Source organism: Mirounga angustirostris, unplaced genomic scaffold, assembly GCF_029215605.1.
Source record: "Mirounga angustirostris isolate CCGP_5_RB_7025 unplaced genomic scaffold, mMirAng1.0.hap1 SCAF_7, whole genome shotgun sequence".
In the NCBI taxonomy this organism is placed as follows: Eukaryota; Metazoa; Chordata; class Mammalia; order Carnivora; family Phocidae; genus Mirounga; species Mirounga angustirostris.
Window position 1 is genome coordinate 5,713,645 of NW_026991715.1, and position 144,179 is coordinate 5,857,823.

Genomic DNA, 144,179 nt, shown 5'->3' on the forward strand with positions numbered 1-144,179 from the left:
TGTGTTCCATGAGCAAATGGAATTTTCCCAGGAATACAAGAGTGTTTCAGCATAAGAAAATCAACCAGTGTAATAGGCTACATTAGTGGAATAAAGGTAGAAACCTACACGATCATCTCAAATGACACAGAAAATGCAGTTTTAAAAAATCACTCTTTCACATTAAAAAACATTAATAAAATAACAATATAAGGAAATTACCTCAATGTAAAAAAAGGGAACTAATGCAAAATCCAAAGCTTACATTTGATGGGGAAAACTGAAAGCTTTGTCCCTAAAGGCAAGAACAAGACAAGGATGCCAATTTTACCACTGCTATTCAATATTGTACTGAAAGTTCTATCCAGAATGATGTGACAAGAAAAAGAAATAAAAGATATCCAAATTGGAAAAGGAAAAGTAAAACAAACTCTACTTACATATGACACGACCCCTATGTAGAAATCAAAAAATATCCATAAGAATTAATAGAAATAATGAATCAATTCATCAATTCATAGCTAGAAGATCAACACACTAAAATAGTAATATATCTGTACATCTGTAAAGAACAGTCCAAAAAATATATTAAGAAAGTAATTCTGTTTATGAGAGTATCTAGAAATTTAACCAGGGAGAAATAACTTTAACCAAAGAGGTAAAGGAATTACACACTAAAATCTACAGAGCACTTTTGAAAGAAATTAAAGACCTAAATAAATGGAAAGAAATCACACATTCTTAGATAAGAAAATTTCGTGTTATGAAGATGCCAATATTATCCAAGTGACCTGCAAACTCAATGCAATGAGTATCAAAATTCCATTTTTTAATGGGGAAGCTGGTGTTAAAATTTATATGGATCACAAGAGGCCCTGATAACAAAAAATGTCTTAAAATTGAAGAACAAATTTGGAGGAGTCATAATTCCCCATTTCAAAATGTATTGCCAAGCTACAGTAATCAAAAAGATCTGGTATTGAATAAGGATTTATTTATCTATTATCTATCTATCATCTATCTATGATGTATATCATTTATATTCTATTTAATTGATATATATATAGAGAGACAGATGCTTCACTGATATAAATATATAGATATCCATATATATTGATATGTATCTATAGTATCTGTAGATCTATGTATATATATATATCACTGTGCATAGATTACCTATCAATGTATATCTGTATCTATAGGTACAGATAGCTAAATTGATATAGAGACAGATTGAATAAGGATTTATTTATCTATCATCTATCTATCATCTATCTATGATGTATATCATTTATATTCTATTTAATTGATATATATATAGAAAGACAGATGCTTCACTGATATAAATATACAGATATCCATATATATTGATATATATCTATAGTGTCTGTAGATCTATGTATATATATATCACTGTGCATAGATTACCTATCAATGTATATCTGTGTCTATAGGTACAGATAGCTAAATTGATATACAGATATATCAATGATACAGAATGGAGAATCCAGAAGTAACCTATACCTTCATTGCAAATGGAATTTTGATGGAAGTTCTAAGTCCATTCCATGGGCAAAGAGTATTCTGTTTAACAAATGTTTCTGGAACAACTGGATTTCCAAATGCAGAAGAATGCATTTGGACCCCTGCTTTATACCATATAGAAGAATTAACTCAAAATATATCAGTGAAATAAATGTAAGTGCTAAAAAATAGAAGGAATAATATGGGCAAAATTTCATGACATTTTATTTGGCAATGAATTCCTAAATAGGACACCAAAAGCACAAAAATAAGGACAAATCTCACATAAATTGAACTACAGTGATTTTTAAAACTTCTTTGCACCAAAGGTCATTATCAAGAGAGTTAAAAGACAAACTACATAATGGGAGAAAATATTTGCAAAACGTATACCAAATAAGGGTTTTATATCAAGAACACATATAAAGCTTCAAAAAATCAACAAAACAAACAACCCAATTTGAAAATGAGTAAAATATTTCAATAGATATTTTTCTAAAGAAGATATATAAATGGGAAGTGAGTACATTAAAAGATGTTCAATACTATTAGTCATTAGGAAAATGAAACCCAAAGCCACAATGGGATACCACTTGACACCTTTTAAGAGGGCTATAATTAAAAAAAAATAATAACAGTGCTGGTGAGAATATGGAGAAATTGGAATCCTTGGACATTGCTGGTGGAAATTTTAAGTGGTGCAGCCATTGTGGAAACAGCTTGGTAGTCCTCAAAAATGATGATATAATTACCATATGATCAATCATTTCCATTCCTAGGAATATAACTCAAATAATTAAAAACAGGGACTTGAATAGTTACTTTATGCTATGTTCATTGTAGCATTATTCACAGTAGCCAAAAGGCAGAAACAACACAAATGTTCATCCTCACATGAATGAGTAAACGGACTGTGGTACAGTGGAATACTATTAATTCATAAAAGAGGAAAGATATTTTGATACATGATCCAATATGAATGAACCTGAAAACATTATGCCAAGTTAAAGAAGCTTGACACAGAAAGGGAAAATATTGTATGATTAACTGATATTAAATAGCTAGACTAATCAAATTTTATAGAAACAGAAAATAGATTAAAGATAATGGGAATTGGAGAGTGGGGGCAGTGTGAAATTTCTATTTAATAGTTACAGGTTTTCTATTATGGGTGATAAAAATGTTTTGGAAACAGTGGTGATGTTTGCACAATAGTGGAATATAAATAAAGTCATAGATGACACAATAATGATCAAAAGGATGAATTGTATGTTTATATGTTTATACATATACTATATTATATATTTTATATATTTATATATAAATATTATATAAATGGTATCTATATCTACAACAAAAAGCTATTTTTCTCTATGATGATTGTGTGAAGGCAGAAATACTTAACTCCAGGCAACTGATTTAAAGCCTTTTAAAGTTTTGCATTTTTTTCCCCTATATTCTGTTTTCTCAATATATATCATACTTGGATATATATATAAAGAGAGAGATATACACATTTGGGTATATATCTAGAGAGAGAGAGTTCAACCACACCCTAGATGACTTCTACTAATCATTTTTATCTGCTTTTTTTTTTCTTTTTTTTTTTTTTTTTTAGGTTCACTCAAGAAGAAGCATGGTGAGTTGGTTTACTTGTAACTCGGAGAAACTCACACTGCCCTTTAGAGGTTAAGGCCACAGATTCAAGTTGTGCCTGAACAAACATGGATCAAAAAGAGAAGATTGCAGAAATTGTGCATGCTTACAAAATTCCCATAGAACTAACCATATCCATGTTAAAATAGAGAGACTTGGGTGAGAACTTAAGTAAAGACGAGTGAATTTTTTTTTTTTTAATGAGCACTGTTCTAGCCACATCCTTGAGGAGTACCTGTGTCTTGTCAGTTTCAGAGATCTGGAGCAGAAACACTGTACCATTGTGTTCATTAAGTTCTTTCTAAGGACCAGGCAGAGCAAATGTCCTCAAACCCAAGCATGCATCAGAATCACTCGGAGGGCATATATTGCTGCACACACCCCAGAATTTCTGGTTCAACAGGTCTGAGTTGGGCTCAATTACTGGCATTTGTAACGAGGTCCCATGTTAGAAATGCTGATACTGCTGTAACCAGGAGCCACACCATGAAGAACGCTGCTCTATCAAAATTTACTTGATGATTTAGAAAAATATTAAGAAGCATTAAACATTAGAATTTAAATTTTATTTATAATTACTTGATGGATTAAAATAATACAAAGTATTGATGCACAAGAAACAGATCAAATCCAGGAAGAAGACATGCAGCTTCCCAGGCTGCATAGAACTTGATGTCATTTAACCTTTGTTATTACAATTTGAGAATAAGAGGTAAGATATCTGTAGTGGACCAAGACTTCTTTCTAAGGTAAGTAGCAGTCCTTCCACTTTGATTAAGAAATCACAATGTCAATGAAAAAATTTTACTGAGTCCTGAAAAATGTTAAATCATTATGAAAAACCAGGCTACTTTTAAAAACTGAAATTTCACTCCCTTGGTCACTTTGGACCAGGACAAATGCACATACTTCCTTTTAAGTACAGTCACTGTAAGATGTAGATATTGACCTTTATTCCTAGTCCTATCCCAAGGACATTGTCTAGCTGAATGAGTCTGGGCCCTTGGGGAGACAGGGCACTGGGACGAGAAAAGATAATGCAACTCTCGGGAAGTCAGAATGGAAACAAGTAGTGTCCTATTGCAGGGATTGTGCAGAGTGGATTCTGGGCTCAACCATAGACTCAGGTGTCTTGGGTTGGTAGGAGATTCTAGACACAGTAGAAGTTTAAGTGCCTTATCTGGAGACAGCTTTCCAGATAGAAAGGAAATTCTTTTTTGTTGTTGCTGTTTTTTGGTTTTTTTTTTTTTTTGTTAGATGAAGCATGGCTAATGTACGCTGTTGAATTTGTTTCAGGTATACACCATATTTATTTGAAAATTCTAATATATTACTCAATGTTCACCACAATAAGTGTGGTCACCATACATTATTAAAATATTATTATTATTATTTTTAAAAGATTTTATTTATTTATTTGACAGAGAGAGACACAGCGAGAGAGGGAACACAAGCAGGGGGAGTGGGAGAGGGAGAAGCAGGCTCCCCGCAGAGCAGGGAGCCCGATGCGGGACTCGATCCCAGGACCGTGGGATCATGACCTGAGCTGAAGGCAGTCGCTTAACCAACTGAGCCACCCAGGCGCCCTATTAAAATATTATTGACTACATTCTCTGTGCTGAACTTTTCATCTTTTTGATTAATTTATTATACAACTAGAAGTTTTACCTCTTAATCTCCTTTATTTTGCCCATCCCCCCACCCACATTTGGGCTCTTTCCATATTTTGGCTATTGTAGATAATGCTGCTATGCATCGGGTGTATGTATCCCTTCAAAATCAGTGTTTTTGTATCCTTTCAGTAAATACCTACTAGGGCAATTGCTGGCTGATAGGGTAGATCCATTTTTAAATTTTGAGGAACCTCCATACTGTTTTGCAGAGTGGCTGCACCAGTTTGCATCCCCACTAACAGTGTAAGAGGGTTCCCCTTTCTCTTCATCCTCACCAACATCTGTTGTTTCTTGTGTTGTTAATTTTAGCCATTCTGACTGCTGTGAAGTGGTATCTAATTGTGGTTTTGATTTGTATTTCCCTGATGATCAGTGACGTTGAGCATCTTTTCATGTCTCTGTTAGTCATCTGTATGTCTTCTTTAGAAAAATGACTGTTCATAGCTTCTGCCCATTTTTAAACTGGATTATTCATTTTGGGGGGTTATTTATTTGAGATTAGTTCTTGCTTCTTGAGGTAGGCCTATGTTGCTATATACTTCCATCTTATGTCCAGCTTTGCCACATCCCAAAGATTTTGGACCATCGTGTTTTCATTTTGTTTGTTTATATGTATTTTTTTTTTATTTCTGGCTGATTTCTTGGCTGATCTATTCATCTATTCATAGCGTTTTGTTGAATTCCACGTGTTTGTGGTCTTTCCAAATTTTTTCTTGAGGTTGACTTTAAGTTTCATAGCTTTGTGGTCAGAAAAGATGCGTGTTATGATCTCAGTATTTTTATACTTGTTGAGGCCTGATTTGTGACCTACTATGTGGTCTATTTTGGAGAATGTCTCATGTACACTCAAAAAGAATGTGTATTCTGCTCCTTCAGGATGAAATATTCTGAATATATCTGTTAAGTCCATCTGGGCCAATGTGTCATTCAAACCATTGTTTCCTTGTTGATTTTCTCCTCGATGATCTGTCCATTGATGTAAGTGGGGTGTTCAAGTCCCCTACTATTATTTTATTATTATCAATGAGTTCATTCAAGTTTGTTATTAATTGATTTATATATTTGGGTGCTTCCAAGTTGGTGGTATAAGTATTTGCCATTACTAGATGTTCTTGTTGGATAGTCTCCCTTAGTATGATATAGTGCCCTTCTTCATCTCTTGTTATAGTCATTGGTTTAAAATCTACTTTGTCTGTTTTAAATATGGCTACTCCAGCTTTCTTTAAATATCAGTTGCATGATAAATGTTTCTCTTTCCTCTCACTTTTAATCTGCAGATTTCTTGAGGTCTAAAATGAGTCTCTTACAGGCAGCATATAGATCGTCTTTTTTTTTAAGATTTTACTTATTTATTTGACACAGAGAGAGACAGTGAGAGAGGGAACACAAGCAGGGAACATGGGAGAGGGAGAAGCAGGCTTCCCGCCGAGCAGGGAGCCCGATGCGGGGCTCGATCCCAGAACCCTGGGATCATGACCTGATCCGAAGGCAGATGGTCTTTTTTTCTTAATCCTTTCTGATACCTTATGTCTTTTGAATGGAACCTTTAGTCCATTTACATTCATAATAATTATTGATAGATGTGTATTTAGTTTATTACTTGTTTGCATTTATTTTATTACTTGTTTTGTCAGTGTTTCTGGAGATTTTCTCTGCTCCTTTTTGTGTTTGTCACTTTGGTTCTTTCTTTCCCATTCACAGAGTCCCTTTTGATATTTCTTGTGGAGCTGGTTTAGTGGTCATGAATTCCTCTAGTTTTTAATTATCTGAAAAACTCTCTTTTGTTAATGTTTTATTTTTTTTAGATATTTTTTTATTATGTTCAGTTGGCCACCATATAATACATCATTAGTTTTTGATGTAGTGTTCAATGATTCATTAGTTGCATATAACACCCAGTGCTCGTCACAACACATGCCCTCCTTAATACCCATCACCCAGCTACCCCATTCCCCCACCCTCTCCCTTCTGAAACCCTCAGTTTGTTTCCCAGAGTCCTTAGTCTCCCATGGTTTGTCTCCCTCTCTGATCCCCCCCTTCAGTTTTCTCTCCCTTCCCCTTTTATCTTCCATGCTATTCCTTATGTGCCATATATGAGTGAAACCATATGGTAAGTGTCTTTCTCTGATTGATTTATTTGACTTAGCATAATCCCCTCAAGTTCCATTCATGTCGATGCAAATGATAGGTATTCATCCTTTCTGATGGCTGAGACATAGTCCATTGTATATATGTTCCACATCTTCTTTATCTGTTCATCTGCTGAAGGGCATCTCAGCTCTTTCCACAGTTTGGCTATTATGGACATTGTTGCTATGAACATTGAGGGTGCATGTGCCCATTCTTTTCACTACATCTGTATCTTTGGGGTAAATACCTAAGAGTGCAATTTCTGGGTCATAGGGTAGCTCTATTTTTAACTTTTTGAGTAATCTCCATACTGTTTTCCAGAGTGGTTGTATCAGATTGCATTCCCACCAACAGTGTAAGAGGGATCCCATTCAGCACACTGACTATCCCACGCCAATCCCTTCTTTCTTGCTAAATTTTTGTGAAGAGATTTGCCGTTAGCCTTATGGGTCTTTCCTTGTGAGTTAGGGAATTCTTTTTTCTTACTGCTTATTGGATTTTGTTGTTGTTGTTTATCACTATATTTTGCAAATTTAGGTATGAATTTTTTGTGTGAGCTTGCTTTTGTTGATTTTGTTTGGAGGTCTCTGTGCCTCCTGGATTTAGATGTCTGTTTCCTTCCCCAGATTAGGGAACTTTTCTGTTATTTCCTCCAGTAAACCTCCTTTCCCCTTTTTTCTCTCTTCTTCTTCTGGGACTCCTATGATCCAAATGTTATTATGTTTGATGGAGTCACTGACTTCCCTTGTCTATTCTCATGATCCGTAATTCTCCTTTCTCTTTGTTCAGCTTCATAGTTTCCCGTTATTCTATCTTCTTTATCACTTATTCATTCCTCTGCTTCTTCCATCCTTGGGTTCATTATACTCAGTGTGCTTCAAAGTCCAGTTATTTTCTTTTCTTTTCTGTTTTTTGAACTCTTCTGTCCAGGGCCTCCTCTGCTCTGCAGCACCCAGGATCCATTTCTTCACCAAACCATGTCTCTCCACTTCTACCTTCCCCATTGTGACCTCTTCTCTCCCTCTAGTTGTGAATTGCACTCTCTTCCTCGGGATGATTTCTTGAATATTCAGAATGATTTGAGAGTTATCTAGTTGTATTTGAGGAATGAGAGGAGCCACCATCTTATTTCTGAAGTAAGCAATATTGATAAGGAAGGAAAAGCTTGAGGTATCACCCTTCTGGATTTGATAGCCACTGCGTAATAATCAAGACAGTACTTTACTGGCACAAAAGCAGACATATAAATAGATCAGTACCACTGAATAGGAAGCCCAAAAACAACTCCACACTTATATTGCCAATTATTCTATGACAAAGGAGGCAAGAATACAAAATGGGAAAAGTGTCCCATCATTAAATGGTGTTGAGAAAACAAAACAAATACTTGGAAAAGAATTAAATTTGACCACTTTCACACATACACAAAAGTAAACCTGTAATGTGCGGAAGACTTAAATGTAAGATCTAAACCATAAAACTGGGGGCGCCTGGGTGGCTCAGTAGTTAAGCGTCTGCCTTCAGCTCAGGTCATGATCCCAGGGTCCTGGAATCCAGCCCAGCATCGGGCTCTGTGCTCAGCAGGGAGCCTGCTTCTCTGTCTCCCTCTGCCTGCTGCTTTGCCTGCTTGTGCTCTCTCTCAATTTCTCTGCTTCTCCCTCCTACTCCCCCTCCTTGTGTTCCCTCTCTCGCTGTGTGTCTCTCTGTCAAATAAATAAAGTCTTTAAAAAAATAAAATAAATAAAATAAGCCACAAAACTGTAAGAAGAAAACATAGTCAGTAAGATCTTTGACATAAGTTCTAGCAATAATTACTTCAATTGGTTTCCTCAGGCAAGGACAACAAAAGCAAAAATAAACTGTTAGTACTAGCTCAAACTAAAACTTTTGCATAACAAAGGAAATCATAAACAAAATGAAAATGAACCTACTGAATGGGAATAGATATTTGCAAATGATATATCTGATAGAGGATTGACATCCAAAATATATAACAAACTCATACAATTCAATATCAAAATTCAAATAACCTAATTAACAAATGGCAGAAGACCTGACTAGACTTTTCCAAAAAAAGGTTTGTGGATGGCCAACACTCACAGAAAAAGATGCTAAACATCACTAATCAGTACGGAAATATATATCAAAACAATGATATGTCATCTCATGCCCGTTACAAAGTTTACTATCAGAAAGACAAGAAATGGGGGCGCCTGGGTGGCTCAGTCATTGGGCGTCTGCCTTTGGTTCAGGTCATGATCCCAGGGTCCTGGGATCGAGCCCCACATCGGGCTCCCTGCTCAGCGGGAAGCCTGCTTCTCCCTCTCCCTCTGCCTGTTGCTTCCCCTGCTTGTACACTCTCTCTCTGTCAAAAATAAAATAAAATCTTTAAAAAAAAAAAAAGAAAGACAAGAAATGTTGGCAAAGATGTGGAAAGGGAGCACTGTGAACTCTTGGTGGGAATATAAGTTGGTGCAGCCATTACTGAAAAATGTTTGAGGTTCCTCAAAGAAATAAAAATGGAATTACCATATTATGCAGTAAGTCAAGTACTGGGTATTTATAAGAAGAAAATGAAAACACAAATTCAAAAAGGCATATGCTCTCCTATGTTTATCAGAGCATTATTTACATAGCCAAAATAGGAAAGTAACATAAATGTCCAAAGATAGATAATGGATAATGTGTGTGTATACACACACACACACACACACACACACATATGTAGTTTGTAAATACACACAAGATATATATCTATATATCTCTGGCCATTTGAGACAATGTGGGTGTAACTACTAGATGGTACCATGCTAAGTGAAATACATCAGATGAAGAAAACCAAATACCATGTGATTTCACTTACATGTGGAATCTAAAAATCCAAACAAACTAACAAACAAAACAAAACAGAAACTCTTGATAGATGTAGAGAACAAAATGATGGCTGTTATAGAGTATGTGGCTGGGGGAATAGACGAAATAGGTAAAGGGGATTAAAAAGTACAATCTTCCAGTTACAGAATAAGTAAGACATGTGTATGCAATGTAGAGCCTAGGGAATATAATCAATAGTACTCTGTCAACTTTGTATGATGATATGTAATAACTACATTCATTTTGCTGATCATTTCATAAAATATATAAGTATCGAATCACTGTGTTTTATACCTGAACCTAATAAAATATATCATGTCAATTATTCTTCAATGAAAAAAATAAAATTCTTGCTGGGTGAATGACGGTTTAAATTTTTTTTAAAAGATTTTATTTATTTATTTGAGAGAGAGAATGAGAGAGAGAGAGAGAGCATGAGAGGGGGAGGGTCAGAGGGAGAAGCAGACCCCCCGCCGAGCAGGGAGCCCGATGCGGGACTCGATCCCGGGACTCCAGGATCATGACCTGAGCCGAAGGCAGTCGCTTAACCAACTGAGCCACCCAGGCTCCCTGAATGACGGTTTAAAATATTAACAATTTGCACTCTCCTGAGCATAGATGTATGATTTTGGAGATAAATACTTCACTCTGATTTTCTTTGAATGATCTCCTCCAATTATCATACCTGTAATTAATAATGTCAGAGAGGTTGTTATTCAAGCTGTTTGAAATCATTTAATAGAATATGGCTAATACTTGTTACAGTATTGTCCTTTGGGGATACTTTAATGTAGGGCAGATCAGAACTACTGAATACTCACCCAACAAGTCACACTGTGCTACAGAGCATGAATATCTCCCTGGACAGTGTTGGAGGGTCATGGCTTGGAGGTCTACGAATCATGGTATAGATTCTCAAAAGTCTGTCAAGAACCTCCATATGGGTGAAAATTCTAATTTTTGTTATCCAGATGCACAACATTTGGCTCACAAACAAAAATATATAATTTCCAACTCATATGTATTATAAGCTCCCTTCACAGAGCAATGGACCATCAGAATTTTTAGTTTCACTCCCTAACTTACTTGTGTATTTCTTTTTAAAGGTAAACTTCATGAAGAATATGGTAAGTCATCCATTACTTCCCTGTGTTTAATGGATTGATCACAATATAAGGCATTTTTTGAAGAAAAGATTTAAGAGAAAAAAGCCTGTAAAGATATAAGGGAATAAATACCAACTTGGAATTTAGGATTGTGCATTTCCTTCCCTTTTATCTTAATTAGGTTGTTCAAGTATCCATGAGATCTGTTGGATCATTATGTCTATAATTCCTTGACGTTTGCAAATATTGCTTTGACTCTACAGAGAGGAGAAGCTGGTTAATACCTGGGCAAAGTACCAGTGAAGGTCTGCAGTAAATCCACCAGAAATCCTGAAAAGGCAGATGGTGCTACATTTCAATGCAGAGCACAGCTAACTTATGTTAGCTATTCTCACTTTTTCTTTGTTAGTTTGCATGTATGTTTTACTTGCTAACCCACGTCCTTCAGAATTGAGAAAGGGAAGCCTGTGTAAAATGTACTTGGATAACCTTTTTTTCTCTTCTGCATTTTGAAACCCTTATGCCTGGAGGATTTTTTCTCACCGACTCTGACCCCCTCAATTTTTAAAATCTTTAATCACATGCTGCATAACATTTTCCAAGGTATGAATTGACATTTGAATTATCATCAGATTATGCCCCTTAAAAAATGTCTGGAGAAAAATTATGGCCTGCAATGCCCAGAATTTCTTCTTGGGATGACCAATGAAGCCTAACTGGCTGTTTTAGGTTATTCCTGACTCTGGATATTTCCTCCTACCAAAGGCACACTGATCCTGTCCCAGTCCCCTGTATCTCAGAACCCATGTGTAATCTGGGTGAAGTTTTTTGGCGGAATATCCTAGGATGAGCTCCACACAATCACCAGATGAATCTGCATGGACTGACTTAGTTCATGAAGAAAAGAGACTGTAGAGGATGGAGTTATGGGCATTCTTCATGATAATCTGGAATCTCTTGGAAATCATCGATTTGAGTTGATGTACACAATGTCTGCTTCCTCATCTCTCTTCTCTCTTATTTTCACCTATGTGGTTAATATTTTACCAAGTCAGAGCTTGAAGTATTTGAGTGAAGTCTGTTCCTCTAGAAATTCTTCCATACATATTTTGTTGAATTCTTTATTATATCTTTTGTTTTTACACAGAACTCTTAATGACAACGAAAGGTGAGTAGTTTTGCTTATATTTTAGTGGCAAAATTATCATAGAAAATTATATTTTATCTACTAAAATTATATTAGCAATTATTTCCATTTCATACGCTATCAGTTCTTTTAAATGAACTCCCTAGGGGCACCTGGGTGGCTCAGCTGTTAAGCATCTGTCTTCAGCTCAGGTCATGATCCCAGGGTCCTGGGATCGAGCCCCACATCGGGCTCTCTGCTCAGTGGGAAACCTGCTTCTCCCTCTCCCGATCCCCCTCCTTGCGTTCCCTCTCTTGCTGTGTCTCTGTCAAATGAATAAATAAAACCTTTAAAAATAAATGAATAAATGAACTCCCTATATATGATTATCTATCAGTTGAAATGAAGTTCTACTTTTGTAACATTTTAATTATGGGATTGTATAACCAGTTTACATTTTAAAATAGTCACACCATGAAATCTTTTTTAAAATATTTCCTTTGTTTATTAGATGTTTTAATTTTTAAAGGCCAAATAAAGTAATCATATATTCCTTTATGATTTTATCTGCTATTCCTTCTCATATACAAATCAATATGTGAATTTTGATCTTCACCTAGGTTTTCTTTCTAATTCCGGAATTTTTTATTATTAAGTAATAATTAATGCGAATTTATATTTTATATGCCAACCATATATACAAACACCAATATTTGGCTTTTTTAAGCCCTTACATTTGTATATATTATATGTTAAATTGTTAAAATATAATTTGCATATGCTTGAATTATTGTATCCATATATTTTGTTTTGTTCTGAATTTGTTTTTAACTCTTGGTCTTATTATTTAGGAGAATATTTTTATAGTAATTTGATCTCTATGCATTTGCAATTGTTTTTCCCTATTCCTGAAATATTTTATTTCTGTGGTCATTTCCTGATTAATGCTGCTTTCCTTGTGGAACCTGGTGAACCCTCACTAGTTCAGAGAGGTATCTGAGTACTCTGTGGGACCCCATAGTCATGCACCCCCTCATTATTGCTTTGCATGGTGCTCTGTTCATGGGACTGGTCAGGGCTATGTGTCTTTTACTGAGATAGTCAGTAGCCCGATCAGTGCAGAGCTAAGTGTGGCCAGTTCACCAATACCTGTTGGATGGAAAAACTGAATTTATTTATGATGTTTTCTTTGTCTGTTTGTTTTGCTTCTTATTTTTCTAGATTATGTGGGAAAAGAGAACATGAGCTCTGTTTTCTTCCCTGGTCTAGCTTTTAAAGATCACATAACACTTAATTTTCACAGAAACACTTATGTCATAATTAAGCTCTTATGTTGACTATCTTATATTATTCTGAATCTCATGTCTTTGGACATATTCCTCTGAGACAAAAGTAAGGCATGGTGTAGAATCTTGGTCTGGAGCTGCCTAGAAATGGACTCACCCAAGACTTTGGGCTAGGCTCTATGAGACCTCAGGGGAATCATAGGGAGGGAGGAGTTCCTAAGTGAGTTACTAAGTACTCATACCCCATGAAAGGATAAAAATAGGTTGGGAATTAGGAGGGAGGACCTTGAGGAACATACCAAAATCCTCCCCCAAAGAAAGAGTGAGCATTATAGCATCTAAACACACAGATGACCCTCATGTGAGAAAAGTTTTTCTCCTTCCTTTCCACAAACCCACACTCTCCTCCACTTTCAGCTCTTTTCCTTTGAGGAACTGGAAGCTTCATGGGAGGTGAGAGGAGAGACAAGGGGCATCGTATGGACTGGACAACTTAATACTCCAAAGCTATATGGAAAAAAATAGTTCTGGGAAGTTTATTGGAAAGGCTAATAGTGAGATTGAATGAGGTTGCTTCTTGCATAAACTTAATGATTTCCAAGTTATTCTATAAACCATTTATGAAGGCACATACAACTGTGTGTCCTATAGTTACATTTGGTCAAGTGTTTTAATAAGTAGCCATTTTGAAAATGTAATTATTTAAATTAATTTGGTACTGTCCATGAAACATACTATATTATCTACTTCAAGTTCTCAAAAGAAAGGCCTTTGTCGACATTTGCTGACTCTTATCTAAAATACTCAACACAGTAAGTTATTATGATGTGCTTGAGGGTAGAAAACATGGAAATTCTAATTGACTCTAAGTCTGCAGCCATGTAGAATTTGCTCTGGAGGACAAATCTGCAATAGTTTCAGAGTATGTGGGAGGTTTCCAAGACTGTAGGACTAAACAACCTATGGTTTGGAGCATTTTAAACTGTAGATCAGGAAACTACTTCTCTATTTCTAAAACTCCAATAGACATGTCTTAACATGGTTAAGATTTTATGGTCGTTCAAATAAAGGACCTGTTGTTGAGGTGAATACGGTAAAGACAGCACCTCATTAACACAAGGTGAGCAAAAGCAAACCCCGCCTCTGAGGAAATCCTTAGAAATCTTTAGAAAGTATTTTTTGTTTGTTTGTTTGTTTGTTTTCAGTTTCTTTTTGTCAGCTTCCAGGTATTGTGAATGATCTTGTGATAAAATAAGGATCTGAAGACAAGTTTCAGACTACCTCCAATTCTGGGAAGAATGGGTAGAATTTGTAGGTCCTTGGCATCTATTTTCTCAACTTTCAGACCTCATCCCTTTTAAATATTCTGTTTTATTTCCATATAAACACATTTACAAGCCTAATAGTATTTTTTAGATTGAGTTATGTATTATTATTATTATTGTTGATATTATTATTATTATTATTCAGAAAATAAGTTTCTCTATCTGTGTCAGAGATATATCCTGGACCATCAAATCTATGGTCTCAGGATCTCTGTTGTCAAATGAGACCAAGTTATAGGACAGATTTGCCATGAATAGGGATAAGAGGACACATTCTAACATACTGTTGTTTTGTTTCTTTCTTTCTATAGAGACTATAGAAAAAGAGAATGGTAAGTGATATTTATTTTTGACTGAAGCATTCCACACTTGATGTTCTTTCATTGTTATAAAAATGCCCAAATACAATATCCCACTTATGACCTAAAAATGTTTAGAAACAACTAAAATATCTTTCTGCTACTTTTTAAAATGTAAATATAAATATTCCTAATACAGGGAAAGTTTTAGCTGTAAATGAACCAGAAGCATCAGCTAGTCCTGGTGAGGGCTAGAACTCAGGTCTTACATTTGCTCCATGTAGTGAGGGCAGTCATTCTTTGTGCATATGATAATTAACTGCCTATTCCATAGTCAGTGCTTAGGAAACAATGAGAAAAAAAAGAAAACTCCCTTTGGAAGTTGTATCTCAGGACAGATGCACATTCCACATTTAAATGATAAATGTAAACAAAAGTTCTCATAAGTGTTATGGAAGAGGGTTCATGATGCCATGAACACATACAATAGTGAGATTGGACTCAGTGCTGGGTTGTGGATTTGCCTAAGAAGCAGCAACAGAGATGAGACTAGTGGTATTGAAGAGAACAGGTAGATCAAAGAGAGGACTAGCATGGGGAAAGCAGGAACTAAACTCGGAAGAGGTGAGCCCATGATTCTGTTAGAGGAGACATATTAGCCAGCTGACTCTGGTTCAGAAAACCTACATTGGGTTATAGGGTAGGCAAAGGCTGGGAAATGGAGGATCTTGTTAACATTCTAAGAATTTTGAATGTAACCCAGGAAACAGAATTTTGAATATTATCCAAGGAATTCAGGGGATCACACAAATATTAAACAAAAAATGGTACAGTGATAACATTTTCATTTCAACAATGTTATTTTCTTGACGACAGAGAACAGATTATATGGTTAGTAGTAAAAAATGAAAAACCAGGGGAAATCTGCTCTGAGCTATACACTTAGTCATATAAACCCATCTAAGAAATCTATACCTGCTTCCTTATTTACTATTTCATGGTTAGTCTTAAATGCCACTGTATATTATTTAGTTACTATATAAGTCTACTGGTCTCCTTAGTGTGAAAGAAAAATCCTGTGTAAAATCAGTAGTTTAATGAAAGAGAGAAATCCTATGTAAAATCTGTGGTTTCTTTTTGACTCTGTGGTTCTTGGCCTGGAGACCTATGTGATGGTGTTTGCAGTATTGTCCCTGCTTTATCTGATTTTGGAATCATATTCGGATTTAGATTTTCTGTGTGACAAACATTCTCATTTAATGAAAACTGTTGGTCAAATGTAAAAGTACTCTGAGTGGTTCTATATAACATAAACCCATTCTGATCGAAATCAGATTAACTTCAGATTAATCCAAATCTGAAAACCATTGCACAGAAATTTATTACGTTTCCAATAATTCTTCTCATTTTCCCAGAATTGAATTAATACTCCTTTGGGGTAAAGAAATACTTGAATTCATTTGACAAAGAATGCCAACAAACAACTTCTACTAAAATTAAATAAATACATAAATACATAAATACATAAAACTAGTTATCCCTGGAGGAAGGAAAGCATTGATCTACAGTTTAAGGGAGGTAAATTAGTAATGTGGGACATATCCTGATCATCATTATCATCATCATCAATAACCTACATTATTTATCAAAGTATTTTATATCAAACAAATTGTGTTTTAAAATGACAAGGTATAAATAAATACAAAACACATATTCTTTCCCTCATGCACCTAACATTAAAACAAGAATAACAAAAATTAAAAAAAAACAAAACAAAACACGATGTGGAGAATTAGAAGAGGGGTGCTTGGGTAGCAGTCAGTTAAGCATCTGCCTTTGTTCAGGTCAGGATCCCAGAGTCCTGTGATTGAGTCCTGCATTTGGCTCCCTGCTCAGCAGGGAGTCTGCTTCTCCCTCTCTGGCTCATGTTTGCTCTCTCTCTTTCTTGCTTACTTTCTCTCTCTCTGTCAAACAAATAAAATCTTAAAAAAAAAGAACTAGGAGAAAATATGACTGGGGATGTAGACAGAAGGCAGATCATAAACAACCTGTCACTTTTAGAATTTAATCAGTCCTATGAGTGGTTCAAGGAACTGAAGAATTTTGAGTGAGGATGGATTTAACCTAATAAGATTATAAGATTAGTGTTTAAAAACGTTTTCATTAGAGAATCCAATGATATGTGCAAGAGTGGGAATTGGGAGACCAGAATAGGGACTTGCACAGTAGTTGAGAAAGACTCAGGAGGGTGAGGAGATGGTGGGAACCTATGATGGAGCGAGAATCGAGAAGTCTCAATGAAGAACTCAAGGTGGAGGATGAAGTGGGACGTAATGGAGAAGGAAGTACAAACAAAATGGCCCTCTTTCTTGTCTGTGTAACTGGATACATTGATTTTGTTCACTGAGATGGTAATAAAACTCAATACTCTAGTACTAGTAATTCCTCAACTCTTTTACCATTATTGATCTCTTCAATTGCCTAAATTTCCAGTAATTAGTACCAGACCCTCAGTGACACTTGGCAAAATAAAAATAGGTTTAAACTTTAATCTCTGTTTTAATTTATTGTTTTGTCTTTGGTCTTTAAGTAACAAACTGTATTTTTACTTTATATGTTTTTTACTCAGTTGTTTTTCTGTGTGTAATTTCTCTTTTATTCTTGTTCTCAGATACCTCAGGATCAATAGTTTTGTTTACTTTCATCAGGATAAGGGAAAATCAGTAGTTCAATGCACAAAAAAGAGCTAGTTTATTGAATGTTATTTACATAAAAGGAAACCAATCACTCGATTATGCTTTAGAAGAGTGTTTATTTTCATGGAAAATATTAAATTTAATTAATTTTGAATAGAATAGAACACATTATGAAAACTAAGTCTTGTATTATTCCTTTTGTTATTGTAGTGTAAGAATAATCTGGATATTTAGATAATGAGGATATAGCTAATTATTTTAAAGGGATTGTAGCTAGGCAATGGAAACCAGATGGGATGTTTTTTCCTCTCTTTTATTTTCCAAAATAAATTAACACATATTATTTTTGTAACAAATGATGTTTGTAATTAGACACACAAAAAAATAATCCTTGTCAAAGTCAGCAGCAATGCCTCTGGTGACCTTTCTTGTTCTCTTAAAACACCTTGATTTTAGAAGTGTGTTTTAATTGGCAGGCTGCTTGTCAATGACTGTGAGTGGACAGACTGTGTCCTACTCATTAAAATGAAAATAGATCTTGGTGTGAAGAAGACCCTCAATAAAAATGTGCTAGATAAGTAGGAAAATTTTGCAATTAAAGTAGAAATGTCATGAATAAAATGTAATAAGTGTTGCTTGTGGATGGATATATATATATATATTCTTTTGGGCATTTATATGTCTTCTATGGAAAAATGTGTACTCATTTCCTCTGCCCGATTTTTAATCAGATTGTTTGCTTTTTGCTATTGAGTTGTATATATTTTTTTTATATATTTTGGATATGAATTCTATTACCATGACTAGCAAATATTTTATATCATTTGGATATATTTTGGGTATTAATTCTTTTATCATGACTCGCAAATATTTTCTCCCATTCTGTATGTTGTCATAAAATTTTGTTAATTTTTCTCACAGTTCTGGAAACTGGGAAATCCAAGGTCAAGGCACCAGCAGATCTGGTGTCTGAGAGTCCACATCATGGTTTGCAAATGACCTGTTCTCACTGTGTTCTCAGATGGCAGAAAGCTGAGAACAAGAATCAGTGCCCATGACTCTTCTTTTAAGGGCACTAATTCTATTCATGAGGGCTCCACTGTCATGACCAAATTACTTTCCAAAGTCCCCATTTCCTAATATGATTACATTGGGGGCTAGGATTTTAAAATAAGACTTTTCTAGAAGGAAAATCAGTCCATAACATGACATTACAGGCAAGGTAGTCAAAATCTTTGTTGGTGACATGTTTTAAAAAAATAAAACCTAGGGGCACCTGGGTGGCTCAGTAGTTAAGCATCTGCTTTAGGCTCAGGTCATGATCCCGGGGTCCTGCTCAGTGGGAAGCCTGCTTCTCCCTCTCCCACTCCCCCTGTTTGTGTTTCTTCTCTTGCTGTGTCTCTCTCTGTCAAATAAATAAATAAAATCTTTTTAAAAAATCTAGCAAAATGGTTACAGAATTTTATACTTGATAAATTGTTAGGAAATATCTACACACTACAATAATATGACATTTTACCATGAAAGAGACCTGAAGTTTAATGTAGGTCCATGTACCTTACCTACCTCCACCTCCATCCCCAGCAACTTGTGCAAATGAAGAGAATAAAATAAATAAACAATAATGAGAGAAATTAGAAACAAAGAGAGAAAAAGAGCAAAAAGAAATAAGGATAAAAACCAAAGAATGGAAGGGCACGGATCTGTGCACCACTGGGGAGGGTGGCGGCTTGTAGTCCCTGTGAAGTGGCAGTGAGAAAAATTGTAATAGCAGTTGTGGATGGGTGTATGTCATGTCCTTCTGAGCTGTGTGCCGACATGTGTGTATTTGTGTGTGTGTTTATATACTGTATGTATTTCTACACCTCTAGATTCAATGGGGTACAGATTCCCATACCACAAAATCACATATAAAAAACGCAAAATTCACAATGTACTCAAATTCTTTCTTAATATGTTAATCATATTGGGACAAATTTGCATTTGTTAACAGAAATAACTGCATTTAGTTTTTAATACTTCAGGCACAGAGAAACAGAAATTATAGCCAAACCTCACTGGTGCTTTCAGTTCTGAGTTCTTAAATTTATGCCTTCGTTGTGGGCAGTCTGCAGGAATCCATGTGCTTAATGTAAACACCTGGTAGAGTCTATTTCTGGACAAAAATTTCCATTATAATCCTTTGAATTATGGTAAATCAAAGCCAACCAAAAGTCTTTAAACCATTATTTTGCAGGACACCTGAGTGGCTCAGTTAAGCATCTACCTTCAGCTCAGGTCATGATCCCAGGGTCCTGGGATTGAGTCCCACATCATGCTTCCTGCTCCAGGCGGAACCTGTTTCTCCCTTTGCCTCTGCCCCTCTCTCTCCCTTGGTCTCTCATGAATAAATAAAGAAAATCTTTAAAAAAATAAACCATTCTTTTCCAAATATGTAACTTAAATCCAACCATTGTCTTTTTTTTTTTTTTACACAAATGATTTACATGTGTAAACATTAGAAATTCTACTTAACAACTCCTAACCAACTTCTCATAAGGATTTGTCACTGTTTTGCTTTTCAGGAAAGCTTCATGAAGAACTTGGTAAGTAATATTTCTCTGTCAGAATAGAAATCTAAATATATGTCAAAGCAAACTCTCACTACATCCTATTCTTTCAGAAAGGACAAAACTCCTGGGAGAAGAAGGTGAGTAATGAAAATGGCCAACTCAAGTCCTGACTCATCCACCTGCATTTTGACCACTCATCACTTTCCTGCTTTACTCACTGCTAAATCTTGATTTTGAAACTATGATTTTCTTTTCCTTTTTTTTTTTTTTAATTTTAGGGTTGAAATTGGCTCGAAGATATGCAGGTAACTAGAGACTGAAATATTTGGATACTGATTCTTATTTTTAGCCAGCACACTGGGCCACCAGAGAAGGGAACCTGTAACACACTCACAAACTCACACAGAATACACACACAATTTTATTTTTTCTCCAAAACTTCCATTTTATCCTGCTTATTGTTGAGTAGTTTATAGCTGTAGCTCCTTATATATCACAAAGGGTGCCGCTCTCTGAGATTCATTGATGCAGGGAAGCAGAATATTATAACCCAAAAGGATACCACCAACATGCTTTTCAGAACCAGAAATGAGTTGAGGGATGGTTATAGGGGGTAGCTGACAGGGAATGGGGTAAAGGTAGGCTGCCACTTACCTGTATTAGGTTGGCGGCTAGTGACACAATGACACTAATTGCCTATGGACCACAATCAGTGGTCCTCCATTTGATTTGTCAAATTGAAAACCACTCTCTCCTTCAGGATATCCTTTGACTTCTAACAATTGTCAAATTTATGACTTCTGCTTAATATTAGGAACAATAGCAATTTGTGTTACAAGTTACAAGTTCCTGTTAATTAGTTCAAATAAAGTATCTTCATTTAATTCCCACACATGCTATGAGGAAGAAAAGTCAGATATCAATCCACTGTTTTATAAAGAAATATACAATGAGTACTGATAGGAGATTTCTCCAGTTTATATAACTAATTGACATAATATTCACACTCATTAGACAACTTTACAAGCACATTTACTAGTTGAAAAAAATACAGTCCATATATCAGATATTACTTTGAAAAAATACCCATGAGCAAGTGAGTTGAAGTGGCTTGAAGGGAACATAATCCTCTATTTACAATGTTAACCTATAGGAGTTTTTAGTTGTTTTTATATCACTTTAATGCTAGTGGAATTTTCTTTGGGGTTATACTAACACAAGTAAAATTCAGTTTTACCTACAACTATTACTTCATAAGAGAAATACTTATAGCCTATATTAACAGAATCTTGTGTAATTAGGTAGATATCCATATTATTTTTATCTCAGGCTTGTGTGTTTATATGCTTCCAACGCCTTAAAAATTATATTTTGATTCATATATCTATGAAAATTTGTACCTATATAAAGTCTTTGGGAAAAAATAATTCAGTAAATCTAGTTAAATTTCATTAGATAATGAATAGTTCATTAGAACAGAGTTTAAATTGTCAGAACATTCAGATTTAAAGTAAATATATATAAATATTTTTTCATTAATTCAAAATTGAATTAGATTGGTATGGACTTGAATTCAAATATTGATGGATATTAGTAATAATATTTGGACAAAATTCTCTAAATCTTTGTTGTCTCAGCTACAAAATAAAAATACTTCTCCATTTTCTTGCTTTGTTATGAAAATTGAATATTTATAAATTGTGCTTCAAATAGCACTAGACACATAATGAGTGTTCAATGTAATATTGGCATTTGAAAAAAATATTTTGACTAGAAAAAAATCTGTCTGTTTAAATATTCATTTTTCCCCATTCTGAACAAATGCTCATTATCAAGTTCTCAAGTGTGTGAGTTGATAAATAGAGGTGATATGAAAGAGATGACTTGAGCGAAAGGAGCAACTTCATTTGAGGAAAGCTAGAGAAAGATCCTAGACAGAAGAAGGGCACTTGTACATTGTGTTTATTATTGTGATTATTATTGCTCATAGCCAAGACTGACAGCATATTCTTCCATAGAAAATGTTATCCTGGATCCAGAGACAGCTCACCCATATCTCCAAGTTGCTGAGGACAATAAAAGTGTGAAAGGAGGTGATACCTTGCAGGAACTGCCCAAAAGTAGGCAGCGGTTTGATAACCTAGTCTGTGTATTAGGTCAGCAAATTTTTTCCAAAGGTAGACACTACTGGGAAGTAAGTGTGAAAAAGAAAATAAAATGGACTCTGGGCGTTTGTAAAGATTCTGTCTGCAGACAGGGAGAAATCATTGTGTCCCCAGAGGCTGGGTTCTGGACACTGTGTTTGAACAGAAGTAATGACTACCAAGCTCTTGCAAATCCACGGATAACACTCCACCTTGAGGAACCTCCTGAGATTATTGGAATCTTCCTGGACTATAAGGATGGGAGGGTCTCCTTTTATAATGTGACCAACCTGTCTCACATCTACACCTACAGAAAGTGCTTCACTGAGGCCTTGAGACCATACTTTTATCCTGCCCCCCCCACAATGGTCAAAATGAACACCCTCTGACCATCCTGTCATTAAGGCACATAAACAAGCCAGGAAGAAGATATTCTGTGTGACTGAGGAAGAAATGCCTTATTCTGAATCTGCTGAAACTTGGAAGAGATATAGATAGATATAGTTGATATAGATATGGATATGGATATAGATATAATATCTATCTATATAGATCTAATATATATATGTATATATATAGAACATCTATATATATTAGATGTAATCTATATATAGATTAGATTCTAGACATAGATTAGAACATCTATATATATAGAATATCTAATATCTATAAATAAACATATAATATTGATATATAAATCTATATATATTAGAAAGATTAGAATGCTGGATTTCTTCCTTCAAATAAATCTAAACATCATTTTGATGTTATAAATTATATCTTTTTATCATTTCAGTCCCAAGTATGTACTTTTGTTAATGGACAAGAATAATTTGATTTGAATTGCATGCTGTAGAATTTACTTGATGATGTTAAAACTTACAGAACATAAATAAAATATCCAAAAGATGTATCTACTTATGCAAGTGGTGAAGTAAAATTAAATCAATTCAAGATAACATGGAGTGCAGTAAGAGTGGGCCTGGGTGAGAAAGTAGAAGACACATGGGGCACAGATGAAGTTGGGACAGAATGGTTTTAAATGAGGTTGCAGAGGTAAGTAGCTGAAGCAACATGACAGGCTGAGCTGAAATGGATTTTCTTTGTGCCACTAACAGACCATTGGGCATATTATAATAAAATATTTCATATATAAGTAAAAATGGTAAAATGAAATCCTTGAACAAAATAATAATAATAAGTGAACTATTCCAAATGAATACCAAATCCATCATCATAGGCTATTTTAAAGGAGGGCCTCAATCTGGTTACAAGAATCTACCTGTTCATTGGCATGGGATATTTAATAAAGTCAAGAGAGTACATGGAGGTTTTAAGAAAGATCTGTAGGTGTGTTCTGAGTTACTGTCCCAGAAAATTGGAAGATGTTATGCTTGCCTGTCCCTCACTTAAAACATATGGGGAAAAAATTAAGAGGTTAGTTAGTCAGTCCGTTTTATGAAATCTAAAGAACACAGTGGACTTATGTTTGCCTTCTCCCTGGGATGTTGACAGTAAGAGAAGGGCCACTGGCTACTCTGTAGTGTAATGGAGGAGTGCTGTATTGCATGACCTGTGCACTGAGAGCTTTTCCGGGTGAAGATCTCATGTTTCCTGAAGGTTAGAATATGGCCCATGAGAAAGAACTCCTCTGGGATGCTGTCTGCTTTAGAGAATACATATTAGTGAAAATTAGATTATGTACCATAGGATGCCTAGTGGCTGAGAAAGGAATCTTGACAAGCCAAAATACAGACATATTTTACCCTCCTCAAGTTAACAGTAGGAAAAAGGTCCCCAGCTATTTCAGGGCCTTCGAAAAACTAATAAGGGAAAAATGAGCTTGAAATGCCTTCTAAACATAGCTCATTACAATGATCAAGTAAAAACTCTCACTCCTTTACAAAACATAATAATAAAATAAATAGTAATAATGATAAATATATGTTGCTCATTACAACAATAATTAAGTGAAAATGTTCTAATTCCTGTTACCTCTAATATCCCTTCACTCAGACACTCCACAGTTCCCAACAATGTATATTTTCCCTTACTGCAGTGAGAAATATACCCGACTCATTCAATTATGGGTGTCTTATGGGTAGCCTTTAGCTAGAGGGCATAGATAAATTCTAAAGAGAAGTGGCTTCTAACATATTGAAGTGTCTTTCCTCTAATATTAAACTGTCTTGTAGAATACAATTTAGAAAATGTGGAAAAATTAGGGCAAGGGGGAAATTCATGACAAAAATAATTTGCCAAAATTAATTATTCCAGTTACATAAGACACAACACAAGCTCATTTTGCTGAAATGCCTGAAACTCTGCTTTAATTAAAACTAAGAAAATCAAGAGGAGTTAAGATGGCAGAGGAGTAGGAGAATCCTAAGCTTGCCTCATCCCTCAAACACAGCTAGATAAATATCAAATCATTCTAAATACCCATTAAATTGATCTGAGGACTAAGAGAACAAACCACATATCTAGAGGGAGAAAAATATCCACCTCATGAAAAGTAGGAGCTGAGGAGAGTTGATTTGAGGGAGACAAGAATTGTGGGTGCCACAGAAGGGAGGAAGCCCTGATCACAGAGAGGAGTGAGAGAGGGAGAGAAAGAGTGAAAGCAGCAGGCAGGGGATTATGCAAGAAAAATTCATGTCCAAAACCATTGACTGGGAAAAGGAGAGGGGCTGACTACTGTGAGTTATTATAACAACGGAGTGCAAAGTTTGGTTTTAAAGGTCTGTGCCATCACCAGAGTCATGCTGGCAGGCTTAGCAGTGCTCCTGTGGGGAAGGAGGGTGGAGACCCAGGAGTGGGCAGCCTGGTCTGAGGATCCCCTAGGTCACACAGGGACAAACAGTTCCCCTTCTTGGAGTGCATTTGGGAGTGGTGGCGTGGCCTCTCCAGGGGCAAAATAACTGGTGGGGCATAGCTTATGCTCTAGGGGAAATAGGTTTGTTTGTTTGTTTGTTTTAATCTAGCTTCCTTTAACAAGCAGACCAAAACACAGCTAGTTAAAATTTGACACACAGTGGAAGAAGGGGTCCAAACAATTCCAACTGCAGGGAATGAGGAATTGCAGAAAACTCACCTGATGGTAGGAACAGATAAAACACAACAGCAGACTGCATAAAGGAACCCCTCCCCCACCTTTTTTTTTTATCTCTTCTTAATATAACCATTACTCTCAGGAGTGGGAATATAACTGGCTTTCATAACAATCACACACACACATACACACACACACACACACAACAGTGACCCAGACAAAATGACAAGATGGAGGAATTCACCCTCATAGAAAAAACAGGAAGAAGTAACTGTCAGGGATTTTATCAATACAGATATAAGTAAGATGTCTGAAACAGAATTTTAGACAAGAATTATAAGGATATGAGCTGGGCTTGAAAAAAGCATAGAAGACAACAGAGAATTGCTTATTACAGAGAAAAAGAATTAAAAATCTGTCAAACCAAAAATAAAAAAGCCGTAACTGAAATGCAAACCTGAATGGTTTCCATGTAAATGAGGATGGATGAAGCAGAGGAACAAATCACTGATACAACAAACTAAGGGAAATAATAAAGATTAGAGCAGAAATAAATGACACAGAAACAAAGAAAGTAGAAACAGATCAATGAAACTGAAGAGCTATTTCTTTGACAGAACTGATAAAATGTATAAGCCCGTAGCCAGACCTCTCAAAAAGTAAAGAGAAAGGACCCAAGTAAATAAAATCAGAAATGTAAGAGGAGAGATCACAACCAACACCACAAAAATACAAAAAACTATAAGAATATTATGACAATTTATATGCCAACAAACTGGGCAATCTGGAAGAAATGGACAAATTCCAAGAAAGATATAAACTACCAAAACTGAAACAAGAAGAAATACAAAATTTGAACAGACCCATAACCAGCAAAGAAATTGAGTCAGTAATCAAAAATCTCCCCAAAACAAAAGCCCAGGGCCAGATAGCTTCCTGGGGAATTCTTCCAGACATTTAAAGAGTAATTACCTCTTCTTCTCATATTAAAAAAAGAAAAAAGAAATAGAAGGAAAACATCCAAGTTCATTTTACAAGGTCAGCATTACCTTGTTTCCACAAACCAAACAAAACCCCATTAAAAAAGATAATTGTAGTCTAATATGCCTGATAAACATGAATGGAAAAATTCCTAACAACATACTAGCAAATCAAATCCAACAGCACTTTAAAAGAATTATTCACCACAATTATGTGGGATTTATTCCTGAGTTACAGGGGTGTTTCAATACTCACAAATCAATCATCATGATGCACAGCATTGATAAAAGAAAGGATAAGAACCATATGATCCTCTCAATAGATGCAGATAAAGCATTTGAAAAAATACAGTATCCATTATTAATAAAAAAAAAGTAGGTATAAATGGAACATAGTCAACACCATAAAGGCCATGTACAAAAGACCCAGAGATAATAACATCCTCAATGGGGAAAAACTGAGAGAGTCAGGAACAAGACTATTTAATATCATACTAGATGTCAGCCTCAGCAATGAGACAACAAAAAAAATAAAAGGGATCCTATGGGATGCCTGGGTGGCTCAATCAGTTAAGCAACTGCCTTTGGTTCAGGTCATGATCCCAGGGTCATGGGATCAAGTCCCACATTGGGCTCCCTGCTGAGCAGGGAGCCTGCTTCTCCCTCTGCCTGCTCTACCTGCTGCTCCCCCTGTTTATGCTCTCTCTCTCTGACAAATAAATAAATAAAACTTTAAAACGAAAGAAAAAAGAAATAAAGGGTGCTAATCGGCAAGGAAAAAGTGAAACTCACTATTTGCAGGAATGATACTTCATGTAGAAAACCTGAAAGTCTCCAAATATCACTACATCTAATACATGAATTCAGCAATGTCACAAGATATAAAATCAATAGACAGAAAACTGTTACATTTGTATACACCAAAAATGAAGCAGCAGAAAAGAAATCAGTGAATAGATACCACTTACAATTGCACCAAAAAACATAAGATACTTAGGAATAAACCTAACCAGAGAAGTAAAAGATTTGTATTCTCCAAATTATAGAATGTATAAGAAAGAAATTGAAAACGACACAAAGAAATTGAAAAACATGTCATGCTCATGGATTAGAAGAAAAATATTGGTAAAGTGTCTAAACTACCTAAAGCAATCTACACATTTAATGAAATCACTATCAAAATGCCACCAACAGTTTTCATAGAGCTAGAACAAACATTCCTAAAATTGTATGGAACCAGAAAGGTCTAAAACCCATAGCAATCTTGCAAAATAAAAGCAAATCTGGGGGTATGATTGCAGACTTTAAGCTTTATTTCAAAGCTGTAGTCATCAAGACAATATGGTCCTGGCACAAAAATAGACACATTGTTCAATGGAACAGAATGAACAACCTAGAAATGGACCCACCATTATACAGTCAACTAATCTTGGACAAAGCAGGAAGAATATCCAATGGTGGAAAAAAGACAGGTTCTTCTACAAATGGTATAGGGAATACTGACAGCTATATGCAGAAAAATGAAACTGGACCACTTTTTACACCATAGACAAAATAAACTCAAAATGCATTAAAAATCAAAAGGAGAGAGATGGAACCATCAAATCACAGAGAAGAACAGAGGCAGCAACCTATTTGACCTCAGGCATAGCATCTTCTCACTAGACACATTGCCAGAGGCAATGGAAACAAAGGTAAAGAAATGAACTATTGGGACTTCTTCAGGATAAAAACGTCTACACAGTGAAGGAAACAATAAAACTAAAGTCGTCCTTTGGAATGGGAGAAGATATATGAGAATGATATATGTGATAAAGGAATAGTACCTAAAATCTGTAAATAACTTATCAACTCAACACCCCAAAGCCAAATAATCCAGTTAAGAAATGGGCAGAAAACATGAATAGACTTTTTTTTTTTTTCCAAAAAGACACACATATATATGGTTAACAGGTATATGAAAAAATGTGCAACATCACTCATCTGCAGGGGAATACAAATCAAAATCAAGATGAAATACCAAAGTAGGGGCAAGATGGCAGAGGAGTGGGGGACCCCATTTTAACCGGTCCCCTGAAATTAGTTGGATTTTTTTTTTTTTTTGTAATACTATTCCCTCCCTTTACCTAGAACAAGGCTCTCTGAGCCTTTTCTGTCTCTGCCCCCCACCATCCCAATCTCTCTCAACACTCAGAACTCACCCAGCCTGCCCCTCTTGTGGAGTTTTTTTGGGTCCACAAACTGGATGTGACTCTGAGTCTTCATTGGACTTTTCACCACTTGCTTGGAATACGTTTTTTTTTCTTTTTCTTTTTTTTTATTATGTTAGTGGGATATCTATCAAACCATTCTGAACACCCATGAAATCAGCCTGAAATGTAAGAATATATATCTGGATCTCTACAAGCAGAAAAGCATTGCTTTTTGCAAAGGTAAGAAGTGCAAAGTAGTAAATCTGTGGGGAGATATCTGAAGATAAACATAAGGGGGAGGGAGCCTCCATAAGCAGGCTCCTGGAAAGTGATATAACACTGGAGCACAAAATCAGAACCCTTACAAATCTGCTCTAGGAAGTGACACCCCTCTCCGAAAGGGGCTCTGGAAATGAAAAGGAAGAATTCTAGGTAGAGCATTATGGTCATGGGATATGAGAGGCTTTAGAGCTAAAGGGGCTTCCTGGACCAGCAGAGTACTTGAGTAGTGGAGCCAGGAAGCAGGTTATGGTCAGTGAGCCCAGGAAGGGACTCTCAGCTTGGATCACAATAAACTGCAAGCCGGCCGGTTGAGAATCACTCTTCTCTTCGGCAGTCTGAAAAAATCAGGAGCCTCTGCCCACAACCAGGCAAAAATTTGCAGAGTGGTAGCAGCCAGGAAAGGGCTTTAGAGCAGGGCCCAGACAGGATCCAGGAACTGTGGGTGTACAGTGAGCCCATGGCAGCAGCTCCCCATTTTAGAAGCACAGAGGGCAGGGGCACACTGGGGCCCCTGGGCCAACGTCTGAGAGAATCTCTGTGGGTGCGTACTGCAGGAGGCTGCTGTTCTCAGTGGCACATACAGAAATGGAGACTGTTTTTGAGGGTTTAGTGAAGAGAGGACACTGCAATTTTTCTATTCTGGGCCAGAGGTTTCAGTGCAGCCATTTTTGCTCTGACCCTGGGAAGGCACGGAAAGCTGCCAGAGAACAAAAGGTCAATAAACCTGTTTCCACTGAGCCCAGTCCCCCCACAGGGGGCAGGACAATTCTGCCCAAGCAGCGTTACCTGAGAAACAGCACAGCAGGTCCCTCCCCCAGAAGACAGGCTGAAAAAACAGCTGGATGACAACCATATGGGCCCCACAAGACTGTAAAATCCCAATGCCAGGGATAAATAATATATTGAGCTCCATGCATTGCCTCATGGCTTGTTTATTTTTCAGATAAACGTCTCTCTTTTTTAAGTTTTATTTCTCTTATGCTTTTTATGATTTTTTTTTAACTTTTTTTACCTAGATGTTTTTATGTCAACTTATATTTCATAGTAGCTTTTTAACTTGTACTTTTTCACACCCATATTTTTTTTAAGATATATGTTTTATTGTAGTCCTTTTTTCACTATTCAATTTTACCTTTATATATATATACATTTTTACTTTACTTGTAATTTTGGAGAGTAATGTCCCTAACACAGAGACCAAAATACACCCAGGAACAAGTAATAAACCTTGCTTTGTCCACACTGAGAGATTATAGTCCCGCTTCTCCTCACCCCCCTTTAGAAATATTTTTTTTAATTTACAAATTTTATTCTTGTCTTTTATTTTCACTTTGTTTTTCGGTGGTGGCTTCTGACCACTCCGGATTTTGCTAGGGTGCATTGTGCTTGGGTCATGGTTGATATTTTGGACTCTGATCATTTGCTCAACCATTCCTCAACAGAATGTCAAGGAGGAAGAACTCTCAGCAAAGATCCAAAGACAATGTCCTCTGCCACAGAACTAATGCTATGGATATAGGCAAGATGTCAGAGATAGAATTCAGGATAGCAATCATGAAGTCAAAAACCAGGCTTGGAAACAGCATTGGTGACAATATAGAATCTCTAAGAGCAGAAATGAGATCTAATTAGGCTGAAATATAAAATGCTATAAGTCAGATGCAGTCTGGATACTCTAAGAGCCAGGGTAAATGAAGCAGAAGAGAGAATTAGTGATCTAGAAGACAAGCTGATGGAAAAGGAGAGAGTGGAGGAAAACAGAAATAGGCTGCTGGTAGCACATGAGAAAAGGAGTGCAGAGATTAATGACACCATGAAACATTTCTAATGTCAGAATTATTGGGATAATCAAGGGGGTGGAGAGAGAGAGATAGAAAATATATTTGAGCAAATCATAGCTGAGAACTTCCATAATCTGGGGAAGGAAACAAGCATTTGACTCCAAGAGGCAGAGAGAACCACTCTCAAAATAAATAAAAATAGATCAACACCCCAACATATAATAGTGAAGCTTGCAAATTACACAGCCAAGGAAACAATCCTGAGAATGGTCCGGCAGAGCAGGTTCCTTACATATGGAGGGAGGAACATCAGAATAACATCAGAACTATCCACAGAAACATGGCAAGCCAGAAAGGGCTGGCAAGACATATTCAGGGTACTAAATGAGAAGAACATGCAGCCAAGAATGTTTTATCTGGCAAGGCTGTCATTCAAAATGGACGGAGAGATAAAGAGCTTTCAGAACCAGCAGAAACTGAAAGAATATGTGACCACCAAGACAGCCCTGCAAGAAATATTAAGGGGGATTCTGTAAAAGAAAAGAGACCACATGAGTCACATAGACCAGAAAGAAACCAAAAATCTATAGAAACAGGGACTTTACAAGCAATACAATGGCACTAAATTCAAATCTTTCAGTAGTTACTATAAATGTAAATGGGCTGAATGCTCCCATCAAAAGAAACAAGGTTGTAGATTAGATAAAAAAGCAGGACCCATTCATTTGCTGTCTGCAAGAGACACATTTTGAACCTAAAGACCCCTCCAGACTAAGAGTGAGGGCATGGAGAACAATCTACCATGCTAATGGACCTCAAAAGAAAGCTGGGGTAGCAATTCTCATATCAGAAAAATTATATTTTAAACCAAAGATCATAATAAGAGACCTATATGGGCATTATATTATACTTAAATGTCTGTGCAACAAGAAGATCTAACAATTGTAAATATCTATGCCCCCAACATGGGAGCAGCCAATTATTTAAACCAATTAATAACCAAAATAAAGAATCATATTGATAACAATACATTAATAGTAGGAGACCTCAACTTTCTACTCACAGCAATGGACAGATTGTCTAAGCAGAAAATCAACAAACAATCAAGATCTTTGAATGACAGATTGGACCAGATGGATTTTGGAGATATGTACAGAACATTCCATCCTAAAACAGCAGAATACTCATTGTTTTCAAGTGCACATGGATTTTTCTCCAGAATAGACCACACACTGGGTCACAAATCAGGTCTCAGCCAATACCAAAAGATGGAGATTATTCCCTGAATATTATCAGACTGTAATGCTTTGAAACTGGAACTCAAAAACAAGAAAAATTTTGGAAGGAATTCAAACACTAGGAAGTTAAAGACCATCCTGCTAAAGAATGAATGGGTCAACCAGGAAATTAATAAAGAACATAAACAATTCATGGAAGCTAATGAGAATGAAAACACATTGGTCCAAAACCTATGGGATACTGCAAAGGCGGTCCTAAGGGGGAAATACATAGTCATCCAAGCTTCACTCAAAATATTAGAAAAATCCCAAATGCACAAGCTAACCTTAAACCTAAAGGACTTGGAGAAAGAACAGGAAAAAAAAAAAAAAAAGCCTAAACCAAGCAGGAGAAGAGAAATAATAAAGATGGGAGCAAAGATCAATGAAATAGAAACCAGAAACACAGTAGATCAGATCAATGAAACTAGAAGCTGGTTCTTTGAAAGAATTAATAAGATAGATAAATCACTGGGCAGACTTATCCAAAAGGAAAGGAAAGGACTCAAATCAATAAAATCATGTATGAAAAGAAAGAGAGAAAGGAAATAGAAACAATTATTAGAAATTATTGCCAGCAACATTATGCCAACAAATTAAGTGATCTGGAAGAAATGGATGTCTTCCTGGAAACTTACACTCTACCAAAACTGAAACAGGAAGAAATAGACAATTCGAATAGACCAATAACCAATAACAAAATGGAAGCAGTAATCAAAAACCTCCCAAAAAACAAGAGTCCAGGGCCAGATGGCTTCCCAGGGGAATTCTACCAAATATTAAAGAAGAATTCATACCTATTCTGATGAAGCTGTTTCAAAAAATCGAAATAGAATGACAACTTCCAATCTCATTCTGCTAGGCCAGAAGTACCCTAACCCCAAAACCATTCTTAAAAAAGGAAAATTACAGACATATATCCCTGATGAACATGGATGCCAAAACACTCAACAAGTTCCTAGCCAATAGGATCCAACAGTGCATTAAAGGGATTATCATTCACCACCAAGTGGGATTTATTCCTGTGATGCAAGGGTGTTTCACCATTCACAAATCAATCAATGTGAGAGAGAACATTAATAAAAGAAAGGACAAGAGCCATATGAAACTACCAATTGATGCAGAAAAAGCATTTGTCAAAATACAGCATCTTTTCTTGATTTAAACTCTTTAAAGCATACGGATAGAGGGAACATACTTTAACATCATAAAAGCCATCTATGAAAAGCCCACAGCGAATATCATTCTCAATGGGGAAGAACTGAGAGCTTTTCCCTTAAGGTCAGGAACACGACAGTGATGTCCACGATCACCATTAATGTTCAACATAGTACTAGAAGTCTTAGCCTCAGCTATCAGACAACAAAAAGAAATAAAAGGCATTCAAATTGGCAATGAAGGAGTCAAACTCTCTCTCTTCACAGATGACATGATACTTTATGTGGAAAACACAAAAGACTCTACACCAAAATTGCTAGAACTCATACACAAAGTCAGCAACATGACAGGATACAAAATCAATGCACAGAAATCAGGTGCATTTCTATATTCTAATGATATAACTGAAGAAAGAGAAATTAAGGGATTGATTCCATTTACATTAGAACCAATTATCATAAGAGACCTAGGAATAAACCTAACCAAAGAGGTAAAGTATCTCTACTCTAGAAAGTACAGAACACGTATGAAAGAAATTGAGGAAGACACAAAGAGATAAAAAAATATTCCATGCTCATGGACTGGAAGAATAAACATTGTTAAAATGTATTTGCTGCCCAGAGCAATCTGCAATTTCAATCCAATCCCTGTGAAAATACCATTAACATTTTTCACAGAGCTAGAACAAACAAACCTAAAATTTGTATGGAACCAGAAAAGACCCTGAGTCACCAGGGGAAGGTTGAGAAAGAAAATCAAGCTGGGGGCATCATGATGCCAGATTTCAAGCTATATTACAAAACTGTGATCATCAAGACAGTATAATAAGGGCACAAAAGCAGACACATAGATCAATGGACCAGAATAAAGACTCCAGAAGTGGACCCAAAATTCTATGTTCAACTAATCTTCAACAAATCAGGAAAAAAATATCCAATGGAAAAAAAGACCGTCTCTTCAGTAAATGCTGCTGGGATATTTGGACAGCCACATATAGAAGAATGGGATTGGACCATTCTCTCACACCATACACAAAGATAAACTCAAAATGGATGAAAGATCTCAATGTGAGACAAGAATCCATCAAAACCCTAGAGGAGAACATAGGCAGTAACCACTTCGACATTGGCCACAGCAACTTCCTTTCAAGACATGTCTCCAAAGGCAAGGGAAACAAAAGCAAAAAATGAACTTTGGGGCCTTCATCAAGATAAAAAGCTTTTGCACAGCAAAGGAAACAGTTAACAGAACTAAGAGTCAACCCACACAATGGGAGAAGATATTTGCAAATGACAAAACAGATAAAGGGCTGGTATCCAAGCTCTATAAAGATCTTCTCAAACTCAACAACCAAAAACCAAATAATCAATTCAAAAAATGGGCAGAAGACATAAACAGACACTTCTCCAAAGGAGACATACAAATGGCCAACAGACACATGAAAAAAGTGTTCAACATCACTAGCCATCAGGGAAATAAAAATCAAAACCACAATGAGATCCCACCTTAAACCAGTTAGAATGGCAAACATTAACAAGACAGGAAACAACAAATTTTGGCAAGGATGTGGAGAAAGGGGAATCCTCTTTCACTGTTAGTGGAAAGGCAAGCTGGTACAACCACTCTGGAAATCAGTATAGAGGTTTCTCAAGATGTTAAAAATAGAGCTACCCTATAACCCAACAATTGCACTACTAGGTATTTACCCCAAAGATACAGATGTAGTAAAAGAAGGGGCACATACACCACAGTGTTTATAGCAGCAATGTCTGCAATAGCCAAACTGTGGAAGGAGCCAGGATGACCTTCAACAGATGAATGGATAAAGAAGATGTGGTTCATATATACAAGGGAATATTATATTCATCCACCATTTACATTGACATGGATGGAACTGGAGGGGATTATGCTAAGTGAAGTAAATCAAGCAGAGAAAGACAATTATCATATGGTTTTACTCATATGTGGAACATAAGGAATAGCATGGAGGACCATAGTGGAATGGAAGGAAAACTGAAAGGGATGAAATGAGAGAGGGAGACAAACCATGAGAGACTCTGGACTCCAGGAACCAAACTGAGGGTTATGGAAGGGAGGGGGGTGGGGGATGTGGTAGCTGGGTGATGGGTGTCAAGGAGGGCATGTGTTGTGATGAGCACTGGGTGTTATATGTAAGTAATGAATCATGGAACACTACATCAAAAACTAATGATGTACTATGTGTTGGTTAACTGAACATAATAAAAAAATAAGTTACCAACTCACACTAGTCAGAATAGCTAAAATTAACAAAATGTAAGCAACAAATGTTGTTGAGGGTGTGGAAAAAGGGGAACCCTCTTACACCGTTGGGCATTCAACCTGCTGCAGCCACTCTTGAGAATAGCATGGGGCTTCTTTCAAAAGTTAAAAATAAAACTATTCTCCTATCCAGCAATTGCACTAGTAGGTATTTACCCAAAGGACAGAAAAATACACATTTGAATGGGTGCATGTACCCCAATATTTATAGCACCATTATCAACAATAGCCAAACTATAAAAGAGCCCAAATATCCATTGACTCATGAATGGATAAAGAAGATATGGCATATATATACAATGGAATATTACTCAGCTTTCGAAAAGAATGAAATTTTGCCATTTCCAAAGACATGGAAAGAGCTGGAGTGTATTACGCTAAGTGGAATAAGTCAGTCAGAGAACAACAAACACCATATGATTTCACTCATATGTGGAATTTAAGAAACAAAACAGATGAACTAATGGGAATGAAGAACACAAAGAGAGAGAGGGAAAGAAACCATAAGAGACTCTTAAATATAACAAACAAACTGAAGGTTTCTGGAGCGGAGGTGGGTATGGGAGGGGTTAATAGGTGATGTATATTAGGAGGCCACTTGTGGCCACTAACACCAGGAGCACTGGATGTTATATGTAAATGTTGAGTCACTAAATACTACTCATGAAACCAATTAATATTGGTTAATAATAATGGTTAAACAATATTTACTATCGATAACACCACATGTTAACTAACTGGAATATAAATAAAAATTTGAAAAAGAAAAACATAAGAAAGTCATAGGGACTCCTAGTTAGTCAGAAGGTGAAGCTATAGACTTTCATACTCAGGGGAAATGTGATAAAGATATTTCTAGGGAATTCTGCAGAGATTAAGAAGGCACTGAAAAGGGAAATGAATAAACATTTCAGATCTCAGATATGACTAATGTCTACATTTCTGTTGCTACAATGGTTAGAGGAAATGTGGAGTAGAGTTCTGCTTCCTGGAAGCAGTTTTAGCAGGTGCAATGCAGAAATTATTTTGACCATATCATTAATCTAGATTGTAAAAATGGCACATTAATTCCTGAAAAACAGATATTGCCCTAAAGTAAATGTGACTTGTTTTTGCCTTAGCATGGGGATAAAGTGAAAATTGGAGAAGCAAGACTAAAATAAGGGGCAAGAATAAAGATGTGGATTTTGTTGAGTAGAAGTCCTGATGTCATCAGTGTAAAGTCTTGGGCTTGGCCAATAGCTTTACTTTTATAGCACAATGAGAACTCTGGAAAGCAGCTCTGTATCCTGCAGCGGGTTCCTGAACTATGAGCCAGCTGAAGGTCCTTATCAGAGAAATATATGAGTTGTAGGCTCTGGGAAAAATTCCTTGGATTTTTTTTTTTTTTTAAGAAATATGGTAGAGGCCATTTTTCATGCTCTTGTTACAGCCAAATAGCACAGAACATTTCATTGGAGCTGAAAGCCCTAAAGAAAGTCAGTGGTTGAGCATCAGTCACTTAGGCTGACTCCTGATACTAAACTCTGAAAGGAATGTGCCAGTATCTAGTTATTTAGGAAGTAAAGGACTTTCCAGATATTGAGGGCAGCTCCATCTGCCGGGCAGATGGATGGATGAAGGAAGCTGATGGGCTGGAACATATATACATGTTGGGTGTCAGAATACAGCCTGAGAAAGATGTTACAATATGAAGAAATGGGAAAAAAAATAATGAGAGAAAAGCTATAAACAATTGTCGAGAACTGAGAGTCATCAATAGAAGAAACGAGGAGGAAAGGAAATGTCAGATGGTTGTCATGTGGAGAGACCTTGGAGAAGGGGCTGCCACCCCTTTTAAAGGTCTTGATGGCTCATCCTGTCAGTCTGCCCAACAAGTCTGCTAAAGGGCAGCAAATCTGTCACTTCCCAATGGAAAGGAGCTTTACACAGTTCTGTCAATCTCTTACTAGAGGGTCCCTCTACCCTTCTGTGGACCCATTCCCCCTCCTCTCCCATAGAAGTTACTACAATGGAAAGTTGTGGAACACAAACATTTTGAGACTTCAGTGCATTGGGACGTAGGCAGCTCTACATCTGGTTTACTTGCCTGAGCAGAAAATGCAGCTTTTTGGAGTATAGCATAAAATGCAGCCCACACTAAGAGGGCTTACTCAGTGAGACTCCTGCTAATGGCTTTCATGAGGATATATAATGTTCACTACAAGACTGATGCTGCCTGGAGCTCAATGAGAATGAAGTGCTGGCTCTCATCCCTTCTGCCATAGCAAGACCTACAGACATGCAGGGACCAAGGGAGGGGTGCAAAGCAGCAAGTGAAATAGAACATATTTAATAAATGATCAGGGAAGTAGGTATTCATATGGAACAATTATTAATGCATTCTTACTTCATATCTGAGATAAGTGTCAAATTTAAGTGGATTTCAGTTCTAAATATAAGCCAAAGAATATACAGCTTTTAGAAAATCATGTAGGTCACTGTCTTTATACTCTAAGGGAAATATTTCAAATAAGACACAAAATCTACAGACACTAAAACAAGTGGATGATACTGACTATATTAAAATAAGCAAGTTCTATTAATAAAAAGAAATCATAGGGGTGCCTGGGTGGCTCAGTTGTTAAGTGTCTGCCCTCGACTCAGGTCATTATCCCATGGTCCTGGGATTGAGCCCCGCATCGGGCTCCCTGCCCCCTCTCCCTCTGCCTGCCGCTCTGTCTACTTGTGCTCTCTATCTCTCTGTCAAATAAATAAATAACATCTTTAAAAAAAAAAAAAGAAATCATAAAGGGGATCAAAGAAGCCCCCAAATGAAAAAGAGTATTTTCAACATGTCTAATGAAGAAATATAAAAAAAATAGGCAAAGCCAAAAAACACTTCAAGAAAAAGTTAATCCAAATATCTAATAAACACATGAACAAATATTCAACCCACTGTCAATTAGGAAAATGCATATTAAAACCACAGTGAGATATCTTCCTACAACTAACATATTTCCACATATTAAATATTCATAGGATACAAAATATTGTTGAGGAAATAAAACAAATGAAAATTTCATAAAGTACTGATGTGACTATAACTTCCTATAGTAATTGTGGAAAATATTTTGTCATTATTCAAATTAGGAAGCACTCTATGGCCCAAAAATTGCAGTCTTAAATATAGAAAGTAAATTTTTTTTTTCCTAAGGCAATGAGAAACATTTATACAAATTTCCAGAAGGAAACTTTCTTAACCTCACCACTACTATCATTTGGGGTCAGTTGATTCTTTGTTGTGGGGCCTATTCTGTGGACTGTAGAACGTTTAGTCATATCCTTCTCCATTCCCCACTGAATGCCAGTAGCAACCCTAACCCTTGCCCTGTAGTGACAACTAAAACTGACTCCATATTCTGCCAAATGTCCCCTTGAGGGGGAGAGATTTTGCCCTTTTGAGAATTTCTAGTTTGAAGGAAGAGAATGTGATAAAAAAGGAGCATTAATAGATTAATGCATCCTGAAAAAGTTCTATTTTTTACCTGATTACTATTTACAGGAGTTTGTACTTTTCTCATAGATTTTACATGGTTGTTTTCAAACATATTTATCTGTTCATTGTATAATTCACGACACAAAAAAACATACACCAACTCTCATTTTTAAAATAAAATTACATATTTTGACTGATATTCTCAATCTGTCCTTTTTCCCATAGCACTGATCTTGTTCTAATCCCTGGAATAATTCCATACAACCAGGCCACGGAAAAGTTCCTCAGGATCATTGTCAGCTATTATCTCCTCCGCCTTCTTCTCCTTCTCCTTCTCCACCTGCCACTGAAGGATGGACTTTAGCTGCTTCTTGGATGCAGATATTTTAAACAAGCTGTTAATGGGGGCACCTGGGTGTCTCAGTCAGTTAAGTGTCTGCCTTCAGCTCAGGTCATGATCCCAGGGTCCTGGGATGAAGCCCTACATCAGGCTCTCTGCTCAGGGGAGAGCCTGTTTCTTCCTGTCCCTCTGCCTGCCACTCCCCCTGCTTGTTCTCTATCTATCTATCTATCATCTATCTATCTATCTATCTATCTATCTATCTATCTATCTATCATCTGTCTATAATCTATCATCATCTATCATCATCTATCATCTATCTATCTATCTATCCTCTATCACTGTCAAATAAATAAATAAAATCTTTGAAAAATAAAAATAAACAAGCTGTTAATGGTAAAATCATACTTAAAATCTACTAAAGATACTCCAATTGTAAATACCAACATTAATTGTACCCTTTCATATATAAATGTAAAATATTCCTGGGTCTAAGAGAGTGGCATTATTTTTTAAAGTAAGTGTCCATCTAGACTCCAAGGAAGGATGCATCTTGAACATTATACATGTCTAACATGTTCTGAATCCTGCTTCAAGTTGCCATCAAGTACTGTAGATCTAGGACTTCAAAAGCTTTTGAGGGGTGGACACAGTTTTGTCCATAACAGACCTTTTCTCCCCTTTGTTTATTCCCCTTCTTTATAACAATAGGATTCAATGAGAAGAATACCATATCAGGGTCTTTTCTCATGTTTTATCATGGCTGAATACATATCATCCCATGCTCAGTCCAAACATCGCCTACTACAAGATGCACGCCTAAGCAATGCCATTTAAATTAGTGATTTATCTATACCTTTTGCCTATCTGAATTTATATTATCATTGTATTACCTATGAGTTTAATATTTGTCTTCAACTAAATCTAAGTTCCTATTATGCTGCCTCTTTTCTGTATTGTTCAATGCTGCATATCCAGTGCCTCTAGCTAAACCCATAATAGAGACCCTGTCTTCTGGTTGACTGATCAACTTGTGCATTACTTATGATTGAATAAATATGTAAAAATGTATGTCATAAGTAAATAATAAATAAAAGTTTATATGATATACATTAAGTATATGATGCCAATAGCCTTTGACAAAAAAAGAAAGAAGGAAAAAATGATAACAGACCAAAACAACATGCAAAAGACATTTTAAAAATCATGTAACACAAAATTCTTGCATCTGTCAGTTCTGTGTAGTAAGCATGTAGAACCTCATAAACTTGTCTTTGTCACACTATGTACTATTGTATATGTAAATAAAATTTTAAAAGGATCAATCTCACTAACAACAAAAGAAAATGATATATAAAGGTTTAGGCTCTCCAGGTCAGGAAGTCTGGGAAGATACCAGAGTAGGAGCATCCTAAGCTCACCGCATTCCACAGACACACTGAGATAACAGACACATCACCTCAACTAACTCAGTAATGACTCAAAGACTGGCAGATCAGATATTCCACAGTTAATCATAGAGAAGCCACACTGAAAAGAATAGGAGGTGTGGAGTTACGGCTGGGAACCAAGCCCTCGGCTAGACTAACCATGAATGGGAGAGACCCCACAAGCATAGAGAATTGAGAGGATCAGACCCCACCCCAGGCACCCCAGGCATGCGGAACCCACACTGGGAAGATGAGTCATCTTCATACTTGGCTTTGAAAACCAGTGGAACTTAACTTTGTGGGTTTTTACAATCAGCAGAGCTTAACTCTGGGTACTTTAAAAATCAGTAGGTTCAGTTCTGGGTGAGCTGGAAGGCAATAGGAAACTGAGTCGCTGCCCTTAAGGAGACAGTATAACAAATAACCTCACCAAAATATAGCACAGAAGCAGTAGTTGGATAAAAGCCTGGGGTATCCATAAAGGAGATTTATTTACTAATCTCCGAATGTGTGCTAGAGGTGCAGAGATTTTTAGATTTCTCCAAGAACAAAAGACCGGACAGGCTCCTTTTCTCTCCCTCTTCCCCCAGCTTAAATAGCCAGACACTTGTGGGAACCAGCATGAACACTCTCCACGTATCTTGCTAACAACACATGCCCCACCCCCTTGATCTTCTGTGGTTGGACGCTTATCCAACCTGCCCTACTCAATAGGCCTCCCTGCAAAGCAACTCCTGCCCTGACACACCATGCAAGCAACACAGGCAGGGACTGGTGCCTCTCCAAAGTGACTCCTGCACTTGAGAGAAAGAAAATAACCTCCCACACCAGTGTGCTTGCAGGCCCAGTAGCCAAACCTTATAGGTTGCAGCGCAGAGAATGCGCAGCCAATCAGCCAGCTGGAGCCCCAGAGACAGATGAGGGGCAGGCATAGAGTCAGGCTGCTGGTTCTGCTCAACAACAAAACATCTCAGAGGGCAGCCTTGGGGGAGAGTCCTGAATTTCAGTGTGACTGGTGGTTCAACAGACAGACGAGGGTAGACATCTGTCTGCTGGCAGGCCCAGCCCAACAGTGAACATTTCCCGGGGAGGGGGAGCACAAGGAGAGAGGCCTGCAGGCCAGTGTTACTGCAGAGCTGGCAGATGGATTGAGGACATTCATCCTATCTGACTGCTGACACCACCCCACTACACGCCTGCAGCAGCCCCAGACTGTCTCTTTAAAAGAGCAGGGATCAAACCTGGCCTGGTGCACCATATGAGACAAAGTGGGCTGTTGCAGCAAATGGACTGGAAACACAGGTGGCCCAGATACAACAATAAGGTGCACAAAACACATAAGATACCCCCCTGAAACACCCGACTCTGATACTCTAAAGGGCACCAAGAGACCGCTTCATCACAAGGCCACAATTTGCAAGATCATGAGACATGCCTGACTTTCCAATACGTACAAAGAAGCACAAGGTTAGACAAAACGAGGAGACAGAGTAACAAGTCCCAGATGAAAGAACAGGACAAAAACACATCCAACGAGCTACGTAAAACAGAGATAAACAATATGCTTGATAAGGAATCAAAAGTAATAATCATAAAGATATCATTAGACTTCAGAAAAGAGTGGAGGATTTCAGTGAGACATTCAGAAAGACATCTGAATATATATATCAGATATATATATATATATATCTCCAATTATATATATATATAAGATATATAATATATATAATCTCCAATTATATATATATATATAAGATATATATATATCTCCAATTATAAATGAAACTCAAGAACTGAGTTAACAACAAAAACAACAAAAAGTATACCAGAGGGAATCGATAGCAGTTTAGAGATGTTTAGAGGAGAGAGAAAAATGGTCAACAACATGGAAGACATGGTAATGAAAAGCAACCAAGCTGAACAGCAGAAAGAATAAAAGGATAATAAAAATGAGAACAAGTTAAGGGAAGTCAGTGACATCTTCACGTGTAATAATATCCACATCATAGGGATCCCAGAGGGAGAAGAGAGAGAGAGAAGCAGAGAGAAAAATGTATTTGAAGAAATAGTAGCTGAAAATTTTCTAATCTGAAGAAGGAAGCAGACACCTGGATACAGGAGGCACAGAGATACCAAAAAAAAAAAAAAAAAAAAAAAAACCAAGGAGGTCCACACTAAAAGACATAGTAATTAAAATGGCAAAAAAGTAGTGATAAGAGAGAATTATAAAAGGAGCATGATCAAAGAAAATAGTTACATAAAAAAGAAACCCCATAAGTTTATCAGCTACTTTTTTGGCAGAAGCTTTGCAAGCCATAGGAAATGGCATGACAAGTTCAAAGTACTGAAAGGGAAAACAAACAAAAACCCTGCAACCAAGAACACTTGATCCAGCAATGTTATCATTCAGTATAGAAGGAGAGATAAAGAGTTTCCCAAACAAAAGTTAAAGGAGTTTATCACCAGTAAGCCATCCTTATAAGAAACATTACTAGGAATTCTTTGAGTGGAAGTAAAGGCTGTAATCAGGAGTAAGAAAAAAAATATGAAAGAACAAAATTTCACTGGTAAATGCAAACATAATATAAAAGCATTAAAATCAATTATATTTATAAAAATTGGTGAAAAGATGGGGCACCTGGTGGATCAATCAGCCAAGCATCTGCCTTTGGCTCAGGTCATGATCCTGGGGTCCTGGGATTGAAGCCTGCATCAGGCTCCCTGCTCTGTGGAGAGTCTCCTTCTCCCTCTCTCTCTGCCCCTCCAGGAGTAAAAAATTAGTGCTTTTAGAATAGTTTCCATTTTTAAAAAAGATTGTATTTATTTATTTGAGAGAGAGAGCATGAGTGGGAGAGGTGCAAAAGGAGAGAGGCAAAGGGAGAGGGGCAGAGGGAGAGGGAGAAGCAGACTCTCCACTGAACAGGGAGCCTGATACTGGGCCTGATCCCAAGACCCCAGGATCACAACCTGAGCCAAAAGCAGAGGCTTAACTGAATGAGCCACCCACTTGACCTTGAATAGTTTCAAAGCTAAGTGACCATCAACTTAATATAAACTTTTGTATGCATAACAATTTATATATAAGCTAAATGGTAACCACAAATCAAAATCCTGTATCAATGCACACACAAAAACAAAGGGAATCCAAGCATATTATTAGAGAAGCCATTACACCATAAGGGAATAGAACAAGAAAAGAACATAGAAGAACTACAAAAACAATCATAAAACAACTGACAAAATGGCAATAAGTACATACCTATCAATAATTAGTTTAAATGGAAACGGATTAAGTCCTGCATTTAAGAGACATAGGATAAAAAATAAGACCCATTTATGTGCTATCTAAAAAAGGCTCATTTCAGGCCTATAGACATGTGGGGATTGAACATGAAGGAATGAAAAACAGGTACCATGCAAATGGAAGCAAGCAGAAAGCTAGGTAACACTACATATATCAGACAAAATGGACCTTAAAACAAAGACTGTAACAAGAGACAAATAAGACGCTACATAACAATAAAGGGAACAATCCAACAAGGGGACACGATCATTGTAAAGATTTATGCACTCAACATTGGAGTACCTAAATACATGACAACTATTAACAGATATAAAGGGAGAAATTGACAGTAATGCAATAATAAGAAGTGACTTTAACGTCCACTTACATCAATGGATAGATTATCCAAAAGAAAAGCAGCAAGGAAACAGTGTCTTTGATGACACATCTGAACATTTAGGGTTCAGAGGGCCCTAGAAGCTGTATTCAGAACATTCCACCCAGAAGCAGAATACATATTCTGTTCAAATGCATGTGTAATATTCTTGACAACAGATCGTATTTGAGGCCACAAACAAGTCTCAACCAATTATAAAAGACTGAAATGACATCATGCATCTTTTCCAACCACAACAATATGAAACTGGAAACCAACTTAAAGAAAATCAGGAAAGAACACACACATGCAGGCTAAGTAACATGCTATCAAATAATGAATGGGTCAGCCAATAAATCAAAGAGGAAGTAAACATAAATTACAGGAGAAAAATTAAATGAAAATACAACTGTTCAAAATCTTTGAAAGCAAAAGCTGTTGTAAGAGGGAAGATAATAGCAATACAGTCGTACCTCAGGGACCAAAAAAAAACCTCAAATAAACAATAACTTTACAACTAAAGGAGCTAGAAAAGGAAGGACAAACAAATATCCAAACCAGCACAAAAAGGAAATAATGAAGATTAGAGTAGAAAAAAAATGAAATTGAGAATAAAGTAAAATTAAATTAAGCAAAACAAAACGAAACAGAATAAAATAAACAGATCAATGAAACCTGGACTGGCTATCTGAAAAGATAAACAAAATTGATACACCTGTAGTCATATTTATTGAGAGAGAAAGAGGAAAGAGACAGAAAGGACTCAAGTAAATCAAAACAGAAATAAAGGAAGAGCTATAATGACCCACAGAAATACAGAAGATTATATGAGAATACCATAAAAAAGTATATGCCAAAAAATTGGGATAACACAGAAGAAATGTAATATACCTAGAAGCATACAACCTTCCAAAACTGAATTAGAAAGAAATAGAACATTTGAATACACTGATTAGTATCAATGAATCAGTTGAATTTAATCAATTGATTATTGAATCAATAATAAAAAAATACACAATAAATGAATGTCGAGGACCAAATGGCTTTACAGGTGCATTCTACCAAAAATTTCAAGAAGAGATAGTAGTATTCTTCTCAAACTATTCAAAAAAAAAAAAAAAAAAAGACGGGGAAGAAAAGTTTCCAAACTCGTTCTACAAGGCCAGCATTATCCTGACTTCAAAACCACATAAAAAACCCTACAGAAAAAGAAAAGTATGGGCCAATATCTCTGATGAACATAGATGTAAAAATCTTCAGGTATTAGCAAAACCGAGTCTAACAATATGTTTTAAAAATTGTTCACTATGATCAACTGAGATTTATTCTGGATATGAAAGGGCCATTCAATATTTGCAAATCAATCAATATGATACACCACAGTAACAAACAAAAAAAAGAATGAAAATATAGTATTACCTCAACAGATAGAGGGAATTTTTCTTTAAAGTTGTCTCCAACCCCACATGGAGCCCAACACAGGGATCCAACTCATAACCCTGGGATCAAGACCTGAATTGAGATCAAGAGTGGGACATTTAACTGACTGAGCCGCCCAGGTGCCACTGAAAAAGCTTTTAACAATGTACAATATTGATTCATGATAAAAACTCAAAGTAGGTTTAGAAGATACATACTTCAACATAGTAAAGGATATATGTTGAAACCCAAGAGCTAACATGAACACAATGGTGAAAAATCTAGAGCTTTTACTCTAAGAAAAGCAACAAAGCAAGGATGTTCATTCTCACCACTTTTTTCAGTATAATACTAGAACTCCAGCCACAGCAGTCAGACAAGATAGAGAAATAAAAGGCATCCAAATTCAGAAGAAGGAAAGCTGTCACTATTGGCAGATAACATAATGCTACATATCGAAAGCCCTTAAGACTTCACCAAAAAAACTACTGGAACTGATAAATAAATTTAGTAAATTCCCTGGATACCAAATTAATAGACAGAAATCTGTTGCATTTCTATGCACTAATAATTAGCAGAAAGATAAATTAAGAAATTTGTATTTGCCCATGCATCAACAAGAATTTACCTAAAAATAAACTTAACCAAGGAGATGAAAGTGTACTCTGAAAACTATAAAACATTGATTACAAAAACTAAAGACATAAATGGAAAGATATTCCATGCTCATGGATTGAGAGAATCCATATTGTTAAAATGTCCATACTACGTAAAACAATCTACAGATTTATTTCAATCCCTTTAAAAATAAAAATAAAAAAAGAAGAAGAAGAAGGAGAAGAAGATGGCAGCAGGGGAAGAATGAAGGGGGGGAAATCGGAGGGGGAGATGAACCATGAGAGACTATGGATTCTGAGAAACAAACTGAGGGTTCTAGAGGGGTGGGGGTAGGGGCATGGGTTAGCCTGGTGATGGGTATTAAAGAGGGCACGTTCTGCATGGAGCACTGGGTTTTATATGCAAACAATGAATCATGGAACACTACATCAAAAACTAATGATGTAATGTATGGTGATTAACATAACATAAAAATAAAAAAATAAAAGAAATGTCAACATTCACAAGTTTAAAAAAAAAACAGGAGGGGGCGGAGCAAGATGGCGGAGGAGTAGGAGACCTGGATTTCGTCTCCTCTCAGGAATTCAGCTGGGTAGGGATCAAACCATTCTGAACACCTACAAACCCAACAGGAGATCAAAGAAAGGAATAGCAACAACTCTCTGAACAGAAAAGCGACCACTTTCTGGAAGGTAGGACGTGTGGAGAAGTGAATCCGAGGCAATATTCGGGATGATAGACGGCGGGGGAGGGGCCTCCGTCGGCCGCTTCTGGCAAGTGATAGAACCACGGAGCACAAAACCGGAACTTTTAAAAGTCTGCTCCGCTGAGGGACGTCACTCCGGTGGCTAAGTGGAGGGTGGAACCCTCCGGGACAGTGTGGTCTCAGGACCCTCGGGGTCACAGAAAGACCGGGGGTGCCTGAGTGTGGCAGAGCTCCCAGGTGACGGAGCAGGGAAGCCGGCTGCAGAGGCGGAGCTAAGGCGCGGGCTCTCAGCTCGGGGTTGCCATAGACGGTGATCCGCGGCACAGTCGGGCCCCTGCTCCTCCAGCAGGGACCCAACAAGCGGCAGATCCGGGGAGACTCACCTTCCTCCCCTGGGAGGAGCCACGTGGGAGTGCACCGCAGGGATCTGCTGGGTTTGGAGACTCCACACGGGGTCGGGTGCCAGAGATAGAGGAGCGCGGTCACAGGCCGGGCGAGCACGGAGTGCAGCCGGAGACCGGGGAGACGGGAGTGACTGATGGCTTTTCTCTGGGGGCTCACTGAGGAGTGGGGCCCCGAGTTCTCGGCTCCTCCGGGGCAGAGATTGGGAGGCCACCATTTTCACTCTCCGCCTCCAAAGCTGTACGGAAAGCTCGCAGGGAACAAAAGCCCCGGAGAGCAAACCCGAGCAGATTACTTAGCCAGGAGGGGGCAAGGGCGGGGCAATTCCGCCTCCAGCAGAGACATTTGGAAACCACGGCAACAGGCCCCTCCCCAGAAGATCAGCAAGAACAGCCAGCCAAGACCAAGTTTACCGATCAATGAGAACGGCAGAACTCCAGCACTAGGGGAATACTGCACATAGAATTCACGGCTTTTTTACCATGATACTTTAGTCTTTCAAAGTTAATTTTTTTTAACTGTCTTTTTTTCTTTTTGAATTTTTCTTTTTCCCTTTTTCAACCAACATCTTATCAATCCCTTTTTTTTAAAAAAAAATTATTTTTCATTTTTAGAGTCATATTCTATTCCTTCATAGTAGTTACCCGTATTTTTGGCTTATATATATAAGTTGTTCTCTCTTTAAAATTTTGAGATAGTTTCTTCTAACAGATTAAAATATACCCTAAATCTCTAGTATATGGTGTTTTCTATTCCCCTGCCTGATCACATCCTCTCCCTTTTTTTCTTTTTTTTTCTTTTTTTAAATCCTCTTCTTTCTTTTTTCAAACAACTTCTTATCAATTCCTTTTATAAAATTTTTTATAATTTCCATCTTTACAGTCATATTCCATTCCTTCATCATATCAACCCTTATTTTGTACATATATAAGTTTTTCTTTCTTTAAAATTTTGGGAGGCACTTTCTTCTAAAAGACCAAAATACACCCCAAATCTAGTGTGTGGCACTGATCTATATACCAGCCTGATCATATTTGATCACATTCTGGTTTTTTGTTTTTGTTGTTGTTTTGTTTTGTTTGTTTTTGTTTTTATCTTTCTCTTTTTCTCTTTTTTTTCTTTTTCTTTTTTCTCTCTTTCCCTTTCTTTTCCCACTGCTTCAGGTCTTTTCTGATTAGAGTATATTTTCTGGGGATGTTGTTACTCTGCTAGCATTTTGTTCTCTCATTAATCTATTCTCCTCTGCACAAAATGACAAGATGGAAAAAATCACCCCAACAAAAAGAACAAGAGGTAGTACTGACTGCCAGGGACCTACTCAATACGGACATTAGTACGATGTCAGATCTAGAGTTTAGAATCATCACTTTAAAGATACTAGCTGAGTTTGAGAAAAGCATGGAAGTTTTTAGAGAAACCCTTTCTTGAGAAGTAAAAGAACTAAAATCCAACCAAGTCGAAATCAAAAAGGCTATTAATGAGGTGCAATCAAAATTGGGGGCGCTAACGGCTAGGATAAATGAGGCAGAAGAGAGAATCAGTAATATAGAAGATGAAATGATGGAAAATAAAGAAGCTGAGAAAAAGAGAGATAAACAACTACTGGATCACGAGGGCAGAATTCGAGAGATAAGCGATACCATAAGACGAAACAACATTAGAATAATTGGGATCCCAGAAGAAGAAGAAAGAGAGAGAGGGGCAGAAGGTATAATGGAGCAAATTATAGCAGAGAACATCCGTAATTTGGGGAAGGAAACAGGCATGAAAATCCAGGAAGCACAGAGAACCCCTCTCAAAATCAATAAAAATAAGTCAACACCCCAATATCTAATAGTAAAACTTATGAGTCTCAGAGACAAAAAGAAAATCTTGAAAGCAGCTCAGGAAAAGAGATTTGTAACCTACAATGTTAGAAATATTAGATTGGCAGCAGACCTATCCACAGAGACCTGGCAGGCCAGAAAGGACTGGCAGGATATATTCAGAGCACTAAATGAGAAAAATATGCAGCCAAGAATACTCTATCCAGCTAGGCTGTCATTGAAAATTGAAGGAGAGATAAAAAGCTTCCAGGATAAACAAAAACTAAAGGAATTTGCAAACACAAAACCAGCCCTACAGGAAATCTTGAAAGGGGTCCTCTAAGCAAAGAGAGAGCCTAAAAGCAACATAGACGAAAAAGGAACACAGACAATATACAGTAACTGTCACCTTACAGGCAATACAATGGCACTAAATTCATAACTTTCAATAGTTACCCTGAGTGTAAATGGGCTAAATGCCCCAATCAAAAGACAAAGGGTATCAGACTGGATTAAAAAACAAGACCCATCGATATGCTGTCTGCAAGAGACTCATTTTAGAACCAAAGACACCCCCAGATTGAAAGTGAGGGGGTGGAAAACCATTTACCATGCTAATGGACACCAAAAGAAAGCTGGGGTGGCAATCCTTATATCAGACAAATTAGATTTTAAACCAAAGACTGTAATAAGAGATGAGGAAGGACATTATATCCTACTTAAAGAATCTATCCAACAAGAAGATCTAACAGTTGTAAATATCTATGCCCCTAACATGGGAGCAGCCAATTATATAAGGCAATTAATAACAAAAGCAAAGAAACACATCGACAACAATACAATAATAGTGGGGGACTTTAACATCCCCCTCACTGAAATGGACAGATCGTCTAAGCAAAAGATCAACAAGGAAATAAAGACTTTAAATGACACACTGGACCAAATGGACTTCACAGACATAATCAGAACATTCCACCCCAAAGCAACGGAATACACATTCTTCTCTAGTGCCCATGGAACATTCTCCAAAATAGATCACATCCTAGTTCATAAATCAGGTCTCAACCGGTACCAAAAGATTGGGATCATTCCCTGCCTATTTTCAGACCACAATGCTTTGAAACTAGAACTCAATCACAAGAGGAAAGTCAGAAAGAACTCAAATACATGGAGGCTAAAGAGCATCCTACTGAAGAATGAATGGGTCAACCAGGAAATTAAAGAAGAATTTAAAAAATACATGGAAACCAATGAAAATGAAAACACAACTATTCAAAATCTTTGGGATGCAGCAAAGGCAGTCCTAAGAGGGAAGTATATAGCAATACAAGCCTTTCTCAAGAAACAAGAAAGGTCTCAAGTACACAACCTAACCCTACACCTAGAGGAACTGGAGAAAGAACAGCAAAGAAAGCCTAAACCCAGCAGGAGAAGAGAAATCATAAAGATCAGAGCAGAAATCAATGAAATAGAAACTAAAAGAACAGTAGAACAGATCAATGAAACTAGGAGGTGGTTCTTTTAAAGAATTAACAAGATTGATAAACCCCTGGCCAGACTTATCAAAAAAAGAAGAGAAATGACCCAAATCAACAAAATCATGAATGAAAGAAGAGAGATCACAACCAACACCAAAGAAATACAAACAATTCTAAGAACATATTATGAGCAACTCTATGCCAGCAAATTAGATAACCTGGAAGAAATGGATGCATTCCTAGAGATGTATCAACTACCAAAACGGAACCAGGATGAAATAGAAAACCTGAACAGACCTATAACCACTAAGAAATTGAAGCAGTCATCAAAAATCTCCCAAAAAACAAAAGCCCAGGGCCAGATGGCTTCCCAGGGGAATTCTACCAAACATTTCAAGAAGAATTAATACCTATTCTTCTGAAACTGTTCCAAAAAATAGAAATGGAAGGAAAACTTCCAAACTCATTTTATGAGGCCAGCATTACCTTGATCCCAAAACCAGACAAAGACCCCATCAAAAAGGAGAATTACAGACCAATATCCTTGATGAACATGGATGCAAAAATTGTCACCAAAATACTAGCTGATAGGATCCAACAGTACATTAAAAGGATTATTCACCATGACCAAGTGGGATTTATCCCTGGGCTGCAAGGTTGGTTCAACATCCGCAAATCAATCAATGTGATACAATACATTACAAAAGAAAGAACAAGAATCATAAGATCCTCTCAATAGATGCAGAAAAAGCTTTTGACAAAGTACTGCATCCGTTCTTGATCAAAACTCTTCAGAGTATAGGGATTGAGGGTACATACCTCAATATCATAAAAGCCATCTATGAAAAACCTACAGCAAATATCATTCTCAATGGGGAAAAACTGAGAGCTTTCCCCCTGAGGTCAGGAATGCGGCAGGGATGTCCACTATCACCACTGCTATTCAACATAGTATTGGAAGTCCTAGCCACAGCAATCAGACAACAAAAAGAAATCAAAGGCATCCAAAATGGCAAAGAAGAAGTCAAACTCTCACACTTCACAGATGATATGACACTTTATGTGGAAAACCCCAAAGACTCCACCCCAAAGCTGCTAGAACTCATACAGGAATTCAGTCAAGTGGGAGGATATAAAATCAATGCACAGAAGTCAGTGGCATTCCTATACACCAACAACAAGACAGAAGAAAGAGAAATTAAGGAGTCGATCCCATTTACAATTGCACCCCAAACCATAAGATACCTAGGAAATAGTCTAACCAAAGAGACAAAGAAGCTGTACTCAGAAAACTATAAAATACTCATGAAAGAAATTGAGGAAGACACATAAAAATGGAAAAAGGTTCCATGCTCATGGATTGGAAGAATAAATATTGTGAAGATGTCAATGCTACCTAGAGCAATCTACACATTCAATGCAATCCCCATCAAAATACCATCCACTTTTTTCAAAGAAATGGAACAAATCATCCTAAAATTTGTATGGAACCAGAAAAGACCCCGCATAGCCAGAGGAATGTTGAAAAAGAAAAGCAAAGCCGGCGGCATCACAATTCCGAACTTCCAGCTCTATTACAAAGCTGTCATCATCAAGACAGCATGGTACTGGCACAAAAACTGACACATAGATCAATGGAACAGAATAGAGAGCCCAGAAATGGACCCTCAACTCTATGGTCAACTCATCTTTGACAAAGCAGGAAAGAATGTCCAATGGAACAAAGACAGTCTCTTCAACAAATGGTGTTGGGAACATTGGATAGCCACATGCAGAAAAATGAAACTGGACCATTTCCTTACACCACACACAAAAATAGACTCCAAATGGTTGAAAGACCTCTATGTGAGACAGGAGTCCATCCAAATCCTAAAGGAGAACACAGGCAGCAACCTCTTTGACCTCAGTCGCAGCAACTTCTTCCTAGAAACATCGCCAAAGGCAAGGGACACAAGGGCAAAAATGAACTATTGGGATTTCATCAAGATAAAAAGCTTTTGCAAAGCAAAGGAAACAGTCAACAAAACCAAAAGACAACTGACAGAATGGGAGAAGATATTTGCAAATGACATATCAGATAAATGGCTAGTATCCAAAATCTATAAAGAACTCATCAAACTCAACACCCAAAGAACAAAGAATCCAATCCAGAAATGGGCAGAAGACAGGAACAGACATTTTTCCAAAGAAGACATCCAAATGGCCAACAGACACATGAAAAAGTGCTCAATATTGCTCGGCATCGGGGAAATCCAAATCAAAACCTCAATGAGATACCACCTCACACCAGTCAGAATGGCTAAAATTAACAAGTCAGGAAACGACAGATGTTGGCGGGGATGTGGAGAAAGGGGAACCCTCCTACACTGTTGGTGGGAATGCAAGCTGGTGCAGCCACTCTGGAAAACTGTATGGAGGTTCCTCAAAAAGTTGAAAATAGAGCTACCCTATGATCCAGCAATTTCACTACTGGGTGTTTACCCCAAAGATACAAAAGTAGGGATCCGAGGGGGTACGTGCACCCCGATGTTTATAGCAGCAATGTCCACAATAGCCAAACTGTGTAAAGAGCCAAGATGTCCATCGACAGATGAATGGATAAAGAAGAGGTGGTATATATATACAATGGAATCTTATGCCGCCATCAAAAGGAATGTGATCTTGCGATTTGCAACGACGTGGATTGAACTGGAGGGTATTATGTTGAGTGAAATAAGTCAAACAGAGAAAGACATGTATCATATAATCTCACTGATATGAGGAATTCTTAATTGCAGGAAACAAACTGAGGGTTGCTGGAGTGGGGGTGGGGTGGGAGGGATAGGGTGACTGGGTGATAGACACTGGGGAGGGTATGTGCTCTGGTAAGCGCTGTGAATTGTGCAAGACTGTTGAATCTCAGATCTGCACCTCTGAAACAAATAATGCAATACATGTTAAGAAAAAAAAGAAGAAGAAGGTAGCGGCAGGGGAAGAATGAAGCGGGGGAAATCGGATGGGTAGACGACCCATGAGAGACGATGGACTCTGAAAAACAAAGTGAGGGTTCTAGAGGGGAGGGAGGTGGGAGGATGGGTTAGCCTGGTGGTGGGTATTGAGGAGGGCACATTCTGCATGGAGCACTGGGTGTTATGCACAAACAATGAATCATGGAACACTTCATCTAAAACTAATGTGATGTAATGTATGGGGATTAACATAAGAATAAAAAAAAAAGATATCCAGTTTCCAAAAAAATTTTTTTTTCATAAAACTATAACAAATAATACTAACATTTTTATGAAACCATAAAAAATCTTGAATAGCCAAAGCCATCTTGAGAAAGAAGAATAAAGCTGAAGGTATCACAATTAAAGATTTCAAAATATACTAAAATGCTATAATAATCAAAACAGTATGGCATTGGCACAAATATGGATGCATAGATCAACAGAACAAAATAGAGAGCCCAGAAATGAACCTGTCTTGATATGGTCAATTAATCTACGATAAAAAAGGCAATAATATACAATGGGGAACAGACACTCTCTTCAATGAATGGTGCTGGGAAAGCTTGACAGCACCACCCAAAAAAGCTGGACCACTTTCTTACACCATACAGAAAAAATAAACTCAAAATTGATTAAAGATCGGATGCCTGGGTGGCTGAGATGGTTAAGCGTCTGCCTTTGGCTCAGGGCATGATCCCAGGGTCCTGGGATCGAGTCCCGCATCAGGCTCCCTGCTAGTTGGGGAGCCTGCTTCTCCCTCTGCCTCTGCCTCTCTCTGTCTCTCTCTGACTCTCATGAATAAATAAATAAACATTAAAAAAATAGATTGAAGATCTTCATGTGATACTGGAAACCACAAAACTTGTAGAAGAAACATATGCAGTAATTTCTTTGGTATTGGGAGTAGAAACATTTTTTTCTAGATATGTGTCCTCAGGCAAGATAAACAAAAACAAAATTAAACAATTGGAACTATAGCAAAATAAAAAGCTTTTGCAAAGCAAAGAAAGCCATCAACAAAACAAAACAGCAACCTAGTAATAGAAGAAGATATTTGCAAATATATATCTGATAAGGAGTTAATATCCAAAATAAAGAACTTATACAACCCAAAAACTCCAATAAAATATGGGAAGAGGTCCTGAATAGACATATTTACAAAGAAAACATTCAGATGGCCAATAGGCACATGAAAAGATGCTCAACATACCTAATCATAAGGGAAATGCAAATTAAAATCACAATGAGATATAACATTACACCTGCTAGAATGGCTAAAAAAACAAAACAAAACAAAGCAAAACACAAAGACACACAGAAATAAGTGTGGAGAAAAGGGAACCCTTTTACTAGTAATGGGAATGCAAATGGGTATAGTCACTGACAGAAGAGTATGGAGGTTCCTCAAAAAATTAAAAATAGAATTACCATATGATCCAGTGATTCCATTACTGTGTATTTACACAGAAAATAAAAACACAAATTCAAAAAGATGTAAGCACCCCTATATTTATTACAGCATTATTACAATAGCTTAGGTCTGGAAACAACCCAAGGGTCCAGTTGATCAATAAATGTTTGGCTAAAGGAGATGTGGGATCTACAGATACAGATATATAGATTATAGATACAGATATATATAATATATATATATATATATATATATATATAGAGAGAGAGAGAGAGAGAGAGAGAGAGAGATGTGATATATATATAGTACTTAATTCTTTTCTTGTATTTGGAAAGTATGTGTATGGCTGTTCTCTGGGGTTGATTAAAGTCTCTTACCTATGACAGAATTCCTGGAGCTTGGATACCCAATCTACGTTCACTATCCAAGTATTGTAAACACTGACAGAAGGTCACTGTTATTAGCAAATTTAAAAAGTCTGCAAGCTGAAATTCCAGGAACAGGTGGGCAAGACCAGGAATTGTAGATGAAACATGCTATTTAAATGTTTCAAATATGTCACTTTTATGAGAGGAAAAATGAAGGCAACTAATGGACTGTAACCAGAGTCTCGAAGCCAAGCTACTTTTAACATCTCAAACATCCCAAGGATCAGCTAATAAGCAGAATTAAATCATCCACCCATTAAAGCTCTCTGTTCTAGAATAGAGGGCATTTGAATGAACATGGTGTTATTGATATGATTACTCATGGTGCTTCTGAAAATCTGCCAGAATATTTTCTGTCTTTTGCTCCAAATAGACACCTGATTAACACAAGGCCAGTTTCACCTCCACTAGCAATTTCAAGTCCAAGATCACTGCTAGTTTAATAAGATGATACAGATTTCCACACAGCTATGGATCAGGAAAAATGTCACCATTACCTGTACTTTCTTGTGAAAACTATTAAAGTATGTATATTTAAAATCTCCAAGTAAGCAGTTCAGGTTAGAGTATAACTGCTTTATTAAAAATATAAGACCTAGATACCCTCTTGTCAAATTTCTGTGTTGACAAAGGAGTAAAACATTAGTCAGAAAAACTATTTGGTGTTGAAAAAATAAATAACCTTCTTGACGTAGCTTAATTCCACAAAGATTGCTTTATTTTATATGACACATCCATTATGAACCATCTGAGGGTTTTGTTCCCACTGGAATTTCATCTTCATTCTGACTGAGTAGCACCTACCTGGATCTTCCTGGTTGCTGTGGCAGAAAGCAGAGAATTTGGTCAAATACACACACTGATTACTTTTGTCTCATTGACATTCACTTCCATTTGTTGACCAAAGCAAACCTCATGGACAAACCTGCCATCACAGTCTGTTAATAAGTTCTAATAATCTCCCAGGGAAGGGAATGAGTATGGTGAGCAGGCCAGCAGTCTCTCTCAAGTTCCATGGATTGATTCCTCACTATAATTTTCCAGTGTCCCACTCTGAAAACAGAAATGTTCAAATTCAACTCCTTCCAGTTCAATGAAAGATAACACTCTTTTGTGTTTTCAGTTACGAGTAGCAAGCTCTGATGGAAAACAGTAATAATATAGGCCCAAAGAGTATCAGTCTAAGGCCAATAGTTTGTTGAATAGATTGTTTTATTTCAGTGGTTTTCTAATTTTTCAATTAAAGTGCATTATTATAGCAATATTTCCCTCAAAGCATTAGTGCAAATAGTGAAAATGCCTGCCATATAATATTTAATTAACATTAAGCTAAAGACAATCAATCGTCTCCACATTTTATGCTATGGATATAAAGAATTAAAGAAAATTAATGAACATCTATTGTATATAAATTTATAGTTTTATTATTAATTTTTAATTGCAGTATAGTTAACATATAGTGTTATATTAGTTTTAGGTGTACAATATCGTAATCATTTTGTCATTTTTGAAGTTTTTATTTATTTTTGTTTTCACTGCCATGTGATTTTGAAAACTCTTCCTGTAAGTGTGGTTTCTCAGCATATGTATTGATGCCTCTCCAAGAGGGAAGCCAGCGCCTGTTTTACCCAGCTTCTCTTGCAGTTACACTGCTGGAATACTAACAATGTTTTCCAATCATATGCATTCATGTTAGAATGCACTGTCAAAGTTAGTGATAAATCTCATTTATAATTACTTTGGAACAGTCTTTCTTTTGGGGGGAGTTGGGATTTTCTGATAACCCTATGGCTTGATAATTTCATATCTACAAATATAACTAATTGACATCCCATGTATAATGTGTACATATGTACACCAAATTCATCTTTATAAAACCATTGTTTATAATAATCCTGAGCCAAAGATGATTCAAGTGTCCATCAATAACAGTATACATTTTGTCATAATCATGTAATAGGATACTACACAGAAATGAGAACCAACTACCAATAGACACATGCAATAATACAGACAAATTTCATGAGCATGATGTTCAGTGAAATAATTTAGATATAAATGAGTGATACCATCATCTAAAGTTAAAAAAAAAACAGGGAAATTTCATCTACAGTGATATTAGTAAGAATAAGTTATCTTTCTAGGGTGTTGCAACACGAGGACATGCAAAGGGAACTCTGGAAGTCTGGTGAGGTCTGTTTCTTGATATGGCTGGGGGTTATAAGACTGTTTCTCCTTTATGAAAAACTCATCGAGCTGTTATTTATGATTTATGTATTTGCAATATATCCCTCCATAGAAAACATACTTAGAACGAAAAACAAAACAAAGCAAACTGGTGATGTGGAGATGAAGTCCGGCATGGAATTCTCCCTGGAGATAGTGGTAGGAGGAAGTAACAAGCACATACCACAGTGACAGAGGGTGTAGCTCCAGGTTCTGCACCAGCAGGAGCAGTACCAGCTGCGGTGCTGCAACCGCTTGGAGGAGCCATGTCCCACCACTGTCTCAGTTGGCCTCCAAGTGTGGCACTGCCAAAGGGTCCATAATCAATTTAATGTGTCATCAACTTCCATTTCCACTTAAACTAATGCTATCTTTCTCTAACTCATATAATATTATCCTATTTATAATTTGGGAGTGAAAAAGATTATCATGTATGAGTAATATATGTATAAATAGAGAGACTGTGGAAAGTTATCAGAGGGTTGTAAAATACTTCACAAAATCTGAGATACCTCATGTTACCGTAGGATAGAATTACTTCCAAGACAGTGTAAGAACGATGATTATGCTAGGGTCCAGGAGTGGTAAAATATCCTGCCACATTTTTCTATTCTTTTCCTGTAGTTTCAACACTACACCAAAGCTGTGTAGTTCTGGATAAGTTTTTATTGTTCAGGAAAAAGACAGGGTAGAATTATGTTTTTCTATGAGGGTGATAAGGGGTTTTCTCCCTTTTATTCTGTTTCTAAAAATTTTTATTGTTATGTTAATCACCCTACATTACATCATTAGTTTTTGATGTAGTGTTCCATGATTCACTGTTGGCATATAACACCCAGTGCTTCATGCAGAACGTGCCCTATTTAATACCCATCACGGGGCTAACCCATCCTCCCACCCTCCTCCCCTCTAGAACCCTCAGTTTGTTTCTCAGAGTCCATAGTCTCTCATGGTTTGTCTCCCCCTCCGATTTCCCCCCATTCATTTTTCCCTTCCTACTATCTTCTTTTTTTTTTCTTAACATTTATTGCATTATTTGTTTCAGAGGTACAGATCAGTGATTCAACAGTCTTGCACAATTCACAGTGCTCACCATAGCACATACCCTCCCCAATGTCTATCACCCAGCCACCCCATCCCTCCCACCGCCCACCACTCCAGCAACCCTCAGTTTGTTTCCTGAGATTAATGGAATATTATGCAGCCATCAAAAGGAATGAGATCTTGCCATATGCAACGACGTGGATGGAACTGGAGGGTATTATGCTGAGCGAAATAAGTCAATCAGAGAAAGACATGTGTCATATGACCTCACTGATATGAGGCACTATCCTTTTTATTCTTAAATTGTTTCCCACTGGACATATAAATTTCATATTCCAGAACTTTCAGAAACCACAAAATGATAGTTTTATATTTCACACCCAATGGGCTGATTTATTTGTGGGGCTCATATTTATAGGAATCTTTGTTTTGGTGAGTAAATCTTCATCATGTTGGGACTTTGCTGAAATATATTGATGTTTCTAATAATTGTTCACCCATCGACTCTTGGATCATTTATTTGCCTTCATGGAAGAATTCCAGCACAGCATACAGGACCATGCATCTACTTCTCTTTCAACTGTGTTCCCAGGGATGTATCTATACAAATGTTGGCCCATATTATATACTAAATAAATGCAAAAATTAGAACCTAATAGAACAATCAAAATAGGCATCATTGAGTTTGCAGAATTACTTAAAAGAGAGAGAGAAAAAACATAGCCCATTTGAGATTGTTTGTACAATAAACCAAAATTCACAAGAAGTTTTCTTCATGAGGTCGAAGTGTGATAGCAAAATAAATCTCAAATGTCATGTCACATAGGAATTGTGTCCAGAATCAGATACTCTATCATCTTTGCTACCATAATATGTTTACTAGACATAGCTCTTGTGAATTAGACACATATCCACATATCACCTTTGTTAACACAAAGCCTGGCATATAACAAAGATGATTTTTTTAAATAAATGGGTAGTCCATTTCTTAGATGCTCCTACTTTCCTGGGTAAGAAGCATTCAATTGCCTTCTATGCTGGGATGGAATGGAATAACTTTTCAACAAGAATATTGCACACCTAAGCATGGAATGGCTTAAAGTCCCTTAGTCATTTTTTTTTTCTCTCTCTAGTCTTCAATTACACGTATGAGGAATCAGTGGTGTTGAGTGATGATTTAGAAGCAATAAATGTTGGAGGAACATTTTGGTGGTGGCGGTAACTGTGTGTATGTGTTTTTGTTGGGGGATTTCTTAGATTCTATTTTATCAATTTTGTAACTAAAACTAAGTTGAGGGACTAGAAGAAAACACTCTTACAGCACCCTAATATGGGTGTACAAACAAAACCATGCATAAACAAACAACATACAATGCACAAAAAATACTATTCTACATGACTCTGTAAGTTAATTTTTTATGCATCAATATTACATGAAAATCATTCCACAAGAGGGCCAAATAACTATCATCTTTGCTAAACAGCTGCATAAATATCTACAGACACTTTAATTTGTTTAACAATATCCTATCTAAAGATGGATGTTGTGATTGTGTAGAGTTTTTAATATTATAGTAATTACTGTGTTGCAGGTAATTTTATTTTATATTTTATTAGAACTGATCCAATATTTTGTAAATACCTTGCATCACTTTAGACAATGAGAGTGTTATTTTCCCCATTAAGTTGCCAATTTTATTCATCAAGTTTTTTTTTCCTCTGGCTAAGAATGAAAAAAAAAAAACTGACTATAGATTATTATGGTTTCTATTTGCACTTCTGTAAAATCTTGAGATATATATAATCTCATTGTTAATTATCTAGCTGTAGTTCATGTTTTCTTAATGGCTTTAAATGGCCTTTAGTGAATTTTCTGTTATGCTTTTTCTTTTCAGTTATTTCATTTTATTTTATTTTATTTTATTTTAGTCCTCTATGGGCAGTCAAATCATCAGGAACAAACCTCATACATCTTTCCCTGAAGAACTTTCAATTGTTTAAATGTCTTTGGGTACATATAGTAATTTGGAGGATAACTGTTTCTTTAAAATATATGCTTTTCATAATCATGGATTATAAATTTTCTCTCTAGTAATTCATATCATTAAAGCCATTTAGTAAAATCTAGTGATGTTATACATAGAGTTTTTCAGATAATTTCCAAATATGTTTCTTGATGTTTTATAGTGTCATAGAGAATAACACCCATAACTCTTCTACATTTTTAACAGTCTGAAATCAATATTGATGTTTGTCCATGATTTATCCAATAATACACTGAATTGTTTTATTAATTAAATGGTTATTTTTTATTTTTTAAATATTTTTCCTTTTAAAGAGAGAGAGAAAGACCATCAGCAGGAGGAAGGGGCAGTGAAAGATTGAGAAGCAGACTCCCTATTGAGCAGAAAGCCCAACATGGGGCTTGATTCCAGGATCCCAAGATCATGAACTGAGCCAAAGGCACACGCTTAACTGCCTAAGCCACCCAGGCACCCACATTTTTTTAATAAAGAATTCTATCAGCTAGAGTTATCAGACCAGGGAAGATGGCAGAGTAGGAGGACTCTAAGCTCACATTATGCCATGAGTACAACTAGTTAACAGTCAAATCAGTGTGAATAACTCAGAAAACCCCCTGAAGACAGACGGAACAAACTCCACAGCTAAATGTAGACAAGAGGACACATCAAAGAGGGTAAGTAGGGTGGAAACATGAGGATCTAAACAGAACCATGGGACTGTCCACTGGAGGGAAGGACCCACAGACATGGAAAGGACAAAGAAATTGACTATCACACTGGGGACCCTGATTAAGGAAAACAATTTAACATTTGGTTTTTAAACCAGAGGGGCCACATCTTGTAAGTTCCTTATAACCCGGGGACTTAAAACTTGGAATTTTAAAAACCACTGGGCTTAGCTCTTGGAGAGTCAGTAGGGTGAGAGGAAAATGAGTCCCTGCCCTTAGAGAGACAACACAACAAAAAACCCACAGAGGGCATAGGAAAAAAAAAAAAGTTTGAAACACCTGGGGCAAGAGGAGGGAGATTTGTTTATACTAATCTTAAAGCATGTGGTGGGGGGCCAGGGATCTTTGGAAGACTTCTCCAGGAACTAAGGACCTGGCAAGTACCATTATCCTCCCCATCACCCAGCCAAAACACAGCAACCTGTGGGAACAAGCATGGTGCTGGCACTCCCTACTTAACTTGTTAACACTGTGATCTCGCCCCCACCTCCGTGCTTCAGTGGATCTGCCTCATCCACCAGGCCTGATCAGTTCCAGCACTGCTGGTCCCCTACCCCCAAAAAACAGCACAAACCTTGCTAAAACCACTTCTCACACTCCCTGCCCCCACTTCCCCCAGTACTCTGTGAGTCCACCTTCGCCAGCCAGACTTGGATGAGTCTCAGCACTGCAGGTCCACTCTCACAGAGGACCTCAGCACAGACCTTTTTAACACTGTGTGCCCTACCCCCATGAAAGTTGTGGATATGTTCCCTCCAATAATCTCTTGGCCAGAGCCCTTCCAAATTGGAATCACAGGCCTGGCAGTGTGTATGAAACACTGACAGGGGCCACACCACTCCAAAGTGACTCTTGTCCTAGGGAAAGGGAATGGTAAGCAAACACATCACTCAGACCGCTGTCCCAGCAGTGGGCTGGGGGTAGACAGCTAGTCTGATTGCAGGTCCCACATGTCAATGAAAGTGTCTTGGGGAACAACATAAGAAAATACCATGCAGGTTGGTGCTACTAAATCTGAAAAAGGCTGTCTGACTCAACTCCACCCTAAGGCAGACACAGACTTGTTCACTAACACCACAGGACCGAACACTGCCAACAACAGGCAAAGAGAGGCACTGCAGATGACTGGACAAAAAAACAGAGTGACTTAACCAAAACAGCAGATGTGCATATCACACACAGGAGGCACATCTCAAGTGTCAGGTTCCTCTGTGCTTCCACTCTGCCATGGTGGATACTACACTGTAGGGCCTATAAGACCCCTTCTTAATAAGGCCACTACTTTCAAGAGGAGGACATAGAGCTGACTTTATTAACATAGAAGAAAACACACACACACACACACACAAATAGACAAAATGAGGAGACAGAAGAATATGTCCCATATGAAAGAACAGGACACATGACAGCAAGAGACCTTAGTGAGATGGAGATAAGTAATATATATCAGAGAGAATAAAGTAATGGTTATAAAGATACTCACTGGACATGAGAAAAGAGTGGAAGACATCAGTGCGACCCTCAACAAAGGGATAAAAAAGAACCAATTAGAAATGAACAAAACAATAAATGAAATTAAAAATACACTAAATGGAATAAATACTGCAGTACAGGAAATAGAAGAGTGAATCAGCTACCCAGAGGATAGAGTAAAGGAAGGTAATCAAGCTCAGCCGATGAGAGGGAAAAAGTATTATGTAAAATCATAGTGGACTTTGGGAACTCAGTGACACCATCAAGCATAATATTTGCATTATAGGGATCCCAGAAAGAGAAGAGAGAGGATGGGAAAATTCATTTGAAGAAGTAATAGCTGAAAACTACATGAACCTGGGAAAGGAAACAGAAATTCAGATCCAGGAGGAACAGAGAGCCCCCAACAAAATCAACCCAAGGAGGTCCATGCAAAGACACATAGTAATTAGAACAGTAAAATGTAGTAATAAAGAGAGAATTTTAAAAGCAGCAAGAGAAAAGAAAATAGTTACATACAAGGGTAACCCCATAAGGCTATTGGCAGATTTTTTAGCGGAAATTTTGCAAGACAGAAGAAAATGAAATGATATATTCAAAGGGCTGAAAGGAAAACATCTGCAGCCTAGAATACTCTATGCATCAAAGCTATATTTCAGATTAGAAGAGATAGTGTCCCAGACAAACAAAAGTTAAAGGAATTCATGACCATTAAACTAGCTGTGTAAGAATGGTTAAAGAGGACTCTCTGAGGGGAAAGGAAAGACCATAGGTAAGAGTAAGAAATGTAGGAAGCAAAAAAAGCAGTAAAAATAAGGACATCGGTAAAAATATAACACCATATACCTAAAATGTGGAGGGTGAAGAGTAGAGAATGGACTCAAATGTAAGTGACTATCAGCTTCATATGGACTGTGATATGCAGAAGATGTTATACACAAATGTAGTGGTAACCACAAATCAAAGCTGGTAATAGACAGGCAGAAGATAAAAAGAAAGGAATCCAAATATATCACTAAAGAAAACCAACCAATCAGGAGAGAAAAGAGAAAGGGAAGAAAGTAATAGAGAACTACAGAAACAACCAACATAAGTAACAAAATGGCAATAAACACATACATATATATATATTTTTTTTTTTTTTCTTTCTGGAAAACTTTTTTTTTTTTTTTTTTTTTTACCATTTCTTGCAAGAAACTCAATTTTTGTTTGTCTGAGAAAGTCTTTTGAGGACAAGCCATTTAAGAACAGGATGTTCTGGGAGTCTTTTAAAATGGCCACTTTTCTCCTCTTTCTGCTGCTTACTTGAGGAGATTTTTCTCCAACCTTCATTACGGGAATCTAGAAGAGCTCCTGGAGGTAAAGTTCAGGAAAGTGGGTGTGTCCCCCTGAGAAAGATTCCCTTTTAAGCTTTTTAAGATTTTAACTCTCAAGATCATGCCTCCCAAGCGTGCAGCACTCATCTATCACAGCTTAAGTTTCCTCCTTAGTTCTGGGGGTGGTTCCTGCTGTGGAACTACTAAACTACTAAATGAAATTAAAAATACACTAAATGGAATAAATACTGCAGTACAGGAAATAGAAGAGTGAATCAGCTACGGTGACTCTCTGTAGCTGCCTGTTGGTCGCTCTGATTTGAGGACAGCTGTTTTCCCTGTGAAATCAACTTTCTCATGGACCTAAGAAGAGTTGTTCATTTTCAGTCTCTTCATTGCTTTTTCTGTTTTCTTTCATTCTGAGAATGGGAGTGAGGACTTCCAAGCTCCTTACATGCCAGACTGGAAACCAGACTCTCTGTAGGTTTATTTATTTTAAGTATCAGTGTAGCTTAAGGATTTAGAAATGAGTGAACATCAACTAAAATGTTGAATTAATAAATCAGGTGTGTCTTCTAATTTCCAAAAAGACTTCAACAGCAAAGGGTTTCTGGAAATTAGAAAACACTTTTTTAAAAATCATGTTTATATATTTTTTTAAGATTTTATATATTTATTTGATAGGAAGAGAGAATATAAGCAGGGGGAACACCAGACAGGGGGAGAAGCAGGTTCCCCACCAAGCAGGAAGCCCAATGGAGGGCACCACCCCAGGACCCTGAGATCATGACCTGAGCTGAAGGCAGATGTTTAACCATCTGAGCCACCCAGGTGCCCTAGCATGTTTAAATTAATGCTTAGTAGATTTATAACTGCTCACATTAATGTGTGATTTTTCTTTGAAATCTAATATTATGCCTTCCAGTTCTCTATCCTAAACATTTATGTTTTATTTTCAGGGCTTTCTTTTTATTTTTTCTTTATTTAAATTCAATTAGCCAACATATAGTACATCATTAGTTTCAGATGCAGTGTTCAATGATTCATTAGTTGTGTATAACACCCAGTGCTCATCACATCACGTGCCCTCCTTAATGCCCATCACCCAGTTATCCCATCCCCCACCCACCTCCCTTTCTGCTACCCTCAGTTTGTTTCCCAGAGTCAAGAGTGTCTCATGGTTTGTCTCCCTCTCCGATTTCTTCCCATTTAGTTTTCCCTCCTTTCCTCTATGATCCTCTACACTATTCCTTATATTCCACATATGCGTGAAACCATATGATAATTGTCTTTCTCTGATTGACTTATTTCATTTAGCATATTCTCCTCCAGCCCCATCCATGTTGATGTAAAAGTTGGGTATACATCCTTTCTGATGGCTAATAATCCATTGTATGTATGGACGACATCTTCTTTATCCATTCATCTCTTGAAGGACATCTTGGCTCTTTCCACAGTTTGGCTATTGTGGACATTGCTGCTATGAACATTGGGGTGCAAGTGCCCCTCCTTTTCACTACATCTGTATCTTTGGGATAAATATCTAGTAGTGCAATTGCTGGTTCATAGGGTAGCTCTATTTTTAGTTTCTTGAGGAAACTCCATACAGTTCGCACAAACAGTGTAAGAGGATTCCCCTTTTTCCACATCCTCACCATTTGTTTTTCCCTGTCATTAATTTTAGCCATTCTGACTGGTGTGAGGTGGTATCTCATTCTGGTTTTGATTTGTATTTCTCTGATGGTAAATAATGCGGAGCATTTTTTTCTTGTATCTGTTGGCCATTTGTATGTCTTCTTATTTTATTGATAACTTCTATTTTGTTCTTATTTAAAATAATTTAAATTTTATTAAAAATTAATTTATTTCACACCATACATTACACTGTATCTAACCCTGTAACATTTCTTTTCTACATATAAAACCAATCTATTATCATTTAGTATCACTGATTTTTCTCCCACTTTGACTTTTTACACTTTACATTTTTTTAAAGATTTGATTTGTTTACTTGAGAGAGAGAGGGAGAGCTTGAGCAGGGGGAGAAAAATAGAGGGAGAGGGAGAAGCAGAATCCCCACTGAGCAGGGAGCCTGACACAGGGCTCAATCCCAGGACCCTAAGATCATGACCTGAGTTGAAGGCAGCACTTAACTGACTGAGCCACCCAGACATCCCTATTTTACATTTTTGATTTTTTTTATTTAGTATGAAATGATTATAGACATGTGAAAAGTAGCAAATTTGGTACATAGAAGTCCCTTCCCCCATATCTTTCAGTGGTAATATTTTGTATAATCCCAGCATAATGTCACAACTGAGAAATTGAATGGACTACAGTCCACAGAAACTGTTCATATGTTACTACTTTTAAATGTGCTCATTGAGTGTGTGTTTGTGTGTGGGGGGGTAGTTTATGTAATTTTAACCCATGCATAAATGTGGGTAACAACCTCAACCAAGAATTAGAAAGGTAAAATCATCACAAAGATTTCTTGTGTTAAGCCTTTTTAGTCATATCGGAATCTATCACTCACCTCGACCCAATTCCCAGTCCCTAACCCCTGCAAACCACTAATCTATTGTCCATTTATGTAAGTTTGTACTTTAATATTTTATGAATAGACTCAAGCAGTATCTAATCCTTGTCATTTCTTTTCACATTTGGATTATTTCAAAATTTCAAAATTTTGACTATTACAACTTAAGGTTTTATGAACACTTGTGTACATATGAATGAAGAAAACTCTGACCCTGTCTTCAGTTTAGTATTGAGACTGGTTCTCTGAATTAAATATATTTTATACAACAGATGTTTAGTGATATTTCATCATGTTTTATTTCATATTTTCTTTATGGCTAAGAAAGTTCTACATATTTTCATATAAGTATATACCTATTTATACTCTATGGCTAACTTAGAGTAACCATAAACCATGTTTATTTATGTTGTTTGGCCCATTTTTATAATTAGTTATTTTTTTCATTTTTTAAAGATTTGATTTGTTTACTTGAGAGAGAGAGGGAGAGCTTGAGCAGGGGGAGAAAAACAGAGGGAGAGGGAGAAGCAGAATCCCCACTGAGCAGGGAGCCTGACACAGGGCTCAATCCCAGGACCCTAAGATCATGACCTGAGCTGAAGGCAGACACTTAACTGACTGAGCCACCCAGACATCCCTATTTTACATTTTTAGTTTGATAAGTTCTTTATAGATTTTGGATACTAGCCCTTTATCTGATATGTCATTTGCGAATATCTTCTCCCATCCCATAGGTTACATTTTAGTTTTTTTACTCTTTCCTTTGCTGTGCAAAAGCTTTTTATCTTGATGAAGTCCCAACAGTTCATTTTTGCTTTTGTTTCCCTTGCCTGTGGAGACATGTCTAGCAAGAAGTTGCTGCAGCTGAAGTCAAAGAAGTTGCTGCCTCTAGGATTTTATGGATTCTTGTCTCATATTTAGGTGGTTCTTCCATTTTGAGTTTATTTGTGTGAATGTTATAAGGAAGTGTTCCAGTTTCATTTTCCTGCATGAAGCTGTTCAATTTTCCCAAAACCTTTTGTTGAAGAGACTGTATTTTTTTTTCCTTTTGACATTCTTTCTTGATTTGTCAAAGATTAGTTGACCATAGAGCTGACGGTCCATTTCTGGGTTCTTTATTCTGTTCCATTACTTTATGTGTCTGTTTTTGTGACAGTACTATACCCTTTTGATGATGACAGCTTTGTAATACAGCTTGAAGTCTGGAACTGTGATGCCTCCAGCTTTGATTTTATTATTCACATTACTTTGTCTACTTGGGGTCTTTTCTGTCCATACAAATTTTAGGATTGTTTGCTCCAGCTCTGTGAAAAAATGCTGATGGTATATTGATACAGATTGCATTGGATATTTAGATAGTTTTGGTAGCATAGACATTCATTCTTCTAATCCATGTGCATGGAATTTTTTTCTATTTTTTGTTTCTTCCTCAATTTATTTCATAAGTGTTCTATAGTTTTCAGAGTACAGATCCTTTCAGCAAGATGCTAGCAAATAAGATACAACCGTACATTAAAAGGATTATTCACTTTACTTTTATTTTTAATATGTGTGTGTGTTAAAAATATTGAAGGTGAGTTATAACCTCTTAAATTTGTTTGTAAGTGCACAAAACAATATTGTTAAGTATAGGTCCAGTGTTAGATCTCTAGAACTTATTAATCTTGCCAACTATGAAGTTCTCTTTACTTGAAAATAAAGGTGAAATGGGATGCAATTTTGGTTAATGGACTTGATAAAACACTCTTATGTTAAGAATGTTGAATGATCATTGAGCATGACAGTCAAGAAAGAATTCATTGGATGCCTGGTTGGCTCAGTTGATTGAGCTTCTGACTCTTGGCTTCAGCAAGAGTCATGGGTTGTGAGATCAAGCACTGTGTTGGGCTCTGTGTTCAGTGGGGAGTCTGCTTGAGGAGTCTCTTCCTCTGCCCCAGCCCCACATTCTCTCTCTCCTTTTATCTCTAAATTAATGAGTAAATCTTTAAAACAATAGAACTCCTGAGATGTTTAATGGTGCAACTTAGTAAGTTTATTTAAGGAGGATGAGAATAGGACCTACGGGCAGAAAGAGCTGCACTTTTGTTGTATGATTGCTATATGCTTAGTGTTCAAAGGGGGAGATGTGCAGGGTGCATTAGAGCATAAGTGTTTTCTTCAAATTTCTACTCATAAAAATGCTTTTCAAGATTTCTCTGGTGCTTACATCATTCATCTTGATATTAACTATTGTGAGATGTATGGGAAGTCTCTAGACCCTTTAAGAATGTAGTAAGTATCACATATTTGATCCTTATTGAAATTATGCAAACTTGAGGTGCCTGGGTGGCTCAGTCAGTTAAGCATCTGCCTACAGCCCACATAGTAATCCTGGAATCCCAGGATCGAGGCCCAAGTTGGGTTCCCGGATTGGTGAGGAGTCTGCTTCACCCTCTGACCCTCCACCTTTCATATTCTCTTTCTCACTCTCTCTCCCAAATAAATAATATAAAAATAAAATAAAATAAAACAAAATAATGCAAGCTATAGGAGAGAGTTCTGGGCTAAAAGCGAACATTTTTCTGCTTCTATCTGTCATCATTTCCCTCCTGAACAATTTTTGGTCCTTAAATATTTAAGGTTGCTGAAGGGCAAAGGGCTCATATTCCATGACTTGTTCAACCCAGTAGGGACTGTAGAGATGTCCCTACATATGGACTGAAATTGGTCACTATCTGTCTCTGCAAGTGACTATTACAGAAGGCCATTGCTGTAGAGTCCACAGTGGACATCAGGATGAATTTGTTTCAAGTAGTAAGGACCATCTTTCTACTGGGTGAAGAAGTTAGGAACTACTTGAATGTATCTCAACAATAGAAGAGAACAAAGTGATACAACATATTAGGATTAATATTATAACAAAAATAAGAAGTGTGATAAGCAGGGGCACCTAAGTGGCTCAGTTGATTAAGTAGTGACTCTTGATTTCGGGTCAGGTGATGATCTCAGTGTCCTGGGATCTAGCCCTGTGTCAGGCTCTCTGCTCAGTAGGGAGACTGCTTGAGGATTCACTCTCTCCCTCTCATGCTCAATATCTCTGTCTCTCTAAAATAAGTGAATGAATCTTTTTTTAAAAGTGTGATTGGGGACTTTTTAGTAGGGACCATAGTCCACCTCCCAAACAAGAACTTAACCAATTATTAAATGACAATGTAGGGTGTTTAAGAGCAGTGATTTGGTTATTTATATAAGTAAGTAATCCTGATAGAGCTTTGTTATAATCTGGAATGTAGATGCAACATTCTGCTTTAATAATGGCACATGTTCCTCCTTGTGCTGCTGTTAAGACATCTAATGCCATTCTACCTTGTAGAATTGGTTTATGCATTTGAGTTACATTAGTGTTTAATAATGTAATGCTGTTTTGAGAGTCATTTAACACTTTAAAAGTGTATTTACCAAGGGCCTCCATGAAGTATATGGCATCTTCTAAACCTACTGATGAAAAAAAAATAGGTGTCAGATGGTCATACTAATGAAACATGGATCTTGTCCCACATTGTTTAGATATGGAAATTAGCTGGACTTGTGACAGTCTTAGTGCTACAACATTGCATCCAAGCATAACCAGTAGTACATATTCCAGTCCAGCCTTATGGAAGCCAGGGACACAAATTTGCCCCACATAATCATTGTGTCCCAGTGGACGCTAGCTATCTGATGTGTGATGGGCTAGCCCAGTCATAGCAAGCCAATAAGTTTCCTGTTAATTAATTTTATGGTCACAGGTTTTTGGGGTGAGCCATCACATTTGGTGAGTAATATTGGGTCATGAATCAAGTATATGGTGTTTCTGTTTTCCACATAAAAGGACCTTTGGCTTAATTATCCTATTGTGGGAGTAAGCCACATATTTTCACTCCATATTTGATATCATCCTTCCGAGTGTATTGATAGGAAGGACTATGCAGTTGGTAAATTTGTTGACAGAGCCTGTCTATCGGTTAGCATATTCATTTAAAATTTTGATAATTTGAGGATAAGAGAAAGGCTTCTCCTATGGCCTAGAGAGTCCCATGTAACATTTAACATAGGACAACAAGAAACATTTTTACTAATAGAAATTTCCATATATGTGCTAGTATTGGGGTGACTTTGTATTGGGCTTAGTTAAAGGTGGCTACTGAGTGCTTGGCTAAAGCCTCTACTTGTAATTTATATCAATAGAGATGCCTCCCAAGACAAATATGTCTAAGAGATAAAACCATTATAAAACCTGATGTCTAGCCTTGACAATATTCTAATTATGAGGAATCACTGGAAAGTAGGAAATGACTTGTCCCAGGAGATAAGGACATCCCCAAGTGCATTCTCCAGTCCTATTATAAGGAAAGGGGTTCTATCCATTATCTCCACAAGTCTATAGTTAACCTCATGGAATGGGGTACACTCTGACTTTTAAGGAGCAATTTTGTTACCCAGCCACATAGAATTGATTAAGGTGACAGCTGAGTTACACAAATTGTTTTGGAGTCCATCCCATTGTCCAGATGTTTAAATAATCATATGCCCTAAAGGTCTCTTTTATTATCCCCACAGAGTAACAAGCAAGAAGACTGTCTATATCTGAACTGTTATGGCAATCCCTCTGAAGTTAACCTCAAGTTGTCTAGCTTAGGCAAATAACAAACATTTAAAGCCAATCTAAACTCGAATCTAACATCTAAACAGATACTTTATTGAAACACATTTTTCTCTCTAAACTTACACTCATTTCCAGAGATAGCCAAATCAGGACTCTTTGTTTGAAAAACAAGTCCATTTTTAACAAAATTAGCCGAATTGTTTACATAAGCTCAGCAAGAACACTGATTGATTATACGGATCCTTTAAAATCTGCTTTGCTGGAACTTTTGATAAGGAATCTCTAGACTGAACTTTTAATAGCCTTTTGAGGCCAGAGTCAAGCCAAACATTTGTCATCAGACTTGCCTGCAATACCTGTAGAAGCTGTATTCCTCCTCTAGAGGTCACCAATATACCCTGCACCTTCCAGGAAGTGACTTCTTTACTCACCTGGTCAGGCTGCTGGGAAATCCGTAACAAGATATCAGGCCAAATTCTCAAGGGGCTTTATTGGCTTCAAAAACTCAACCTTAATTCCTTAAAGCTGTCTAATCCTATCCAGGTCTATGCAGTTCTATTTTAAACATGACATTCCAGTCAAAGCCTTAGTAATATCACCAGTGTTTCCAATGGTGTCCTGTTGCCGGGAGAACAGATTCTCATGGAACTTACACAAATTATTATAATTGCCATGGAAGAAAGAATACTCACTGAGTTTCGAATTCTGGAGGGTTCAGGTAGGGAGAAAAGATAAATGCTTCAATTTTTTCAGAAAGGAATATTTTGTCATTTTCTTTAATTCATTCAGTCCTATGTTTTTAATATTTATTTAGTTTAAACACAGCTTTCCCATTAGTTCTGGAAATTCTTACCCAGGTCAGTTTAAGATTTTAAATATATCAAACACATGTATTTGTCAAAAATCCTGTCAGCTCAGGTCATGATCCTGGGATCCTGGGATCAAGTCCCACATCCAGCTCCTTGCTCAGTGGGAAGCCTGCTTCTCCCTCTGCCTGCCACTCCCCCTTCTTGTGTGCTCTCTCCCTGACAAATAAATAAAATCTTAAAAAATATATATTTTCTATGAATCTTCTTGAAGGCAAAATACATTTGGCAAAAGCATCAGAACAGTAACAATACATGACAAAAAAATCAGAAACGGACATGGTTAAAGATCTGTTCTCTAAATTAGCTGTAGCATTTACCCATACAATACAACCTAAGGTTTATCACTACTGTTTTGACAATGCTGTCCAAGTAATTTTACATGCCAATAAATAAGCCAAATTAGTAAAAAAGTCTTCATCTACAATGTAAATCTTGTAAATCTGTTGAAAATCTCAGAAAGTTTAAAGCACATGCCTAAAACATATTACAGAACATTATAAATCTCATATTTATATTTAACCAAAGTGACAATAAGAGATTCTAGAGGAAATCATATATTTGGTAGCAATAGATAGAGCCTTCAACATTGAGAATGTTGTTTGTTTATTTGTTTATTTGTTTGTTTATTTATTTATTTATTTATTTATTTATTTAAAAGTAGGCTCCATACCCAATGTGAGGCTTGAACTCAAAACCCTAAGATCAAGAGTTGCATGCTCTACAACTGATCCAGACTGGTGCTCTGAGAAGTTTTAACTTCCTTAAGTAATAAAAGACCTGGTAAAAACAAAACATAGATGGACTGGTTTTTTAGGTAGTTAAAGAAAAAAAAAAAAACTGGTTTTCTGGGCAGAAAAATGAGAAGAAAAAGCTTTCTGTAAATTTTATTATCAGGAGCAGACTAGCAATCCAAATAAACTTTATCTTTTTAACAAATAGAAAAGCAGATTTTCAAACTTATACCAATGTACTTTAAAATCCATTCATTTTCAACCGTACTCCTGATCCCTTATAACAAAATGTCTAAAGATTTCCCTTCACAAACCTTCTACAGCTTTCCTTTTCATTCAGAATTCATCCTAAGCCTTTTCTTAGCAAACAGTTTCATTTTAGGACAGAATAACCTCTCCCCCATCTTGATAATATGTATCCCCATTCTTTATATATTTTTATTATAAATAAACATATTTTCTTGAGTACAGAATTGGCTTCTGTTATTGCCATCAATTTTAATTACATTTAGCAGAATTTAAATTCTTAGAAACTTTAGTCTCTAGTGAAAATTAAGTAGTAACCAATTGTGAACTGTCACTTACACAAGAATTCTTTAGATCTGAAATTCATGAATATATTTTAATTCTAAAAACTTAAGATTTTCTCTAGTACTGTTTTTCAAAAAAGCATAACACATGGTTACCAGCAGATCCAAGTATCTTCAAAGTCTCTGCAATTAGCAGCCAAAAAGCACAAAACTATCTTCAGTAATCAATACTTTACTTGTTTATCTTATTTGGAAAAGACTTTATTACCCAATGAACTCAATCAAATTTATCATTTAACTTAGCAAATCTTCAAAGAGTCAGGATACCAAAGATTTTGAAAGCTATTAAAAGTCTTATATATAAATATGTTCATGTATTTAACCTACCTGTTTTTTGACTATTATCCATTAAAATATTTGAGACAGACAAAATTAACCATCATTTTAATTCATCTTCTTGATGACAAATTGCAACAGAGATCCCATGAGCTTATTTGAGTTTTAGTAAAACTTGGTAGAATAAAAGTTTTATATTTAATGCTGATAACTCCAAAGACATGTCTACCTTAATTAAACTAACAATCTTAAATCAGTTTAAATATAAATATGTTGCACCTGGTTTCACTTAAAGGTCAATCAATGTGTTCCCCACTGTCAAGGAAAAGGAAGGGGCAGTTAAAGTCTAAAGGAACCCTTGGGACCCTGAATCTTGATTAAGTATGTCCTCCAGGTTGAACCTCATAAAGAGGTGGCCCAACAGCTTGGGGTGCTCTTTGCTCCTTAATACCAAGCATAGGAAGAGCACCAGCCAATAACACTGGAGGCATGAGGATGGTAGAGCAGCCAGTTATGCAAGCTGCACCCATAGTAGGGCAGAAACAGGAGGGGGAGGTAGAGGCAAAAGAGGTGAGGTGCCATCAGCAAGACTGGAGGAAGATAACAGTCCAGAGTGCAAAGAAATTGGACTCCAAGTAGCAAAGCTGGTCAGCTCGTTCAGAGGAAGAGACACATATTTTCTATCCACCAACAAAATGTGAAAATAGGCAACACATGTTGGGCTGGAGAAGACAGGGAACCTCCCCAAAACAAAAGGAGTTTCAGGAGCTGCTTGGGAGTGTTCCTTAAAGTCCCTGTCTTGAGGTAGATAGACCAGATAATTGGCGCCAATTATCATAGCCATAAACCTAGAAGTGAATGAGGGAGGAAAGCCCATATACAATGATAGGCAATATTCATCCAGTTCTCTCAAAACATATTCCATATCTGACACACAAAAGAAGAAGCAAAGAGGAGATGAGTGATTCAGGAAAATAGAGGGAGACATGTACAGGATCTTGGCACAACCAGTTTACAAGAGAGACAAGGTGGAGGCACATAGAAAACATGACAGATCATAGGTGACTTGGTGGATTAACAGAAGTAGAAGGGTTGATGCAGCTGATCTGATGGTGGATCGAAGGGTAGAGGGTAAGGAGAGTGGTGTCCTTAGGCCACCTACAGGAGGATGGACAGATCAGCATTTTGGTACTGGACCATAAGGGTCTAACCATATGGGATTTTGGTCCATTTTTCCTGACACCCACAAAAGTGTTCTAACTTATAAACAGTATTAACATTCAAGGACCCATTTATGGCCATTTTTCATCATCCTCCAGAGAACATTGAAGCCAGGCATTATTATAGAAGAAGATGAGGTGCTTCTTTAAATCCTGTTGTCCAAATTGACTCCAATGTGTTAGCAGGCAACCCAAAAGGGAATCCTTTGGGACTGAGAAAGGTGATCCCATAGTCAATCCCTACAAAATGAGGAAAGTACACTAACAACCTAGAAGTCCATTACCAAGATCCCCCTCAGTTTCCAAATAGCATCACCTCAAGAATATTGCTGAAGTTTCCTGGGATTTAGAGAGGTGGAAGACACCTCTCTTCACCACTCTGACACCTTTTTTCTACCTGAGAAGGGTACTGACCTCCTTTCACTTCCCTATTGCATCCTAGGCTACAACAGGTGCTGGTGAATGGAATTAATACCACAAAGATTGGGACTTCTTTCCATTTTGAGGGAGTCAATATATTTGGTAACCAATAACAATACCATTTGTGAGCCTCTAGATCTAACATGAATGAATGGGGTAGAGGTCCTGGCCTTTGTGAAGAAGGGGCAGCTATTTTATATCATAGTACGAATCATATACCTAAGCTGGAAGTACTTTCAATCTGAGGGCAATCTCTGCTTGCACCACCCTCATAACATCAATATAGTCACCAACCTAGAAACTTTCTTAGCCTCCTTGTCTCAGAGTTGTTTATGGAAGTTTTAGCGGACTGGCATTATTGTTTTAGTTATTGGTCACTGATGATTGAAAATCTTCAGCCATACTCTGTCCCCAGAGACTATGGGGTGGGGGACATAGTTCTAATCCTGTAACCCTCTAAACACATGGGTCATTACTCTGCAGATTAGCCCTCATCCTGAAGTTATCTTGGGACCGCATCTTGAGTCACCTCAATAACATGAACTCAATAACATGAACTTGGGAGTGACAAAGCAGGCTCATTATAAAAAACAAACAAAAACTGCTAGTATATATAACTGAACAAATTTCAAAGGTTTTAGGAACTTTGTGTGGGAAACAGGTGATCTTATGTTTAGTACTGCAGGCATTTTTTCAAACTATTACAAAAATTAAGCATATCCTTGTCGATAAATAATGACCCAGCTAGCCATTGTTGAATATCTGTGTGGTATATTTCCAGGCTACTTTAAAAAATCATCTCCTGAGTTGGTGATAGGGAAAGAGTACCATCATGTAAGAATAGAATAAGGCAGAGACCTAATCATCAAAACTGTTACATTCAATTGATGGGATAGTTTGATTAGTTTAGGAAAATTTCCATGTCTTAATTTTCTAAATTCTTGATTTAGCAAACAATTATTTCATTGGTCTTAATATGTGGTTTTACAATTTTTGTTGAGCATATAGGCTTATTTTTAAATTGTTAAATATTTTAGGTTTAGGGAAATAATGAAGATATCCACTGAAGACTTTTAAGAACATTAAAACTTTTTTTTAAGTAGGATATAGTACTTTATTTTATTTTATTTTTATTTTTTTATTAACATATAATGTATTATTTGTTTCAGGGGTACAGGTCTGTGATTCATCAGTCTTACACAATACACAGTGCTCACCATAGTACATACCCTCCCCAGTGTCCATCACCCAGCCACTCCATCCCTCCCACCTCCCTCCTCTCCAGCAACCCTCAGTTTGTTTCCTGAGATTGAGTCTCTTATAGTTTGTCTCCTTCTCTGCTTTCATCTTGTTTCACTTTCCCTCCCTTCCCCTATGACATGAACATGAAAACTTTTGATTAAAATATGATTGTACAAGATAATATGTTTATAGATGCTTGCATTAATACAGAATATCATGCCCCCCAGTTCTTTTTCTGAACTAATCACATTGAATAATCACACTGAGTCCCAGTGAATATATCTTCTTTTGATAACTATTAATTATTTTTAGTTTTTTAAAAGTATTAAATTAACTTATTGATTAAAGTCTTAAGCTCCGTTTGAATAATTTTTTCTACCTATAAAACAGGCCCATTACATTCAAGCAATAGGATAGTTTGATTAGTTAAGGAAAATGTTTTTATTTAATATCTTAATCTTTGAATTGTGTTATTTAACAGACAATTATGTCCCGAGTTTTCTTTTTTTATTTAAATTTAATTAGCCAACATATAGTATATCATTAGTTTTTGATATGTCAGTGACTCATTAGTAGTGTATAACATCCAGTGCTCATCATAATACCTGGCCTCCTTAATGCCCATCACCCAATAAACCCATCTGCCCACCCACCTCCTTGTCTGAACCCTCAGTTTGTTTCCCAGAGTCAAGAGTCTCTCAAGGTTTGTCTCCCGCTCTGATTTCTTCCAATTCAGTTTTCCCTCCCTTCCCTATCGTCCTCTGCACTAGTCTTTATACTTCACATATGAGTGAATCCATATAATTATCTTTCTCTTATTAACTTATTTCACTTAACATAATACCCTCCAGTTCTAGTCATATTGATGTAAGTGGTAGGTATTCATTCTTTCTAATTGCTGAGTAATACTCCATTGTATATATGAACCACATTTTTTTTTATCTATTCATCTGTTGAAGGGCATCTTGGCTCCTTCCCCAGTTTGGCTTTGGGGACATTGCTGCAATGAACATTGGGGTGAATGTGCCGCTTCTTTTCACTACATCTGTATTTTGGGGGTAAATACCTAGTAGTGCAATTGCTGTGTTGGAGGGTAGCTCTATTTTTAACTTTTTGAGGAACCTCCATATTGTTGTCCAGAGTGGCTATACCAGCTTGCCTTTCCACCGGCAGTGTAAGAGGGTTTCCCTTTCTCCACATCCTCACCAACATTTTTTGCTCCCTGTATTGTTAATTTTAGCCATTCTAACTGGTGTAAGATGATATCTCATTGTGGTTTTGATTCGTATTTCCCTAAAGACAAGTGATGTGGAGCATTTTTTCAAGTGTCTGTTAGCAATTTGTATGTCTTCTTTGGAGAAGTGTCTCTTTTTGTCTTCTGCCCATTTCTTGACTGGCTTATTTGTTTTTTGAGTGTTGAATTTGATGAGTTCTTTATAGATCTTGGATACCAGCCCTTTATCTGATATGTCATTTGCAAATATCTGCTCCCATTCTGTAGGTTGCCTTTTAGTTTTGTTGACTCTATCCTTTGCCGTGCAGAAGTTTTTTTGTCTTGATGAAGTCCCAATAATTTATTTTTGCTTTTGCTTCCCTTGTCTTTAGAGACATGTCTTGCAAGAATTTGCTGTGGCCAACGTTGAAGAGTTTACTGCCTATGCTCTCCTCTAGGATTTTGATGGATTCCTGTCTCACATTATGTGTTTCATCTATTTTGAGTTTATATTTGTGTATGGTGCAAGAGAATGTTCCAGTTTCATTCTTCTGTAAGTGGCTGTCCAATTTTCCCAGCACCATTTATTGAAGATATTTTCTTTTTTCCATTGGATAGTCTTTCCTGCTTTGTAGAAGATTAGTTGACCATAGAGTTGAGGGTCCATTTCTGGGCTCTCTACTCTGTTCCATTGATCTATGTGCTTGTTTTTGTGTCAATAGCATACTGTCTCGATGAGCACAGCTTTGTAATAGAGTTTGAAGTCCCGCATTGTGATGACCAAAGTTTTGGTTTTCTTTTGCAATATTCTCCTGGTGATTTGGGGTCTTTTCTGGTTCCATATAAATTTTAGGATTGTTTGATCTAGCTCTTTGAAAAATGTCAATGTTATTTTGATAGGGATTGCATTGAATGTGTAGATGGCTCTGAGCAGCATAGATACTTTAACAATGTTTATTCTTCCAATCCTTGAGCATGGAATGTTTTTCCATCTCTTTATGTCTTCCTCAATTTCACTCATAAGTGTTCTGGAGTTTCTAGAGGAGAGATACTTTACCTCTTTGGTTAGGTTTATTCCTAGGTCTCTTATGGTTTTTGGTGCAATTGTAAATGGGATCAATTCCTTAATTTATCTTTCTTTAGTCACACTATTAGTGTATAGCAACACAACTGATTTCTCTGCATTGATTTTTTTATCCTGCCATGTTGCTGAATTGCTGTATGAGTTCTAGCAATTTGGGGGTGGAGTCTTTTATTTTTTTCACATTAAGTATCATGTCATCAGTGAAGAGAAAGAGTTTGACTTCTTTGCCAATTTGAACGCCTTTATTTTCTTTTTGTTGTCTGACTGCTGAGGCTAGAACTTCTAGTATTATGTTAAACAGCAGTGGTGAGAGTGGGCATCCCTGTCATGTCATGAGTTGTCATTCATGACTTTGCAATTAACCCTGAGCATATAGGTTTATTTTAAAAATATTAAGTGGTTTAGGGATTAGGACAGTAGCATAAACCTGTTGAAGACAATTTGGAATACAAATCCCTCTTCAATTTACATATGTTAGGAGAGCATAATATATTTGTAGCTGCTTGCTTTAACAGCTGACTATTACTTCCAGTTCTTTTCCTGACATGGACATAATATATTACCTCTCAGTGACTATTTCTTCTTTTGATACCTATTTTTACCCATTCTTGTTTATAATTTGTCAGTCATTTTAAAACTGATAAGTAAATCTGAAACTAATATAACACTGTATGTTAATTATATTTGAATTTTTTAAGCTAACTGATTAAAGTTGTAAGCCTATATTGCATTTGACTTTTATTTTCAACTACAGAACAGGCTTATTATCATGAATTATCATAAATATCCCTTTGGCTAATGCAATTGATCTGTTTGTGCCTGTCAGATTACTTAAGTACATTAAAAAATAATTCACAGTTGGTTAAACTGAGAGGTGTGTTATACTTCCTTTCCTTTCCTGTGGGCAGTTCCAAAGAGTTCCATATCTACAGCAGCTTTTAATTTTTGCAGAGCTGTGAGGACTAGATTAAAAGCAAGAGCAATGATCTCAACACTTAATTAGTTGTCATTTCATCCAGAATATTCCTGGACAGGTGCTGAATACTGCAAGAATAATGAGAAAGTCTACCCACCCAGCTCATGTGATTGTGTATTAAAGGTGTTCCCACACATTAATTTTGGGAGAATATCATACCACCAATGTCTCTCCAATACCTAAATTGTTCCTCTTTATGTATTGCTTTTAGCTGGAGTCATGGCAAAGTTTTTCACCAACAGTGATAGTTCTTTTATTTTTTTTTAACTGTATTTTTTAGTAATTTCAAAAGACTACTTGTAAACATGATTAAGATATATACAAATATCAATACAATGAATTCTCTTGTACCCCTCTTCTGTTCTAAATGATTTTCTCCTTCCTGAGAGATATCTGCCATCATGATCACTATGCTAAACTTCCCCTTAAGTATTACCACAGCAAAGTATTTTTGCCATCTGCAACCAGGGGGATTAAAACAAAAACAAATCAAAAAGTTATTGTTCAAGGGTAGGAAGCAAGATGGCAGAGGTGTAGGAGACCTGCAAATGACCCAAATCAACAAAATCATGAATAAAAGAGGAGAGATCAAAACCAACACCAAAGAAATACAAGGAATTGTAAGAACATATTATGAGCAACCCTATTCCAGCAAATTAGATAACCTGGAAGAAATGGATGCATCCCTAGAGATGTATCAACTACCAAAACTGAACCAAGAAGGAACAGAAAACACGAACAGACCTATAACCCCTAAGGAAATTAAAGCAGTCATCAAAAATCTCCCAACAAACAAAAGCCCAGGGCCAGATGGCTTCCCAGGGGAATTGTACCAAACATTTAAAGAAGAATTAAAACCTATTCTTCTGAAAGTGTTCTAAAAAATAGAAATGGAAAGAAAACTTCCAAACTCGTTTTATGAGGCCACCATTACCTTGATTCCCAAACCAGACAAAGACCCCATCAAAAAGGAGAATTACTGACCTATACCCTTGATGAACATGGACGCAAAAATTCACAGCAAAATACTAGCCAATAGGATACAACAGTACATTAAAAAGATTATTCACCGTGACCAAGTGGGATTTATCCCTGGGATGCAAGGTTGGCTCAACATCTGCAATCAATCAATGTGCTACAATACATTAATAAAAGAAAGAACAAGAACGATATGATCCTCTCAATAGTTGCAGAAACAGCATTTGATGCAGTACAGCATCCTTTCTTGATCAAAACTCTTCAGAGTATAGGGATCGAGGGTACATACCTCAATATCATAAAAGCCATCTAAGAAAAACCCACAGTGAATATCATTCTCAATGGGGAAAAAGTGAGAGCTTTCCCCCTAAGGTCAGGAACACAGCTGGGATGTCCACTCTCACCACTGCTATTCAACATAGTATTAGAAGTCCTAGCCACAGCAATCAGACAACAAAAAGAAATCAAAGGCATCCAAATCGGCAAAGAAGAAGTCAAACTCTCACTCTTTGCAGATGATATGATAGTTTATGTGGAAAATCCCAAAGACTCCACCCCAAAACTGCTAGAACTCATACAGGAATTCAGTAAAGTGGCAGGATGTAAAATCAATGCACAGAAATCAGTGGCATTCCTATACACCAACAACGAGACAGAAGAAAGAGAAATTAAGGAGTTGATCCCATTTACGACTGCACCCAAAACCATAAGATACCTAGGAATAAATCTAACCAAAGAGGCAAAGGATCTGTCCTCAGAAAACTCTAAAATACTCATGAAAGAAATTGAGGAAGACACAAAGAAATGGAAAAATGTTCCATGCTCATGGATTGGAAGAACAAATATTGTGAAGATGTCAATACTACCTAGAGCAATCTACACATTCAATGCAATCCCCATGAAAATACCATCCACTTTTTTCAAAGAAATGGAACAAATAATCCTAAAATTTGTATGGAACCAGAAAAGACCACGCATAGCCAGAGGAATGTTGAAAAAGAAAAGCAAAGCTGGCAGCATCACAATTCCGGACTTCCAGCTCTATTACAAAGCTGTCATCATCAAGACAGTATGATACTGGCAGAAAAACAGACACATAGATCAATGGAACAGAATAGAGTGCCCAGAAATGGACCCTCAACTCTATGGTCAACTAATCTTTGACAAAGCAGGAAAGAATGTCCAATGGAAAAAAGACAGTCTCTTCAACAAATGGTGTTAGCAAAATTGGATAGCCACATGCAGAAAAATGAAACTGGACCATTTTCTTACACCACACACAAAAATAGACTCCAAATGGTTGAAAGGCCTCAATGTGAGACAGGAGTCCATCAAAATCCTAAAGAAGGACATAGGCAGCAACCTCTTCGACCTCAGCCACAGCAACTTCTTCCTAGAAACATCGCTAAAGGAAGGGAAGCAAGGGTAAAAATGAACTATTGGAACTTCATCAAGATAAAAAGCTTTTGTACAGCAAAAGAAACAGTCAACAAAACCAAAAGACAACCGACAGAATGGGAGAAGATATTTGCAAATGACATATCAGATAAAGGGCTAATATCCAAAATGTATAAGGAACTTATCAAACTCAACACCCAAAGAACAAAGAATCCAATCCAGAAATGGGCAGAAGACAGGAACAGACATTTTTCCAAAGAAGACATCCAAATGGCCAACAGACAAATGGAAAAGTGCTCAATATCGCTCGGCATCAGGGAAATCCAAATCAAAACCTCAATGAGATCCCACCTCACACCACTCAGAATGGCTAAAATTAACAAGTCAGGAAAGGACAGATGTTGGCGGGGATGTGGAGAAAGGAGAACCCTCCTACACTGTTGGTGGGAATGCAAGCTGGTGCAGCCACTCTGGAAAACAGTATGGAGGTTCCTCAAAGAATTAAAAATAGAGCTGCCCATTGATTTTAAGTGGATAATAACATAGAAGTATCTCAAATACATGCAATATAAAATATAAACTTCAATTCAAAATTGATGTAACAGAAATTTTAGTATTTTATTTTTTTAAAATATTTTATTTATTTGACAGAGAGATACAGCGAGAGAGGGAACACCAGCAGTGGGAGTGGGAGAGGGAGAAGCAGGCTCCCCGCCGAGCAGGGAGCCCGATGTGGGACTCGATTCCAGGACCCCGGGATCATGACCTGAGCCTAATGACTGAGCCACCCAGGTGCCACTATATGTAGTTTTTAAAAAAGATTTTACTTATTTATTTATTTGCTCTGTGGGAAGCCTGCTTCTCCCTCTCCCACTCCCACTGCTTGTGTTCCTGCTCTCACTAACTCTCTCTCTGTCAAATAAATAAATAAAATCTTTTAAAAAATAAAAATAAATAAATAGAATAAAAAACTATATACATATGCCATATATATATTATTGAATTAAACCATGATTGTGATATGCTCATTATTGTGTCTTATTTATAGCTATTTTGATGCACAGAATATCTGTATCATTTAATGATACTCTGGGTATTGCTCATATATGCTAGATACTTAAAACAATGTAATATTTATGAAAGGTTTTGCACATTTAAAATTTTTCACTGCTTACCAATTAATTTACATAAATAGTAAATAAGGATTTGCTATCTTATAGATTATGAATAAATTCCAATCCTAAAATCTTGGTAATCATTAATCTATTTTAGTTTTTGATAGAGTGAATTTGTAAGGGAAATACAAATGTTACATAAATATAAAAAAGAAATCATTTGCATATACATCTAATTCTACTACCATAGATACTTACAGATAAGAAAAATGAAAGCCTGAGGCTTTAGGGAATATATAAATAATCTCTGAAAATAAAGGAGATTCTCCATGTTTTATTTGCAGGTAATGCTATATTTCAGAGTAAGTTGGACATAACTTGATTTAAGCAGGTCTTAATAAACCAGTTAGATAATTAGTCAAATTACCAGTTAATTAAAATGTGATTAATTTTATAATTAATAACTTAATCAGTTAATAAATTAATCTACCTCCTACCTTTGAGGATGTATGATTACTGGTAACAAAATTCAAATAAGTAAAACCATTTTTTATGTTCCTTAGTGTTATAAACATTTATGAAATTGACTTTTTGTCATGCACACGTTTAATCAAATTCAGCATTTTGCGAGTACATACTAGGTATAAAAATTAACTGTTGCAAGGTCTCTACACTGAGGTAAGTTCCCTCTAATCGTGCGTAAACACAATGATAATATGACCAATATGGTGGTAGGTGCTTTGTTGCAATATCTGTGGTAGCTGGAAGCCTGGCATATTGAAACCATGTACTAAACACACATGTAAAATAGAGAAATATAGCCATTTTGTGTCTCTCACCTGAAAACTGAGTTATAGTAGTTTTATATTTATTTTTCTGTACTTTTTAAGCTAAAACAATTTCTCACGACATCAAAGAAAATCTTGAGACATTAACTTAAACATATGAGAAACATGAAAAAGCCATAGCCATAATTAAGAGATATATCACTTTAATATTAACTAAAAGGCATGACTATGAGGCTCTTTCAACACAGAAGTACACAAATTTTAGAAAACTGGGAAGGCATAATATTTCCTAACACCGTGAGTAAATTATGTGTGGCATACTAACAAGATATACAGAAATAACAGAAGTGTGATGTGTACTACAAGATATACTTGTTATGCAATTTATTTGGATTAAAAAATATTGTATAATAATAACAGAGATGTATGATAGGATGCTAAGGCAAACATCTTGTCATGAAGTGAAAGATTAAAGACATAATTATTCCTCCAAGTCTCATTTTTTTCTGTCGTTTGACCACATCTTCTTAAATAAATGCCTAACCTTCCTTTCAAACAACTCTGACTCCTTATAATTCCTTGCCTTCCAGGCATGAACTGAGCCATGGAAGATGCAAATGACACCACACAGTATACTTCATTCTTTTAGGGGTCTTTAACTGCACTCAGACCCATCTGTTCCTCTTTTCAATGGTGCTCATGCTCTTCCTCATCTCCTGATGGGCAATGCCCTCATGATTGTGCTCAACCATGAGGACCCCAGCGGCACACACCCATGTACTTCCTGCTTAGCCAGCTCTCCCTCATGGACATGATGCTGGTTTCCACCATAGTCCCCCAAATGGCAACCAACTACCTGCTGGGCACCAGGTCCATCTCTCCTGCTGGCTGTGGAGCCCGGAGTTTACTGTTTCCCATGCTGGGAGAGGGTGAGTGCTTCCTCTTAGCGGCCATGGCCTATGACCGCTATGTGGCCATACGTCACCCCCTGCGCTACCCCATCCTCATGAATCAGAAGCTCTGCTTGCACGTGAACACAGGCTCCTGGCTTCCGGGAGGGGTGGATGGGCTGATGCAGCCTGGTGCCACTCTGAGCTTCCCTTACTGCCATTCTCGAGAAATCACCCACTTCTTTCGTGAGGCACCCACACTCACGCACCTTGCCTGTGCCCACGCTACCTTTTTTAAGTTTTTCACGTATGTGTGCTGCCTCCTGATGCTCTTGATCCCTCTGTCTCTCCTTTTGGCTTCCTACAGTCTCATCTTGGCTGCTGGGCTCCGCATGCGGTCCACTGCAGCTCAGAAGAAAGCGTTTGTCACCTGCTCCTCTCACCTGGCTGTGGTGGGGCTCTTCTGTGGCACTCTCCTACTCATCTATGTGCGGCCCAAATCCTACCGCTCAGTGGCCCATGACAAGGTGGTCTCTGCTTCTTACACCATCTTCACACCTGTGTTGAACCCCCTTATCTACAGTGTGAGGAACGAAGACGTCAAGGGGGCTTTGAGACAATGGCTAGAGAAACATTTTCTGGGACGTCTATAGTGAGAGGAATTGGATAAACTGGCAGCAGCCAAACGGGATCCATTATGAAATTTGTTATATCAATATATTTTGTTCTCACTTGGCCAGTTTTCACTATTGAAAAATATATTTACTTTATATTTAGTACATTAAAATTTACATTTGTCCTGCTTTCATACATCCTTATAGTATTTTTGTTCTGGACTTTGGACCTCAGCAATAAGAGTAAATGGCTGAGGCACTGTAAGTAAAAGATATGCTAGACATTGATAAAATAAAGATTTTCAACTTTTAATGTGCATGGGCCCTGCTCATTGGATCTCAAGGAAACCAAACTTTAACCATTACCAGAGTCAGCAAATTCAATTTCTGACCTTGGCACCAATTGTACATCTGATTCATTTATAAATAACCTAAAATGGAGCATATTCCAAGCATATGGCTAAGTGTAGAACCTCCCTGGTCCCATGAGACTGAAGTCAGACAGCCCTGCAGATAAACTAAGTCCTAAGTTTACAGTCCTAAGATAAGGTCTATAACTTTCTGAAATACCTTTCACCTAATGATGTGAACATTTCATGTTTTATGTCCTTAGTAAAGACTGTATCCCAGGCAGTTGTCCTAACCTGGACTGGAAAAACAAAACCAAAAACAGAACAAAAGCTAAAAAAAAAACCTTTCTTTTAGAGATTTTAAAAGTTTGTTCATTTTGTGTCAACAACTCCAACTCTGTGTGTGTGTGTGCAATTTTGAGGATGGATTATTTAAAGAGTGAATAATTTATTTGAAAAAAGCAATGTACATCTCAGTTTCATATAATTTTGATATAATAAATTTCAAATAAAGTTAAATGAATATGAAAAATATATAAAAATCTTGTAGGAAATATTGTCATAATTTTTGCTAGAAGAGGATTTTCTGAGGGTATATGTGAGTTAAAAATCATTATGTACAAGGTAAGTAGATTGACCTGTGTACATTTAAATATGTAGCAATCACTGGCTGGCATAATCAGTAAAATATATGACTGTTGATCTCAAGGTCATGAGTTCAAGACCCATAATGGACATACAACTTAATTAAAAAAACATACAATAATCATGAAGAGTGGAAGTGAACATCTCTCTCTGAAAATAAGTAACACTAATTAAAAAATAATTCACACATGATAGAATTAACCACATAAATCAACACAGACAATAGATTTATTCATAATAGTAATTAAGATAAAAAAGTCCCTTTTCCCACAGATTAAAATAAATATTTTCTATTGACTTATATATAAGAAATCATCTTTGTTCCCAATGAAAGCCCTAGGGTTGAAGGTTTCATCTTTGTATTTCAATAAGGGACATAAATCTAATGGCTTGGGAGAAGTCTTATAATCTTTCTGCAACTGTTGAGTTGCAAGTTTTAGGATAGTTAATTTTCCAAAAAAAAAATTTTGTCTTTTTTTTAAATTTTATTTTATTATGTTAGTCACCATACATTACATCATTAGTTTTTGTTGTGGTGATCCACAATTCACTGTTTTCGTATAACACCCAGTGCTCCATGAAGTACATGCCCTCCTTGATACCCATCACCGGGCTAACCCATCCCCCCACCCCCTTCCCCTCTAAAACCCTCGGTTTGTTTCTCAGAGTCCATAGTCTCTAATGGTTCAACTCTCCCTCTGATTTCACCCCCTTCATTTTTCCCTTCCTTCTCCTAATGTCCTCCATGCTATTCCTTATCTTCCACAAATAAGTGAAACCATATGATAATTGACTTTCTCTGCTTGACTTATTTCACTTAGCATAATCTCCTCCAGTCCCATCCATGTTGATGTAAAAGTTGGGTATTCATCCTTTCTGATGGCTGAGTAATATTCCATTGTATATATGGACCACATCTTCTTTATTCATTCATCTGTTGAAGGGCATCTCGGCTCTTTCCACAGTTTGGCTATTGCGGACATTGCTGCTATGAACATTGGGGTACATATGGCCCTTCTTTTCACTACATCTGTGTCTTTGGGGTAAATACCCACTAGTGCAATTGCTGGGTCATAGGGTAGCTCTAGTTTTAAATTTTTGAGGCACCTCCACACTGTTTTCCAAAGTGGCTGTACCAACTTGCATTCCCACCAACAGTGTGAGAGGGTTCCCCTTTCTTCAGAGTATAGGGAAAGAGGGAACATTCCTCAAGTTCATAAAATCCATCTATGAAAAACCCACAGCGAATATCATCCTCAATGGGGAAAAGCTGAGAGCCTTTCCCTTAAGATCAAGAACACATCAAGGGTGCCCACTCTCACCACTGCTGTTCAACATAGTACTAGAAGTCCTGGCAACAGCAATCAGACAACAAAAAGAAATAAAAGGTATTCAAATTGGCAAAGAAGAAGTCAAACTCTCTTTTTCCCAGATGACATGATACTTTATGTGGAAAACCCAGAAGACTCCACCCCCAAATTACTAGAACTCATCCAGCAATTCAGTAATGTGGCAGGATACAAAAAAATTTTTAAAAAGAAGGACCTATACCCTACATATTTTGATTCTAAGGAAGTGGCACATTTAAAATGAAGAATATCAAATTTAAATGGTCTCTTGCCAAAATTCTTAAAATATGAATTTTAACATCTGAATGAACTACTGAGTCTATTTCTGTAATTATCTCACATCATCTCAAACAAAAGAACATATCTATATATATTCAAGGTTTTTAAAAAAAAAATGCTGTTCCATATTGATAAGTACAAGATTTTGTCCCAAAGAGAATGCCAGGTCCTTGAAACTGAAATGTTAGAATAAAATTCTTTGTTCCATCATCATTCTCTCAATTAAAATTAACAAATTAAATTACTGGAGAATGATATGCCAACTATGAGAGCACACATCAGTCTCAAACATAATTCATTCTAAAAGAATACAATGTAAAAATAGATACCCTATTCCAGGCTATGTAAAATGATATGCTTTAGGCTGCAATCATTTGAAAATTATTTGTGGTAGTGTAGCTGAATTACTCACATATTGGGATATATGAGTCCATGAAACAGTTTATGCTGATAAGTTGTTATAGATGTATATATATGCATTTATATTTATATATAAAGTATATATAAGTTATCTTGGAGATGAATCTCCAGATCCCACTTGAGATGCCCCAACTGACACAAAAATGAGGTGTCTGTCAAATTTTGCCTAACAAGATTTATGAGGAAAATAACTTAGTATTGTTATTTTAAACCACTGCCATTTGCACTTCTTGCTATGCAACAATATTAACTACAGCATATTTTCATTCCTGGAAGAGGCATGGACCCAAAACTAATACTAAAATTCTGTCGTTTTTTTCATAGGATCAGTTTGCAGTCAGAATTCAAAAACAAACCAATAAGCCAAAAGCAAAACAAAACAAAACTCAAACTGTTAGCAGAAAATTAAGGGCCTTGAGAAAACAGTTGCTGAACCTAATATAATGCTAAATGTTCATTGAACTTGAACTAAAAAAAAATGAATAAAAACATCACTCATCATCAGGGAAATGCCAATCAACACTACAATGAGATGTTACCTCATACCTGTCAGAATGGCTAAAATCAATAACACAAGAAGTATAAATTGTTGGCGAGGCTGTGGAGGAAAAAGAATCCCTAATGTAGTATTGGTAGGAATGCAAACTGGGGTCGTCACTCTGGAAAACAATATAGAGGTTCTTCAGAAAGTGAAAAACAGAACTACTCTATGATCCAGCAATTGCACCACTAGGTATTTACTCAAAGGATACAAAAATACTAATTTAAAGGGATACATGTACCCCTTTGTTTACGACATCATTATTTATAATTGCCAAGATATGGAAGCAGCCCAAATGTCCATCGATTGATGAACGGATACAGAAGTGGTGTATAGATACAATAGAATATTATTCAGCTATAAATATGAATGTCAACAGATACAAAGTGATTGAAAGTCGCATATGCATCACAATGTTTATAGTAGCAATGTCCACAATAGCCAAAATAAGCAGAGTCCAGATGTCCATCAACACATGAATGGATAAATAAGAAATGGTATATACCATATATTGTTGTTGTTATATTGACTGTCCTTCCATGTCCTTTTTTCACATGTCACAGACTGCTGATGTTTACAGCAAGAGAAGTATCATTAGCTGCTTCTGAAGAGATGCAAGTTCAAAGATGATATGTGGCATGATCAAGAATTCCATCTTTTTAATTTTATGATGTGGGGACTTTTAAGCCATTGTTGGTTAAGCAGCATGGACTATATGTTTTCCAGTCTCTAGACACTTACACATTCATTGACTTATTCCTGGCTCAGACATTGTGTCATTTCAATGAGAAAGTGTGGGTGTATAATTATAAATATATGTATATGTAAATATATATTTTTATATATAAAGCCAATTCGCACATAGTCTCTGACATAAAATATGTGAACATACTGAAGTGAGATATAATAGAAAATTACATATATGGAAGAAAAAGTTCATACACTTTTCTCAAATTTTTTGAATTAATTAGGAGTACAAGAATAAAAAAGGAATTTGAAAAATCATATTTTTAAAAATATTTTATTTATTTGACAGAGAGAGTGCACAAGCAGGGGGAGCAGCAGAGGGAGAGTGAGAAGAAGGGATCCCAACACGGGGCTGGATCCCAGGACCCTGGGATCATGACCTGAGTCAAAGGCAGCCGCTTAACTAACTGAGCCACCCAGGTGCCCCCAAAATCATAATTTTCATTAAGGTTTCTGTCCATGTGCTGTATATTAGTTTTAACACTGTTGTTTTGAAGTGTAAACAAATTTTATCTTTTCAGCTTTTCAAAATAGACACTGAGTCTATCAAAATAAACTAGGCTTTTAACTTGTGTTGACTATGCCCCTCTTCAATAAAATCCCCATGAGAGACAGGAAGTGATCATGGAATGTAGGAAGTTTCTCAAAATTGTAGATATTCTCAGCCTTTGAGGCTCCACATAACCTCTCTCCTCTCCAAAATTATTCTCATTTATAAATTTCTTTCTTCCATGAGCAAACATTTTTTTAAAGATTTATTTATGGATTTAAAGAGGGGGAGGGCAGGCAGAGAGAATCCTCAAACAGACTCAGTGTTGAGCATGGAGCCTGATATGGGGCTCTATACCAAGACCCAGAAAAAGGAATCTAAGCATAAGTAGAACCATATATTTAACAAAATGATATAAAAATCATATGATCATCTCAATAGGTGCAGGAAAAAACATTTGATAAAATGCAACATATTGTCTTGATAAAAACTCTCCAAACATTAGTTATAGAAAAAAAAAAAAACACACATAATAAATCAATACTAAAAATGCTGAAAACTTTGTTTCTCTAAGATCAGAAACAACACAAGAATGATCATCTTAAAATTTCTATTCCATATAGTACTGAGAGTTCTAGCCAGAACAATTAAGCAAGGAAAAAATAAAAGATATTCAAAGTAGCATTATCTTTTAGTATAAATACAAGCATGTATATCAGACTTAATATTCCCAGGATTTCTACATTAAACACCTCAAGATAAATATTACTCAGGAAGTAATGATCTATTATTTTTGTCTTTCATCTTACAGTCAAAATTTTAATATAAAGATGTAATGTAGGAACATACAAATAATTGAATAGATGTGTAGTCTTACTAATTTTATTGAATAGTTTCCTTCTATTTAAATGTAATTTCCCTACTGTTTAAATTTAAGGACATATTCTGAATGTTTTATTCATGTACTGAGAGATGTGACAGAAAAATGAAAAGAATATTTTTCAAACTAGTTAAGGCATATTAGTGCTGTATAATGAATTTTCAAAATCTTGACAAATGTAAAATGGTAAAAAAATATTTGAGCATATTGCATTCACTAGGTAAAGTGCATGGAAGCCTTTCTTTTACCTGGGAGACAAGTTTGGGATATGACTGTGTTTATAGCTAAAGACTTGGTATTTAATGATGACAGCATCTTATATAATTAGTCTCCAAACTTCTAGAGGTTAGGATGGTGTAAACTGCATGTTACATCTCTTTGCTTACATTTAGTATTATTAGACAGAGAATATTTAATGTCATATAGAGAGAAAGAGACTATAACTTTATAAGGGTAGCACAGATTTGGAAGATTTTACAGGATATGTAACATTTGTCTTCCCACTTTTAAACATAGTGTTAGGAAGCTCACCATTAGAGTATACCTCTTTGGATTCAAGAACAGATTTCATTCAACATTCTGGATGGCATAGAAGGTATCATTTTATCTATCATTCTAGCATCATGGAAGGATATTCCAGATGCCTGATTGACCAGGTAGGCAAAGATTCTTAAAAGATGGTTGTACACCTGGGTGGCTTAGTTGGTTAAGCACTGGACTCGATCTCAGCTCAGCTCTTGAACTTCAGGTGCCCCATGGAAGTGGAAAGAAAGTAGCAGAACCTAGAAGATGAAGTAGTTGTTGAATTTATTATGGAGTACTTCTAATATCTGAAGACAAATGTAGACAAAATATTCTTGTAGAGGCAGCACAAACTCTTTAAAAATGTAAATATAATTGATATATTGTGGATAACTTTGGATATCAGAGTCCATAGTCAAAAATACCTTGAACAAACATTTACTGAGAACCTACAATAGGCCAGGGACTACTATGTGATGGGGTTCTGCAGAAAATAGACGTTACATATACTTTTGTTTTCTTTTTCCTTTTTTTATTTTTTTTAAGATTTATTTATTTTAGAGAAAGGGAGACAGGGAAAGGGAGGGAAAGTGTTAAGCAGACTCTGTACCTGTGTGCACAGCCTGCCCTGGGGCTTGATCTCATGACCCTGATATGACAACCTGAGGCAAAACCAAGAGCTGGGCATTTAACTGACTGTGTCTCTCAGATGCCCCCACACTTCTCAACACTAAAATCGAGTATGGATTTTTGATGAGAATGAGCATAACAATTGAAATCATTAATGGAAAATGGAAAACCAGAATGACAAAATTATTTTTGGCAGTGAGAAAAAGTCAACAACTTTGGATAATGATATATTGAATTTGAGTTGTCAATAATATTCATTGATTTTTTTATTCATAGATTTTAAAGACTAACTTATGATCCACCAGTTCATGGAAGGCATCGATGCCCTTAAATCTCAATCCATGTCCTTACCGAATTTTACTGAGCTGTTGGTCAAACCAGTCAAAACAGCAAGACCTACTTAAACATGTATATATCTGCAACGTCATTCAAAGGTTAATCTTTTCATATACCTAACGTTATAGCAAAACAGTGGTCACATTCCAGGCCATCAAAATAGAGTGTAGAGGTTTATTTCATAATGAAGTATCTCAATAATCACTAAAATAAAACAGAAAAATACACATTATTTATATTTTATCAGGGACATATTTGTAAATTTGCTTCCCAAAGGGAAAACCAAAACACATTTCATTCAAACTTAAAAGAGTGTTCTTGTTGTTGTTTTTAAGATTCATGGTGCTTGAACTTACAACCCTGAGATCAAGAGTCACATGCTCTACTGACTAAGCCAGACAGGAACCCCAAATTTATGAATAGTTCTTAAAGAAGGCAAATAACTTGTTTTATATGTTATTTATTTTTCATGATTTGCAGCAGTGTTTTCTTAAATTCTCTCTGTGTGTATAAGTATGTATGCATGTATATCTATTTATTGAGGGATAGATCATACATAGTGAATTTGTGCACATATAGTAAAGGGAACACTTAAGTCACTACCCACATCTAAACAATTTCATTATTTAGGAAACAATATGATTCTCTATATTTAGGAAACAATATGATTCTCTATATGAAATATAATTCAATTTTGAGGAGTTAATAAAACTGGCCCAATTAAAATATATTCTCATTTTAACTGAATAAAATTTTCATTTTTTACATTTAAATGCTGATATTTACAAATTAAAGATTAAATTATAAATACAGATTAAGCTAGTTTTTATAGTATATCATTACTTATTATTTTAGAAAGATGTATAAATAATACATTTCATTTTCTTTAGGGTTTATCCAAATAAAAAATGAGACAGAAAATTGAGTTCCATATGCTATTCATTTATTCAGGTATTTAAAGGATATTATTGAGGAACTACTATATACCAGGCATTGTGTAGCCATTCAGTTTATACAGAGGGCAAAACAACGATTTCACATTGGGAAGTTTAAGTTCTGATGAGTTAGAATTACCATAAAAAATAAATTTAGTTCATAAGTTTATTGAATATGTAAAAGATGAAAAGTGATTTGCAAAATGCATCAAAGGACAGCACAGTAAGGAGAAATAGGCAAGTCGGGGGTTACTGAGATTTTAAGTACACTGTTCAGGGTAGGTCTCATTTAAAAAGTGACCTTTGACAAAAGATTGAACTGCATTTAAGAATACGGAATTAAGACTACATGGAGCTGACAGCTTTCTCAATAGACCACTATCATCAGTTGATTCAAACAAATAAATGGCCATGTTGTAAACCAAGCCCACTTCCAAAGCTTGTTGAGAGTCTGTTGACTTGAACTGTAAAATATGCATCACTCTCATTTTATTATGCTTCTAAATGTAAATGAGTTTGAGATTTACGCCACTGCATTTTAGCTCTATTTTTTCTATTTTAGGAAAAGAGTGGAGTTCATGATGGGGCATGAGAATCACAGTTTCACCAGTGATTTCATTCTTTTAGGACTCTTTTCTTCTTCTCAATCAAGTCTAGTTTTCATCTCCTTTATATTCATCATTTTTATTATGACTATAACAGAAAACACAATCATGATCCTCCTTATCCTCAGGGACTCAAGACTCCATACTCCAATGTATTTCCTGCTCAGCCATCTGTCTTTCATGGACATCTTGCATATTTCCAACATTGTTCCCAAAATGGTCACTGACTTTCTGTCAGGCAGCAGAACTATTTCATTCACAGGTTGTGGCTTCCAGATATTTCTATCCCTCACCCTCCTGGGTGGTGAGTGCCTTCTCCTGGCGGCAATGTCTTATGATCACTATGTAGCCATCTGTCACCCACTGCACTATCCCATTCTTATGAATGACTATGTCCGCATTCTCATGGCTAGAGGGTCCTGGATTGTTGGGACCATCAACTTCATAGTCCACACAGCTTATGCACTCCAGTTTCCCTTCTGTGGCCCAAGAGCCATTGATCACTTTTTCTGTGAAGTCCCTGCCATGTTGAAGTTGTCCTGTGTGGACACAACACTCTCTGAACGAGGAGTTTATGTAAGTGGCTTAATTTTTCTCCTTGTCCCTTCCTCCCTAATCCTTGCTTCTTATGTCCAAATTCTCCTTACTGTTCTTCAAATGAAATCATCAGAAGTACGGAAAAAGTCATTTTCTACCTGTTCCTTCCACATGATTGTGGTCACAATGTACTATGGGCCATTTATTTTCACATACATGAGACCCAAATCATACCACACTCCGGGCCAGGACAAATATTTGGCAATATTCTATACCATCCTCACACCCACACTGAACCCTATCATCTACAGTTTTAGGAATAAAGATGTTCTGAAGGCAATGAAAAATATGCTCAAAGTAACTTTCTCCATTAAAGATAGTAATAAAAATGCTTGAAGCATGTGTTTTCTATATCAATATTCAATGCTTAGAGATTATCCATTAGTCATATCTTTAGAAAGAAAATCAAAGTTTCTATCCATCAAGAGTGGAAAGTGGATTTTTCCAAACCTCCAATGAAAATTAAAAAAAAGTTTTACAGGTATTTGTTTTATAAATACATACATCCAGAAATGTACTGTTCCCTCCCATGAAAAATTCTAAGATCTTATAAAAATTGACTTTTATAATACTATCACGTTATATGGGATCTATCCATATAACTTTTGTATTTCATGAAACAGTAAAATTATAATTCCAAGGTTACAAGCAGTTATCAAAAATTCATAAAAAATTATAGGCAAAAAGGGTGCAGGTGTTCAAGAGGTAAAAATTCTAGTTATATGATACATAAGTTAAAAATAAGTAAGTCCTGTGATGTAATGTAGAGCATGGTGACTGTAGTTAACAATGGTCTGTTGTATATAAGAAAGTGGCTGAGAGTGTAGGTTTTAGTAGTTCTCATCATAACAAAATGAATTGTAGCTCTGTGTGGTGACAGATGATAACTAAACTTATTTTGATAATTATTTTATAATATATAGATATATCAAATTTTTATGCAGTACACCTAAGAACAGTAGAATTATATCAATTATACCTCAATAAAACAGAAACATAAACCAATGTATTTTAGTATTTAATAAATCATATATTATTATGTATTTTAATATACTAATACATTATGTAACTTATTTGATATACTCAATGCATTAAATATTATTTAGTAAGAATAACATTTATTAAGAGTTATTTAAGAACTAGCATTCAATTTCTATTAATATGAGTTCTAAATCATGAAAACACTTCCATTTGAAATCCACAATTCCTGTTTTCTTGCACAATGATGTAAACAAATATTGCATGCAAGAACCTCCATACATCAATTGCATCCCTGTCCTGGTACCCCTGGATCTTTTTTGTATTGTGAATGTCTGAGTGAGAGGGCTACACCTCTGTACAGAGAAAGTGAGGTAGAGGGGCCAAAAACAATCTAGCAGGCACAAGCAATTTCTGTTTTTGCTCCCTTTCAAACTTAATTGAGAGGGAATCTGGGAAACAAAACGTCAGAACTACATTAAATCACAAACCAGCACAACAACATGCATCACTCTGCCCTCACCTGGAAGTTTCAAAAAAAACACAAAACTTTTCGGAACTCCACTTGAAATATCCATTGTTCATTGAATAGTTTGTTTTGAAACCTTTGTTACTGAAGTGAGAAATATATATACATACACTTACATATATACATTAGTTGTGGTACAATGAAAGTACTCATCCTTTCTAGAAGCAAACACAAAATATTTAATGTGTGTATTAAAATTGTGTCTTGTTTTAGGTACACATATAGGGTTACATTTTGTAACATTTTTAGCATTTTATCCTAAAAATTAGTGCAAAGAAGAAAAATATTTTTTAAGACTTTATTTTTTAAGATTTTATTTGTTATCAATTGCCTTATAGAAGTAGTTGCTCCCATGTTAGAGGCATAGATATTTACAATTGTTAGATCTTCTTGTTGGACAGACCCATTAAGTAGGATATAGTGTCCTTCCTCATCTCTTATAATCTTTGGTTTAAAATCTAATTTGTCTGATATAAGGATTGCCACCCCAGCTTTCCATTAGCATTGGAAATGCCTTTCCACCCCCTCACTTTTGATCTCGGGGTGTCTTTGGGTCTAAAATGAGTCTCTTGCAGACAGCATATCCATGGGTCTTGTTTTTTAATCCACTCTGATAGCCTATGTCTTTTGATTGGGGCATTTAGCCCATTTACATCCAGGGTAACTATTGAAAGATAGGAATTTAGCGCCATTGTATTGCCTGTAAGGTGACTGTTACCGTATATTGTCTGTGTTCCTTTCTGGTCTATGTTGCTTTTAGGCTCTCTCTTTGCTTAGAGGACCCCTTTCAAGATTTCCTGTAGGGCTGGTTTTGTGTTTGCAAATTCCTTTAGTTTTTCTTTGTCCTGGAAGCTTTTTATCTCTCCTATTTTCAATGACAGCCTAGCTGGATATAGTATTCTTGACTGCATATTTTTCTCATTTAGTGCTCTGAATATATCATGCCAGTCCTTTCTGGCCTGTCAGGTCTCTGTGGATAGGTCTGTTGCCAATCTAATATTTCTACCATTGTAGGTTACAGACCTCTTGTCCCGAGCTGCCTTCAGGATTTTCTCTTTGTCTCTGAGACTCATAAGTTTTACTATTAGATGTCGGGGTGTTGACCTATTTTTATTGATTTTGAAGGGGGTTCTCTGTGCCTCCTGGATTTTGATGCCTGTTTCTTTCCCCAAATTAGGGAAGTTCTCTGCTCTAATTTGCTCCAATATACCTTCTGCCCCTCTCCCTCTTTGTTCTTCTTCTGGGATCCCAATTATTCTAATATTGTTTCGTCTTATGGTATCACTTATCTCTCGAATTCTGCCCTCGTGATCCAGTAGTTGGTTATCTCTCTTTTTCTCAGCTTCTTTATTTTCCAACATTTGGTCTTCTATATCACTAATTTTTCACTAATTTTTTCTTCTGCCTCATTTATCCTAGCAGTTAGAGCTCCATTTTTGATTGCACCTCATTAATAGCCTTTTTGATTTCAACTTGGTTAGATTTTAGTTCTTTTATTTCTCCAGAAACGGTTTCTCTAATATCTCCCATGCTTTTTTCAAGCCCAGCTAGTATCTTTAAAATCATGATTCTGAACTCTAGGTCCAACATCGTGCTAATGTCCGTATTGAGTAGGTGATTTTTTTCATCTTGTCATTTTGTGCAGAGCACAATAGATGAATGAGAGAACAAAATGCTAAGAGGGTAACAATGACACCAGAAACATATACACTAAACAAATCAGAAAAGACCTGAAACTGGGGGAAAAGAAAGGGAAAGAAAAAAAGAAAAAAAAAAGAAAAAGATAAAAAAAAAAACAGGATATGATCAAATATGATCAGGCTGGTTCATAGATCAGTGCCACACACTAGATTTTGGGTGTATTTTGGTCTGTTAGGAGAAATTGCCTCCCAAAAGTTTAAAGAAAGAAAAACTTACATATGTACAAAAATAAGGTTAAATACGAAGAAGGGATGGAATATGACTGGAAAGATGAAAATTATAAAAGAATTGATAAGAAGTTGTTTGAAAAAAGAAAGAAGAGGAATAAAAAAAAAAAGAGGGCGAGAATGTGATCAGGCAGGAGACTAGAACAAAGCCATACACTAGAGATTTAGGGTATATTTTGGTGTGTTAGAAGCAGCTGTAACCCAAAATTTTAGAGAGAACAACATATATATATATATATATATATATATATATATATATATATATATATATACACATATACCAAAAATAACTTTAAACTACTATGAAGGGATAGAATATGACTCTTAAATGAAATTTTTTTTTAAAAAGGGAATGATAAGTTGTTGGTTGAAAAAGGGAAAAATAAAAAAAATTTAAAAAAAAAGCAAAAGAAAAAAAGAAAATTAAAAATATTCACTTTGAAAGACCAAAGAATCATGGGGAAAAAAGCCATGAAATCCATGTGCTGTATTCCCCTAGTGCTGGAGATCTGCCATTCTCATTGATTGGTAAACTTGGTCATGGCTGGCTGATTTTTTTTTTTTTTAAGATTTTATTTATTTATTTGACAGAGAGAGACACAGTGAGAGAGGGAACACAAGCAGGCGGAGTGGGAGAGGGAGAAGCAGGCTTCTGGAGGATCAGGGAACCTGATGCGGGACCCTGGGATCATGACCTGAGCCGAAGGCAGACGCCTAATGACTGAGCCACCCAGGTGCCCCTCGGCTGGCTGTTCTTGCTGATCTTTTGGCGAAGGGTCCTGTTGCCGAGGTTCTCAAATGTCTTTTCCCAAGGAGTAATTACCCTGCCCTTGCTGGGGGCAGCGCTAAGTAATCTGCTTGGGTTTGCTCTCAGGAGCTTTTGTTCCCTGCAAGCTTTCTGTACAGCTTTGGAGGCAGAGAGTGAAAATGGCAGCCTCCCAATCTCCGCCCCAGAGGAGCCAAGAACTCGGGGCCCCGCTTCTCAGTGAGCCCCCAGAAAAAAGCAGTCAATCACTCCCATTTCCCGATACCGTATGGATTCTCTGAACCCAGCAGATTCCTGAGGTGGCTCCTGCGCCACTCCTCCTGGGGGAGGAAGGTGAGTCTCCCCAGATCTGCCACTTGTTGGGTCCCTGCTGGAGGAACAGTGGCCTGACTGTGCCCCGGATCACAGTTTATGGCAACCCTGAGCTGAGAGCTGACTTCTCGGCTCTGTCTCTGCAGCCAGCTTCCCCGCTCCGCTACCTGGGAGCTCAGCCACACTCAGGCACCCCTGGTCTTTCTGTGACTCCGAGGGTCTTGAGACCACACTGTCCCACAAGGGTTCCACCCCCCGCTTAGCCACTGAGCAACGTCCCTCAGCGGAGCCGACTTCTCAAAGTTCCAATTTTGTGCTTGGCTACTCTATCACTTGCCAGAAACGGCTGACGGAGGCCCACTCCCCCACCATCTGTCTTCCCAAATATCACCTCGGATTCACTTCTCCGCACGTCCTACCTTCCAGAAAGTGGTCGCTTTTCTGTTCAGAGAGTTGCTGCTATTCTTCTCTTCGATATCCTGTTGAGTTCGTAGATGTTCAGAATGGTTTGATCCCTACCTAGCTTAATTCCTAGGACCAGACAAAATTTAGATCTCCTACTCCTCCGCCATCTTGCTCCTCCCCTGCAATCTATCTTCTGTAGTGATGGGTCTATTATAGGACTCAGTCTGTTTTCTTAATTAAGTTATTTTCTTCATTGTTGATTTCAAGTGTTCTTTGTATATTTAGAACACAATTGTTTTTCACATGTATCCTTTGGAAAGAGATCCTTTTTTTCAAGATTTTCTGAGTCTGGAGCTTGCTGTTTATTTTTGAGTTTTTCCTGTCAGAGATCATAAGATTTTCATTTTAATAAATTGCAGCTTATTGATTTATGTTTTTACAAATAACGTATGCCTTGGGGTTGGAGCCGGCCTGGCTTGTGAGCTACACTGAGGAGCCAGAGGTGGGGCTGCAGTTACCTCCAAATCTGCCCTGGTCCCTGGCCCCTGAGGCATGGTGTGTGGGGCGACATTGAAACAGCCCAGGGAGTTCGAGGCAGGGCTGTGGAGTCCTGGTTCCCCAAAGTGGCGGTGCTGCGCCCCTCTGCCTGGCCCCACTCCAGGTCAGGCCCCCCGGACACAGAGACGCCACCGCTTCTCCAGAGCAGACCCCACCACCGACTCTGCAGCACCCCAACCTGCCCCACAACAATCCATGCCTTCCAACACTAGGACAAACTTTTCAGAACATAAAACAAGAATATAGCCCTTATCAGAGTTGGAGACATTTAGAAGCTGTTCTGAATCAGAGTGAAGCTTGTACTTTGGAAAGTCAGCCTCATTCCTCAGCACTCACAGCCCCTAGTTCTCCAGGTTACTCAGGGATGAAGAAGGACCAGCCCTCTTTTCCCCTCTGACAAGTCAGAATAATATGTGAGCATCTCTTAAAAGACTAAGAAGAGAAAATTCGGGAGGAGTATGAGCAAATCCTCAATACCAAACTAGCAGAACAATATGAGCCTCTTGTGAAATGCACACATGATCAGATTATGTGACGATATGGGACAAGGACAACAAGCTATGTGTCCTGAAGCTTTCTGGCATATGTGGGTACCAGGTTTGACCTCAAGAGATGGCTGCTGTACACTTTTTGCAACTGGTTTGTTACCACATTTCAGCTCCAACATGGCATCCTGTGAACATGTAAACGTTTCTTCAGGTGCATTTCATACAACTTGGAAGACCTTAAAACTTTCTGGTTGCCCCAAACATATCATTCTTTTCTGCTCATCCGATAAACAGCCGTGCCCTACTGTGATAGATTTTCCAAACAAAAATACCTGGAGCAGCAGTTTAGCAAAATATGCCCTCAGTGGCACTCAACAAATGGGGTTTCCGCAAGCACGGTTCTGTAAGAAGTGTGTGTGAGAGTGTGTGTATGTGTTTGTGCGTGTGTGTCTGTGTGTATTTTAAGTTATTATTGAAATTGTGCAAATATTTTTTTGATCTTGGGGGTTCTGGCTGTGAATTTGATGCACGACAATTATAGTTAAAAACATTTGCTAGGTCTACAGAAGATCATTAATGTTTTGTGACCATATAAGTTGTCACGGTAAATTGTTATATGTTGTAGGTGTTATTGTTAAATACAGGGACTGTTTCCAGGCACAGAATATGGATCATAAGTTAGGATGGGCATTAGGGGTGATTATGAGGACGTAGCAAAAGTCTCTGGTCCTAGGTCTACAAATGTGTGGTGAGGAATTAGGACAAACTGGAGACGGGCCGTTTGACACATGGACTCTGCCTCGCCGTGTTGAAAAATACTTTGATTCCAAGCCTTCAAATACCCATGTGGAGTCTGTGCTCACCTCATTCACACAGAGAGCCCCTGGACACAGAATCGCTAAAAAGAAAAGGTCTCCCTGCAGCAGGAGCATCAGGGCTTGCTTGGGAGCATAACACAGGTGAGTGGGGCTGGGCCAGCCCCTGGTGGCACTGCTACTTGGGAGGAGCCCCTCTGCCTTTGTATCAGTTATTAAAAACAGAATTTGGATCCTTTGGTCAGGCTCCCCCAAATTCTTCTAAGAAGTGAGCATGTTCAACTGCTTGAGCTTTGTTGTGGCAACCCCCTGCCCAAAGTTGCTTTCAGACTGTTCTTCACCTTGTTTCCAAGGCTGTGCAACAGAATGTAGCCTCTGTTTTGAGGAGGTGGAAGTTAAGTATACATTTATTTTTGACTGTGACTTGTTCAGGACCCCATTTTACAGAATACCTTGTTTCCTTTATTATTGTTTCTGGAAAGGAAAGTTCTATTAAAATTGTCCTAGTTTGAATAGAGAACAGTTTTATTAATTAGGGCTTATGGTTTAGGAAAATGGTTCAGTTTCATCCTTCTGCCATCATGCAATCCAGTTGTCCCAACATCATTTGTGGAAGAGACTGTCTTCTTTTTCCAACAGATTTTTTTTCACGATGTGTTGAAGATTGGTCCAGAGTCCATTTTTTGGTTCTCTATTCTGTTCCTTTGATCTGTGTGTCTGTTTAAGCACCAGTACAATACTATCTCAATGACTACAGCTTTGTAATAGAGCTTAAAATCTGGAAACGTGATTCTTCCAGTTTTGTTTTTCTCTTTCAGAATGATTATGGCTGTCAGAGTCTTTTGTGGTTCTAAACAAATTTTAGGATTACTTGTTCTAGTTCTGTGAAAAATGCTGCTCGTTTTTGAAAGGGACTGCAGTGAATGTGTAGATTGGTCATGGTAGTATAGACAGTTTAACAATATTCTTCTAATCCATTAGCATGGAGTGGTTTTCCATTTCTTTTTGTCCTCTTCAATTTCTTTAAGTGTTCTATAGTTTTCAGTGTAGAAATCTCTACCTCTTTGGTTAGGTTTATTCCCAGGTATCTTGGGTTTGGTGCTATTGTAAATGAGACTGATTCCTTGATTTCTTTTTCTGCTGCTTCATTACTGGAAATGCAACAGATTTCTGTATATTGGTTTTATATCCGGCAACACTGCTGAATATATTTATCAGCCCAGAAATTTTATGGTAGGGTCTTTTAAGTTTTATACATAGACTATCATGTCATCTGCATATACTGAAAGTTGAACATGTTTCTTGCCAATTTGGATGTTTTGTATTTTGTTTTGTAATTTTCTTTTTGTTGCCTGATTGTTAAGTCTAGGATCTCCAGTACTATGTTAAATAATATTGGTGACAGTGGACTTCCCTGTCTTATTCCTGACTGTAATGGAAAAGCTCTCAGTTTTCCCATTCTGAGGATGATATTGGCCATGGGTCTTTATATATGGCTTTTGCTGTGTTGACTTTTGTTCCATCTATCCCAAATTTGTTGAAGCCTTTTACATAGAATGGATGCTCTACTTTTTCAAATGTTTTGTTTTGTTTTGTTTTGTTTTCTGCACCTCCTGAAAGGATCATATGGTTCTTACCCTTTCTTTTATTAATTTGCTGTATCACTTCGATAGATTTCTGAATATTGACCACCCTTGCAGCCCAGGAATAAGTCTCACTTGCTCATGGTGAATAATTCTTTTAATGGACTGTTGGGTTTGATTTGCTAGTATCTTATTGAGAATATCTGCATGCATAGTCATCAGGGGTAATGACCTGTTCTTTTTTTAGTTTAGTCTATTAGTTTTGGTGTCAGGGTAATGCTGCACTCATAGAATGAATTTGGAAGTTTTCCTTCCGTGTCTACTTTTTGGAACAGTTTGAGAAGAATAAGGTATTAACTTATTCTATAAATGTCTGGTAGAATTCCCCTAGGAAGCCATTTGGCCCTTGACTTTTGATTTTTGGGACATTTCTGATTACTGAATCAACTTCTTTGTGGGTTTTGGATCTGTTCAAATTGCCTATTTCTCCCTAATTCAGTCTTGACAGTATGCATGTTTCTAAGGATTTATTAATTTCTTCCAGATTGACCAGTTTGTTGGCATATAAATGTTCATAACATTCTCTTAAAATTGTTTGTGTTTCTGTGGTGGTGTTTGTGATCTCTCCTCTTTCATTCATGATTTTGCTTATTTGATTCCTTTCTCTTTCATTTTGAGAATTCTGCCTTGGTGTTTATCTGTTTTATTAATTCTTTGAAAGAACCAGCTTAGTTTCACTGATCTGTTCTACTATTTTGTTTTCTTTTTCTCTATACCATATATCTGTGATCCAAACCTTTCCCTTGTTCTGCTTGCTATAGGCTTTATGTGCTGTTCCTTTTCTATGTCCTTTAGATATAAGTTTAGGTTGTGAATTTGAGGAGATGGAGGAATTTAACACAAGAGGAAGGAGGTAGTACTCGTAGCCACAGATTTAGTCAATACAGATATAAGATATCTGAACTAGAACTCCAAACCAAGATTATAAAACTACTAGCTGGATTTGAAAAAAAGCAGAGAAGACGCAAGAGAATCCCTGACTGTAGACATAAAATTCTAAAATCTAGTCAGGCCGAAAATAAAAATGCTATTACTGAGATGCAGTCTCATGTGCAGGCCATAAAAATGAGGATGAATGAAACAGAAGAGGAAATCAGTGATACAGAAGACAAAGTTATTGAAAATAAGGAAGCTGAACATGCGTACTATCACGACTGAAATAGGAAAGACAACTATTAGATCATGAAGGTAGACATAGCGAACTCAGCAACTCCATAAGTGAAATAATATCTGTATTGAAGGAGTCCCAGAAGAGGAGTAGGCAAAGGGGGCAGAAGGTTTATTCAAACAAATTAAAGTTCAGAACTTCCTTAAAGCAAGAAAAGAAACAGGCATTCAAGCCTAGAGGCACAGAGAACTCCCCTGAAAATCAACAAAAAGAAGTCAACACCACGACATACTCTAGTGAAACTTGCATATTTCAAAGATAAAGAGAAAATCCTAAAAGCAGCTTGGGACAAGATGTTCTGAAACTACAAAGGTTGACAGATAAGGCTGGTAGCAGACCTGTCCACAGAGACCTGGTAGGGCAGAAAGGACTGGCATATTCAATGTGCTATGTTGGAAAAATATGCAGCCAACAATACTATATCCAGCGAGGCTGTTTTTCAGATAAACAAAATTAAAGGAATTCATGTACACCAACCCAGCTCTGCAAGAAATATTAAAGGGGACACATAGACCAGAAAGAGATCCTGAAACTAACAAAGACCAGAAAGGAACAGAGAAAATCCACAGGTACATCAACATTACAAGTAACACGATGGCACTAAATTCATATTTTTCAATAATTACTATAAATATAAATGAATAAAATGGTCCAATCAAAAGACAGAAGGTGTCAGATTGGTTTAAAAAAATGTTATACAAAAAAAAAAAAAGACTCATCAATATACTGCCTATAAGAGATTCATTTTAGATACAAAGACACCTCTAGATTTAAAAATGAGGGGGTGAGAACCAATTATCATGCTAATGGACATCAAAAGAAAGCTGAAATCTTATGCCAGAAGAAACAGATTTTAAAACAAAGATTAAAAGATATGTAGAAGGACAATATATCATCATAAAAGGGTCATCCAACCAGACGATCTAACAAATGTAAATATTGATGCAAATAACTTAGGAGCAGTCAAATGTATAAAGTAATTAATAATCACCTTAAAGAATCTCACTGATAATAATACAATAATAGTGGTGGACATTAACACTCTACTCATAGCAAAGGATGAATTATCTAAGCAGAAGATAACCAAGGATACAAGGGCTTTGAATGACACACTGGACCAGCTGCACTTAATAGATATATTCAGAGCATTTCCTCCTAAAGCAGCAGAAATTACATTCTTCTTGTGTACACATGGAACATTCTCCAGAATGGATTACATACTTGGTCATAAGTCAGGCATCAACTTCTTGAAAAAGTTTGAGATCGTGCCATGCATATTTTCAGACAACAAGGTGATGAATCTTGAAGTCAAACACAAGAAAAAATAGAAGGACCACAAACACATGGAGGTTAAAAACATCCTACTGCAGAATTAATGGGTCAAATGCACATAAAGAATTTTAAAAAATAAATGGGAGGAAATGGAAGTATGGAAGAAAATGGAAATGAAAACATGACAGTCGAGAATAATTGGGATGCAGCAATGACAGTGCTTTGAGGGAAGTATATAGCAATACAGGCCACCCTCAAGAAACAAGGAAAGTATCAAATGCACAACCTAAGCTTACACCTAGAGAACGTGGAGAAAAAAAATAATAAAGTCTAAATCCAGCAGGAAATGAGAAATAATAAAGATTAGAGCAGAAATCAATGATAAAGGAATTAAAACAAAACAAAACAAAAAAAAACAGTAGAACAGATCAATGAAATTAGGAGCTGGTTCTTTGAAAGAATTAATAAGATTGCTAAAGCTCAAGTAAGACTTATCAAAAGGAAAGGGAAAGGACCCAAATAAGAAAACACCCGAATGAAAGAGGAGAGCTCACAACGAACACCCAATAAATGCAAACAGATATAAGAAAATATGACCAATTATATCTCAACAAATTGGGCAATCTGGAAGAAATGGATACATTCCTAGAAACATAAACTACCAAAACTGAATCAGGAAGTTATAGAAAACCTGAACAGACCCCAAACCAGTAAAAAGTATTCAATTAATAATCAAAAATCTCCCAACACACAAGTGTCCAGGGCCAGATGGCTTCCTAGGGGAATTCTACCAAACATTTAAAGAAGAATTAATACCTATATTTCTGAAACTATTACAAAAAATAGAAATGGAAGGAAAATACCAGACTCATTCTATGAGGCCAGTATTACCTTGATCCCAAAACCAGACAAGGACCACCATTAAAAGGAGAATTACAGACCAGTATCCCTGTTGAACAAGGATGCATATATTCTCACCAAGATACTGCCAATAGGATCCAACACAGTTAAAGGATTATTTACCACGACCAAGTGGGATTTATTCCTGGGCTGCAAGGGTGGTTCAACCTCTGCAAATCAATATGAAACACCACATAAAAAAGAAAGGACAAGAACCACAGGACCCTCTCAATAGATGCAGAAAAAGCATTCCACAAAATACAGCATTGTTTCATGAAAAAAAACTCCACCATGTAGAGAGAGGGGGAGCATAACATCATAAAGGCCATATAGGAAAGACCCAAAGTAAATGTCACCCTCAAAAGGGAAAAACAGAGATTTTCCCCTACGTGCAAGAACACGGCAGGCATGTCCACTCTCACCACTGCTGTTCAAAGTAGTACAGGAAGTCCTAGCCTCAGCAATCAGACAACAAAAAGAAATATAAGGCATCCAAATCAGCAAAGAAGAAGTCCAACTCTCATTCTTTGTAATCCATCTCTCTGTTTCCGCGGTTATGGTCAAAATCATATGTTCACCCTGCCTGTGTCCAAGCGTTTTTAGCTCAGGCATGGGACTGAGTTCCAAAACTCCAAATCTTCAGCATGGATTCGTGTGGTTCCCCTTATGGAGGATCTCCCATGCTGCTGCCTTTTGCCACCCTATGTCAGGAAAGCAATCGCACAACCATGAATCGGTTAGCAGTTTAAGGCAATACAAAGCAGAAAGCTGGCAGCTAGACTCACTGTTCTCAGGCAGGGTTCCTGTTCCTAAAGCTGGGTCGTAAGGTAGCTCTATTTTTAACTTTTAGAAGTCTGGGAACTCTGTCACACTCAGGCACCTGCCATTTTCATGAGACTCCAGGGATCCTGAGACCACTCTGTCACACCCAGAATTCCACCTGGCTTCCCCAACTAAGCACCTTCAAGCCAGGAACACCCCCAAAAGAGCAAACTTGTAAATGTTACCATTTTGTGCTCTGCTGCTTATAAAACTTTGTTGTATCCTCCTCAAGCCCCCTCCCCTACCCTGTATCCTCAGCTATGTCACACCAGATTCACGTCTCCACACCTCCTACCTTACAAATGGTGGTCACTTTTCTACTTGTAGACCTGCAGCACTTGTTTTCTCAGATACTTGATTGATGTCCTGGGTGTTCAGAACGATCTGATAACACTGTAGCTGTATTCGAGGGAGGAGATAAATCTTAACTCCTCCTGCTTGATCTTTCTCATTGGATTCTGGACATGAAGACTGTGAACTTCATGACAGGCTGGATTTTGTCACCCCCCTTCTATGAGAGCTGAATGTTGTTTTGTCAAGCAGGTAATGACTTCTGACAAAGCTTTATCCTTTCTAGTTTTAGGTTTATTGTGCGAAGATATACCAAACATAATATCTACCATTTTCTACACTTTTACTTAAGGTTTGATGGAAGAAGGGAGAGTAGCATCTACTCGACTGCCATGTTATCGACTTACCCCTGAAGTGTGACGTTTCCTGAGGTCTTAATGGCCCATGTCTTCATTAATATCGGTGTCTGTGTTTTAGTGAATGGTGACAATGAGTGACACATTTAGCTTTCTACTGGTGAAGTCCTTTCTCCCTCACCATGAACTTCACTAGGAATACATCCCAAATATGATTTTTTCATCTTGAAGGAAAGTTAATCTGCTTTCTTTTAAAACATGACTTCCAGACAATGATGTCAGCAGGGACACTGAGAAATCCATAGATCGTTGGCAATCTGAGCTTCCTGGTGACTGGCCACTCGAATGGGGACAACCTGAGAATGTCCTGGTGATTGGCCAGGACATAGTTGTGACATCACAAGAAGGCATTGTGATGCCCCAGGGCTGTTATAAAAGCCTCACAAAGACTGAAGCTTCACTAAGGAGAGAAATGGCCCTTAGCCACAGCTCTTCCTGCTATTCCTCAAATTCTCTGCCCACTTCTCTGTCCCTGCCCATGGCAAGCCACCTGCCCACACCTCCTGCCATGCACCTGGCAACTCCTAGACCAGTTTCACACTGTGAGTATGGCCTGGCTACTCAGGGGCACATTCCCATTTCTCATATGGGAGCGGGACACTGGAAATCAGAGCACCGAGGATTCTCCGCCACCTGGGCCCCACCCCTCTGGGGTCAGAACACGACTCAGCACAGGAAAGCTGAGTCCACATCCTGACGGTGCACTGAGCACCCTACTACTTTGGAGCCCTCCCACCCAGCTCAGCACAGGGACCATGACTGATTGAATATCCATCTGACCAGATGTGCAAAATGTGTACAATGACTCCAGACTCCTGGAAGAGAGGGAGTTTTATGAAACAAGTAAGTACTGGGAGATAGACTCGCCTCATCATTGGACACAGTGCCAGTCCTTGAAACACATGCCCTCAGACCAAAAGCTGTCTGACCTAGCTCAGCAGCTGAAATACTACTACTACTACTACTACTACTACTACTACTACTACTACTACTACTACTACTACTACTAATTGTTTTAGGGTGAAGTGCTCTCAACATTTCTGTTAAGGCCATCTGGTCCAGTATGACATGCAAAGACCTGTTTCCTTGGTGGTCTGCTTAGATGATCTGTGCATTGCTGTGATTGGGGTGTTAAAGTCCCTTCCAATCATTGCATTATTTTCAAAGTTTTTCTTTAGTTTTGTTATTAATTGTTTTATATATTTGGGTGTTCCCAAGTTAGGGGCATCAATATTTAAAATTGTTAGATCTTTTTGTGGCCTAGACCCCTTTATTATGATATACTGTCCTTCTTTATCATTATTATACTCTGGTTTACTATCTAGGATGTCTGATATAAGGATGGCTACTCCACCTTTCTTCTCATGTCCACTAGCATGACAAGTGGTTCTCCACCCATCACATTCTGTCTGGTGGTGTTTGCGTCTAAAATAAGCCTCCTGTAGACAGCATATTGATGGGTCTTGTTTTTTTTTTATCCAATCTGATAGCCTGTGTCTTTTGATTGGGGCATTTAGCCCATTTACATTCAGGGTAACTATTGAAAGATAGGGATTTAGTGCCATTGTATTGCCTGTAAGGTGACTGTTACTGTAATTGTCTGTGTTCCTTTCCGGTCTATGTTGCTTTTAGGCTCTCTCGGACCCCTTTCAATATTTTTGTAGGGCTGGTTTTGTGTTTGCTAATTCCTTTAGTTTTTGTTTGTCCTGGAATCTTTTTACCTCTCCTCTATTTTCAATGGCAGCTTAGGTGGATATAGTATTCTTGGCTGCATATTTTTCTCATTTAGTGCTCTGAATATATCATGCCTGTCCTTTCTGGCCTGCCAGGTCTCTATGGATAGGTCTCTTGCCAATCTAATGTTTCAACCATTGTAGGTTACAGATCTCTTCTCCCGAGATGCTTTCACGATTTTCTCTTTGTCTCTGAGACTCCTAAGTTTTTCTATTAGATGTCGGGGTGTTGACCTATTTTTATTGATTTTGAGAGGGGTTCTGTGTGCCTCCTGGATTTTGATGCCTTTTTCCTTCCCCAAATTAGGGAAGTTCTCTGCTCTAATTTGCCCCTCTCTCTCTTTCTTCTTCTTCTGGGATCCCAATTATTCTAATGTTGTTTCGTCTTATGGTATCACTTATCTCTCGAATTCTGCCCTCGTGATCCTGTAGTTGTTTATCTTTTCTCAGCTTCTTTATTTTCCATCATTTGTTCTTCTATATCACGAATTCTCTCATCTGCCTCATTTATCCTAGCAGTTAGAGCCTCCATTTTTGATCACCTCATTAAGAGCCTTTTTGATTTCGACTTGGTTAGATTTTAGTTCTTTTATTTCTCCAGAATGGGTTTCTCTATCTTCCATGTTTTTTTTCAAGCACAGCTAGTATCTTGAAAATCATCATTCTGAACTCTAGTTCTGATGTCATACTAATGTCCATATTGATTAGGTCCCTGGCAGTCAGCACTGTCTCTTGTTCTTTTTGTTGAGGTGATTTTTTCCACCTTTTCATTTTGTCCAGAGGAGAATAGATGAATGAGAGAAAAAAATGCTAACGAGGTAACAATGTCCCCAGAAAATATAAAATGAACAGATCAGAAAAGACCTGAAACCAGGGGAAAAGAAAGGGAAGGGAAAAATAAAAGAAAAAGAAAAAGATAAAAACAAACGAAAACAAAAACAGAATATCATCAAATATGATCAGGATGGTGCATAGATCAGTACCACACATTACATTTTGGGAGTGTTTTGCTCTGTTAGAAGAAAGTGCCTCCCAAAATTTTAATGAAAGAAAAACTTATATATGTATAAAAATAAGGATTAATACTATGAAGGGATGGGGTATGAGTGTAAAGATGAAAATTATAAAAGATTTTATAAGAGGAATTGATAAGAGAAGAAGTTGGTTGAAAAAAGAAAGAAGAGGATTTAAAAAAAAGGGGGAGGGGAGAATGTGATCAGGCAGGAGACTAGAACAAAGCCATACACTAGAGATTTAGGGTATATTTTGGTCTGTTAGAAGAAACTGTATCTCAAAATTTTAAAGAGCGAACAACTTATATATATACCAAAAATAAGGGTAACTACTCTGAAGGGATAGAATATGACTCTAAAAATGAAAAATAAAAAAATATTTGTTTTAAAAAAGGGATTGAAAGGATGTTGTTTGAAAAAAGGAAAAAGAAAATTTTTTTTAAAAAGACAGTTAAAAAAATTAACTTCGAAAGGCTAAAGAATCATAGTAAAAAAGTCATGAATTCTATCTGCAGTATTCCCCTAGCACTGGAGTTCTGCCGTTCTCATTGATTGGTAAAGTTGGTCTTTGCTGGCTGCTCTTGCTGATCTTCTGGGGGAGGGGCCTGTTGCCATGGTTCCCAAATATCTTTGCTGGTGGTGGAAGTGCCCCACCCTTGCCAGTCTGGGATAAGTAATCTGCTCGAGTTTGCTCTCTGGTAGCATTTGTTTCTTGCAAGCTTCCCGTAGAGCCTGGGAGGACGAGAGTGAAAATGGTGGCCTCCCAATCTCTGCCCCATAGGAGCCGAGAACTCCGGGCCCCACTCCTCAGTGAGCCCCCGGAGAAAAGCGGTCAATCACTCCCTTCTCCCCAGTCCGGGTGCACACTGTGCTCACCCGGCCTGTGAGCGAGCATTTCTCTGGCACCCGACCCCATGTGGAGTCTCCAAACTCCGCAGATCCCTGCAGTGCGCTCCCACGCCGCTCCTCCCGGGGGAGAAAGGGAAGTCTCCCCAGATCTGCCGCTTGTGTGTCCCTGCTGGAGGAGCAGTGGCCCAACTGTGCTGCGGATCACGGTTCGTGGCAACCCCGAGCTGAGAGCCCAATCCTCGGCTCCATCTCTGCAGCTGGCTTCCCCGCTCCGATACCTGGGAGCTCTGCTGCACTCAGGCACCCCCGGTCTTTCTGTGACCCCGAGCGTCCTGAGACCCTACTGTCCCAGCGAGAGTTCCATCCCCTTCTTAGCCACTGGAGCTATGTCCCTCAGTGGAGCAGACTTTTAAAAGTTCCGATTTTGTGCTCCCAGGCTCTATCACTTGCCAGAAGCGGCCAATGGAGGCCCCCTCCCCCACCATCTATCCTCCCAAATATTGCCTCAGATTCACTTCTCCACACATCCTACCTTCCAGAAAGTGGTTGCTTTTCTGTTCAGAGAGTTGCTGCTATTCTTTTCTTCGATCTCCTGTCGAGTTTGTAGGTGTTCAGAATGGTTTGATCCCTATCCAGCTGAATTTCTGGGACCAGACAAAATCCAGGTCTCCTACTCCTCCACCCTCTTTCTCCGCCCCTCCCTTCTGTGTCTGTTTTTATGACAGTACCATACTATTTTGATTACTAAACCTTTTGATATATTTTGAAGATTGGAATCGTGCTGCCTCCCATTTCCTTTTTTTTTTTTTTTTTTTTTTTTTTCAGTATTGCTTTGGCTATTAGGGATGTTTTCTGGTTCCATACAAATTTTAGGATTGCTTGTTCTAGCTCTGTGAAAAGTGCTGTTCGTATTTTGATAGGGATTGCATTAAATGTGTGGATTGCTTTGGGGAGTATAGACATTTTCACATTCTGTTCTTCCAACCCATGAGCATGAAAATCTTTCCATTTCTTCCTGTCATCTTCAATTTATTTCATCCCTATTTTGTAGTTTTCAGAGTACAGGTCTTTCCCTTCTTTGGTTAGGTTTATTCTTAGGTATCTTATTATTTTGAGTGCAATGGCAAACAGCATTGTTTTCTTATTTTTTCTTTCTCCTGCATCATTTATAGTGTACACAAATGCAAGAGAGTTCTGCACCTTGATATTATACCCTGGGACTTTACTGAATCCATTGATCAGTTCTAGCAGATTTTTGCTGGGATCGTCAGGGTTTTCTGTATAAAGTATCATGTCATCTGCAAACGGTGAAAATTTTACTTCTTCCTCGTTTGGCTGCATTTTATTTCTTTTTGTTGTCTAATTGTGGGAGATCCATAGGGCAGTCAAACCCCCAGAAAGCCAGACTTGCCAGGAGCCTTTTGACCAAACCCCCTCCGACCAAGCTTGGCACAAGGCAAATATGTCATCTGCACAGAAGGGTGACCAGGAGCCTTAGGACCATGGGCCCTCCATCTCAGCTTTGTACAAGGCAAAGGAATCACCAAGACCCTGGGCCAAGTGCATGAGCACCGATGCAACAAAGAACAGCACAACTGAATCCTCAGAAAATCAGGCCTCCTGGGAGTCTCGAGAATATGAAACCTCCAACCGAGCTCTGCACTGCCCAAATGAGGACCCTTGACACCAGGCTGAGGTAGAATCGTCTGAACAGGAGCCCTCCAACACAGCCAAGCACTGGGCAAAAGAATCCCCTGGACACCAGACTGAACAGAAGCACCCTGAGATCATGAGGACACCATCCCTGCCAACCACAGGGTAATCAGGTCCCCAGGACACCAGGAGCACTTAGGCTAGGAGCTCTCCAACACAGTCTGGCATGGCTAAATGAATCACCTGGACCGCAGACTGCAAAGGAGCCCTCAGAAGAAAAGCTATCTAACCCAGAAGAGCATAAGGCAATCAGGTTCTCAAACACAGGATTTTGAGCCCTCTGACCAAAACCCCTCCAACCAGACCTGTCAGTGGAAAAATGTATTATCTGGACAATAGGCCCAGCAGGAGCCTTAAGTCCAAAAGCCCTCCAACCCAACTCAGCACCAGGGAAAGGAGCCACCTGGAACCTGGCACAAAGAAGGGGAGTCTTCTACTGCTGTACAGAAAATGGCAACAAAGTCCCCAGAACACCAGCCCCAATAGATGCCCTGAGACCAGGACACCACCAACCCAGTGGCACACTGGGCAAAGGAGTGCCCTGGACACTGGGTTGAGGGGGAGTCCTCTATCTGGGAGCTCTTCAGCCCAAGAAAGCAGAGGGCAATTGAGTCCTCAAAACACTGGGCCAAACAGGAAACTTCACACTCTCCAACTCAGCTTGGCAGTGGGCAAAGGACTCACTTGGAAAACAGGATGACTGGACTCCTACCAAATGAGGGCCCTTTAACTGAGGAGACAGCTGGCAAATGAGTCCCTAGAACACCAGGCCCACTGGGAGATCTGGGACCCCAAGCCTTCTGTTTCAGCTTGGCACTGGGCTGAGTTTCTCAGACATCAGGCTGAGCATGAGAACTCTGACCCAAAACCCTCCAACCCTACAGAGCACAGGACAATTGGGTCCCCAGAACACAGGTTGGCTGGGAGCCCTCTGGTCATGACTCCTCCAACTCAGCTCTACACTGGGCCAAGAAGTCTCTAGAACACTAAACTGACTGGAAGCCCTTTAACTAAGGCGAACCCAGGACAAGTGAGTCACCAGTGCCCAGGGATACACTTCAGCTTAAAGTCCTTGTAGCTAGTCACCTGGGTAGCCCTCATCTTTTTGAGAATTATCCTCAAGAGAAAAGGATAACAGGCACCTGGGTGGTTCAGTTGGTTAAGCGACTGCCTTCGGCTCAGGCCATGATCCTGGAGTCCCTGGATCGAGTCCGACATTGGGCTCCCTGTTTGGCAGGGAGTCTGCTTCTCTCTCTGACTCTCCCGACGCTCCCCCCTCTCATGTGCTCTCTCTCTCAGTCTCTCAAATAAATAAATAAAATCTTAAAAAAAAAAGAGAGAGAGAGAGAGAAAAGGATACCAAGCCAAAAAGCGGAGTCAAACCAAAAGTTTGGAGAGTTTGAAATAGAACCCATAGCAGGAGATGAGGTAGGGGGACAGGAGGGGCTTGTAGAAGAGACCCCAGGCCCTGAGAACAGAGGACTCATTGGCAAAGGTCCTACAGATGAAGGTGAGGTGCTCCATCCTGGAAGAAGAGGTGGAGACCTTAGAAAAACAAGTCAAGTAGTGGGGTGAGAAGCAGGCTCAGGTCTATGAGGTGGAGAGATTCTTTGGGTACATCAAGGACTTGCTGGAAGTTTTGCCTCCCAGGCAACATCATCCAAGTGGTGATGTCCCAGCACCCTCCCATCCAAGATGACATAAATGTGGAGCTTGGAAAAGTTTGGTCATCTCCAGGAGTGAGAGTTTTAATATTTTTCAGAGGCCTAAATAACTTAAAACCATTATTTCATAATGAGTCCAGGAAACAACCCCTGGGTGTCTGTGATGTACAGTCTGGGTTACCGTCACTACTGTGCCTTATAAGTCATCACATTCTCCAGTTGGTGGGCAGGGGCCTCCACAGCTCTGAGAAAGTGTCAGTGAATTATGCAGAGCTGACCCTGAGCACAACCTTCCGATCCCCATCAACACTTTCAGACATCCTGTTTTGTAGAAATCAAGGTCAGCTGCTGAGGTCATCCCCATTCCGAAGGAAGGAAAAAATAAGCTGTAATGTCCATATGTAGGTATTTCTGCAAAAATGATTTATGTCCCTAGCCCCATCACACATGCTCTGGCAAATTGGAGTTTGGACCCTGGCATGAAGTTTCCAAACTCTGGTCACCAGAGCTAGTATTTCCTGACTGCATGTCCCTGTGTGATGCGGATCTCTGAAGAGTAAATGTGACAAGATGAGGGAACAAGGCCGGAGGGAGGCCAGAAGCAGGGGACCATTCCCTGCCTCTGGATGATTTCCTGTGGGTGAGGTACGTACAGACTGGAGTGAGGAGCCTGGAGTGTGGGTTTTCTGCTCTGAGTCACAGAAGCACTGCAGAAGTTGGGGGAGACAGAGATTACTACTTGCTGCTCCATGTGGAGGGTGGATGGACAGAGTAAAGAAGAGAAGGAGACAGGTAGGAACAGGTGGGAACAGGTGCGCATGGAATACTCAGGTGTCTGTGCATATGGAGGAAGGTGTCTACCTCTAATAGGCAGAGCTGAGATTCTGCCATTCATTGGACAGAAGGATGGAGGAAAGTAAGGTTCCAGGTTTGTCTTCTCCCTAGAGATTATCCCTTAACCTCAACACAGGATGTGGGAGCTCAAGTGCCTTGTGGATGCTCATGAGCTGGGGTCTGCCTATGACTGTAGTGGAGGTAAGAGAGCCTAGAGCCATGGACCCTTGGGGGAGCTCAAGGCACTGTGCTCATTTCACCTCGGCATGAACTGATTAGAGCCATGAAAAAGCTCTCTTAGGGAAGGTCAAAATGAGGGGGACTTGGGAGGAGAGAGGTTAGTATCTCTAAGATGGATGGTGTCTGATCTTATAGGAGGACTGCTGCTTTCAGGAGCCAGTGGGGAGGCTGGTGGAGTCCAGGTCACTTGGATTTGAGGGGGAAGTGGATCACAGTGTGATCCCAGAGCTGCTAACCTCTAGTGGCCACCTGCTCAGACCCCACTTACCAGACACATGTTTCTGGACACAGCAGGATCTTGGAGGTGCTGGGACCCCACTTTGGGGGTGTGAAGCAGAGCAGTTCACCCCTTGAGCCTCCATTCCTTCATCTGTAAAATGTGGGCAACTTTGGGGGGATGGCTGTGTGAGCAGGATGCAGGAGAAGGCAGGGTTGGGGAGGGGATCGACAGGAGCAGGGGACAGATGCTGTCCAGAGGAGGGAGGGCAGGCTGGGAACCAGGTCCATGTCCTGTCAGTTCCTTCCCAAACTCAAAACAGCAGGTTCAGGAGGAGAGCAGTCTAGGTCCTGCCTCTGTCCTGTCCCACACCTGGCCTTCTCTGCCCCTTAGGGTACAGCACATCACAGCCCAGCACCTGCCCAGTCACAGACCATCACCAGGTTCCTCCTGCCTCCAACGCTGCTGCTTAACACCCACACATTAGGGTCCTGGGGAAGCTTGGAGCTTCAAGGAGCCAGGGTGGGACTGATAGCTTTAGGGAACTATTCTGAGGTGTGTTGAAAGGTAGAGCCATACTATAGGGAGGGAGGGATTTAGGTGCATTTAGTGATTCACAGGAAGGTTCAGATAGTACAGAAAAGTCCCTCTGCAGAGGCACTCCTGGCTCATTTTGCCCCAAGGTAACATCCTACATCACTACAGGACACTATTCGCACCAGGAAAATGACAGTAGTATGATGGATATGTCTAGGTCTGTCACTTTGTCATGGACATTTCTATGTTCAACATCACAATCCAGGTAAGGAACTACTCCATCAGCATGAAGATTTCCCTCTTGCTACCCTCCCCTGCCCCAGCCATCCCTTCCATGCCATTCACCCCTGTGTTTTACACTTTGGCATTTTGTGTTGCCATTTTGTTGGCATTTTGTTACATGAGGGGACTCCTACAGCTGTGACCAGTGATGATGTTTTTTTGTTTGTTTGTTTTCACTCAGGATAATATACCTGGAATCCATCCACGTTTTGTGTTATCCTAACTTTATTACTTTTTATCACTGAGTTGTGCTCCCTGGGTTGGAAATGCCACAGTTTGTTCATCTGCTCCCCTTTTGAGGGATATTTTGCTTTGTTTCCAGTCTTTAGAGACTACAAATAATCCCACAGTGAATATTTGGGCACAGTGTTTTGTGGGATCTTAAATTTTCATTCTCTAGAATAAAGGTCCAGGACAGTGAGTGCTGGGTTGTCACATATATGTTTCGCTTTTGCAGAACCTATCAAACTGTCTTACCAGAGTGGCTGTTCCATTTACATTTCCACCAGCAATGTAGGAGAGCTGGCTCTTTCCTACATTTGATGTTTTTACTGTGTTTTATATTAATGAGCTGTCCTAAAAGGTAGGTAGTAGTGATTTTCAATCAAGTTTTTCCTTTACATTTCCCTCATGGAAACTAATGTACAGTTTTTTTCTTGTGCTTAGTTGCCATGTGCATGTTCTCTTTGCTGAAATGTCTGTTCATGTATTTTGCCCATTTGCTATTTGGATTTTTTTTTTCCTCCCCCTGTTGAGTGTTGTTTTTTTACATATTATAGATAGAAGTTCTTTGTCAGATAAGTGGTTTGCAAATATATTCACCTAGTCTATAGCTTGTCTTTTCATCCTCCTAACAAGATCTTTACTACAACAGGAGGTTTTAATCTTGATAAAGTCCAGTGTTATACCCTATGAGTCCTCCTTTCTTGTCTTGTATAAAAATGCACCAAATGCTAGGTTTAGAAAATGGCTAAACATCCGTAATGCATTTTCTCACAGTTCTGCTGCGTAGAAGTCCAACATAAGGCACCAATTTGATCAGGTTCTGAGGAAGCCTATCCTCCTGGAGTTTTGTCGATAGCCACCTTCTGGCTTTGTGCTCACATAACCTTTCTTTGCAGATGTGCATGGAGAGTGAAAGTTCTCTGTGTCTCTTCTCATAAGCATGCTAATCCCATCATGAGAGCCCTAACCTTGTGACCTAACTCAACCTATGTTCCTCCCAAGGTGCCAGGTCCAGTTTCATAGGGGTTAGAACTGAAACATGGGAGTGGGATGGGGGATCAAATTTAGTCTATATCATGTGTCTTGTCAGATGTCTTGGGGTTCCCTCTGGGTTTTGTTCATTTTCTTCAATTTTAGGCTCATGTTTTATGTCAAATTTGAGAGATGATCAGCCATGTTTTCTTGAAATATTCCTTTTTTTTTTTTCCTTTACATTTCCTTGAAATACTTTTTAATCCCTCCTTTTCTTTTTTTCTCATTCTGGGATTCTTGTGACATGAATAGATTTTTGTTTTTGTAGATTTTTTTTCTCTCCATTGTTCATATGAGATACTTTCTGTTGTTCTACCTTCAAGGTACTGACTCTTTCCTCTGTCATCTACATTGTCCTACTGAGCCAATTTACTGCGTTGCAAAAATTTTAGTTATATTTGTTTCAGTTCTAATTGTTAATTATGTTCTTTTTATATCTTTCTGTCCTGAGACTTACTTTCATTTGATTCAATCCCAACTGCAATAGATTATTGAAGCATTTTTATAATGGTTCCTTCCAAACCCATAGGAAATCCCAACATCTAGGTCATCATTGATCTTGGCGATCTTTGGATTGTGTGGCATATTCAAGTTGACATTTTTCTGGACATTGGCATGGTGAATGTTCTTAATTATCCATCTTGCATATTTGGGGTGTTATGTCATGTGACTCTGGATCTTCTTCATTCTGGTGTGTGAGCAGGTGGTGGGTCTACAAGAGTGCGGCTAGTATGGGAAGCCCCAGTTATGTGCTCAAACCAGAAGAAGCAAACTGAAGGCTGGCCAAACATAGCCATGAGTTTACAGTGTACTTGTGGGGAATGTCACATCTTCCTATCATTCTTACCAGAAGCCAGAGATGAGGGCACATGACAGCTAAAAACATGTTGTTTGCTGAATTTATTTCTGTGCATGGATGAGGCCTTTGTAAGGACCCAAAGTCTACTTGGGAGGGGGAGATTTTAGGAAAAGTGTGTTCCATGTATGGACGTCATTTGAGAAATTTTGTTTATGTTGGTGGAAGAAGGATGGGCTTACTGAGATGGCTGGCATTGCTGTTGGGCTTGTTCAAAACTCAAGTCAAGGTGGCCCCTCTTACGAGTGTCCTCATCCTAGATATCGTCCTCCCAGGAGCTGCTGAGGGAGCTCAGGCCTCATCAAAAAGGTGAGCCCGAGCTGGTGGGCAGCCTGGTGTGAAATGAGACACACGTTCCCCTCCCTACTCACTTTTGCAAATGCCAGCTTGGGAATGACCTTTACCCTCATCCAAGCCATCACAGTGGAGTCACAAAGGGAGCATAGCCTGGTAGTCAGCTCACCCGGAAGGCCCAAAGGCTAGTCTCTCCCTCTCTCTTCATCAGCCTGGGGCAGGTGTGGGGTCCTCTCACATCCACTCTGGCACTCTCTAGGGGAAGCAGACCACTCACCACTGAACACAGGACCAGGAGTCTCATGAAGTATTCTCCTTTCAGGCCTACCCCCAGGACCATTCCCAGCCCTGGTGCAGCCTCCTCTGGGCTGCAAGCCCCAGGTGCTTGCTTCCTGACTGGCAACCTCTTGCTCTGTTTAGCCAAAGCGAGCCTCTCCTCTTGCACTGGGGAACCCACATCACACAGAACTGCTGGAGTAGGGTGACTTTTCAGATCATCGCAATAAGACAGGATGAAGAGAATATCCTTGAACCCCCCAAAGTACGGATCAGGCATGTCAAACCATCTCTGCTTCTTCCAGAACAGCTCGCTCTACAGTCCATCATGACTGACCCCACAGATGGGGGAGTCCATTCATTCAGGGCAAATTAAGACATCTCTTTGGGAAACTCTGTTGCCAAAATTAACCCTGAACATTTCCTTCAAGGTGTGGGTTTCCTGAAATAGAAGTGAGCTCCTGAAACCACACTCTGAAATTCAGCATTTCAATTCCACAGGGGAAAACTGAAGACGGTTTAAACTTGCTCATACTGCACCCCTCAGTTTGGCAGCAGTGGGAGGACCTGACTGCAGGGTGGTGAGCTGGAGGGGCTGTTCCAGGTGCAGCTGCAGCCATGCCCTAAGTAGACTCGCCTGAAACAGGGTTCTCAGGGTGTCACAACACACAGTGAGTCTCAAGGGACTATGGTTGTGCTGCAACTTGTAGAAACCTCAGTAGACCTCTGCTTCCCACAGTGAAAAGGAAGAAAACCCTGTGGGACAATGCTACACAAATCCAGGAATGGTCTCCCCAGTTCAGCTTCATAAATGGCCCCACTCTCCTACTCGCTCATGCCCCAAACCAAAAGGCCCTCCTGGACTCCCTTCCGGTAAACACCCATCTGCCCGGGTTGCTCTTCTCTGCCCATTTAGCTGATGTCCCTGTGGAGGACTGAGTGAAAACTCCGCAATCCCCTGTATCCCACACTGGTCCTGCTCAGACCTCCTGTGGATTCCAGGACACATGTTCCTCGGTCGACTGCACCCTCTAGCCCCCCATGTCTGCACGTCACCACCTTTCACTACCTATGTCCGCTGGAGTGCTGCTCCCATACGCCATGCTCCTTGCCACTTAGGGCTGCCGCAGGAACTCCTCAGAGAACACCTCCCTCTACAAACTAGTCCATCGCCCAGTCCCCTCTGTCCATCCCCTGCGCTCACACACTGGTCCCAGGAGTCACCGACATTGCTTCACTGCACTGCGTTCTTTCTCTCAGAATGCTACCTCCATGAGCCCAGGGACGGATCCCCTCCATCTGTTTAGTGTCCAGTAGGCCTTAGGCACTAGTGAATGCTCTGCTCTTGAGGGAAGTCACATGGGAAGAAACAATCCAACTCAATCTAGTGGTATGCAATATGAACAGGCAGCTATTTTATCTACTCTACTGCCTGTTTTACATAAGCTAAACGTTCCCTGCTTGTCACCATCTTGGATCCCAGGTTTCTTCAACTGCATGATCATGTGGGAAAGTTCTTGGACACTCTGTGACCTTTCAGGCTTCAGCAGGCCTAAGCTCAAGTGGCTGTTAGCAGCTGTGGGGGTGAAGAGCTTGCTGGGCAGGGCAGCCAGCTCACATCCTGGGGATCCACTGCCAAACCTGACCCCTGCTGAGCCCTGCTTCTGGAGGGAAGGGATCTCACAGCACTGAGACCCAAAGACAGAAGCTCACATTCCCAGAGCCAGGGTGGCCCCCCGGCTCTCCTCATTCCTCACCTACACGTCCCCTAACAGAACCAGCCAGGACCCCATGGGAGATCCAGTACCAGCAGCATCAGTAGGAGGAGAGTCAACTCCTGAATGAAAACTCTAGTCCCTTTCTCTCCACATCTGGAAAAGCAAACACCATACCTGGGGTTATCATGCAGTGGGCAGCGGGCAGAGGGTGCAGGTGGACTGCAGCTGAGACAGAATGAGCTGGATTTCTTAACACTGCCATTTTCTTTGTCTCTGGAGAAAAAGAGAGGTGATTAACTGAGGTTTTAGCATTTCTCATTTCAGCAGATATAATCAAAAAAATAGTTGGAAATGGTCTTTTATGTGCACAAAGCTTTCCACATTTCTAGAAAGGAAAATGCTCAATTGACAGGGACTGGCAGAGCAGAACTGGATAGAGCCCAGGGGTCCTCAGGCCTGACATGCAGTCTGGATACGACAGAGCTTGGAACTGCTATGGAGTGACGTTGGAGACCTTTAAACTGTATTTCCAGGTGATAAATTAAGAGAGAAAGTTATGTTTCACAACATAAGTTTGTGGGTATTATACTCTAACCCTGTTCACTAACCCCCTTTTTTTCAGTTTTAGAGGTAGAATTTCCTGATTCATCAGTTGCATATAACACCAGCGCTCATTACATCACCTGCCTCCTTAATGTCCATCACCCAGTTGCCGCATCCCCACACCCACCTCCCCTCCAGCAACCCTCAGTTGCTTTCTAGAGTTAAGACTCTCTTATGGTTTTTCTCCCTCCAATTCATTTCTCTCCCTTCACCTATATTCAATTTTTTTGTTTCTTAATTTCTATATATGAGTGAAATCATATGATAATTGTCTTTCTCTCATTGACTTATTTCACTTAGCATAAAAACCTCTAGTTCCATCCCCCTGGTTGCAAATGGCAAGATGTCTTCATTTTTGATGGCTGAGTAGTACTCCAAGTGTAGATAGAGCAGATCTTCTTTATCCATTCGTCTGTCAATGGACACCTGGGCTCTTCCCATATTTGAGCTATTGTGGACATCTCTGCTATATACATTCAGGGGGTGCAAGTGCCCTTTGAATCACTGTATCCTTTGGATAAACACCTACTAGTGCGATCCTGGGATTTGGGTAGCTCCATTTTCATTTTTGAGGAACCTCCATGCTGTTCTCCAGAGGGGCTGCACCAGCTTGCATTCCCACCCACAGTGCAGGAGGATCCCTTTCCTCCGCATCCTCACCAGCACCTGTTGCCTCCTGTGTTGTTAATGTCAGCCATTCTGACAGGTGTGCGGTCGCTGCTCACCGTGGTTTGGATTCGGATTTCCCTGATGATGAGTGACATTCAGCATATTTCCACGTGTCTGCTGGTCGTCTGGAAGTCTTTAGAGAAATGTCGCTCGTGTCTATTTAACATGCCTCTCAGGGAAACTCATCCTGGTTTTGATTTCAGCACAGCAGCTTCCCAGGCAGTGACTGTCCTCGCCCTTGACTCCGGTGCTTCAGCATCACAGGGTCGACTGTGCCCTAAGGCCCGAGAGTTCATTTCCCCTCTTTCTGCACCGGGCAAGCTCCTGACTTGAGCTCGATGGCTGACGTCTCCAGGAACCACCCTGCGGGCCAGGCCACCAGACCTGCAGGCCCCTCCCCACTCAGAGGCGCCTCTGTTTGGGAGGATCTGGGTGGGTTTGAACACCTGCCCACTGTGCCCCTTGCCTTTTCTCTTCCTGTGCTCGAAGTTCTCGCACTGACGTTTAAGTTCATCAGTGAAGGAGGAACTCTAAGCCCCGCCCCCACCCACCGCCCCAGCAACAGCAGAGGCCCAGCCCAAGGCGCTGTCAGCTCTAGGACCTGCAAGCAGCACAGCATGGCTTCCCGCACGTTCCCGGGGAGCTGCAGCTACAGGGCCCCGGAAACCCCAGCAGCAACCCAGGGTGAGAGGGGCGGGGCCAGCTGCCTGCTGATTGGCCAGGATGGGAGGGGCGGGGCCAGCTGCCTGGTGAATGGCCAGGATGGGAGGGGCGGAGACAGCTGCGTGGTGACTGGCCAGGGTGAGAGGGACGGGGCAAGCTGCCTGGTGAATGGCCAGAATGAGAGGGGCGGGGACAGCTGCCTGGTGACTGGCCAGGATGGGAGGGGCGGGGACAGCCGCCTGGTGACTGGCCAGGGTGAGAGGGGCGGGGACAGCTGCCTGGGGATTGGCCATGGTGAGAGGGGCGGGGCCAGCTGCCTGATGATAGGCCAGGATGAGAGGGGCGGGGCCAGCTGCCTGGTGACTGGTCAGGATGGGAGGGGCGGGGACAGCTGCCTGGAGAGGGGTCAGGATGGGAGGGGCGGGGACAGCTGCCTGGTAACTGGCCAGGTTGAGAGTGGCTGGGACAGCCGCCTGGTGATTGGTCAGGATGAGAGGGGCGGGGACAGCTGCCTGCTGACTGGCGAGGATGGGAGGGGCGGGGACAGCCGCCTGGTGATTGGCCAGGATGAGAAGGACGGGGACAGCTGCCTGCTGATTGGCCAGGATGGGAGGGGCAGGGACAGCCGCCTGGTGACCGGCCAGCATGAGAGGGCCGGGGACAGCAGCCTGGTGACTGGCCAGGGTGAGAGGGGCGGGGACAGCTGCCTGCTGATTGGCCAGGGTGAGAGGGGCGGGGACAGCTGCCTAGAGAAGGGCCAGGATGAGAGGGGCGGGGCCAGGTGCCTGGTGACTGGCCAGGGAGAGAGGGGCGGGGCCAGCTGCCTGCTGACTGGCCATGGTTAGCGGGGCGGGGATAGCTGCCTGGTAATTGGCTAGGCTGAGAGGGGCGGGGACAGCTGCAGGCTGATTGGCCAGGATGAGAGGGGCGGGACAGCTGCGGGCTGATTGGCCAGGATGAGAGGGAAGGGGACAGCTGCCTGCTGATTGGCCAGGATGAGAGGGGCGGGGCCAGCTGCCTGGAGATTGGCCAAGATGAGAGGGGCGTGAACAGCCACCTGGTGATTGGCCAGGATGAGAGGGGTGGGGACAGCCGCTGGTGATTGGCCAGGGTGAGAGGGGCGGGGACAGCTGCCTGGTGATTGGCAAGGATGAAAGGGGCGGGGACAGCCGCCTGGTGACTGGCCAGGGTGAGAGGGGCGGGGACAGCTCCCTGCTGATTGGCCAGGATGAGAGTCGCAGGGACAGCTGCCTGGTGATTGGCAAGGAAGAGCCGGACAGAGAAAGCTGCCTGCTGATTGGTGAGGGAAAGCGGGGCAGCGACAGCCGAATGGTGATTGGCCAGCGAAAGCGGGGAGAGGACAACTGCCCGGCTCCTGCCAGTGGGTGAGGGCGGGGACAGCTGCCTGCTCTTCGGGCAGGGACCGCAGGTGAAGAAGGCTGCCTGGCGACGGGCCAGGGATTGGGGGGCGGGGACATCGCCTCCTGCTCCGCCAGGGCCTGGTGGTGACTTAGGGGTCCTGGTGCAAGCAGTCACCAAACCCAGGACCCCAGCTCTCCGGGGGGGAGCGAGGACTCCACCTCTGCGCCCCGCCCGTCCCCCGGGCGCCCGAACGCACACACGCAGCCAGGAGCAGCCCGGCCTCCCTCACTGCGCCCTGCATGCTGACCCAACTCCCTGCTCAAACCCACGTTTGCAGAACAGAGCCCACGCTCGTTAACGGGACACCGTGACCCACAGGGAGAGCCGCCGACCCCACGGCGCCCCTGCAGACGCTCCCCAGGCGGAGGCCGCCTGCCCAGCCCACTCCCCGCCCTCTGACACTCGCCCACACGCATCGTGGGTGCCCAGCCCCACGCTCTCCCTCGCTGGTCCCAGAGGCCGCCTCTGCCTGTCCACTCAGCATCGCTGCCTGGTCCAGACGAGCTGGCTGCAAGCTTTGTGCACCAGGCCCCGAGCACGGCACCCCATACTGCCTTCCGAGAATGTGAGCCCGGAGGATGCACACCGTGCACGGGACGCAGAAACCTCCCCCTGCCTCCTGGCAACGCACCGTGACCACGTACTTGGCTCCCAAGCGGTGCCCCCATCGCCAAACAGGGAAGAAGTGGCCGCATGGACCCTCCCACCCCAACACAGGCAGTGACTCTGGAAGACGCTTGGAAGATCAGGCCACGGAGCACAAAGAACCACCCAAACCAGAAAAGTAGGGCATCTGTACCCAGACGTGGGAAATTTTAGGCTACTACCCAGGCGCAAATCCCCCACTCCGGTAGAGGATCCAGGTGTGGGGTGTCTGTGAAGGGAAATGCCGTTCCCTCTGTTGGGGTCTTACTCCCTAATGTCAGTGATTCAGGGCTGGATGCCAAGACCTGGCTGGTGCTTGCCGCCATCCAGAGTGCCGTACCCATATTGGGTCACTGTGCCCAGATGCTAGTGCTTCCATGGCCTGCAGGCCTCTGGCCTGGGCTGGCTTCAGCCTGATGTCTTGGCTACACACCGCCTGGGCAGCCTTTTATCATTTGGGGTAATTTCTCCTGAGTGAGCCAAGGATGCCAAGGCTAAAGACAAGAGGAAGACCAGCAGCCGGGAGAGCTCACCTTCTCCAGATACACCAATCTCCACCTGTGTGTAGAGCAGATCCTCCCAAAGAACAACTGAGGGCAGTCGGAACAGCTTCTGCACAACAGGAGAGAAACAGAGACATCATAGCAGAGGACCCCAGCCTAGCAGCCTGCCAACTGCCGTGGGGAGAGTTAGTTCTGGGGCCCGTAACCTGATTTGTCTGCCTGGGGCACAGAAATGAAGCTGCATTTTAATGCGCAACTAGAATGTAAAAGATCCACCCGAAAACTCCCCGAAATGGGGAGGGGTAGTGCTGGATGTCTCTCTCCGCCAAGGTCCTGGCAAACACCATGGTCACATTACACTCCACGTTGAGAACGTGGACAGAAGCAGGGTCTTAGCACCCCAGCCAGGGTACTACCTTGCTGAGCCCTTGCTCCCCAGCCCACTCTAGACCCAGCTGTGCCAACAAGGCAAACCCAGCTGGCACACACTGGGACACCCTGGTCAGCATTCAACACAGCGCGAGACCTCACACCGAGGGGACACAGGTGCTCGGCACCCCAGAACACTCCAGGCCTACACGACTCGGCTTCCTAGGGCACCCCTGCAAGGAGGGCTACGGGACCTCCTGGGTCACTACTGCTTCAGCTCCAGGAGCCCTGCTAAGGAGCCCCGTATGTGGACAGCCCAGGGCCACCCAGCCCAAATGCTGTCGAGGCTCTCGTAGGGCTGAAGACCCCGGGACACCCCAGCTTTCGCCCACTGAGCTTCAGCCATCTTTCTAGGAGATCCTGTGCACAGAGAACCCCCCCAATCCTGAATTCACTTCTGCTATAGCTACCATCCCAAAGTGCCTTCCCTGCAGAGAGCACTGGGACACTCCAGCACACACCCACCTCAGCTACAGCTGTTTGACCAGGCTACCCCCTGTGCAGAGCACCCCAGAAAACATCAGCTCCTGATGATCCATCTCCACTCCAGCCACCCTCTGCACAGAGAACCCTGTGACGGCAGTCGTACCCAATTCAGCGTCAGCTCAACAGCGTGGGTGCCCTCGGTGTGAAGCTAAAGCACCTCTACGCTTCTTGTAGCAGGACTCCCAATAGCCAAGGTATGGAAACAACCCAGGTATCCATCCAGAGGTGAATGAATGAGGGCTACCTTTCAGCCTAAAAACCACCTCCCTGCTTGCCTAGCCTGGAGTCCCTGCCTGCACCCCCAGGTCCCGCACTATGCCCGCACACCCCGGGGTCGCAGGCCACACCCTGGTACCCCCACTCCCCTATGCCAATGAAGCACCTGGAAGTACCTGCAGACCCTGGTCCTCCTCCTCCTTGGCAGCAGCTGGCTCAGGACTTGGTCCAGGAAGCCAACATGCGGGAGAAATTCCACTTGGAAGAAGATGCACAAGACTCAGAACGTGGGTTTCCATGGGCTTTGTGAGGTCACACAAAGATCACCACATCGTCCCAACCCCTTCAAAGCTTGCTGTCTCTGATACTACAAGTTAGAAACGCTTCTTTGCCTTAGGAGCCCAATCGTGGTCCAGCAGCACCACTGTGGGAGAGCACAAAACAAACTTTGTAGGAAAGCTAGGAATTACAGAGTTCATAAATACACCCCAGAGATAGGATACGTCACCCCTGGTACATATTTCTGAATTAGAGGCACATAAGATTGAAACAGGGAATGAGCTTTATCCTCAAGAAACAGGTCAGCCTTTAGTGATTATAGCTCCAGAGGCAAGGCTCTTCCACGCTGTACACTCATGGATCAAAACTAAAATCCACACAGAGCCAGTTATTGATCCTATCCGTGGAATGCACTTTATACACTTACCCACAAAAGAATTCTCAAGGTCCTCCAGAGAGGTGCTCTCTGAAGCCAGGGAATAGATGGTTCTCCCCATGAGGATCCTGAGGAGAAGAGCATGAACACCAAGCGAAGGGGTGCACAGGAAAAAGCTGGCAAAGGAAGCTGAAGCAGAAATCAGCAAAGAAGGGAATTGGAAGTAAGTTATGCAGAAGTGGAGAGTGGAGTGTCCCCAAGAGACCAGAGTTACCTTCAGCCCTTAGACAGGCTGAGGGAGCCTAATTCCAGCTGGATTGCATTTGGGTTCCTGTCACTCCCAGACAAACTCAGTTCTCTTTTATATATATACTTTCGGACTCATTTTTTTTTTTTAATTGAAGCATAGTTGACACGAAATATCATGTTAGCTTCAGGTGGACATGATAGTGATTGGACAAGATTTGCCTTATGCTACACTCACTACAAGTGTAGTTACCTCCATCACCAGAGATACAATTAAAATATCATTGACCATATTCCCTATGCTGTGCCTTTCATCCCCGTGACATGTTCATCCCATAACAGGAACACCTCTCTGCTCTTTCCTCTTCTCTCCCCTAAGTTCCAGACCCTATGTATCTGCTCTGGGAAGAGACAGCTCCATCTGAGCTCACTCTTTCAACAAGTACTCAGTGGAAGCTTGCTGTGTGCCAGGTGGGAACAAATACGGAAGGTTCAGGAACACATTGCATTTTTTTTTTTTTTAGTTTCAGAGGCTAAATTTAGGGATGCATCAGTTGTATAGAAAACCCAGTGCTCATTCCATCAAATACCATCCTTAATGCCCATCAACCAATCAACCTATGTCCCAGCCACCTCCCCTCCAGCAACCCTCAGTTTGGTCCCAACACTTAAGAGTCTCTTATGTTTTGCATCCCTCTGTGTTTTCATCTTATTTTATTTGCTCTTCCCTTCCTCTATTGTCATCACTTGTTTCTTAAATTGCACATATGAGAGAAATCATATGATATTTGCCTTTGGCTGATTTATTTCACTTAGCATAATACCCTCTAGTCCTATCCACATTTTTGCTAAGGGCAAGATGCCATTCTTTTTGGTGGCTGAGTAATATTTGATTGTATGTATATACCTCATTTTCTTTATCCAGACTTTCAAAAGTTCTGATTTTGCAAACCAATGCTTATACTAATTTGCAGTACTCTCCTCAAGCAAGCCCCCTCTCCTCCCCTGTATCCTCAGCTATGTCACACCAGATTCACGTCTCCACACCTCCTACCTTCTAAATGGTGGTCGCTTTTCTACTTGTAGAGTGGTAGCATCTGTTTTCTCAGATCTCTGACTCATTTCTTGGGTGTTCTGAATGATTTGATAAGTATGTAGTTGGATTTGATGGAGGAGTTCCCCCCATAACTTTCTGATTGGACGCAGGACACGAGGACTGTGAACCTGGTGATAGGCTAGATTTTGTTGTCGCCCTTCTAGGAGAGCTGAATGCTGTTTTGACAAGCAGGTAATGAATTGTGATACACCTTCATGTTTTCGAGGTTTAGGTGTATTGTGAGAAGATGTACCAAACATAACGCCTACCATTCTCTAAAATTCTATTTCAGCTTTGATGGGTTACTTGACAGTAGGATTTCCCTAGTGCCATGTTGTCCCCCTTACCCCACAGCACTGATGTGTCATGGGGTCTAATGTCCCATGTCTTCACTAACATCGGTGTCAGCGTTTTAGGGAAAGGTGACTGTGTGTGACACATTGAGCTTTCTACTAGTTGAGTCTTTCAGCCTCACCATGACCTTCACTATGAATTCATCCCAAAGAGGAATTTTTCATCTTGAAGGAAAGCTTATCTATTTTCCTTTAAAACAAGGTTTCTAGGCAATGATGTCAGGAAGGTCACTGAGATAGCCATCAGACATTGGCCAGCCAAACTGCATGGTGATTGGCCACCCGAAGGAAGCCAACGTGACAGCGCCCTGGTGATTGGCCAGGGCATGGTGGTAACATCACAAGAAGGCATTCTCATGCCCCAGAGCTGTTTTAAAAGCTCGGCAACAGCCACGGCTGCACAGAGGAGAGAGATGGCGCTTCAGCTACAGCTCTTCCTGCTATTCCTAGCCTTCTCTGACCTTTTTCTGCCCTCCCCCTGGCAAGCCCTCTGCCCACTGCCTGCCCTGGGCCGTTCACCAATACTCTGCAGTCCACCTTTATGTTTGCACCTACCTTTGCACCCCTGTGTGGTCCTGAGGTCCTCAAACCTTCATCTGGTGACTCCTGGACCCTCTTCCCACTATGAGGATGGCCCAGCTGCTCAGGAACACATCTCATTTGGCACATGGGAGTGGGACACTGGAAATCAGGTCACCATGGATTCTCAGCCAGCTGGTTCCCACACCTCTGGGTTCACAACAGGGCTCAGCACAGGAAAGCTGAGTCCACATCCTGAGGGAGCACTGGGCACATTACTACTCTGGAGCCCTCCAAACCAGCTCAGCACAGGGACCATGAATGAATTGAACGTCCATCCGTCCCTGATGTTGACAATGTTTAGAACGCCTACAGACACCAGGGAGAGCGGGACTTTTACAAAACAAGTAAGTACTGGGGGAAGGAATCACCACATCATTGGACACAGTGCAAGTCGTTGGACCACAAGTCCTGAGACCACAAGCTGGCTGAACCAGCTCAGCAGTGGACAAAGTAACCCCCCAGACACCTGGCTGACCAGGAGCCCACAGACCACAAACCCTCCAACAAAGTATAACAAGCAGAAAGTCAGTCCCCGTAAGAGAGCACCAACCAGGAACCCAAAGACTGGGAGTCTTCTGAACCAATTTGATACTACTGGGCAGATGAGTCACACAGACACTGGGTGGACAAGGACTCCTACCACAAACAGGCCACTCCAGTGTAGCACAAGGCAAGTAAGTCCAGAGAATACCAGGCTTGCCAAGGGTCAAGAAACCACGGGTCCTGCATCCCAGCTCAGTATTGGGGAAAAGATTCACCTGAATAACACCATCACCATGTGCCCTTGGAACTGGAGTCCAAAAACTCAGCTCTCTACTAGGACAGGCAGGCCCCTGGAGAGTGGGCTTATCACGTGCCCTTGGATCTGGAAACCAACACCTCAGCTCTATCCTGGGCCTAGCAGGCACCTGAACAGCAGGCTCACCATGTGCCCTTGGACCTGGAGACCAAGAAAGGAGCCCTGGGATAGGCCAAGCAGACAACTTGACAGTGGGATCACCATGTACCCTTGGACCTGGAGACCAAAAACACAGCTCTGTACTAGGCCAGGAGTGTACCTAGACAGCAGGCTCAACATGTGTCCTTCGATGTCAATAACAACAACTCAGCTTTACACTTGGCCAAGCAGGCAGCTGGAGAATGGGCTCATCATGCTCCCTTGGACCCGGAAACCAACAACTCAGCTCTATCCTGGGCCAAGCAGAAACATTGACAGCGGGCTCACCGCGTGCCCTTGGATCTGGAGACCAAGAAATCAGCTCTCTATTAGGCCAAGCAGGCACCTGGACAGTAGGCTCACCATGTGCTCTTGGAGCTGGAGAACAACAATGCAGCTCTGCACTAGGCCAAGCAGGAACGTGGACAGCAGGGGCACCAGGTGCCTTTGGGCCCGGAGATCAACAACACAGCTCTCAATTAGGCCAAACAGAAACCTGGACAGCAGGGTTAACATGTGCCCTTGGACCTGGCAAATAACAGAGCCCTGGGCTAGGCCAAGCAGATACCTTGACAACGGGCTCACCATGTGCCCTTGGACCTGGAGACCAACAATGCAGCTCTATACCAAGCCAAGTAGGCACCTGGACAGCAGTCACACCATGTGCCCTTGGACCTCAAGACCAACAACTCGGCTCTTTGCCTGGCCAAGCAGGCAACTGGGCAGTAGGCTCACCATGTGCCCTTGGACCTGGAGAGCAACTACCAAGCTATCTGATAGGCCAAGCTGGTGCCTGGTAAGCAGGCTCACCTTGTGCCCTTGTATATTAAGACCAACAACTCAGCTCTGTGCTAGGCAAAGCAGACCCCTTGAGAGTGGGCTCACCATGTACCCTTGGACCTGGAGACCAACAGTGCAGCTCTGTGCTAGGCCAAGCCGGCAACTAGACAGTGAGTTCACCATGCGACCTTGGATTTGGATTCTTCCTTTCCCCCAGAGCATAGAGCACCCAAACAATGGGCTTGCCACTTGGTCTCTCATTATGAGACCTCCAAACCTGCTCAGCCTTGCACCGATGTGTCCACTGGATCCATGGAAACCTGGGAGTCTTCAAACTGTGATTCCTCCATTCCAACCTATCACTGCGCTACAGAGACACAGGGACACCAGCCTAACCCAAATTCCTCTGAATGGGTGCCTTTCAACTCTGCAGACAAGGGGACATTGGAGTCCCTTCGCACCTTGGATTTACTTCAGCTTGATGTCCATGTGGCCTGCTATCTTTGCATTATTCATTTTGGGGGGAGTTCTCCTCAGAAGAAGAAAATGGCACCATGCCATGGGAGATGAAATAGTCCAGTGGTTTGAAGACTTTGTATTAAAACTCAGGGCAGGAAAGGAGAAGGGGGGATGGGAGGGCATTGGGGAGACCCAGGCCTGGAGAACTATGGAGACATTGTCTGAGATCCTCCAGTTGAAGGAGAGGTGCTCCATCCTCAAGGGAGAGGTGGAGGTCTTAAAACAAGAGGCCAAGCAGTGCAGTGAGAGGCAGGCACAGCTCCATGAGGTGGAGAGGTTCTTCATGCAAATGAAAGTCTTCCTGGAAGTTTCTGCCTTACAAAGGGTGACGCCTGTGCACCCACCCAGGATAGCATAGAAGGGGAGTTGGGAAAAGTGTGGTCATGTCCAGGATTGGGGGTTGGTACAAATGTGAATATTAGTTTAATTAATAATAAAAATAGTTATTTTTAAAAAACAATTAAAAATGATCATTTCTGAATGAGCAATTTATGAGAACCCTCTTTGGGGGATTGTAATGTGCAGCCTGGCTTGCAGTCACTACTGTCCCTTCTGAGTCATCACATTCTCCTGATGCTGGGCAGGGGTCTCCATGGCTCTGAGAAAGTGTTGGTGAATCATGCCCAGCTGACACAGCATAACCTGCCTGCCCCGTCAAAACATTCAGACATACTTATTTCTGGATCTCAAGCACAGCTGTTGAGGTCAGCACCGTTCTTATTGGAAGAAAAGGAGAAGCAGTATGTCTATATCCAGGTATTTCTGCATAAAGCGTTTCTGGCTGAGACCTCCCAGCACATTGTTGCTAAACTTGAGGTTGGACACTGATGTTCTGGCTTCAAACTGTGGCCATGACAGCAGGTGTTTCTCTGCAACAGGTTCCTGTGTGATACAGGCCTTTGAAGAGCAAATGTTACAAGGCCAGGGAACCAGGGTGAGGGAGTCCAGAGGCATGGGACCATTCCCTGTCTCTCGGTGAGAAGGTGTGGGGTCTGGACGGTAGGCAGAGTGGTGTGAGGGGCCAGGATGGTGGGCTCTGTTCTGTCCAAAGAAAGACCGCAGGAATTGGGGGAGACATGCGGGATTCACATTGGGTGCTTTAGGTGCCTGGCTGTTTGCACAGAGTAAGGCACAGTGCGAGAGAGGTGGGGATAGGTGCACCTTGCAGACTGTAGGGTCTGCTTGGGTATGAAGGAAAGGGACCCCTTCCAAGAGGCAGAGCCAAGGTTCTATGATAAAGTGGACACTGGGGGTCAGAAGGGAGTAGGAAGGTGAGATTCGAGGATGGCCCATCCTGGGAATTGTTGTTCCTCCTTAGCTCCAGGGATGTGCGCTGGAAGCTCAGGTGAGTTGCAAATCCCTGTGAGCTGGGGCCCACCTGTGGCTCCTGCTGAAGTTGCATGGGAAGAGCCTAGAGCTGTGGCCCCTGGGCTGAGCTCAGTCAAGGCAGTGTGCTCATAGCAGCTGGGCATAAATGGATGGAGCCATGCAGAAGCTCCCTCCCGTTCCAGACCCCAGGTCTCTGGTTGGGGGGGGGAATGATGATGTCCCTCTGGGGGGGACAAGGGCTTGGGAGGGGTTTCTGTTGTCGTCAAAAGCTGTGGGCGGTCCCCGCCCTGAAGGCCTGGTTTCAATCACTGTCCAGGCAAGTCACAGCCTGACTTTAACATACGAAAGGAAGGAAGAGGGAAAATGCTACTTGCTGGGGCCAGGGTTTCTCCTTGGGTCCTGAGCCGGTTCCTGACCCTCCAGGACCCCTGGCAGTTCGTTTTGAATCCTCAAGTTAACAAGCAGGGTTTACCTGAGCAAACACACATGGGCCTGGAGCTGAAGCTTCCTGCCTCTCGGGGCAGGCTCATGAGGCGCTCTCGGGGGCGTCACCGCGAAGGGCCAGGAGGCAGCGGACGCCAGCACCCAGGTGTCCCCCCCAGCAGGCGCGCCCCCGCCGCTGCGCGGCTGCAGGAAGGGCGGCACCTGCGCCCTGGGCACCTGCTGCGTAGGCCCCGCCCACCGCGCCGGCCGTTACTGCGAGTACGACCGGAGGCAGAGGTGTGTGCCTGCGGGAGCGGGCTGAGCGTTGGGGGGGGGGGGCAGCGGGGCTTGACCTTGCGGAGGGGAGCGGGCGCGGGCGGAGGGCGCGGGGTAGGGGTTGGGGGCGTGGAGGGGCGTGGAGGGGCGGGCAGGGGCGGGCAGGGGTGGGGCGGGGCGGGGCGTGGAGGGGCGCGAACACGAAGGGCGGGGCGTGGAGGGGCGCGGGTAGCGCATGCGCGCTGGCCCCCCAGATGCCTCCTCTCTGTCTGGGGGCCGGGTGGGGCGGGGCTTGGCGGGGCGCGGATAGCGCATGCGCTCCGACCCCGCTGATGCTGCCTCTCTGTCTGGGGGCCGGGCGGGGCGGGGCGTGGAGGGGCGGGGCGGGGCGTGGAGGGCCGCGGACACAAAGGGCGGGGCTTGGAGGGGCGCGGGTAGCGCATGCGCGCCCACCCCGCTGATGCCGCCTCTCTGTCTGGGGGCCGGGCGGGGCGGGCTGTGGAGGGGCGGGGCGGGGCGGGGCTTGGAGGGGCGCGGAAACGAAGGGCGGGGCGTGGAGGGGCGCGGGTAGCGCATGCGCGCCGACCCCGCTAATGCTACCTCTCTGTCTGGGGGCCGGGTGGGGCGGGGCTTGGCGGGGCGCGGATAGCGCATGCGCTCCGACCCCGCTGATGCTGCCTCTCTGTCTGGGGGCCGGGCGGGGCGGGGCGTGGAGGGGCGGGGCGGGGCGGGGCGTGGAGGGCCGCGGACACAAAGGGCGGGGCTTGGAGGGGCGCGGGTAGCGCATGCGCGCCCACCCCGCTGATGCAGCCTCTCTGTATGGGGGCCGGGCGGGGCGGGGCGTGGAGGGGCGGGGCGGGGCGTGGAGGGGCGGGGCGGGGCATGCAGGGGCGGGGCGGGGCGTGGAGGGGCGCGGGCGTAGACGGAGGGCGCGGAGTAGGGGTTGGGGGCGTGGAGGGGCGCGGACACAAAGGGCGGGGCTTGGAGGGGCGCGGGTAGCGCATGCGCGCCCTTCCCGCGGGTGCCGCCTCTCTGTCCGGGGGCCGGGCGGGGCGTGGCGTGGAGGGGCCTGCAGGGGCGGGACGGGGCGTGGAGGGGCGCGGACACGAAGGGCGGTGCGTGGAGGGGTGCGGGGAGCGCATGCGCGCCCACCCCGCTGATGCTGCCTCTCTGTCCGGGGGCCAGGCGGGGCGGGGCGTGGAGGGGCCTGCAGGGGCGGGGCGGGGCGTGGAGGGGCGCGGACACGAAGGGCGGGGCGTGGAGGGGCGCGGGTAGCGCATGCGCGCCCACCCCGCTGATGCTGCCTCTCTGTCCGGGGGCCAGGCGGGGCGGGGCGTGGAGGGGCCTGCAGGGGCGGGGCGGGGCGTGGAGGGGCGCGGACACGAAGGGCGGGGCGTGGAGGGGCGCGGACACGAAGGGCTGGGGGCCGGGCGGGGCGTGGAGGGGCGGGGTGGGGCGTGGAGTGGCGCGGGCACAAAGGGCGGGGCGTGGAGGGGCGTACAGGGGCGGGGCGGGGCGTGGAGCGGCAGGGCGGGGCGTGGAGGGGCGCGGACATGAAGGGCGGGGCGTGGAGGGGCGTGGAGGGGCGGGGCGGGCGTGGAGGGCGCGGGCACAAGGGGCGGGGCGTGGAGGGGCGCGGAGGGGCGGGCAGGGGCAGGGCGTGGAGGGGCGCGGACACGAAGGGCGGGGCGTGGAGGGGCGCGGGTAGCGCATGCGCGCCCACCCCGCTGCTGCCGCCGCTCTGTCCACTCAGGGACCGCGGCGCCCTGATACACGGAGCCTGGACCTGCCGCCGCTGCCGCCTTTGCAGGTGTGTGTTCGCAGCTCTGCACTGTCTCCCCCGGCAGACGCCGGGCAGCTGCGGTAAGAGGAGCGCGTCCTGTGCGCACAGTCCCCGCTCGCAGGGCATTGCTCCTTGGTGCCCTCCAATCCGCAGAGGTGTAGCTGGGCCAGGCGACACGGAAATGAGAAGCTGGGTTGATCGACCACTTAGGAAAGTCACACTGGTTGGGAATCACATAGCATATTATCATTATTATTTAAGGTGGTTCCTAGGTTTACTCTGCCCCGACTGCTGGGTTTAAGTGTGTTTTCCAAACGGTGTCCTTGGAGTGCGCAGACTTGGGGGAGCTCAGCAGCTGGTAAGCAGAGCCAAGCCTGGCAGAGAGGTTGCCCACTCGATCTCCAGTGACTGCCCTACACCGTGCCAACATCGTCTCCTTAACTTTGAAATGAGGAGGGCACCGGAGCAGGACGGGGACAGGCGTGGATGGCCAGGCGCCGCCCTTTAGAGCCACCCAGGCAGTGCTCCCGGAGAACGAAGGCACCTTGTAACCACCCTCAGACCTGCCAGGCATACGAAAAGCCAGGAGGGTGTGGAGAGCACATGGGGTGAACACTCATCTGTGAGAATTCTGAGCAGGGAGCAAACTCAAGGCACATGTTTCCCTTGTTAAACTCAGGAACACGAGTTTCCTGGGTCAGAAAACAGACTTAGGAAAAGGAGGCACAGCATTTCCATCCCACATCCTGCGCCCTCTCCCGTCTTCCGCATGCTCTGCCTGGACTCCAGTGAGAAGCACAGTGAATGAAGGCACACCCCTTCAGCCTCTTCATCAGCCCTGGGGGCCTTGGCTGTGCAGGGAGCAGTCAAAGCTCCCAGACCCCCTTTTCTGTTCCTCCGTCCACCTCTTCGACTCTGGCCAAATCCCACAGTTGAAGGGCATTTACTTCCTCATATCACAGCCCTTCAGCAGCACTCCCCACCCCTCTGTCCACGGTCAGGACTGCAGGGGAGGGGCGGCACCACGGGGGTGGACCCTCCAAACCAGCGTCCTGCCCCTGCCGTCCTGGTGGGCCCAGGAGTGGAGGAGCGCACTTAAGGACTGCTCAGCTTCCAGCCCACCTTCCTGCCCCTCCCTCCCTGTGCTGCAGCCTTGGGGAGGATGAGCTGTCAAGAGAGGCTGAATGAAGGTACAGCCCATCAGATATTACATCAAAGAGAACATGCAGACGGAAAATTAGCACAAGAAAAAATGTACAAACTCACTAGCCATGAGGGAAATGCAAATGAAACCCTGAGAGTTATCATGACTACCCACCTGTTAGGACAGCTGGTTAATATAAAATACAGTACTACATTTCGGGTGGGAATGTAAATGGAAGAGCAACGCTGGTAGGACAGTTTGATAGGTTCTATAGAAGTGAAACATAAACCCTATAACCTAGCAAGCACTCTCCTGGACCTTCATCCCAGAAATGAAAATTTAAGATCCCATGACTCACTCTGCACAATAGTTCACTGCAGGTTTATTTTTAATAGACGAAAGACTAGAAACAAACAAAGGGGTGAAGAGTGCCTCTGTGAAGGGACGTTTCTGAACTACCGGCAGCTTTCTGTGAATCTATAAATCGACCCCTCTACCTCCCTACCTCTCTGTAGCAGGTGCTCCACCTGTCAGCACACCTCAGAATAGTCCCTAAGACTAGCAGTCCCACCCTGGCTCTCTGGATCTCCAAGTATCCCTAACAGCCCCAGAACCCTAAGATGTGGGTGTCAGGCAGCAGTGAAAGAAGCAGGAGGGGTCTGGGGCTGGTCTGTTACTGGGCAGGTGCTGGGCTGTGATGCGCTGTGACCCTCAGGGGCAGAAAAGGCCAGGTGTGGGACAGAGACAGCATGCAGAATGTTGTCCTCCCAGAGCTGATGTTTTGCCTTGGGAGAGGAAAGGCCAGCACAAGGACCTGGCTCAGAGTCTCCTCCCCTTCTTCTCTCCCTCCCCTTGGCTGCATCTAACCCCTGTCCTTGAGGATCACCTCCCCAACCCCACCTTCTCTGGCCTCCTGCTAAAAAACCACCACCCCAACCAAGTTGCCCCCATTTTAGTGATGAAGGAAAGGGGATTCAAGAGGCGAGCAACTCTGGGGTACCAGCCACCCAGGAGCCTGATGTTTGTGGAAACCAGGGTATATTGAGCAGGGTGTGAGCAGCTAAGCACAGGAAGTTCCAAGTCCCGGGATCACATAAGCGACCCATATCCCCCTTACATCGAAGTGACCTGGACTCCACCAGCCTCCACACTGGCTCCTGAAAGCAGCGCTGTGAAATTACCTCAGACACCATCCATCTTAGAAGTCAAGCCTTCCACTTCCTAAGGCGCCCTGATGTTCACTTCCCAACCCCAGAAGGAGCTTCTGCATGGCTCCATCCATTTATGCCCAGCTGCTATGAGCACACTGCCTTGACTGAGCTCAGCCCAGGGGCCACAGCTCTAGGCTCTTCCCATGCAACTTCAGCAGGAGCCACAGGTGGGCCCCAGCTCACAGGGATTTGCAACTCACCTGAGCTTCCAGCCCACATCCCTGGAGCTAAGAAGGAACAACATTTCTCAGGATGGGCCATCCTAGAATCTCACCTTCCTACTCCCTTCTGACCCCCAGTGTCCACTTTATCATAAAAATCATAGAATCTGCCTCTTGGAAGTGGTCCCTTTCCTTCATACCCAAGCAGACCCTACAGTCTGCAAGGTGCACCTATCCCCACCTCTCTCGCACTGTGCCTTACTCTGTGCAAACAGCCAGGCACCTAAAGCACCCAATGTGAATCCCGCATGTCTCCCCCAATTCCTGCGGTCTTTCTTTGGACAGAACAGAGCCCACCATCCTGGCCCCTCACACCACTCTGCCTACCGTCCAGACCCCACACCTTCTCACTGAGAGACAGGGAATGGTCCCATGCCTCTGGACTGCCTCACCCTGTTCCCTGGCCTTGTAACATTTGCTCTTCAAAGGCCTGTATCACACAGGAACCTGTTGCAGAGAAACACCTGCTGTCATGGCCACAGTTTGAAGCCAGAACATCAGTGTCCAACCTCAAGTTTAGCAACAATGTGCTGGGAGGTCTCAGCCAGAAATGCTTTATGCAGAAGTACCTGGATATAGACTTACTGCTTCTCCTTTTCTTCCAATAAGAACGGTGCTGACCTCAACAGCTGTGCTTGAGATCCAGAAATAAGTATGTCTGAATGTTTTGACGGGGCAGGCAGGTTATGCTGTGTCAGCTGGGCACGATTCACCAACACTTTCTCAGAGCCATGGAGACCCCTGCCCAGCATCAGGAGAATGTGATGACTCAGAAGGGACAGTAGTGACTGCAAGCCAGGCTGTACATTTCAATCCCCCAAGGAGGGTTCTCATAAATTACTCATTCAGAAATGATCATTTTTTAAATTGTTTTTTAAAAATAACTATTTTTATTATTAATTAAACTAATATTCACATTTGTACCAACCCCCAATCCTGGACATGACCACACTTTTCCCAACTCCCCTTCTATCCTATCCTGGGTGGGTGCACAGGCGTCACCCTTTGTAAGGCAGAAACTTCCAGGAAGACTTTCATTTGAATGAAGAACCTCTCCACCTCATGGAGCTGTGCCTGCCTCTCACTGCACTGCTTGGCCTCCTGTTTTAAGACCTCCACCTCTCCCTTGAGGATGGAGCACCTCTCCTTCAACTGGAGGATCTCAGACAATGTCTCCATAGTTCTCCAGGCCTGGGTCTCCCCAATGCCCTCCCATCCCCCCTTCTCCTTTCCTGCCCTGAGTTTTAATACAAAGTCTTCAAACCACTGGACTATTTCATCTCCACAGCATGGTGCCATTTTCTTCTGAGGAGGAGAACTCCCCCCAAAATGAATAATGCAAAGATAGCAGGCCACATGGACATCAAGCTGAAGTAAATCCAAGGTGCGAAGGGACTCCAATGTCCCCTTGTCTGCAGAGTTGAAAGGCACCCATTCAGAGGAATTTGGGTTAGGCTGGTGTCCCTGTGTCTCTGTAGCGCAGTGATAGGTTGGAATGGAGGAATCACAGTTTGAAGACTCCCAGGTTTCCATGGATCCAGTGGACACATCGGTGCAAGGCTGAGCAGGTCTGGAGGTCTCATAATGAGAGACCAAGTGGCAAGCCCATTGTTTGGGTGCTCTATGCTCTCGGGGAAAGGAAGAATCCAAATCCAAGGTCGCATGATGAACTCACTGTCTAGTTGCCGGCTTGGCCTAGCACAGAGCTGCATTGTTGGTCTCCATTTCCAAGGGTACATGGTGAGCCCACTCTCAAGGGGCCTGCTTGGCCTAGCCCAGAGCTGAGTTGTTGGTCTTGATATCCAAGGGCACAAGGTGAGCCTGCTTACCAGGCACCAGCTTGGCCTATCAGATAGCTTGGTAGTTGCTCTCCAGGTCCAAGGGCACATGGTGAGCCTTCTGTCCAGTTGCCTGCTTGGCCAAGCAAAGAACCGAGTTGTTGGTCTTGAGGTCCAAGGGCACATGGTGTGACTGCTGTCCAGGTGCCTACTTGGCTTGGTGTAGAGCTGCATTGTTGGTCTCCAGGTCCAAGGGCACATGGTGAGCCCGTTGTCAAGGTATCTGCTTGGCCTAGCCCAGTGCTCTGTTATTGGTTGCCAGGTCCAAGGGCACATGTTAACCCTGTTGTCCAGGTTCCTGTTTGGCCTAATTGAGAGCTGTGTGTTTGATCTCTGGGCCCAAAGGCCCCTGGTGCCCCTGCTGTCCACGTTCCTGCTTGGCCTAGTGCAGAGCTGCATTGTTGTTCTCCAGCTCCAAGAGCACATGGTGAGCCTACTCTCCAGGTGCCTGCTTGGCCTAATAGAGAGCTGATTTCTTGGTCTCCAGGTCCAAGGGCACGCGGTGAACCCGCTGTCAAGGTTTCTGCTTGGCCCAGGATAGAGCTGAGTTGTTGGTTTCCGGGTCCAAGGGCACATGATGAGCCCATTCTCCAGCTGCCTGCTTGGCCAAGTGTAATGCTGAGTTGTTATTGACATCAAAGGACACATGTTGAGCCTGCTGTCTAGGTACCCTCCTGGCCTAGTACAGAGCTGTGTTTTTGGTCTCCATGTCCTAGGGTACATGGTGATCCCACTGTCAAAGTGTCTGCTTGGCCTATCCCAGGGTTCCTTTTTTGGGCTCCAGGTCCAAGGGCACATGGCAAGCCTGCTGTCCAGGTTCATGCTTGGCCTAATAGAGAGTTGGGTTGTTGTTCTCCAGTCCAAAGTGCACGTGGTAAACCTGCTGTCCAGGTACCTATTTGGCTTCATGAAGAGCTGCATTGGTCTCCAGTCCCAAGTGCACATGGTAAGCCTGATGTCCAGGTGCCTGCTTGGCCTAGTAAAGTGCTGAGTTGTTCGTCTCCTGGTCCATGGACACATGATCAGTTGGCTCCTCAGGTACCTGTTTGGCCTAGCAGAGAGCTGAGTTGTTGGTCTTCTGGTCCATGGGCACATGGTGATCCTACTGTCAAGTTGTCTGCTTGGCCTAGCCCAGGGCTCCTTTCTTGGTCTCCAGGTCCAAGGGCACATGGTGAGCCTGCTGTTCAGGTGCCTGCTAGGCCCAGGATAGAGCTGAGGTGTTGGTTTCCAGATCCAAGGGCACGTGATAAGCCCACTCTCCAGGAGCCTGCCTGTCCTAGTAGAGAGCTGAGTTTTTGGACTCCAGTTCCAAGGGCACATACATGGTGATGGTGTTATTCAGGTGAATCTTTTCCCCAATACTGAGCTGGGATGCAGGACCCGTGGTTTCTTGACCCTTGGCAAGCCTGGTATTCTCTGGACTTACTTGCCTTGTGCTACACTGGAGTGGCCTGTTTGTGGTAGGAGTCCTTGTCCACCCAGTGTCTGTGTGACTCATCTGCCCAGTAGTATCAAATTGGTTCAGAAGACTCCCAGTCTTTGGGTTCCTGGTTGGTGCTCTCTTACGGGGACTGACTTTCTGCTTGTTATACTTTGTTGGAGGGTTTGTGGTCTGTGGGCTCCTGGTCAGCCAGGTGTCTGGGGGGTTACTTTGTCCACTGCTGAGCTGGTTCAGCCAGCTTGTGGTCTCAGGACTTGTGGTCCAACGACTTGCACTGTGTCCAATGATGTGGTGATTCCTTCCCCCAGTACTTACTTGTTTTGTAAAAGTCCCGCTCTCCCTGGTGTCTGTAGGCGTTCTAAACATTGTCGACATCAGGGACGGATGGACGTTCAATTCATTCATGGTCCCTGTGCTGAGCTGGTTTGGAGGGCTCCAGAGTAGTAATGTGCCCAGTGCTCCCTCAGGATGTGGACTCAGCTTTCCTGTGCTGAGCCCTGTTGTGAACCCAGAGGTGTGGGAACCAGCTGGCTGAGAATCCATGGTGACCTGATTTCCAGTGTCCCACTCCCATGTGCCAAATGAGATGTGTTCCTGAGCAGCTGGGCCATCCTCATAGTGGGAAAAGGGTCCAGGGGTCACCGGATGAAGGTTTGAGGACCTCAGGACCACACAGGGGTGCAAAGGTAGGTGCAAACATGAAGGTGGACTGCAGAGTGTTGGTGAACGGCCCAGGGCAGGGGGAGTGGGCAGAGGGCTTGCCATGGGCAGGGCAGAAAAAAGGTCAGAGAATGCTAGGCATATCAGGAAGAGCTGTAGCTGAAGCGCCATCTCTCTCCTCTGTGCAGCCTTGGCTGTTGCCGAGCTTTTAAAACAGCTCTGGGGAATGAGAATTCCTTCTTGTGATGTCACCACCATGCCCTGGCCAATCACCAGGGCGCTGTCACGTTGGCTTCCTTCGGGTGGCCAATCGCCATGCAGTTTGGCTGGCCAATGACTGATGGCTATCTCAGTGACCTTCCTGACATCATTGCCTAGAAACCTTGTTTTAAAGGAAAATAGATAAGCTTTCCTTCAAGGTGAAAAATTCCTATTTGGGATGAATTCATAGTGAAGGTCATGGTGAGGCTGAAAGACTCAACCAGCAGAAAGCTCAATGTGTCACACAGAGTCACCTTTCCCTAAAACGCTGACACCGATGTTAGTGAAGACATGGGACATTAGACCCCATGACACATCACTGTTGTGGGGTAAGGGGGACAACATGGCACTAGGGAAATCGTACTGTCAAGTCACCCATCAAAGCTGAAATAGTTTAGAGAATGGTAGGCGTTATGTTTGGTATATCTTCTCACAATACACCTAAACCTCGAAAGGATGAAGGTGTACCACAATTCATTACCTGCTTGTCAAAACAGCATTCAGCTCTCCTAGAAGGGCGACAACAAAATCCAGCCTATCACCAGGTTCACAGTCCTCGTGTCCTGCGTCCAATCAGAAAGTTATGGGGGGAACTCCTCCCTCAAATCCAACTACATACTTATCAAATCATTCAGAACACCCAAGAAATGATCTGAGAAAACAAATGCTACAAGTCTACAAGTAGAAAAGTGACCACCATTTAGAAGGTAGGAGGTGTGGAGACGTGAATCTGGTGTGACATAACTGAGGATA

The 144,179-nt window shown here is 40.6% G+C and overlaps 2 protein-coding genes and 1 pseudogene across 2 annotated transcripts; all 3 read left to right on the forward strand.

The window, feature by feature from the left end:
- The first annotated feature begins 17,250 nt into the window (after window positions 1-17,250).
- Window positions 17,251-85,974, forward strand: LOC135365307 (olfactory receptor 2T8-like). Its single transcript, XM_064595641.1, is given in 8 exon segments — window positions 17,251-17,308; window positions 18,596-18,661; window positions 20,239-20,259; window positions 20,505-20,531; window positions 22,245-22,346; window positions 85,063-85,146; window positions 85,149-85,187; window positions 85,190-85,974. Coding segments are annotated over 8 exon segments (1,182 nt in total).
- Window positions 85,975-94,263: 8,289 nt separating this feature from the next.
- Window positions 94,264-95,597, forward strand: LOC135365274 (olfactory receptor 2AJ1-like). The gene has a single exon (XM_064595617.1). The coding sequence runs from the start codon at window positions 94,638-94,640 to the stop codon at window positions 95,595-95,597; it is 960 nt and encodes a 319-aa protein (XP_064451687.1). The 5' UTR covers window positions 94,264-94,637.
- A 5,134-nt stretch (window positions 95,598-100,731) lies between these two features.
- On the forward strand, window positions 100,732-101,308 carry LOC135365241 (akirin-1-like; annotated as a pseudogene).
- Window positions 101,309-144,179: the final 42,871 nt, after the last annotated feature.

What these genes read in the sequence shown, in the direction of transcription:
- LOC135365274 (XM_064595617.1), top strand. Translation starts at nt 94,638, where the DNA reads ATGATGGGGCATGAGAATCACAGTTTCACCAGTGATTTCATTCTTTTA.